Source organism: Bos indicus, chromosome 20 (assembly GCF_029378745.1).
Source record: "Bos indicus isolate NIAB-ARS_2022 breed Sahiwal x Tharparkar chromosome 20, NIAB-ARS_B.indTharparkar_mat_pri_1.0, whole genome shotgun sequence".
Classification (NCBI taxonomy): Eukaryota; Metazoa; Chordata; class Mammalia; order Artiodactyla; family Bovidae; genus Bos; species Bos indicus.
In genome coordinates this window covers 5,488,512-5,632,690 of record NC_091779.1, presented here as the reverse complement: position 1 = coordinate 5,632,690, position 144,179 = coordinate 5,488,512, and the positions used below count along the sequence as shown (strand labels likewise).

At 40.8% G+C, this 144,179-nt stretch overlaps 2 protein-coding genes and 1 pseudogene across 4 annotated transcripts in view; 1 reads left to right on the top strand and 2 right to left on the bottom strand.

Annotated features, from left to right (window-relative positions):
* C20H5orf47 (chromosome 20 C5orf47 homolog) overlaps positions 1-14,673 on the bottom strand; it is a 17,602-nt gene extending 2,929 nt beyond the window's left edge. The window contains exons 1-5 of the mRNA XM_070774474.1: positions 14,203-14,673; positions 14,046-14,160; positions 4,668-4,756; positions 2,830-2,929; positions 872-910 (exon numbers count right to left, since the gene is read on the bottom strand). Coding sequence (XP_070630575.1) covers positions 891-910; positions 2,830-2,929; positions 4,668-4,756; positions 14,046-14,160; positions 14,203-14,658 — 780 coding nt within the window. The 5' untranslated portion in view covers positions 14,659-14,673 and the 3' untranslated portion in view covers positions 872-890. The remainder of the gene's footprint in view (positions 1-871; positions 911-2,829; positions 2,930-4,667; positions 4,757-14,045; positions 14,161-14,202) is intronic.
* Positions 14,674-38,677: 24,004 nt separating this feature from the next.
* Positions 38,678-111,196, bottom strand: CPEB4 (cytoplasmic polyadenylation element binding protein 4). 3 transcript variants are annotated; one of them, XM_019982802.2, is made up of 10 exons: positions 108,630-111,196; positions 87,715-87,796; positions 67,379-67,429; positions 55,979-56,002; positions 54,105-54,278; positions 49,187-49,276; positions 48,708-48,826; positions 46,980-47,094; positions 45,674-45,855; positions 38,678-43,079 (listed from the first exon to the last, which is right to left on the bottom strand). In XM_019982802.2, exons 1-10 carry the CDS (start codon positions 109,752-109,754, stop codon positions 42,852-42,854), a joined length of 2,190 nt encoding a protein of 729 aa, XP_019838361.1. In that variant the 5' UTR covers positions 109,755-111,196; the 3' UTR covers positions 38,678-42,851. The 3 variants fall into 3 exon arrangements, with proteins under 3 accessions (XP_019838361.1, XP_019838362.1, XP_019838363.1); XM_019982803.2 differs by lacking the exon at positions 55,979-56,002; XM_019982804.2 differs by lacking the exons at positions 55,979-56,002; positions 67,379-67,429.
* Positions 88,665-89,532, top strand: LOC109574830 (2-iminobutanoate/2-iminopropanoate deaminase pseudogene; annotated as a pseudogene).
* Positions 111,197-144,179: the final 32,983 nt, after the last annotated feature.

Genomic DNA, 144,179 nt, shown 5'->3' with positions numbered 1-144,179 from the left:
GTTATCTCAGAATATGTATGTAAAGAGAGAATGTGCGTGCTTAGTCACTTCAGTCATGTTCAGCTCTGTGCAACCCCAGATGGATAGACTGAAAAATAATTGGCCTGCACTCTTCAAAATTGTCAATATCATAAAAGACAAAGAAAGACTGAAGAGCTGTTACAGATTAAAGAATACTAATCTGCCTGCAGTACCAGAGACCTGGGTTCCATTCCTGGGACTGTAAACCGCCAGGCTCCTCTCTCCATGGGATTCTCCAGGCAAGAACACTGGAGTGGGTTTCTGTGCCGTTCTCCAGGAGATCTTCCTGACCCGGGACTGAGCCTGTGTCTCTTATGCCTCCCGCACTGGCAAGCAGGTTCTTTACCGCTGCCTAGTGCCACCCGAGAAGCCCATGAAGAGAGAAGAGGACCAACAGTTACTCCCAGGGCAGCATTCGTTATTAGATGGAAGCAAAAAGGACAAGTAAAAGATACACAGAAAATATAGTCAGAAAGGTAGAAAGAGAACCATGACACGGTCTTTAATGTCATAAGTAAGAAAAAAATTTTGAAGGAATAGTAGTAAGATAACATTAAATGTGACAGCATGTTCAAAAATAAAAGAGAACTAAGCAGATACATGAACAAAAATAAAAAACAAAAAAAGTTGGACCATGGTGAGAGCAGTTTCAATAGCACTGTGAATATGAGGCCTGAATGAAGCTTATTAAATTTCAATCAACATTTAATGAATGCCTTCTAGGTGTCAAACACTGGGTTTAAAAAAGAAAACAGGTTGGAATTAGGCAACTAAAGGTTGGAGATGGTAGAATGTAAAAGGCGAAGGGAAAAGTCTATACCTTTTAATTTTTATCTAAGTGTATTCTTACCAGAAGATGACAAGAAGATTCATTTTGTATCTTTTGAATCTAGGAACAAGATAAAGTATAAAGAAAATTCAAGTTGGTCTCTGGCACTGGTTTTTCCTTAATAAACATATATTAAGGAATAAGAATTATAATACATTTAAAAATATAATTATTAGCTTCTATAATCTTATTTAAAATTGTAATAAAATAATGAATTATAAAGATACTTTTCATTTATAACATGCAGCTTCTGGAAAACACAGCATATCAATTTAAGTTGCTAAATAATCTTTACAAGATCATTAAATCATCTGATGTTTAGTTGAGGGCCTATTGTTGTTTAGACCCTCAGTCATGTCTGACTCCTTTGTGACCCCATGGACTGTAGCCCACTGATCATGGGATTATCCAGACAAGAAATACTGGAGTGGGTTGCCATTTCCTTCTCCAGGAGATCTTCCCAACCTAGGGATCAAACCCACGTCTCCTGCTTGGCAGGTGGATTCTTTACCACTGAGCCACCTGGGCTCAGAAGGCCTACTGCTGAGGCACAAAAGAATTTAACAAGTTCAAGGTAATGGCCAGAGCAAAATTAGATGTAATCTAGTGTATTTATTAGAGTAACTGGATCTGGATTAACAGAACAATGTCGATATTTTTGCACATTTCTCTGCCTATACAAGCATCCTTGTCACCTAAGAAACCATTGACAGCTTTTTCCTAATTCCCTCTCCTGCCTCATTCTCTTTCTTAACTGGATAAGCAAAGCAAAGCAGAGTATCAGTAATGTGAACATTAGTATAAATACCATTATTGCAAACAATTCATGCTATTATGAATGCAATATTATAAGAACAGTAATGAGTCTCCAGTGTTATATTGCTTACAACATTCTGTTTTAATTATTATCTTATGAAAATACTTTTCACAAAATCAAATTCTGCAGATTTACAGACTGTCAAAATAAAAGTTGTCACTGAGTAACTATACTAAAAACCTACAGAAACATTCAGCATGGTAATATATGTATTAGGACATGCATGTGAAGGAAAGAAAATCACTTATGATTAAGCAATTCATGTGGCATTGTTACATAAATTGTATCCAGCTTAACTGTTTGAGAATCCAGAACTTCCAATTACTTTAATAAACATACTAGATTACATCTAATTTTGCTCTGACCACAACATCAACTGATGTAGTTTTAAATATGGTTTAAATTATGAATTGTTTTCCAGGAATGAAATAATGACATCAAGGCTATAACTCAAGGGAAGAGTTTGCTAAATGCATTAAATTGGACTGCAGCATCATGAAAACGAAGTGACCGTATGAAGTAACACAGAATGTACACTATAATATAGTTAAAATGCTTTTCTCCATCTATATGGATGAGTTTTGTGACCCGGCTTTCCTGGAGGCTCAGACAGTAAAGAATCCATCTGCAATGCAGGATACCTGGGTTTGATCTCTGAGTTGGGAAGATCCCCTGGAAAAGGGAAGATCCCCTGGAGAAGGGAAGATCACCTGGAGGAGGAAATGGATACCCACTCCAGTATTCTGACCTGGAGAATTCCATGGACAGAGGAGCCTGGCAGGCTACAGTCCATGGAGTATCGAAGAGTTGGACAAGACTGAACAACTTTCACTCACTTACTCGCTCATTCAAATTCAGATTTAACAAAAATATTTCAGATTTAAGAGACAAACATGTTTCCTTGGCTCAGGAAGCTCAGTCAACATTCACTTTCTGCACTCCTCCACACATAGCTACACCTGCGGTCTATTCTACACTCAGTGCTTTACAATGCTCTGTACTTTTAATTATGATGAACAGTGATACAATGGTAGCCTCGAATCTACAGTGCTATGCACTGAATGTGACAATGAGGAAAACTACTGGTCTAATGTGATCCAAGAGAAATAAAGTATTAGAGAAGCCAGCTCTCTTTAATACAATGAAAATTGTGTTTACTTACTTTCTCTAGACAACTGTTGGCATTTCAGCCTAAGTCTATATTTCTCATTTTCTTCAAGCATTTTTGAAATGATTTTGTACACTCCATTCCATACTAAAACCTTCAAAAGATAAGCACAGTTAAGGAACACTAAGCAGAGAATGTGGACTACAGTGTGATGCAGACAACTAGAAGTAAGTCAACCGTGATGACTGAAAGTCACTCAGTCGTGTCCGACTCTTTGCAACCCCATGGACTATACAGTCCATGGAATTCTCTAGGCCAGAATACTGGAGTGGGTAGCCTTTCCCTTCTCCAGGGGATCTTCCCAACACAGGGATCGAACCCAGGTCTCCCGCATTGCAGGTGGATGCTTTATCAGCTGAGCCACAAGGGAAGCCCCAAGTCAACTGTGGTGCATGTCAATTTGATATCATTACAAAGCACTCAGAGATCTAAAAATTAAACAAAATTGCTTTCCCATATTCACTGAATTCTCTGGTATCTTTTTCTAACTTCCTAGTATTTCCTCTCTGTAGTATTTAAACTAACTGTCCTGGGGACTTCCCTGGTGGTCTAATGGTTAAGACTCCACAGGAGGCGGTTTGTTCCTTGGTTGGGGAACTAAGATCATACATGCTGCATGGCATAGCCAAAAAATTAAAAATAAATAATTGGGGAAATTTATAATAAATAAATAAACTTTCCTGGATGAAGGCAAGGTCTTTCAAAGGCAATGTCCAGTAAGTCCTATGGTTTCAACATACTCAATTTTGTTTTGAAAGGTAGTAAAAATAATAATTTCTATTCCTATGTATAAACCACTGGGCCATGATATGATTTTTTAGTGTATTTTATTATTCTAGTTAATACTTAAACATTTCTCCTAGGACATACCAAAGCAAACTTACCAGAGAGCATGAATATACTAGAATAGGAAGAATGGAGACCACAGAAGCAAACAGAGAAATCTAGGCTCAAATTCCAGCTTAACCACTTAACCAGTTGCTTAATATCAGGCAAGCGTTTTAATCTCATCTAGGAGTAACTTCATACATTGGATTATTAGAAATCATGAAAAATATACATACAGCATTTACACCTAGTGTCTGGCCCACAGTAGTTATAGGTAAACATTGGCTATTGTCCAAGAGGAATTGGTTCTTGGAAGAAAAACTTCTCAGTATACTGGGAAGATTAAATGCTCATTCAAAATACACTTGCTGAAAGAGTCAGTCACTTTGAATGCTATTCTATACCATATATGGATTAGAAATAAAAAAAACTTAAAACTCAGAAATAATATAATTTATGTGTCATTATCAGCTAATGATTTCTTTAAAATGAAGTGTAAAACATACGGTGGTAAACAAAGATTAGAATAACTGATCTTGAATATGTTTAAAACACTGAAGTCACCATGACATGTGGACAACTAGACAAGAAAAGGGTTCAGCATAAAGGTCCTTGCTTGTCAGATTTCCTGCTAGAAACAATGTATATCCCTTGTCCTTAAAAGAGCACTGTGACAACAACATAGATACCTTGTACTTTCCTGTGAAATCCATGTTATATTCTATAGAAGATGTATTTTCATGCTTTGAAAAAGCTCACAGTTATACTTTGGTTAAAATATATTTTATATCTTCAAACACAGGAAGGGATATTCTTCATGGTTAATAAACATTTTCAAACCCAGTTTCATTTCTGATCATTAATTCTAGTTTTCTCATTTCATTAAACTTAATTTTTCAAAAGATGGAACTATTTTCAATGTCTTGAGTTTCTTCACACATTTGTATTTAAACAGGTTAATCTAAAATTCAAAATATCACTCATTCCCCTGTGCAAAAATATACCTTTTTGTTCTTCTTCTTCATTATTTTGGAAGTTTCACTCAAAGGTATGGGGAAGTCAAACTCTTTAGCTAAATTCTTCTGGGTTAAACCTAATTTTTAAAAAAACAGAGAGAGAGAAACAAGGTAAAATATCAAGTCAGCACATACTTTACAGAATTCACTATCCCGATAATTAACAACTATAAATGTCTCAAGCTTTCTTTGGGGATTTTTACACTTGTTGATATATTTCAGATGACTAGATAATAGCAGTTTACCAATTAACTAATACTATACTGGAAAAAAATAAAACAAGAAAACTAAGGGTAAACTATCTAATGGTGCCTAGATCTCCTTCCCTTTCCAACTTGAAAGGTGAGCCCCAGAAGGGTTAGCAACAGAGTAAACAAATACCAGAAAACCACACCTTGCCCTAGGCATGCTCTCTCTCTCTCACACACACACACACACCAGTGAGGCAAATATCTACCTGCTTTCAAAACCCAGCTCATAGGTTTCTACAGCCTCTCCCCTCAAACACCCACAGCCCTTGCTTCCAGAAACACTTTGCTCAAGGTACTCAGCACAGTAGCATATATGTATAGTTTCCTTCACCATGCTGTGACCTTCTGGTGGGGCAGTGTCCCTGTGTGTAGCATTCATCTATCTATGCTACCAGACACATAGTAGGTTCTAATAAAGGTCTGTCAGAGTGATAAGCTTCCGGACTCTACTCAATAAACCATACTGCCTTCCCAAATATTAACCGTGAGAAGAAAGCCTAAGGGTTTGCGTATCCAAAGACAAAATCAAAGCACAATGAGCACGTGTTCCCTGAAAGTGCTTATGTTTGTTCTTTTGCCTGCAACACCCTGTATGTACCCCAACATTTCCCCGCTGTATTCCTGCCAGGCCACCGCTCTCTACTTGGCCTTCTTCGACTCATCCCGTATTTAGCTTTCCAGGGGCAGAGGGCCTTCTCTGATTTCACAAAGCACCCTATGCTCAGTTACCACAGGATTTATCATGCTGTTTGCTTGAGAAATGTGTTCTATTCATTAGAAGTCCAGCAGTATAGAAATTAGATACACAATCAATACTCCATTTGTTGAGTGAAACAGAGTATGTTCTAAACTGGCATGCCCCATTTGTGCGGAACAGACCACTGATCCTGAGCCAGGCACAGATACAGCACTAATGAATATGAACTCACATGAAAAGAAACTCATTCCCTTTTGAATTCTTTTCCAATCTTCTGATTATATCAAGGAGAAAGTCAGAGTTTGGAACTGGTATGTCATTTAAACTTTTCTAAGACTTGCTCATCTCTCTTTATGACTGCAGCAACTTCCAGAAGACAACCTATTTGGCTAGAATTTAATAATATTGTTTTTCCTTTATTAGATTCTTTTTAGTTAATTTCTATTTATGGAAAATGATACATGCTTTCCACTGAGGTAATGATGTAAACTGTTCTAAAAAGAAATTCAGTTGAGAGGGAAAAATGCACCTATTTAAATAAATATATTAAGTAAATTATAGTACAGATGTACAGATATAACATAGGAAAATAACAAGTTTGGGAAACTCTGCTCTTCATATACCCACATGTATCCTTCCCTCTAAGCACCTACATCCTTTGGAATACTGTACTTGTGTCATTTCCAAACATTTTGTTTGTAAGTCTTACCTAACCTAGATATATATACTCCTTGAGGTCAAGATAGGCACCGTCATATCTATCTGTATTAGTGAGAAATATAAACTATGTCAAGGAGCATAGAGAAGAGAAAAAGAAAAAAAGGCAAAATCATTTCTTCTACTTATTTTGGGCACTTTACTGAGGCTATGGCTCCCCTGTATACCTAGATTTTATGCTTCAAATTTGAAGCTTCAACTTATGCTTCAAATCTGTCTCTACTCTTTGAAAACACTCTGATCCAGTCTAAATATATTTTCCTCCTTCTCTAATCATTATCCATCACTGATCCTTATGGTACTTTGCTTACATGTTTTCCCCACCTATAATCCCCTATTATCTCAGGAACATGTGTAAATCTCACGGAGCCACATCCACCACCAAGAAGCTTTCCTTAATTCCTTCATCCCCCAATTATTCACCACCTCCACAGCATTTATTTGTACCTCCACAATAGCATTCATCACCCTCTACTATATATAAGTGAAAGTCAGTTGGGTCTGACTCTTTGAGACTCCATGGACTATAGAGTCCATGGAATTCTCCAAGCCAGAATACTGGAATGGGTAGCCTTTCCCTTTTCTAGGGGATCTTCCCAACCCAGGCATCGAACCCAGGTCTCCCCCACTGCAGGCAGATTCTTTACCAGCTGAGCTACCAGGGAAGCTCTACTATATAAAAATTATGGTTGTATCTCCCAAGTTCTGGATAATATAGAACCAGCTTGACTTATGAGTCTTGCCCGAAACATTAAGAAGAGTTACTGACTTGCCAGCCCCTGGATTTCTAAGAGGCTTCCCAAGTGGCACAGTGGTAAAAAACCCACCTGCCAGTGCAGGAGACAGGAGACACGGTTTGATTCCTGCGTCAGGAAGATCCCCTGGAGGAGGAAATGGCAACCCACTCCAGAACTCTTGCCTGGAAAATTCCATGGACAGAGGAGCCGGGCAGGCTACAGTCCATGGGGTCGCAAAGAGTGGGACATGACTGAGCACACATGCCCGGATTTCTAAACTACAATACATCTCACACACAGCTTATACTGGAGAAAGCAATGGCAACCCACTCCAGTACTCTTGCCTGGAGAATCCCATGGACAGAGGAGCCTGGTGGGCTGCTGTTCATAGGGTCGCAGAGTCGGACATGACTGAAGTGACTTAGCATGCGTGCATGCACTGGAGAAGGCAATGGCAACCCACTCCAGTACGCTTGCCTGGAGAATCCCATGGACAGAGGAGCCTGGTGGGCTGTCATCTGTGGGGTTGCACAGAGTCGGACACGACTGAAGCAACTTAGGAGCAGCAACAGCTTATAAGCTTATCTTCCAGAAGTATATGTGTGTGTGTGTTAGTTGCTCAGTCATGTCCAACTCTTTGAGACCCCATGGACTGTATCCCACCAGGCTCCTCTGACCGTGGAATTCTCCAGGCAAGAATACCAGAGAGGGTAGACATTCTCATCTCTAGGGGCTCTTCCTGACCCAGGGATCAAACTCAGGTCTCCCCCATTGCATGCAGATTCTTTACCATCTGAGCCACAGGGAAGCCTATGTGTTTCTGATAACTTGACTCCACCATTCAAAAATCTTCAGTAATCATAAAATGAGTCTCCAAGGCATTCCACAATGTGGTACAAAATTTATTTCTCACTCATTCAATAAATATTTAGTGTCCAGACCCTGGGACAATCACCCTCTCTTTCCTCAAGCTACTTCTGCTGAGTGTGCCAACATTACTGGCATGTTACTCTCTCTGCCAAACCCTGTGCTATGCATTTTGCACGCATTACTTCACTTAATCTTCACAGTAACTCATTGAGGTAGGAACTATTATCCTGATTTTATAGAAAAAGAAACTGAACATCGGAACAGTTAACTAACTTAGCTAATATTACACTGCTAGTAAATGAGAGAACCAAGATTATGGCTTTCTGACTTCAAAGTCAATGCTCTTGAAGATACCTACCAACTCACTCACAATTTCTCCATTCATATACCTTGATTTCTTCTTTGTCTCCATTTTCCTGAACTATCAAAGACCTTCCAAGATGTCTCTCTCACAGCACTGATGCCTGCTAGCTTGTATTTCCATTATTCATGTAAAAGTCCCTTGAGAGTAAAACATTTGCCTGAGTCCTCTGTGTCACTAGCACCTAACCTAGTGTCTACAATATGGCAGATGTTAAATAAATGTTACTGAATAAAGCATTTACCTTTGTTCCTTGCAGAGAGCCAGGCCTAAGTATTCAATGAAGGCACACTTAATGTTAATATTAAAGACACCCAAGAATGAGTAAGACTTAAAACACTTAAGCACTCTCTGGCTTGACTGAAATATAAGTCTACCTCCTTCCCTTGATACTACTCTTGGTTTCAAAAGCACAGCAGAGTGGTCACCAAAGTTAGTGGCTTGATCATCGCCTCAGCTGCACAGCACGGAAACTTCAGACTTGGCCTTTTCCCTCTTCCAGCCAGGCATCAATCCTGCTCACTCCCCCTCCACTGCTACTGTCTTCGTTCAGGCCTTTTATACTTCCTTTTATCACCGCCTCAAAACTGGTCTCTGGCTTCCAATCTCTCCCACTCTCACTCACTCCCAGTTATCTTTCCCCCAGCTCTGATCATGTCATTCCTGCCACAAAGGAACAGCAAAAAATTTCAAAATTTCAGAACCAAACTTCAAAACAAAACCAAATTATCGTCATCTCCTACTCCAGCAGGGCAGCCAACTAGAGGAAAGCTATTCTAGCTCAGCACAAAGTTAAAAAAGCAGAGAGTTGGTTCCACAATCTGAGCTCTTTGCCATCCTGTCGTTTCTACCTAACTTATGTGGGGATCTCCAGTACTCATTCATGCATCCTTTCCCTTCTCCCATGAGCTTCTTCATCTGTTTTTCAATATTCTTCATTTCTAATCTACTACCTTACTGCTGGACTATTGTTTTTCTCTTTGATCTGCTGGTGCTAATGCAATACTGGATCCATTTTATTCTTTCCTCTCTTCCTGCTCTCTCCTTTTTAAAGTTGAAGTGCTCACCACTACCACCATACTCGTAATTTCTAGAATGAGTCTTTTGTCTGTTTCTATTATTCAAAGGAACTGGAAACCTAATGCTAAAATGTCTTACACTATTCCTAATTTTTTAGATCACCAGTTCAGGGGCCAAAAAATAAAACTCCAAAACAAAAAACCTGAGCACCTTTTAACAACAGGACCTTTGGAGGGATATGAAGTCTAAAATAGTGCCCCTGATGAAGAATCTCTGAAGGTTTCCCACCACAGCTGATTCTCAGGAGTCAATCAAGTTACATACAATACAGTTTTATACTTCTAAATTATCAAAATTAATTTAGGTAAATTAAATTAGCAAAGTAAAATTAAGTCCTGAAAAAGGATAGCAAACAAATTATTCATGTATTTTTCAACTTGGGCTTTATTCTTGCCTGCCTCCAACTCTCCTCTAAACAGCATGAAATAAGTAAACCTGTTCCTACTATTTCTCTTGTTCAAAACCTTTCAGTGCAGAACTTCTGGTAGCTACAGTGAATAGCAGGGGGAGGGGAGAGAGAGACAGGATACAGTAATAAACATGCCAAAATTTCTCCCCAAAAAACTTGACAAGGATTCTTCACAAAACCATACCCCCAGCATTACTTGAAGAGAGAGAATGCTGAAAATACAAAATTAATATAAGTAAAATGAGAAAAAGCATTAAATCACAGCACTACGATCCTATTTGCTTAAACCTCACCCTAAGCAAGGCTTTGTGGCCAACAATGAAGAGAAAGGAGGGACACTAGAAGAGGTGCCTGCAAGAGAGCTGGAGCAAACAGATGAAATGCACCCTAAATCTCAAAATACTATTACAGAAGATAACCAGGCAGATCACAGCACAGACTACAGGAAAGAATTTCAATGTGTGATTTAAAAGGCCAGACACCACATAAAGGACCAAAAGCCTGCAATTTAATGGAACTGATTTGGTTAAAGCAGCAAGCATGAATTTAAAGGAAGAAACACAACTTAAAAGGCCAGTCCTCTCTCTTGGCTTTTGGAGAAAAAGAACCAGAAGCAGAGTTCATGAACTGGGTCACAAAATAAACATCAATAACATTCATAAAGTGGAGACATTACAAACAACATTCTGATCACAATGCAATAAAACTAGAGCTTACTAGGAGAAAAGAAAGAAAGAAAAAAAGAATAAGTCCTGGAAACTTTTAAAATCAAATCTATTAAGCAACTCTAGAGTGAAAGTGGTAATACAAACTGAAATTACAAAAATGAAAATTTTTTTAAGTGACAATAAAAACATTATATATTAGAATCTATGGGATTTAAAGCAGTAATTAATTCCTGTCAAATAGGAAGTCTGGTTGTGGCTAAGTCATGTCCAGTTCTTACAGCCCCATAGACTGTAGCCTGCCGGGCTCCTCTGTCCATGGGATTCTCCAGGCAAGAATACTGGAGTGGGTTGCCATTTCCTTCTCCAAGGGATCTTCCCAACCCAGGAACTGAACCTGGGTCTCCTGCATTGCACACAGATTCTTTATCAACTGAACTATGAGGGAAGCCCATTTATTAGAATCTATGGGATTTAAAGTAGTTAGAAAGAAAACTCAGGTGCTAAATACTTTTATTGACAAAAAGGAAGGAAAAATTAAATTTTTTGCTCAAAACAAAAGCATAAGGACAAAGTAAACCAAGAGAAAGTACACATAAGGAAATAATGGAGTTTTATCTTTATTGTTTATCTTTATTATTGAGAAAGAAATTAGAAAAATAAAACACCTAATTAACAAACCAAAATCCTCTGTTTTAAAAAATTAACAAAATAAAACACTGGTGAACTTGATCAAGAAAAAAAAAAAACAGATACATCAAAAAATGAAAAGGGGGAACTAACCATTGAAACACAAATAATTTTTAAAAATCACAAGACGCTACTGAGCAGACCTCTATGCAAAGAAATAAAACAACGAAAGCAATAATCTCCTAGAAAAATACAGATTAGCAAAACTGGCCCAATCCAATTAGAAAATGTAAAGGGACTAATTTCCATAGAAGATACAGAGAAAATTATTAAGGAATTATCCCATAAAAACTAGACCTAGATGTTTTCACAAAAGAATTCTACCAAATCTTCAAATACCAAATATTCTCAGTGCTCTATAAACTATTCCAGAGCATTGAAAATAAAGGGAAAGTTCCTAATTCCTTTTATGAACTAAGTTTAACTATGATACCTAAACCAAATGAAATAAAGAAAGAAAAACTGTCTCAAATTCCAAAACAAAAATCCTAAACAAATTATTAGCAAACAGAATCCAACATCATATTAAGAAAAAAAATACATTATAACCAAGTGGGATTTATTTCAGGAAGACAAAGTTCGTTCAATCTTATGAAATCTATTATCACATACCATATTAATAAGTCTAAGGAAAAAATATTATCTCCAAAAATCTAAGAAAGTCTTCGACAAAATTCAACATTCATTCCTGGTAAAAACAATGAAGAAAATAAAAACTGAAGAATACATTTTAATGTTTTAAACATACAGGCCTTAGTCTTAAAGACAAGACTTCATTTAATGGGGAAAAACTAGAGGCATTTCCCCTAAGATCAGGAACAAGACAAGGATGCTTACTATCCCTACTACTATTCAACATTCTATTCATGGTATCAGCTAGAGCAATTAAACAATAATAATTTAATAATCAACTGCAGGCATAAAAATAGGTTAAAAATAAAGCTATATCTATTTACAAATAATATAATAGCATACGCAGAAAATCATTAAGCATTAATGACAAAACTAATTCAAATAATAAAAGAATTCAGTGAAGTACTTGGATCAAAAATTAACATACAAAAATCCACAGGCTCTGGCCTGGAAAATCCCATGGATGGAGGAGTCTGGTAGGCTGCAGTCCATGGAGTCGCTAGGAGTCAGACACGACTGAGCGACTTCACTTTCACTTTTCACTTTCATGCATTAGAGAAGGAAATGGCAACCCACTCCAGTACTCTTGCCTGGAAAATCCCATGGATGGAGGAGCCTGGTAGGCTGCAGTCCATGGGGTCGCTAGGAGTCGGACACGACCGAGCGGCTTCACTTTCACTTTTCACTTTTATGCATTGGAGAAGGAAATGGCAACCCACTCCAGTGTTCTTGCCTGGAGAATCCCAGGGACAGGGGAGCCTGGTGGGCTACCGTCTATGGGGTCCTACAGAGTCCGACACGACTGAAGCGACTTAGCAGCAGCAGCAGCAGGGACTTCCCTGGTGGTACAGTGGATAGGAATCCACCTGCCAATGCAGGGGACACAGGTTTGACCCTTGATCCGGGAAGGTTCCACATGCTAAGCCCACAACTCCTGAAGCCTGAGTGCCTAGAGCCTGTGCTCCACAAGAGAAGCCGCCACAAGAGAAGCCGCCACAACGAGAAGCCCGTACACTGCAAAGAAGAGTCCTCTCCACTCTCTGCAACTAGTGAAAGCCTGTGTGTAGCAACCGAAAAATTAAAAATCAATTAAAATCAATAGGTTACTTGAAAGAAGCAAATCACAAAAGTGCCCGTACTGCATGATTTCATATATACAAAATGCCCGGAATAGGTAAATCTGTGGAGACAGTAAATAGTTGAGTGCTCGCTTGGGGCTGGGGTTAGGTGCAGTGAGAAGAAATGGTGAGTGACAGTAAAGGGTACAGGGTTTGTTTGGGGGGAGGTAATAAAAATGTTCTAAATTGATTGTGATGATGGTAGCACAACACTATTTTTAAAAATCACTGAATTACAGACTTTAAATGAGCAAACTCAGTCTACTGTGAATTATATCTCAATAAACTATTAATTTTTTTAAGTACAGCTAGAGGGATGGGCTGTCAAAAGAGAGGCAGGACTTTTTGAGGTGATGTGCATGTTCTCGATTCTGACTATGGTGGTATACTACCCAGTGTATAACTCTCAACTCTCCTGAAACTTTTTGTTTTTTAATCAAGAGGCCTTATATACACAAACAACATTCAGAGGACATTATGGAAGAGGAAATCACATTCACGACCGAATATAAGATCAAATACCTAGGAAAAAATTTAACAAGATATATGAAAAACCTAAAGAAGAAAAAACGTTCGAATATAAAACATTCCTGAAGGACACAAAGTGAAGAGTAAGTTGCCCAATCACGTCTGATTCTTTGTAACCCCATGGACTATAGAGGCCATAGAATAATCCAGGCCAGCATACCGGAGAGGGTAGCCTTTCCCTTTTCCAGGGGATCTTCCCAACCCAGGGGTCGAATCCAGGTCTCCTGCATTGCAGGCAGATTCATTACCAGCTGAACCACAAGGTAAGCCCAAGAACACTGGAGTGGGTAGGCTTTCCCTTCTCCAAGGGATCTCCCCGACCCAGGAATCCAACCCAGGTCTCCTGCTTTTCAGGCGGATTCTTTACCAACTGAGCTATGAGGGAAGTCAGGTAGAATGAAAATATAAAGACATCCTCTCCTCTGTTTTCAAGGAGGAAGAGACAGCATTTTAAAGGTGTCGGTTCTCCTTCGGCTAACTCATAAATTCAATGAGTCCTAAAAGGAATACGGACACTTAGGCCAAGGCCCCCATCATCCTGAGAGACACTAGTAGCTCCTTCCAATAGCCTCCCCTCTCGGATTCGGATCTCAGGCTTATCTCAAATGACCTTCATTGCACTTCTGCGGCTTCTCGGGGCAATGCCGAAGCGCAGTTCGGACTCGTCTCTTCGTCCCCAGACCGACAGGAGGGCTGTCCATGGCGAGTGGCCCACTGCCTGTGGTCTAACGGCCGCTAAGCAAAGCGACTAACCCGGAGCCGCCCACGGAGGGGCGGTGGGGGTGTGGCGGCGGCGGTGGGGGTGTGGCGGCGGGGGAGAGACTGAGAAGCCGACCGTTCAACTGACTCGAGCCCCTGGTAAAATGGCTGCTGAGACGGATGGAGAGGTCAGCTGACCCGCTGGCCCCGCCCGCCCAGCCAGCCGCTCTGCCGCCTCGCGCCGCCGGCATGCGCCTGCTCGGCTCGCTCGAGGAGGGCGCGGGGGAGGAGGCCGCGAGGGCCCCGGACCGGAAGCCAAGGGGCAGCTCCACAGCACCTGGACTCCCTGGCGCTGCCGCCCGCGGCTTCTCCTGGCTGTGGCCGTGCTTGAGCCCGGCGTTCTTCGGGCCCTGAGCCCTGCGGCCGCCCAGCGCAAGCACGCCGCCACACTGGTGCGAGCCGAAGCGGGTCACGTAGACGAAGCGCGCCCGGTCCCGCTCCAGCTCCCGGCCTACCGCTGCCATCTCTGCCTTCGTCTCGCCTCAGGGTCCTCAGAGACCAGCCCTGCGAGTCTGGGGGTCGGACCACTGGGTGTATGAAGGAGGGGGAGCAGACCTGTTGGAACGGACCACTGTGTGTGCGGGGGTGGGGGATGGTGTGAAGCGCTAGATCACTGTGCACCACACAGGAGAGGAGAGGCGAGCTTCGGAGCAGGACCCTGTTGAGTGACGGCACGTGGGTTGCGGAGGGATCAGGGAAGAGGAAGGGAGTGAAGAGAGACCAGAGAGCCTGGTCACTGGATGGGCAGCGGGAAAAGGGACGTTTGGACCACTGTGCTGGGACAGGGGCCCAGGAGGGTCTTTGGTTGGGGGGGGTGATGGTATACCGCTCATCTGAAAAGTGGTGTTAAGAGTTTGGAGACCACATCACTTGGGAGTGGGGAGCAGACCAGGCAGAGCGGACTTCTCTGAGGAAAAGAACTGAATCAAAAGTAGGGTTGGGGAAAGGAAAGTTATTAAATCAATGGGGCACCCCTCCCCGTGGTCCGGTGTCGGGCAGATTTCAGAGTGAGGAGCTAGCCCTGGACTTAACTGGTCTGGACTGTCAGCCAGATGAAGATGGGAGTCTTGGGGGAAGGGTGGAGCGGGGAGAGAATACTCTTTGATGCCAAAGGATTCTAGTGTGACCTTGGTCTGGCATGTGTTCTACTGGGCCATGAGCTTCAAGAGACCCTGTGCAGAGAGGTGATGGGCCTGAGGTCAGCATCTTAACTCAGGTAGTCCTGAGGCCCATCAGGGTTTAGCTTCTGACCAGCTGGGTTATTTAGGCAAGCCACTTTCCCCGTCTGAGCTTCTGGTTTCCTCAGATGTAACTCAGGAAATCTGGTAAAGATATACCAAAATAAGGCATACTAAGCACCTGGCACATAGTAAGAGGTAATTCCTTTAGATATAACGTTCAGTTCACATTTATTGCGGACATTTATTGGGACTTCCCTGGTGGCCCAGATGTTAAAGCATCTGCCTACCATGCGGGAGACCCGGGTTAATCCCTGGGTCGGGAAGATCCCCTGGAGAAGGAAATGACAACCCACTCCAGTATTCTTGCCTGGAAAATCCCATGAACAGAGGAGCCTGGTAGGCTACATTCCATGGGGTCACAGAGAGTCGAACACAACTGAGCAACTTCACTTTCTTTCTTTCTTTCACATTTATTGAGTACATACCCTCTGAAGTATCAGTTCAGTTCAGTCGTCAGTTGTGTCCTATCTTTGAGACCCCATGGACTGCAGCACACCAGGCATCCCTGTCCATCACCAAGTCCCAAGCTCAAACTCCTGTCCATCGAGTCAGTGATGCCATCCAAACCATCTCATCATCTATCGTCGTCTTCTCCTCCTGCCTTCAATCTTTCCCAGCATCAGAGTCTTTTCCAAGGAGTCAGTTCTTCACATCAAGTGGCCACAGTATTGGAGTTTCAGCTTTAGCATCAGTCCGTCCAATGAATATTCGGGACTGATTTCCTTTAGGATGGACTGGTTGGATCTCCTTGCAGTCCAAGGGACTCTCAAGAGTCTTCTCCAACACCGCAATTCAAAATCATCAATTCTTTGATGCTCAGCTTTCTTTATAGTCCAATTCTCACATCCGTACATGACTACTGGAAAAATCATACCTTTGACTAGATGGAACTTTGTTGGCAAAGTAACATCTCTGCTTTTAATGTGCTGTCTAGGTTGGTCATAGCTTTTCTTCCAAGAAGCAAGCATCTTTTAGTTTCATGGATGCAGGCACCATCTGCAGTGATTTTGGAGGCCAAGAAAATAAAGTCTGTTACTGTTTCCATTGTTTCCCCATCTATTTGCCACGAAATGATGGGACCAGATGCCATGATCTTAGTTTTCTGAATGTTGAGTTTTAAGCCAACTTTTTCACTCTCCTCTTTCACTTTCATCAAGAGGCTCTTTAGTTCTTCGCTTTCTGCCATAAATGTGGTGTCATCTGCATATCTGAGGTTATTGATATCTCTCCAATCTTGATTCCAGCTTGTGTTTCTTCCAGCCCAGCATTTCTCATGATGTACTCTGCATATAAGTTAAATAAGCAGGGAGACAATATACAGCCTTGTACTCCTTTCCTGATTTGGAACCAGTCTGTTATTCCATGTCCAGTTCTAACTGTTGCCTCTTGACCTGCATACAGATTTCTAAGGAAGCAAGTCAGGTGGTCTGGTATTCCCATCTCTTTCAGAATTTTCCACAGTTTATTGTGATCCACACAGTCAAAGGCTTTGGCATAGTCAATAAGCAGAAGTAGATGTTTTTCTGGAACTCTCTTGCTTTTTCGATGATCTAATGGATGTTGGCAATTTGATCTCTGGTTCCTCTGTTTTCTAAATTCAGCTTGAATCTGGAAGTTCACGGTTCACATACTGTCGAAGCCTGGCTTGGAGAACTTTGGGCATTACTTTGCTAGTGTGTGAGATGAGTGCAATTGTGCAGTAGTTTGAGCATTCTTTGGCATTGCCTTTCTTTGATTAGAATGAAAACTGGCCTTTTTCAGTCCTGTGGCCACTGCTGAGTTTTCCAAATTTGCTGGCATATTGAGTGCAGCACTTTCACAGCATCATCTTTTAGGATTTGAAATAGCTCAACTGGAATTCCATCACCTCCACTAGCTTTGTTCATAGTGATGATCCTAAAGCCCACTTGACTTTGCATTCCAGGTTGTCTGTCTCTAGGTGAGTGATCACACCATCGTGGTTATCTGGGTCATGAAGATCTTTTTTGTATAGTTCTTCTGAGTAGTCTTGCCACCTCTTCTTAATATCTTCTGCTTCTGTTGAGTCCATACCATTTCTGTCCTTTATTGTGCCCATCTTTGCATGAAAAATTCCCTTGGTATCTTATTTTCTTGAAGAGATCTCTAGTCTTTTCCCATTTTATTGTTTTCCTCTATTTCTTTGCATTGATCACTGAGGAAGTCTTTCTTATCTCTCCTTGCTATTCTTTGGAACTCTGCATTCAAATAGGTATATCTTTCCTTTTCTCCTTTGCTTTTCACTTCTCTTCTTTTCAAGCTATTTGTAAGGCCTCCTCAGACACCATTTTGCCTTTTCGCATTTCTTTTTCTTGGGGATGGTCTTGATCCTTGCCTCCTGTACAATGTCACAAACCTCCATCCATAGTTCTTCAGGCACTCTGTCTATCAGATTTAATCCTTTGAAACTATTTGTCACTTCCACTGTATAATCATAAGAAATTTTATTTAGGTCATACCTGAATGTTCTAGTGGGTTTCCCTACTTTTCTTCAGTTTAAGAAGAAAATGGTCTTCTGGAGAAGGGAATGGCAAATCACTTCAGTATTCTTGCCTTGAGAACCCCATGAGCAATATGAAAAGGCAAAAAGATAGGACACTAAAAGATGAACTCCCCAGGTCAGTAGGTGCCCAATATGCTACTGCAGATCAGTGGAGAAATAACTCCAGGAAGAATGAAGAGATGGAGCCAAAGCAAAAACAACACCCAGTTGTGGATGTGACTGGTGATGGAAGTAAAGTCCAATGCTGTAAAGAGCAATATTGCATAAGAACCGGGAATGTTAGGTCTATGAATTAAGGCAAATTGGAAGTGGTCAAACAGGAGATGGCAAGAGTGAACATTGACATTTTAGGAATCAGTGAACTAAAATGGACTGGAATGGGTGAATTTAACTCAGATGACCATTATATCTACTACTGTGGGCAAGAATCCCTTAGAAGAAATGGAGTAACCATCATAGTCAACAAAAGAGTCCAAAATGCAGTACTTGGATGCAATCTCAAAAACAACAAAATGATCTCTGTTCGTTTCCAAGGCAAACCATTCAGTATCACAGTAATCCAAGTCTATGCCCCAGCCAGCAATGCTGAAGAAGCTGAAGTTGAACTTGTAGGTTCTATGAAGACCTACAAGACCTTCTAGAGCTAACACCCAAGAAAAGATGTCCTCTTCATTATAGGGGACTGGAATGCAAAAGTAGGAAGTCGAGAAATACCTGAAGTAGCAGGCAAATTTGGCCTTGGAGTACAGAATAAAGCAGGGCAATGGCTCATAGAATTTTGCCAAGAGAATGCACTGGTCATAGCAAACACCCTCTTCTAACAACACAAGAGAAGACTCTACACATGGACATCACCCAATGGTCAACACTGAAATCAGATTGATTATATTCTTTGCAGCCAAAGATGGAGAAGCTCTATACAGTCAGCAAAATCAAGACTGGGAGATGACTGTGGCTCAGATCATGAACTCCTTATTGCCAAATTCAGACTTATATTGAAGAAAGTAGGGAAAACCACTAGACCATTCAAGTGAAGTGAAGTGAAGTTGCTCAGTCGCGTCCGACTCTTTGCAACCCCATGGACTGTAGCCTACTACGCTCCGCTGTCCATGGGATTTTCCAGGCAAGAGTACTGGAGTGGGTTGCCATTTCCTTTTCCAGAGGATCTTCCTGACCCAGGGATAGAACCCAGGTCTCCCGCACTGTAGGCAGATGCTTTACCCTCTGACCCACCAGGGAAGTCCATTCAGGTATGACCTAAATCAAATCCTCTTATGTATACATGATAATAATTAATTTATACTTTAAAAATAGCTTTACCATGAATCATCTCTTTAAATCCATGCAGCATTTTACAGCAGAGGAATGGGGGGGGGGGGGGGGGGGCAAAATGTAGAGTGACTTCCCCAAAGTAAGAGACAGAGACATACACAATTTAACTTTTAAAAACTGATTTATAAATATGTACAGAAAAAATCACCAGTCATCAGTAGATAAAATAGATAGATCTATAATCTATAGATTTTCACATAGTGAATACACCTACATAATATCCACTGAGGTTCAGAAATGATGCACAGCAGAAACACTTCTTATCCTTACCCAGTCCCAGTAAGGACTTCTTTCTTGACTTCAGACAGCATCAATTAGTTTTGCCCATTGTGTTTGACTTCTTTCACTCGTTATGTTTATGAGATACAAGTTATTGCATAAGTTTATATGTCATTTTAATATACTATCATTGATTCATTCATTCCACTGTCGATGGACATTTGGTTGTTTCCAATTCAGAATCATCATCAATTGTGCTGCTGGGAACATTATATATTGATATATATATAGTAGAATATATGTTATAGGATATATCTTAGTGTGGAATTGCTTAGTGTATTCATATGTTCAGCTTTAGCAGCTACTGACAGGAATCTGAAGTGGTTGTACCAATTTTCACTCCCACCAGCCAAGTTTGAGAATTCCAATTGCTCCACATGTTCATCATCCCTTGGGGTTGTCTATTTCATTTTAGCCATTCTAATGGATGTGTGTGTTAGGACTCTGCAGAGGCAGAACCAATAGGGTGTGCATGTACATGTGTGTATGTGTGCAGACAAGTCCAAAATCTTCACGACAGGTCAACAGGCTGGAGACCCAGGGAATAGTTGATGCTGTAGTTCAAGCCTGAAGGCCATCTGCTAACAGAATCCTCCTTTCTTCAAGAAAATTCATTCTTTTTCTATTTTTTCTATTAAGGCTTTCAACCGAGGCAATAATGAGTACCATCCATATTATGGAGAGTAATCTGTTTTACTCCAAATCTACTGGTTTAAAGAACTTCCCAGGTGGTGCTAGTGGTAAAGAACCTGCCTGCCAATGCAGAAGACATTAAGAGATGCGGGTTGGATCCTTAGGTCAGGAAGACCCCTGGAGGAGGGCATGGCAACCTTGCATTCCAGTATTCTTGCCTAGAGAATCCCATGGACAGAGGAGCCTGAAGGGCTTCAGTCCACAGGTCACAAAGGGTCCGACACAACTGAAGCAACTTATCATGCACTGGTTTAAATGTTGATCTCATCTAAAAAAATACCTTCACAGACACATCCAGAATGTTTGACCAAATATCTGGGTACTGTGGACTAGGCAAGTTGAGACATAAAATGAACCATTACAATGTGATATTGCTTTCTTGTAATTTGCATTTCCCTAATGATGTATGAAGCTGAGCTTATTGGCCCTTTGGATATTATCTTTTGCATTTTAATTTCTTATCTATTTCTATATGGGGTTCTCATTCTCATTCGGGAGAAGGCAATGGCACCCCACTCCAGTACTGTTGCCCAGAGAATCCCATGGATGGAGAGGCCTGGTGGGCTGCAGTCCATGGGGTCGATAAGAGTCGACACGACTGAGCGACTTCGCTTTCACTTTCCACTTTCATGCACTGGAGAAGGAAAGGGCAACCCACTCCAGTGTTCTTGCCTGGAGAATCCCATGGACGGAGAAGCCTGGTGGGCTGCAGTACATGGGGTCGCACAGAGTCGGACACGACTGAAGCGACTTAGCAGCAGCATTCTCATTCATTAAGAGGAGTTCCTTATATATTCCATATATTTACTATTTGTTAGTTGTGTATCGGAGAAGGCAATGGCACCCCACTCCAGTACTCTTGCCTGACAAATCCCATGGACGGAGGAGCCTGGTAGGCTGCAGTCCATGGGGTCACTAGGAGTCGGACACAACTGAGCGACTTCACTTTCACCTTTCACTTTCACGCACTGGAGAAGGAAATGGCAACCCACTCCAGTGTTCTTGCCTGGAGAATCCCAAGGACAGAGGAGCCTTGTGGGCTGCCATCTATGGGGTCGCACAGAGTCAGACACGACTGAAGCAACTTAGCAGCAGCAGCAGCAGTTGTATGTATTGCAAATTTCCTTCTCTTCTGTGCTTCACCTTTTTATTCTCTTTATATTATTTTCTTCCATAGAGAATTTCCTTGTTTCTGGCATGCAGTTAAGGTAGGGGAAGTTCATCTTAATCCTATCAGGAATTGAGTTTTCTATAGCTTGGCTTCAGTCTTTATACAGGTAAATGTATGTCTTGAAAGTGAAAGTGTTAGTTGCTCAGTCGTGTCTGACTCTTTGTGACCTCATGGACGATAGCCCCCTGGGCTCCTCTGTCTATGGAATTCTCCAGGCAAGAATACTGGAGTGGGTTGCCATTTCCTTCTCCAGGGGATCTTCCCAACCCACGGATCAAACCTGGGTCTCCTGCATTGCAGGCGGATTCTTTGCCATCTGAGCCACCAGGGAAGCCCCAAATGTATGTCTTATTTGGTCTTATTCTTTAGAATAAAGCTCTTCAGGTGTCCCAACTTAAAATCTAGTGCATTTACTAGGACCCTAGAGCTGACTGGCCCTGGACTCCAGATTTTATTCCTTTAGGCCATTAGACTGCCTGTAGTTCTGCTCAGCGTCTTAGCCTCTAGGCTGCCACTCATAAACCAGCAACATCTGTTGCAGGAAAGCTATGCTGAATATGGAGTCATTGCAGTGCTTTTTTGTCCCTGGAACCTTGGGTCCTCAAAATCTTAGCACCTCACTAGCTTCCCAATTCTTTTGAACAGATTTGTTTCCTTTTTTCATTCAGTGTTTGATCTTTTTCTTGGTGGAAGAGACAACAAATCTAACACAAATCATTTCCCCCTGGCCAGAACAGGGGTGGGACAACTACAGGGAAGTCTGAAGTCACCGTGCCTTGTGAAGCTAACCACATGAAGCAGTCACAGAGCTCACGGTCACCGTCTCTGTCACCTGAGGCCTTCCCAGTGATCCGCTAGAGCTCAGCATGAGTGGACACTGATGAGACGCCCAGCAGGGTGACAGGAGTGCCTGGTGGGTGAAAGGGGTTTATACAGTCAGAACCTTCTCACCATTCAGCTCTCAGCCTACAGGCCCATTCTGAAAGAACCCACCCTGGGACCCTCTCTCCAAAGCAGTCCCTTTCCCCAGTCTCTGCCTTATACATGGTCTCTACCATTACCTGAAATTATCTTTTTCATATAGTGTTTACTTGTTTATTGAGTACCATACCCAAAATTGCTACACGACAATGAGAACCTTGGCCCCTTTCTTCCCGCATCGTGTTCTCAGGTGTGTAACAGTGCCTGCTGGGCACAGGCATTCCACATCCATTGGTTGTATTAATAAAGAATTCAGGCAGACCTTGGAGGTATTGTGGATTCGGTTCCAGACCAGACCACCGCAATAAAGCAAATACAGTGATAAAGTGAATCACATGAGTTTCCCAGCACATATGAAAGTTATGTTTACACTAAACTGTGGCTTATTAAGTATGCAATAGTCTTGTATCTGAAAAAAAAATGTGCATTAAAAATACTGTCTGAGATTTTCTTTTTTTTTTAATTTTATTTTATTTTTAAACTTTACATAATTGTATTAGTTTTGCCGAATCTCAACAAGTTTTAGTAGTAATATCAAAGATCACTGATCACCATAACAAACACAGTAGTCATGAAAAAGTTTTAAATATGACAAGAATTACCCGAATGTGACACAGAGACAGGAAGTGAGCTAACGCTGTTGGCTAAAAGGGCGTAGACAGACTTGTCTGAGCAGGGTTGCCACAGACCTTCGATTTGTAGAAAAACGCAATGTCTGTGAAGTGCAATGAAATGAATTGGAATACAATGACGTGCTTCTATAACCAAATGAATGGCCGGACAAATTATAAAACGACAAGAGCAGAAGGAATGAAAGGCAAAAAGTCCCGTGAGAACCATCTCTTTCACAAAAGACCTTTGCAAAGAGCACGTTTCCTCCTTTCCTGGCTTTTGCTCTTTCCCAGCCCCACCCCACTTGCATGCAGCTGCCTCTGTTTCTCCCGGAACTCACCTCCCTCAGAAAACCTCACCCTGCCCAAGAGGGGCTCATCCCTCTTTCTCTTCTTGTGTCTTTGATGTCCACCAGGCAGGTGATGGCCTTCTCTGCTCTGTCCACCTGATAGAGATGGTGGTGGTGGTGGGACTTGAGTCCTAAGAAGGAAGGTGGATTCCTTCCTTCCTGGGATTGGGAATGTCCCAATCCCAGTTGGGTCTCTCAGCACAGCAGTTTCTCTTTACTAAGTTACTTAGTGAAGATAAACCTTCATTTGCTGTGACTACATACAGGTCAAAACTCTGTGGAGGAGGTACTTCCCTGGCAGTGTAGTGGTTAAGACTGCACTTCCAGTGCAGGGAATGTGGGTTCAATCCCTGGCTGGGGAACTAAGATCCCAAGTGCCTTATGGCCAGGAAACAAAACTCAGTTGAGGAAAAGCTGGATGTTTCTCCTGCTAGCCTTAGAGGCCAGACCTCTAATTCTCTCCTGTTCACCATCACACCTTGTTGGCGCCATTTCAAAAGAAGCCATCCCTGATGTTATCCACTGGGTTTCCGAGGGCTGGCCCCAGATTTCCCCCATCAGTTCCGCTGGCTTTCTTTGACTTTAGTCTTCTGATAGCAGGTAGGGAGGGCGTGCTGTCTTATCCCACTGATTACGTAGGCACATATCCTCCGACATACAGCTAGTAGTCAGCCCTCTGTACCAGGGTGTTCGCCTCTGCCATTCCACTGCCAGGAAGGCACCTTACAAAGTGCAGTCCCTGTCATGGGTCCTTGGGGAGCTGACTCTTGCTCGCATTTTCATCCTCAGCTCAGCTCTCCCTTGGCCTCCAGCCCTACCCAACCTCTGTCAGTTCCTCAAAGGCATTGAGTCTGATTTCTCTATGAGCCATTGCAAGCAGCGTTTGAACTGTTCAAATTCTCTTCTTCTTGCCTCAGTTGGCTACTCTTTCTCATCCTTCAGAACTCATCTTATAGGTTCCTTCTTCACAAAACATCCCCCTCAGCAGGTGACTTAGTTGCCCCTTATGTTCTCCTATGGCACTGAGGACCATTGTGGAATAAGCTTATTACAAATTAGAATCACCAGTTTACAGGTCTAACTCCCTAGCTAGACCCTGGACAGGGACCATATCTATTTGCTCTTCGAGCGGCTGTTAGTTGGCTCGTGCCTGTCTCCCTCCAGACAATGAACTTGATGAGACTAAGGCAGTGTTTCTGTTCACCTTCCTGCACCGCCGCATGCCCAGCATGTAGTAGGTGTGGTCAGTCCAAAGGTGCCCACAGCCCCACGTTTTCCTCCGTACCAGCAACTAACTTTTACTGAATGTTTTCTATGTACCAGACTTCTGGTAAACATTTGCATGGGGTAACAGTTTATTTCTCACAGTCACTCTGTAAGATAGGATTATCAGGCCCACTTCACAGTTGAGGAAATGTAGACACAGGAGAGGTTTAGCAACTCAGCCAAACTGACAATATTAAAGTCCTAGTGAGTGAGTGACTGAAGTTGCTCAGTTATGTCCGACTCTTTGCAACCCCCATGGACTATAGCCCTCCAGGCTCCTCCGACCATGGGATTTTCCAGGCAAGAATACTGGAATGAGTTGCCATTTCCTTCTCCAGGGGATCTTCCCAACCCAGGGATGGAACCCAGGTCTCCCACACTGCAGGAAGACTCTACCGTCTGAACCACCAGGGAATCCCATTAAAGTCCTACAGCAGAGATCAAACCTGGGCCATGTGGCTCCAGCACCCACGCCCTTTACCCCTCCTCAGGACTCTCCCTATCACGACTGCGCTCTGTGTGATGGCTGGCCTCTCCTCCACTCCAACACCCCCCCCGCCCCGCCCGTCCCCCACCCCCCACATCCCCAGAGCTTCTTCCCATGAAGACAACAACAGGAGAGGAACCAAATGGATGAAGGGCTAACTTTTAAAAGAAAGCAGCCTTTTTAGCTGCTCAGCTAACATTATCCACCAGGTGGCAGTCGCACCTCCCAGATAAAATCGTCTCTCCCTTTACTTCCCTCCACTTTGAGAAATAAAGAACTCCATTTTTATTTTTTGCCAAGGAATGAGTAGTCTGAATTCAAACCTCGACCCTTCTCAGTTGAGCTTTTTGAAAATGGCACTTGGAGAAAGTGTGTTTCCCATCCCTAGGCACCCTAGGGTGCATGGCCAGCACTGCTCAGCCAGGGCAGGAGGAGAAGTTCAGCACCTGCTTGGGGGGGTGCCCTGCATAGGGAAGCCGGGAGCAATTGTGCAAGATGTCGTTTCAGCACGAAAAAGAGATGATTTGCTCTTCCCTCCGCCACCTCTCATCAAACAGCTGCAGGAGCAGAAAACCAAAGGATGCATATTCCTAGTCATGAATTTCATTTGGCCAGCAGCAGGCACGGGGACATATGGTCCCCTGAGGAGATAACCGCAGATGACTGTCAGAAAAGGGCCTTTCCACCTGGTCTGTGCCTGAAATGTTCCTTTGCTCTCCAGGCTCTGCCGTGTGCTTCTGGCAGCTTCCACTGTGTTCCTGAGAGTGGGATGGGCTTGGGGGCTGGAATGGTCCTTGATGCCAAGCCCGCCCTGACTTTCGAAAAGCTAACCACAGGACTTCAAGAAACAAAGAAACCCAGGCCAATACTATGGCAAGAGGAGGGATGCAAGAGAAAATATTTTTTTTTAAATGAAGAAATTGTGATATGTTTAAAATGTTTACATCAAACCAATAAATGGCATTAACCCCCAAAATACAATGTAACAGAATTATCCTTTTCTCCAGGAAATTCCAGGAATTATTTTTAAGACTGAATTCTTTGTGTGTTGTAAGCAGCAGGTGTAATAATGGCACTCAAGCTTAAAGGTGTGTGATGGCTTGACCTGTTCCCGTACCTGTCGCTGGATCTCTGCGGCCACTGTTTAATGTCAACTGTCTCCATTTGGGGCCCTCTGTGTCTGAAAGGACTTGGATCCCTGGGGGCCTAGACTAACATTGAATTTGTTGGGACAGAATGGATGGGAGGACCTCACCTTATGGGGAGAGGAGAGAGAAACTCTAGACTTGATAGTAGGGAAATTGAGCCTTTTCCCTTCCCTTGCCGCCTCACCACACTAACCCAATACACACACACGCGCGCGCGCGCACACACACACACACACACCCCCCTCAGCTCCTGGTTTTTGAGCCCAATCCCTAAGATTAATTGAATTGCCTACGTCTTCCATCTATCTCATCTTCCTTTCATATACCCTCTCTGAATCAAAATAATGCTTAATCAGAATTAGAGCCTGTTCAATGCTGCTAAGTGCCACTCGGTAGTTGTTAAAGCAGGATCTCCGGGCCCTTTCGAACAAGCCAAGCATTTCAATGAGACTTCAGAGGACAAGGAGGGGACTGGGGTAAAGATCATCCTTTGTAATCGATACCCTCTTTCTGAAGCTTCTGTGTCTCCCGGTAGGATTAGGACAGGTCTTGCTTCCCTCTCCTTTCATGAAGGTTTTATCTTTGCTGCTGTGTGGCCCAAGGAAATGGGGTTAGCACTGCAGGGTAAATTGTGTCTCCTCCCAAAAGAGTGCAGCATGTGGGGTTTTGCCAAAGCCCAAGTCCTCGTCTATCTTCCTCCCCACGTTTCCCCACACACACAGCCCTAACATGCCCCGCTCTGTCCCTTCTCCTGTGCTCATCCTAGCTCAAGCTGTTGTAGGCAAGAAAGTGGAGCCAGGGAGGATGGTCACACCCCAAGTCTCCGGCGAGTCCCTAGAATGGCCACTGAGTGTGGGTTCTTGGCTTCGCACAGGAAAGAATTCAGGAGTGAGCCAGAGTAATGCGAAAGGTTTATTTAGGGAGGTACACACTCCACAGAGTGGGGGCCATCTCAGGTGAGAGGCACCAGGGTATGGGGTTGTCAGCTTTTATAGGGTGGATAATTTCATAGGCTAAAGACTGGGAGGATTATCCCAACTATTTGGGGGAAGGATGGACACTTTCAGGAACTGGGCCAGCGCCCACTATTTGGCCTTTTATGGTCAGCCTCGGGACTGGCAAGGCACCTGTGGGTGTGTCACTTAGCTTGCTAATATGTTACAAAGAGTATACTGAGGCTCAAGGCCTAGTGGAAGTCAGCTGTTTGCCCTCCTGGAGCAAGTTGGTTCTAACCAGTTTATGTAGTGTTCTTGATGGCTGTCATTCTTTTAAAGGTTGTGCCCTATCACTGTCCTGTCTCAAAGGCTTTGTCACCCACCAACATCATTCACAGGCCCGCTGCCATCCCCTCCTAAATGGTTCTTCTGCTCCCATGCTTCCTCCCCTACAATCTGTTCTCCATGCAATTGCCAGTTCAGTTCAGTCACTCAGTCATGTCCAACTCCTTGCGACCCCATGGACTGCAGCACACCAGGCCTCCCTGTCTATCACCAACTGCCGGAGTCCACCCAAACTCATGTCCATTGAGTCAGTGATGCCATCCAGCCATCTCATCTTCTGTCGTCCTCTTCTCCTCCTCCCCTCAATCTTTCCCAGCATCAGGGTCTTTTCCAAAGAGTCAGCTCTTCGCATCAGGTGGCCAAAGTACTGGAGTTTCAGCTTCAACATCAGTCCTTCCAATGAACACCCAGGACTGATCTCCTTTAGGATGGACTGGTTGGATCTCCTTGCAGTCCAAGGGACTCTCAAGAGTCTTCTCCAACACCACAGTTCAAAAGCATCAATTCTTCGGCACTCAGGTTTCTTTATAGTCCAACTCTCACATCTATACATGACCACTGGAAAAACCAGAGCCTTGACTAGACACGGAGTGGTCACAAAATCAGTTCCTATCCCTCTACTTCAGCTACTCTTCAGTGGCTCTCCATTTAATTTAAAGATAAAATCCAAAGCCTGCGCCCTTGCTAGGAATGCCTTTCCTTATCTGGCCCCTTGACATCTCTGAACTCATCTCCTGACCCTTTTTCTCTTGTCACTAAGCCCAGCTGCACTACTCTGCCTTGGATATATCAAACCCAGTATTGCCTCAGGACCTTCGCATATGCTGTTTCCTTTGCCTAGAATATGTTTCCCTCAGATTTTGTCATGGTTTGTTTTTTCTTTCACTATTCACATCTCAGCTTAAATCTCACCTGTCAGAGATAACTTCTCTAATCTCCCAGTTCAAGTAGCCCCATTCTCAGTCTCCACCATATTATCATTTTGTTTTTCTCGTAGCACTAACAGCACTATTTTTTTCTGGTTTATGTATGCGTCTGCTTGTGGATTGTCTGATTTCATCTTCTGAACTATAACTGCCAACAGACAGGGACTTTGCTGGCTTTGCCTCTCCAATACTTTTAGAGCCTAGGACAGGGCAAACACTTGTATAAATGATTGAATGAATAAGAAAATTCCTTGATATGATTCTTCTTTGCAAATTTCCACCTTTGGTTAACAGAATGCAAGTTCAAAACTCAGGTTAGTGATTCTGTGAACAATAATAATCCCTTATCTTTGTAAGGCATTCTATCTTAAGATCCACCCAACAACTTCCAACACTAGGTGTGGGCATCACATTTCACTAGGGCTCAGATCGCTGAAATGAGTCACCAAAATCACACAGACACACACACACACACACACACACAAACAGCTGAGGCCTCAAAATGTAGGTCTTTGTCTCTAGGATGTAAATGCCAAGAGGACAGAGATTTTGTGTCTTATCCCCAGGTGGTGCAGTGGTAAAGAATCCACCTGCCAATGCAGGAGACATGGGTTCCGTCTCTGGGTTGGGAAGATCCCCTGGAGGAGGGCATGGCAACCCCCTCCAGTATTCTTGCCTGGAGAATCTCAGGGACAGAGGAGCCTGGCGGGCTACAGTCCATGGGGTTGCAAGGAGTCGGACACAACTGAGCACACATACACACATCCCCACAGTATCCTTAGAATAAATAATATGAAAATAATTGTTGAAGAAATAAATGAATGAACAAACTCATGGATAGCACTCTCTCTCTGGGGCTAAAGCAGATTCTCAGACACAGCAGCTCCCCTCCTCTCGCGGTATCTGAGTCGGCTGCTCTGGCATCAGAGGAGGCCAGGTCTTTCTTGTCCTCTACCCTCCCTTCCAGGTCCTGGATGCCCCCACTTCCAATCCGGGAGCTGCACCCACAACCCAGTCAGACTCTCTTCTGGCGCCCACACTCTCCCAGTCCTTGTTTCTCCCAGGTTTCTGCAGGGACTCGGTGTTGGCTTCTCCAGCGTGTTCAGAGAAGCTTGTTAGAAATGCAGTCTCGGGCTCTCTCGGGGCAGAACTAAAACCCGCATTTGAACAATATCCCCAGTTGAACCTGGCACCCACTGGCATTTGAGGACTCTGAGCTGCCTTTATCAAGCATTCCCATCTCTATCCTGCTTGGGAAATACCTGAGCCTTGAGGCCCCGCTGCAGCCCAGCCATCCTCTTGGCCGCAGTTTTGAGAGCTAGCCTTGGAAAGAGAACGAACGTCAGGATCCTATGAGTCACCCACTCGGCAAACATTTAACAAGCACTTACGGTATGGAAGGCTCAGACAAGTCCTGAGGACGCAAATAGGATTCGGGCAGCACTTGTCTGCCTCGCCTGAAAAAGCAAGTACACAAACTATATATCGAGATAATTAGACACTGTACTGAATGCCAGTCAGGAGAGCTTCTGACAACAAATCAAGTGTGATGACGATGAGTGCAGGAACACAGGGCGTTTAGAAAGAGTGATTCAGGAATTTATCTCAGAGGAGGTGATGTTTAATCTAAGCCCCAAAGGGTGAAGGAGGAACCAGTTCTGTTCTGAGCTGAGCTGAAGACAGGGAGAGGGTGGAGCAGGGCAGGCAGATAATTTCTTACTGGAGGTAAAAAGGAGTGGGAAGACCCTGCCCCATGAAAGGTGGCTTGCCCTGAAGGAAAGAGAGGGGTCTGTCCTGTGCCAGGAAGGTGTGATGGAGAAGGGTTAGGAGAGGAAGTTGGGGTGGGAGTGGGGCTAGATCATTCAGGTCATCCACACCTGGGAAAATGTGCTGATTTTATTTCCAGGGCCTTGGGAAGCTGTTGGAAGGGTTTATCAAGGCTTGGCAAGGCCAGATTTCTGTTGTACTCTAGTTGCATCAGGCAGAGCACTAGGCTTTCACGGCACTTGATCCAGTCATCGTAGCTGAGGATCACTGTCCCCTCTGGGTGGGGTTGGGTGTAATATCACAGAGGGGAACGGACTTCCCCAAGATAGTTACTGGCCACAATGTCAATATCTATGACAATAACGGTCATGATAATAAGAGTCACTCATGTTTATAGTTTGTGCGTTTCTTTTTTTTTTTTTTCATGATTGCCTCATTTAATCCTCACTTCAGTCTAATGATGGAGATGTTATTTGCCCCTTCTGATGGATGAGATGACCAATACTCAGAGGTTACCTAGTGTGGCTGAAATCACTCAGCCAGACGTGGCAAAGGGACAGAAATCCTGGGCCGGGGGGAGGGGGTCTCACCCTTAATCTCACCCAAAGCCACACCATTAACCCTACGGATCCCAAGTGGTCTCTACTATCCCACACTGTGCCTGGGTCACATTTGCCTGAGATTTGCTATTTGTGGGGGCAAAAGGGAAATAACTGAGGAACTGAAAATCATATTTCCTCAAAGGCAGGATAATGGAGCGGTCACCTGGGAGACAAAAGGCCTACTTTCTAGCTCCCACTCCTCTTTTCCTGCTTCTTTCCCTAAACTGAAAGATTCCAGAAAACAAGTCCCAGCTCATGGCCCCTTGGAGTTTTGCTCACATTGGTAGCATAGGCTCAGCCCCTCTGCTACAGAGTATGGATTCCCCAACCCCCACCCAGTAGGAGGAAGAAAGCAGGAACTAGGCGATGTGGTGCTGGGCCTGGAGTCTCTGCTTTCTCCGTCACCATGGCAACTCTGTCAGGCTAGATCCTGTGGAAATGTGAGAATAAGCAGGAGGTGGGAAGACAGCATCAGAGGGTTCCCCCTGCTGCCAGTGACCCTGCCGCCCACTCCTGCCTCCCACCCAGCACAGGGACCTGCAATCTGTAACAGTGTAGATAGTCATTATTATGATACTACTAATCATATGTCATTATGTTGCTACTAATAACAGGTAAATGCATTGAGTACTTACTCTGTGATAGCACGGCAGTAATTCTTATCAGAAACAGACATGTATAACCCCAACTTTTGAGAATTATGGCGCTCCACTCTCCATATGTATTAATAATTTAAAGAAGAAACTATAATGATATAAAACAAGAATGTGTGCACTCTTAGTCACTCAGTCGTGTCTGACTTTCTGTGACCCTTAGGGCTGTAGTCTGCCAGGCTCCTCTGTCCCTGGGATTTTTCAGGCAAGAATCCTGGAGTGGGTTGCTGTTTCCCCCTCCAGGACTGTGTGGATTGTGTTAGTCGCTCAGTCGTGTCCAACTCTTTGCAACCCCATGGACTGTAGCCCACCAGGCTTCTCTGTCCATAGAATCCTCCAGGCAAGAATACTGGAGTGGATTGCTATTCCCTTCTCCAGAGGAACTCCCCAACCCAGGGATCAAACCCTAGTCTCCTGCCTCACGGGCAGATTCTTTACCGTTTGAGCTACAGGGAAGTCTCCTCCTCCAGGGGATCTTCCCAACACAGGGATTGAACCCAAGCCTCCTGTGTCTCCTGCATTGCAAGCACATTCTTTACTCGCTGAGCCATTGAGGAAAACAAGTATAAGGAAAGTCAAACAAGATTCCAATTTCCCCCCTTTATGGGTGACTACACTACAAAATTGCCTCACCCTAGGAAAAAGATGAGATTTTCATCAGGAGTGTGGGAGGCTGAATCCTGGTTAGGGTGTGGTGTGTGTTGAGGGAGGTGCCATTGGCTTCTGGACACTACATTGCACTTGACAGCTGAATTCCGCTGTCCTTCTCTTCCTGTCCTTTCCTTCCATACCCTGTATGCGCCCCTTCACGTACCCGCTTCCCCACCACCTTCTGCTGCCCCTTGTAGGGGACTGTTGATCCTGTTTCAAGTAGGACACTTCAGGGCACTAAATTTGAGTCCCCATTTGCATCCCTTCCAATTGCAGAATTTTGCTTCTGGTCTTTGTTAGATTTGAAGACTTTGGGTGGCAAGTGAAAAGGAAGTTGCTGATGACTGTATTTGACTATTGCCTTAATGTCTCCCTCAGAAGGACCTTTTTGCCGCAAACCTATGTTCCAGAATTCTAAGTTGATTCTTCCAGGCTCCACAGCATCACATCTGTTCAGGAACAGCTGTTCAGGCTGCAGTAATGATCAAAGCTCTGCATTCCAGAGCTCTGGTGCTCTAAAAATGGCAAACACTTCTTCTTTCTTTCTTTCTATATATATATATATATATATATATATATATATGGAACATAAATTCTCAGTAGAAATCTATTTTAATGATTCTGACATCTCAGCCCAGCCCAGAAGCAAAATATTCAAGTGCTGTTTTGAAATTTGACAGGACGCAGCAGTAAGAAAGCCTCTCCCTCTCTCCTTTGGATTTTCAAGACTATTTTGGTTCTGATGACAGAGATGGTGCAGAGTCTCAAAGGAAAAGATTCACAAGGAGGCTTGATTTCTATATAGAATGTGTTCAATTATAGCTCTATAGAAAGAAGTGAAACCCTTTCATTTTGGTGGAATTTTCTTTGAATTTGAAAAAATGATTTATAAATATATACAAGTATATCTTATCTGTGTTTGTCTGTCTGCATACTTACCTATCCATTTATCCATTCATCCTTCATCCATTCATCCATGTGCCCCTCCATCCATCTACCCATTGAATCCATCCAGCCAGCCAGCTAACTAGAGATCCTTCCTTAGCACCCATGTGATTATGATTGGCTGGACCACTTCTTAGGCCCATGACAATTTAGCAGACAATGTAACAACCATAAAGAATAGCCATCACCTTATTGTTAAAGACATCCCTATCAAACAAAATAACTTTTTTCATAGGAAGGACTGATGCTGAAGCTGAAGCTCCAATACTTTGGCTACCCAAGGTGGAAGAACTGACTCACTGGAAAAGATCCTGATGCCGGGAAAGACTGAGGGCAGGAGAAGGGGATGACAGAGGATGAGATGGTTGGATGGCATCACCGACTCAACAGACATGAGTTTGAGCAAGCTCCAGGAGTTGGTGATGGACAGGGAAGCTTGGTGTGCTGCAGTCCGTGGGGTTGCAGAGTTTGACACCACTGAGCGACTGAACTGAACTGATGTATCCTTTTAGTATAACTTCTTGGTGACTTCTTAGTCAACGCAGTGGGGAAGGTGGAGGATAAAGGTTTAACAAAATTTTTCTTGTTAGAAACTTACAGAGGGTGAAGTGAAACAGCATGTGTGTGTGAACCCTAACTTTGCAAACCGATTACCCTTTCTGAATGTTGGCCACCTTTAAAATGAGCATGCCAACAACAGTTGCCTCATCGGGCTGTGGGGGCAGGCAGGGAGGCATGATGCCTGCACCTGGTGAGCTCTCCATCTGTGTTAGTAGATGTTGTTATCGATACATGACTATTATTCTCACACCTACGGATTGCTTGTGTTTCTGGGATTGGGACTTCACTGTGCTAGAGAAAAGGTCCTTCCTTTTTCCTTCTTTCCTGCCTTCAAACTGATATTTGTCTTTTCCTGGTAGTGAAGTCAAAGAGAAAAGATATGCTCTAAGGAATCTGGAGTTCTCTGACATAAAAGAAATGACAAGGTTTCAATTCCTTTGCCCCTACTCCTAGAAATGTATAACCCAGTCTGACTGCTGAATCAGACACACTTTTAAGGAAGGCCAGTGGGGCAGGCAAGAATTGTACATGGAGTCACCCATGCTTGACAGAAGAGATCTGGCTTCCTTCCCTGGCCTCTGCTACTCACCTATATGACCTTAAGCAGATCCTTTAACCAAGAAGTAGTGCTTGAGGAGCAAGTGGCCTCATGTCTGGATTCACAATCAAAACTCACCTTCTCTCTAGAGAACTGATTCATCGTCCTCTCTATATACTTTCAAATATGAGAGCTTGCACCCAGATTATGTTTAGGAATGAAATTTTTTGTCTTAAAAACAAACCTAACAACAACAACAAAAAATTCTGTACATCGCTATTCTAGGAGCAATGAGCATTCAGTTCAGTTCAGTCGTTCAGTCATGTCCGACTCTGTGTGACCGCATGGACTGCAGCACACCAGGCTTCCCTGTCCATCACTAACTCTCAGAGCTTGCTCAAACTCATGTCCATTGAGTTGGTGATGCCATCCAACCATCTCATCATCCTCTGTTGTCCCCTTCTGTTCCCGCCTTCAATCTTTCCCAGCATCAGAGTCTTTTCTAAGGAGTCAGTTCTTCCCACATCAGGTGGCCAAAATATTGGAGCTTCAGCTTTAGCATCAGTCCTTCCAATGAATATTTAAAGACTGATTTCCTTTAAGATTGACTAATTTGATCTCTTAGCAGTCCAAGGGACTCTCAAGAGTCTTCTCCAACACCACAGTTCAAAAGCATCAATTTTTTGGTGCTCAGCTTTCTTTATAGTCCAACTCTCACATGCATACATGATCACTGGAAAAACCATAGCTTTGACTAGACAGACCTTTGTAGGCAAAGTAATGTCTCTGCTTTTTAATAAGCTGTCTAGGTTGGTCATAGCTTTTCTTCCAAGGAGCAAGCATCTTTTAATTTCATGGCTGTAGTCACCATCTGCAGTGATTTTGGAGCCCAAGAAAATAAAGTCTGTCACTGTTTCCATTGTTTCCCCATCTATTTGTCATGAAGTGATGGGACCAGATGAGGGTTACAGGGGAAGAACTGGGGATGTGGTAGGTGGGAACTGGAGTCCAGGCTTTACCACACACTAGCTGTGTAAGCTTCTAGGTCACCCAACCATTACAGGACAGAGTTTTCAGTATTTTGTTCAGTACCTCATGGGCGAGAAGTGGAAGTGTGTAACCTGCCAACATATGTAAGTGCCTGACCCATCACAATTGATGAGCAATTGCTAGTTTCCTCTTCCCAGAACCAACCATCATTGTTGTAGTCATGAAGCCATTCCACATCCATTCCCCACCCATGCAGTTAGACACACAAGGGGCCACTTGGCTTTTCCCTCCAATGACAGGTGAATTATGCCTCGATTCGGTAAAATAAGAGGGCTCAGGTCTTTCCTGGATTCTATCTAAAACATTATACTGCTTCACTGACGTATCACTGCCAGTTCTCTTCCTGGTAACAAGTTAAAGACGCTTGAGTTTGGTGGGGATCCTTCGTGGATATGTTTGGTTCTTTTCTTGTGTCTTTTGGTGTTGGGGGTGGGGCTAGAGAAATGTTGAAAATAGTCTTTTTAAAAATGGTGACATCTGCTTGACTGCATTGACATTTTGATGGTGTTAAGGCCCTGCTTACTGAAATAGAACGCCAATGAAAAGGATGAAGCAGGCGGAGGCTGAATTTCTGGCATGGTATTCACTGACTCACCACACTCTACTTCCCACCTATCCACAAGCAGGTTTTTACTGACACTTAGTCAGATTGTATGCAATAGAAAATACTGTGTGTTTGGGCACACACTGGATTTCAATGCTGCTGTTCATTTTTAACTTCTTTGAGACAAACTGTACTTGTCAACTCTGGTCACCATAATGAATCACAGTGACACTTTTTTTTCCCCCAGCCAGCCAACGACACCTGATTTGACTAGAAAAAGATTCGAAGTTAAAAAACACCAAAAAAGACTCAGGCATGCCAAAACAAAATGTTCTCTAATAAAAGAGGCTGGATGAGTGCTGCCAGATAAGGAGTTCATAGTGGGGCACAAATGTGCGTGTTCTGATTTCTCATTTATCTGAAGCTTGTGGTCCCTATTCTGAGCATGGGGTGGGAGTATGTGCTGACGGAAGTTGGCAAAGGACATTTTTAAAGGAGAGAAGTGATAGGCTTTCCCAGAAAGGCAGACAGCATCCCACAGAAGGCCGATTCAGAGCACAGGTTTTGTGGGTGACGTGGTATTTGTGGCACTCATGAGACATAAGACTTGATCTGAGCCAGAGAGGAGCATAATCAAAATAGCTTTGCAAGCTGATAGTTCATGCTGCAGACTAATCTCCTCTTTTTCTCCTGGGGTGGGAACAGGGGGAGAAGGGGAGAAGGAACTCAACTGGGAATGGGACAGGGGTTAGAGGTTAGGCAAGTACGTCGAGTCCCAGTTAAGTTCAGTGCAGAACGTGGTAACAGGCGAGGATAAGACTCGGCCAGGGCAGGAACAGGAACCCTTGTAGAACGCCAAAGTGGGGTTCGAAGGCTGATGCCAGCAAACATAATAACATGTAAAGCAGGGTACCCCCAAATACCCAAGTGCCACGGGATCCTGTATTACCTGGAGACAGTGTTCCACAGTCTGAGCAATTTTAGGGGAAAAACATTTGAAACAAAGCAAATAGGTTTTCTTCACTGCAGAACTCCTCAAAGCCAACCCAACTGCCTATTTTCTAAGAAACAGGATGCTTTACTTTCTAAGCTAATTTTATATTTTTTTTTTTTTTTTTGTCCTTTTCTCATGGTAAGGACTATCTTAGTGCTCTGAAGATCAGAATTTGGGAAACAAATATTAAAAGTTTTTTATTTTTCTATCAGTACATACTTCAGAAAAATAATCCCTGAAATGTGTTTGACTCACTTCATTGACATCTTCAATGCTCCTTAATTTTTATCATCAGGGATTTACTTTCGCAGACTTTTGAGCCAACTTTTAAGTATTTCTCAAACTTGAAAACAAAAATCCTAACAAAATGACTTATTTTCCTTCTGGACTGGGTGTGACTATAAACCTGTTACCAAAGAAGTTATGAAATAACTTCATTGTTAAGAACAGTTAAGAATGGAATAGAGCTTTCCTTGTTGGCTGGATTTAGGTAAGTGACCAGTGAATAATATAAGAAAATGCAACCCTTATAACCTTGCTCTTTCCAGATTCACCATTCTGAGACTTAGGACACCAGAAGTATTTCACCTATATATTATCTCAAGATATAGTTGTTACATCACTTATAGTTGATATAGCACTTGCCTAAGTTAAGTATTTCCTGAAATAAAGAAGCTAAATCTACCTATGTCTTTCCCCCTACCCCTACAGTGCTGAAACCATGCCAGAAAGTCCAGGGATATTGCAGAGGTGGCAACCAAATGTCACCCACATTCTCCTACGTCGCTGGGGCTGTCTCAAGGGCACATCACTGAATTCTGAACATACTGTCAGCCAAAGCTTCTGTGACCCAGTATTCTTGGGGGGTCCTACACACTGCTGGGTTTGGTTACTACTATCAAAAACCCCTATAGTTGAAAGAGTTGCATACTGGGAATATTTAGGCAATTTAGAAGCAAAAGACTCCCCGAGTCCATTTGTCTAAGGACAAGAACTGCTTCTTCCAGTCTTAAGAATACTATGCTCCAAGTAAGAAGGAGTAGAAATTAAATTTTACACAATGGGATATATTTTAGTATTAGGTTCTAGGTATGTGGGTTCAATCCCTTGGTCGGGAAGATCCCCTGGAGAAGGAAATGGCAACCCACTCGAGTATTCTAGCTGGGAAATCCCATGGTCAGAGGAGTCTGGTGGGCTACCGACCACGGGGTCACAAAGAGTCAGTGACTAAACAACAAAAACAAAACCTTTAAAAGCTTGAAAATGCAGTCTAACACATAAATGACTAAAACACCACAGTACTCAATGGTCCACATGATTTATGGACCAACCCAAAGATAATATTTTCAATTCACATGCTGTAGAGAATATAATCCCAGAGGCCACATCCTGTGGTGTGAGGATATACGGAGGAACTGGAGGGTTAACATTCAAGAGAGACTTGTTAACCCAGATCCTCTTGCTGGCATGGCCAGAAATCGAGGCTCTTCACTGACAAAGACTCAAAACTGACCCTCTCAGATACTGACTTTCCCTGTTAAGTAAACATGTGTTCCCCTACTTTCATCAGACAGTTGGCCTTAAGCAGATGACTGAACACTGGGGTCGCGGGCTCAGGCCTCACACACACACTGAAGACCACAGACAAAAAGACCTCTGCAGGGCAGCATGTGAAGTAACTGTGCAGGCCAAAGACAACAACCACTGCCATTTAGGTGTCTGCATAAGCAAGGCACATCTGCCAGGAGCACTTACATGACCAACATCTTTTCATTTCAGTTTCTTCTGCTTTGGCCAAAGAATATGTTCCTAATATTTTTTAAATGTTATATTCCCAACCCTGGAAGCACAATCTACTTATGTTGAAAATAAATAAGTATATTAAAAGAAAGCTGAGTTAAAAGTTTTATTCATTCAACATCTCACATTACAAATATTTAAAAATTATACGCATACTGGTATAAATAGTCATTTGCAAACTATTTAATAACATTAATTTTCCACTAGCACTTCAACAAATGAACTCTTTTAAAAAAGGAACTGTGTTATATAACTTAAGAGTAGAACATACAAAAATAGGAACTTAACGTGAAAATGACTTTAATAAAAAATGAATTACCCTTATTTAAAATGCTATAATAAATACTACAACCTCCCCATACACAGTAAAAACTATATGGAAATTCAGCCAAGTAGTACAATTAACTGACATACTTAAATAACTTTTCCTTCTGATAATATGAGCAATACACTGGAAAAAAAACATTAGGGATTAGTAAAAACTAGACACCCACTTGCTAAAAGTTTCACTTCCAAAAAATATAACAAAAATCTGATGAAAATTATAAAAACTAATTATACTTTAAATTTTAAAAATATAAAAAATAAAACAGTTGAATACAATATTGTCCCAATTCTTACAATGCTATCAATCACAGTAGCTTTAAAATAAGATAATAAAATAAAGCAAATGACCAAAACCTCTTTTATTCCATTTTTAAAAATAATCTCAAATTTACATTAGTAGAAAGATTGATTTCTGATTCTTTTCTTTAGAAACACCAGCAAGAAAGAGGATTACTCTTAACAGTAGAAAATGACATTTTTAAATGTCTGCAATTAAAAACAAAGAATTACACTGCAAAGATCTTTCAAAAGTTTGAAATAAGTATTGCACATAACTTGAAGTTAACTTGCCACAATTCATCACATTCAAGTTTTAAATCACCTTTTAACAGAAGATTCAACTCTTCAAAACAAAAAGGGTGAATTATCAAGTCTTTCCAACAGCACTCTCATAAAATGCTAAATTCATTCACTGCAAGTTTTATTTTGCATTCTGCAGAGGTCTGTGTATGGAGAAGTATATATATTATACCAAAGCGTGGGGACCAGAAGGGGAAGGGAGAGGGTTCCTTTACATAGAAAATAATCAGAAACACTTTATTTTACATTGCAAAAATAACCATGTAATTACTCTGTAACTACATTGTAAGTACATGGCTGGTGCCATGCTAGTGCGCTAGAACTACATGCTTGGTAAATTGAAGTGATACCCTAAAATCTGTAAACTAATTACATGTTAATTATGTTTTGAGTTACATGGTAACTCCCAACTACAATCCCATGTAATCTGAAGGACATGTAATCAATAAAGTTCAGAGTAATAGATAATAATTGTTTATGCCCTGTAAATTGAAGTGTAACCAAATAATCTGTAAACACGCTTGTCACACAATCACAAGTAAATATTAGTAGAATAACAATTTCTTACATTAGTCATGCATACTAACATTACACACCTGTCCCACGGCAGGCTATTTTTTTTCTTTATATATAATTTAAAAGAGCAGACATCTCTGAATCAAACACTTAACATCAATTTATTAATATTAAAAATGGCTAAACATTCACCAAAAATGTCTGCATTATGAATAATTTTAAAAACTTAGTAAGAAGCTGTAGACAATTTTGTTATTTTAAATTTCTACCCTATGCTTATGCATTTAATTTTTTTTTTTAGGAACTACAGTGTTATCTGTCATTTTCATGCGAATTTTTTTTCATTAATTTGTTACTTTACATAGACTATCTCTTAAATTATAGGTACACCAATAGCTGGTGTTGGGGAAGGATGTTTAAGCAACATGCTTTCTCTTCTCTGCAGACTCTAAAATAGCATTGCCAGTGCACAACATTCATAATTTAAAATGTATGCAGAGCACTGAAATGTATAAAAAGCAGAATATAAGAAAATAAAATTTATTAAAATTATTTATATTAAAAAATGAAGTATATGAAGATCTCTCAGTAATAAAAGTACAAAAAGCTACTCTTTGCAATATGAAAAATTGAGGTATTGCATAAAGAGATATCCCGTCAGTGAAAAGTGTGCCTAAAAATGTTCACTGTTGGAAAAACAAGATATACAAAAGTAGTGCATAACAAATATACATTATGTGCATGACAAAATAAGTTAGCTACAAAAACACTGTACCGAAATTCAGCAGGTCATGTACAAAGGGAAAAATTATTATTCAAAGCTAGTTCTCAAACAGTGTTATTTCTTGTTAGCTCATCACACCTGTTTACTGAGTAGGAACAGCACGACAGCACACCCCAAGCCACCTACAAGCATTGAAAAGAATAAGAAGAGGCAAATGAGCATTCCAATTAGAATTATGTCACTCAGGAGAAAAGAAAAAGTCCCTGACCAGCTACACAAGAGCACCCTCCGTTCACATGACCGCTTTCAATATTTGCAGGGGATTCTTTAATAAGCAGCTCCCTTTCTTGTGTCTGACTGTTAGACAGCAAATGCCTCCATTTTGACCTTTGGAACTTAACAGGTATACAGTTCATTAAAGCCTGGATTAAAAATAAAGGATTGCTTTTCCTAAACATGATCAGTAGGGGTCATCAGTCAGGTGGTTTCACCGCAGTGCTAGGGCAAGTCTTTGGTTTTGAAGGATCCAAGATGGTACTGATAGGTAGCATAACTAGCAAGATTGCCATTAGATTTTTGTTTTTAATGTTTTGCACACTGATGATAATAATCCTTTTCATGGTGGATAGGGCATTTCATAAGAAAATGTCCATTAAAATAAAAGTTACTTCCAATGACCAGGGCTTCAAGAGACTATTTTTCAATTTACCCCTGAAGCATACTGTTCAACACATAATAACGCCTTTCAAAAGCTAGAGTTTTATTTATAATAAAGCATGCATTACTTGATGAAGTTGGCACTTCAAACACTGACTATGTCCCATGCTAAATTCTGAAACTGTAATGTTATTTTATTTTATAGGAAGAGTAAGATAAACATACGTACCTTTGCACAGATTTACACAGTTACTTAGTTCAACAGTGCAAAACACTTTGCAACTACTTTTTGTTTTCATTTTCTATGTTACAACTAAATTACAGGATATCCAAAGTAACTTTAAATCTAAAAGTAAGCCAATCAGGAGCCAATTTGAATATTGGTTTTGTCTTCCAGTTTTGGCTACATATGGTAGTCTAACAAAATCAAAAATGATATCCTTGAGGTATCTCTTGATCTGTTTGCTTGCTTTTTTTTAATGTCAAAATGGAGAGCAAAGGCTGACACCTGATGAGTGTTAGGAAATTAGGATATAGAGTTTATATATAACATCAAAAATAAAATTTATACATTTGTTCTTTAGGAGAGGAAATGCTAGTTTTCCCACCAGTTGTCGTTAACTCTAGCTTTGGTAGGTTTCCTGGGGCTGTGACCGGATAAGTAAAAGTTTAAAAATAAATAAGTGCACTCCCCTCAGAAATAAATGTACCCAACTTTTACATTCTAAATTTAAAAACCTGTTTAAAAGAAAATAAATCTAGCTCTGCCTACTTTACTTTTTTTTTCTGATGTGGTAGTAACTTTGAGGCATAATGAAATGATATTCTGCCTCTAAACCCTTAAAATTAGTTATAATGCTGCTTCAATCTTGCTCATGCATTTGTGTTTGCTTTAACATGCTCTTTCCTGTTAATAATTGTTAACTTCCTCCACTGCTGTTGAAAGAACAGAAAGGGGATGGGAAAAAAAGGCAAAAAAGATGAAAGAAAAGAAAGAGAAAGGCAAAAGCACTTCCCTGGGGGAAACCCCGCATCAGGAGAGACTGATAGTGTTATTGTTACGTGGTTATTTTAATAAAAGTATTCTTATCTGTTATATTATCAACAATAATTTAATTAAAAACCCAAAATACTCTATTGTTTCATTTTTCTTTTAATAATTCTCTCTCTCCTCTAAGAAAATGCTGCAGGAAGTTTGGATCCTCTTAGTCTCCAGCGAAACAAGAGAATGAAACTTCCATGCAACATGATGGCAATACAAAAAAGGAGTTCATACATCTTGTTTTCAGTGACACGGGAATCTACAAAACACCTATATTATAGGTCATTCTCTCTTTTAGACTACTGTTAAGTTACAGACTGCACAAAAGGACATGCCAGCGTGAAGAGGTTGAGGAAGGGGGCAGAATTAACAGAAGAGTGCACTTATTCTGAGGCCTGAAAATGAGCACTGTAGTTATCCTTTAGTTCCAGCGGAATGAAATATGTCGAGGACGGTCACCACCTTCCTTCACCAGGGGCTTGTGGAATTCCCTGCCAGCACGAGAATGAATAGCAGCCCAGCAATATTCACAGTAATACTGCAGACAGGTAACATTAGCACAGAAAAATGGAGCAAATTTTCCCCCACAACGGGCCCCCTGACATTCATCACACAGCTGATCATCCAAGACATATGGCTTAACTTCCACCTGCAATCAAAAATAAAAGAAAGGCGTTGAACACTTCTCAGTGAATGGACCTAGCAACTCAGACTGTGTGTGTACATTTCCATCCACTGTCTGAATGAATCTGTGCCAAGGTGTCCAAAAGGAAGGGTCAATAACTACTCTACTGAAATTAAATTATCATCTTTTAAGCAACTAGCAAGTTTTTTATGCCCATTATTTTACATTTTTGTCTTATTAATTAAAGAGTTTTCAAATGAAAGACAAGGTTCCAGCATAAATTTAAAAGTGAAGCCAACTTAATGTTTAAGAACATTACAAGGTTAAACCCACGGGAGAGTTTTCATAGACACAAACCATCACTTTAATTAGTGGATCTGGATTCTCGTCATACGTGGAATTATAATTTGCACAAGACCAACTAAGAGATTCCCAGAGCCACAAAATACCACTTCAATGTACAAATCAGAGGGAAGCTGCCTGACTTCTACACCGTAAGCCTCTGAGCTGTAAGAAGGTCATGGTTTCTATTTACAGTGTACACATCTTGGGTTATAATCACAAACCTCCAACTCCAGGAAAACAAGACACAGCCATAGTACTCATAATCTAAAACCTTGCTTTGTTCTTTGTCAGGAAGAATGGTTTACTTCAGTCTAAAAGTCAGAGGTAAATTTATAAAACTGGGTCTGTTCCAGTGTTCAATAGGCCGATCTGTCATTTGAGCCTCTCAAGCATTAAAAATAACCTGGCTCTTAATTCTCCAGTGAGAAAAAGAGTTGGTTATTTTTAGTCTTGGAGAGACTCACGATTGAAACTCCCTTACACCAGGCTATCACTACCACTGCTGCCATCCATTTCTGACAAGGAATCCTGATGAAGGCAGACCATGAACAAAAAGAGGAGTGACACGGAAGGCCCGAAGAGCAGATGCAACAAGAAGATTAGGCTTCTGGCCCCGAGGCCATTCCATAACATCTACAGTGTGGCAAGAAAACTGGCCAAAGAACTGGAGATCCTAGCGGAATACAAATTAAGTCTGAATTTCTAATGGCTAAACTTACAACTCCTAAACTGATGATGGAATGAAGCAATGAGGTGGGAGACACTGTTTACTCAAATGTACATATTTTTTAGTCCAAATAAAAATCAAGGAGGTATGTTAATACATACAGCAACTAATCCTGCCCCCTTCCTCCATGTTTATTAACAGATCTATACCTTTCCCTTTAACATGTTCACAGTATGATGACCACTAGGATGAGAAATTTTCAGCTACCACTTATGTGGAATGTACATGAAATGGAACATAAGCAGTAAACGTAAACCACTGCTGCTGCTGCTGCTGCTGCTGCTGCTGCTGCTAAGTCGCTTCAGTCGTGTCCGACTCTGTGCAACCCTATGGACGGCAGCCCACCAGGCTCCTCTGTCCACAGGATTCTCCAGACAAGAATACTGGAGTGGGTTGCCATTTCCTTCTCCCATGTAAACCACTAGCGACTGACAGTTTTTACGTACTAAATTGAGAAAGTCACAATATGGTCAATCACTAAAGACTTTTGAGCATAGGGCTTTGGAGCGCTGGATATCTCAGTCAGCCCTAACCAAAGTACCAGTCTGGCATGAAATAAGGAGCTGACACCAGAATGAAAATCAACGCACTGCTTTCTTCAAGAAGGTCTTTCTGTGAAAAAGTCTCAACTGAACTAAACACTGTGCTCCCTAGTGCAGTGGATTTTTATCTCAACACAAACTCACAGCAAACCATTTACCGACAAGCAGTCGATTCACAGGCCACACTCCGTCCACCAGAACATAAACCCATGAGTACAGAGACTTCTTACCCTAGGCACTAAAGTATTTGTTGAATGAATGAAACACAAAGCTAAGAAATTTGTGAATGCAAAGAAGACATATAGGGAACACAGAGTCTCAAATACAATACATTAAAAAACAGAAGAGTTCTCTCTGAGGTTTTCTCCAGCTTTCTGATGCAGAGGATAAACACAACAAAGAGGAATTTAAAGTGTGAAAATAATTCTAATGAACTCCCACCAAATTTCAGGTGGTAAAAGAGATTACAAATGGAAGAGATTACAAATTACTCCATTCTGAGTTCTTCTAATTAATCTGTTATAATGAAATATTATTTCTTAGACACAGTCCTTGAAGTGAATTATTCAATCATTTGTTACATAGTGAATAGGAAAATAGGGCTTGTTGAGGTATTCTTGATATCCCAGGTTTAAAAAAAAAAAAGGTGAGGAGATGTCAAAGGCATTCAAGTCTATATACTTAATATAATGAAGTACAAAGGATCTGTTAAATATTTATTGAGTGACTAACTGAGTAAATGAATGGATGGAGGTGATAGCTTAGGAAAGATGAAGTAGACTCAAGCAAAGTGACTTTAGTATTTTGTTAGGCTACTCAGAACACTAAGAGATGAAAAAAATCCACAGGAAATTCTTAGACACGCTCTAGAACTTGCATCTAGTGGACCCAATGGGCGGAAGTCAGCTGTCACTTCACTGTCATGTAAAATTCACCCATTCCGAGCTTGGCAATGACACGGAGGGCCCTTCTGAGAACTCCCCAGAATGCAGTCCAGGACTTACCCGTTTATCTATCTCTCCATGCTGCAGCTGCACGAAGCGCGCACTGATAGCAGCTATGTAACTCTGTTGATTAGAGAATGCGACTCGCCCAGCTCCTTTGGGGTATTTCAGCTCAGGGTCGGTATCAATCCCAGCATAGCACACACCTCCGTACAGCCGGTCCATTATCATGGCGAGCTCCACTACATATGGAAGGAGTAGAGAGGACATTTGAGACCAGGAAACATCATTTTGCTCACCAAAGGTTTCATCGAAAGAAGCTCATCTATTCATCATTATAGTAATTATTAAAATGAAACTAGTTATTATAATCAGTTGTCCGTTGTGTTCATTTTAATCTACTGTGACTAAGGACAGGGACTCTGCTGAGTGTTTCACATATAATCTAAACAACCGTATGACGTACGTAGTGATTTCCTGGAGAAACTGAGGCACAGAGAGGATGATCAACCTACGCAAGGTCACGGCAAGTAAAGTGGTTGTGCTGGACTCGGTACCCTGGTCTATCTGCTCCATACCACAATGCCACCGTAAATTTACCAGTTAACAATGTAATGCTTAATAATCATTTAACACTAGAAAGCTAACTGGTAGACTCTCTGGGAGTCCTTTGAGAAGATTTCCATTAAAACCCTTTACCTTTCCCTACAGTCTAGCTATTTGCCAAATTTAAATTTGAAATAATAAATGAATCTTATTCTCCACGAAATGTTACAACTTTGAAATGGCATTCTTGTTCATTTTATGTTCTTCATCTCTCTGATAATATTAAAACTCATATTATTTGAAGTTAAGGATGAAATTTCTTCTGTGAGTACTGCTCTAAAAACATGATGCACTGCTTAGAACCTTGTTGTAAAGTTCAGTGCTCAGTAAGTAGCTGTTGAGCACATGGGGTCATGGGAACAAACAGTGAACATCTCGATACCTAGCCCGTCCCGGAAGGGCTTTCTCTCTTGGATGATGACGACAGTGATGAGCATGAGCATGACGGGACCCTGCACTAAGCACCGGGCATCTGCTACCTCATTTAATCCTCAGAACAACTCTACATAAAGGACATACTTTTAATTCCATTTGACAGATGAGGAAACTGAGAATTAGAGAAATCAATTTGTCCAAAGTTACTCAGCTGTTAAACTGGAACAGAACACATGAATTCAAGCTAAGACACTTGGAGTCCAGGACTCTCACTATTAAGACATTAACTCAAATGTTTATGGAAAACTTATCCTAAAAAAATCTTTATAAGCTATTTCTTATGCTAAAGGATAAACAGAGTTTTTGTTGCTCTGTTGAATCATACCAGCTCGCAATGGTCGGGGAACACCACCAACAAATATAGTTTTTCGTGGGTCAAGAGGCTGTGAACCATCCATCACGAAGTCACTGTCACTGAGATTCCAAGGTCGAATCTGTACCTAGGGAGTGTGCAAACCAAAGTGTCTCGGTCTCAACACAGGCAATTTATGTGGAAATCAAGTTTACAATTATTACAGAATATTTTACTTTACAAAGCTGTAATTTATATAATTAAAAATCAATAAAACTGGAAAACCAAAGAAGATTTAAAAGCATATCCCAACACTTCATTTAATTTTTAAAAGTAATCTAACCAAGGCTGGAAAGTTCAATTTAATTGCCTATTATAAACCAAACTGCTTAACAGTAATACGACCTTAATTATCTGTAAGTTAATTAACAATTTTACAGCTTATTTGGGCTTCTATCCTACCCAACCCCTCAGCAGCCATATAATTTAAATTTAGCATGGTATTTGATGTTGATTAGTATACAGTGCTAAGAAACTAGGGTTGTGTGTCCAAACCTATGTCCAGGAAATGCAAACTACTCCTGATATTAACAAATCTAGTGCATTGTAAAGCATTTCAAAATAAAAATATGGATACCTACAGTAAATGTTTTATGATAAAACACTTCAGTGTGTCCATTAAAACTAACCAATACTCTGGTTTCTCTTCAGGTCATATAAATCTTTTGCCTTTTTCAACACCAAGAATCAAGTACCTCTATTTAACTGTTTGCATTTATATAACCGTTACAAATGCCCACACCAAAGGCTAAGGGGTTAACATCAGGGTATTCTCAACAGGTATACCAACCAGGTCCCAAGGCCCAAAGTTTTCAAAATTAAATACCTATGGGGACCAGCAGGGGACAAAAAAGTCAAATAGAAAGAGTCTAGCCACACAGAAAATTGGGGACAACCCCAAGACACCAAGAGGAGCTCCACAAATTACTGCTTGAGCTAAGCCTACTGGAGCCTCCATCCCAAAATGGACCCTACCACTAGGTACTGGTCAAGGGATAAAAGATTGTGGTTTGTCAGATTTGTCAAAATAGGCCAATTGCTATTGCTACTATTCCTAAAGACTGTGTGAGCATGTGCTCAAGTCATATCCAACTCTGTGACCCCATGGACAGTAGGCTGTCAGGCTCCTCTGTCCATGGCATTTTCTAGGCAAGAATACTGGAGTGGGTTGCCATTTCCTCCTCCAGGGGATCTTCCCAAAAGACTAAATTTTATAATAAAAACTCTTTCAAAAAGAAACAACATGTAATGTACATTTACGTATATACATAATTTATTTTATTAATACTTGGCAAGAGTACCATAGGCAGCAAGTTATTTGTATAACATAACTTGCTGCATATGGTACTGGGTAAAATCTTGACCAAAGAGAGGAAGGAGAAAGACAGGTATATTTGTGATTCTGAGTTCTATTATTCAGAGGAAATTCAGCTACTTTATATTTATCAAATGCATACTAGATGACATCTTTTAATAGAAAGATTCACCAATACTTTAGTTAACCAAAAACTCAATGTCAGAATAATGTGCACAAATATATTGAATGTCAAGGTTAGGAAAATGACAACAACAAAACTTTTTCATTTTGATTCTACTTACAAATGTTTCAATTAACAGATACATCAAGATGTCTGTGTATTTTTCAGGAAAAATGAACAGAGGCAAAAATGAGAAGCTATTTTCATACTAGACTGCACTTACTGGCTTGTCCTTGATAGTGGGACTTGATACACACAGGTAGAGTTTTCCATCTTCTTCAATACACGCATCAATGAGAGCCTGAACAGAGCTTTCATCTTGAAATAGCAGGAATGCATAGCCTAATAAAAACAATTTTGAAAGACTTTTATTTTTCCCATTTTTTTCATAATTCTTCAAGTGAAAGGAAGCATAAAAGTAAGGAAAAGGTTAGAAAAAAATTAAACAAATAAACAAAAACCCCTAAAACTTAATCTCACCCAAAGTCTGACAGTATCAACATTAAGTTCAATTTGGTATTATCTTGAAACCTCTTTTAGAGTAAAATCAAATTTGAATTAAAAGTATATATTAAGTAGAAATTTTAAAAACACATTTGGGAAAATGTTAGTTTAGCAACAAACAGTTATACACTGAAGGCAAACACTTATGAAAAAAATATAAGGATAAACTACACATGTATTTGAATCCTTAGAAATTACCTTTAGGAGGAAAATAGGATTTGCTCTCTGCTTTATGAGGCCAATCCACAATCAAAGGGCCAAAGCGACGAAAACTGGCTGTGATCTCATCTAATGAACAACAAACCAAAAAAGTAGATGTAAATATTCTTATGACCATTTTGGGAAATAGTTTAGAAAAAACAGTCTCAAATCTACTATTTACAAGAACAGTACACCAAGAACCCCTGCATCTCATCTGGATCCCCCCACTGTTAACATCTGTGCATTTGTCTTCCCCCTCTTCCCTTTTCTCCTTCTACTGATGCACGAGTCTACCAACTGGTCTACCATCTTTTTCTGATGTGATGCTCTAGTACCACAAAATACAACTACTGGTACCTGCTCAAAGCAAGGTCACTCCCTTATGTACCAACATACAACTCCCCTCCAATAAGGAAATCAACAGTGATACAACATTCTCCCAATTCACAGACTCCATCCAAATTTTTAACTGTCACAGTAATACTTCTCTTTTCCTTTCTGATCCAGAATCCTATCTAGAACCATGCTACATTTAGATGTCATGTTCTGAGGGTATCTATTTTTTTCAGTTTACAATAGTTCTTCATTCTTTCCTGTCTTTTCTATAACTGATAGCTTCAAAATATACAGGTCATTCCTTCTGTAGGATGGCTCTCAACCTAGGTCTGTACTTGTTTCCTCATGACCTATGTATTCCAACCAGGAATACTATCATAATGATGCTATGTCATCCTGTCCTTTCACAAGATGTGTTAATCTTGATCTGCTAGTCGAGTTGGTAAGTGTCTGTATTTTTCCACCAAAAGGAAACCATTTCCCTTTGGATATGATCAATATTTTGTGGGGGAATACTGTGTTAACCATCAATATCCTGTTCCCTCATTAGGCCTGGCATTTACTGAAGATTCCTGCCTATATCAACTACCACAATGATAACTGCCAAATGCTGGTTATCTATTTCTATCAACCCTTCTACATTTACTAGTTAGTATAATTCAGTAAGGAAGAGTGTTCCCCTCTCCTCCATTTATTTAGTCATGCATTTATTTATATCAGTGTGGACCTATTTTATTCAATGGACTATAACCTGATTCTGGAGAAGGAAGTGGCACCCCACTCCAGTACTCTTGCCTGGAAAATCCCATGGACAGAGGAGCCTGGTAGGCTACAGTCTATGGCGTCGCGAAGAGTCAGACACGACTGAGCGACTTCACGTTCCCTTTTCACTTTCATGCACTGGAGAAGGAAATGGCAACCCACTCCAGTGTTCTTGCCTGGAGGATCCCAGGGACAGGGGAGCCTGGTGGGCTGCCGTCTATGGGGTTGCACAGAGTTGGACACGACTGACGCGACTCAGAAGCAGCAGCAGCAGAACTTGATTCTCTTTCATTTATTCAGTTTGTCCTCAAAACTGCCCCTGATTCAGCCAGTGGAGGGGTTCCTGTGTCCTTTGACTTACCCCCTCCCCCCATCATTCTTCAAGTGCTTCCATACTATCTGACCCAAGAAGATACCCCAGGCTTTCATCTTGTTCTTTCTCTGCCCTAGCCCCAGAATCAGCCTTTTTCCCCCTCCAAGATATCCTGGTTCCTTTCAGTGACAAAAGATACTTAGAAACTCCGATTTGGGTATTCCCTATAGTCATTGTTAGCGGGTATTTATTATTTCTAAGTCTTCTCAGAGGACAAAGCTAGGAAATACATGAACATACACAGACATATTTATAACTGTTTCTGTATCTGTGCACATTTATAAAAATGAGTTCATATTGGTACTTGTAAGTCCATTCCAACATCTCATGTCATCTTCTAGCCTTTCCCCTTCTCCTGTTTGTAAATTCCCTTCTTACTATGAGAAACCAAGCTCTCACTATCCTCAATTTTTTGCTTCCTTGATCAACGTAGCCCATCTTTCAGCGAGCTGCCCTGGCAGACTCCTCTGCCCTCCACCTCTGCACATAGCCCGTGCTGCCCTGATCTACTGGTCCCACACACACTGCTGCCACGGCCTCGGCACAGGCCCCTCCACGTGTATGTCTATGACACACCTCCACTTGGCACCCTCTTCCTGCTCACCAACCATCCTCCTTGGACATCAACAACTCTGAGTCTTACAAGGAAGGAAAAGGAAGGGGACATGGGATGGACAAGGAAGACTTAATCATATTTTACTATTAATGTAAATGACACCAGTCATGCTGTACGATATATGTGGACAATCAATGAACAGACTTTGCTGCTAAGTCACTTCATAGGAAAATAAATTTCCAAGGAACTTCTAAGAAAGAGTAGGTGAGCTGTGCAGAGAAGATCTGGGAGTAGGGTGGGACAGGGGAACAAAGAAGAGAGATGAGAAGCATTTTGAAATTCCAGTCTGCTAGGACTGTTTTCCCCTCCTCCAGATTGTGATGAAGTTGTCTGTATGAACTGCTACAGTGCCTGTGTCTACATTCAGCCCTGTGAGACCACTAAATAAGGGAGTGATATCAGTGTAACCTAGACATACTGGGTTCACAAATGACTCTTTGTAAGCAAGGTGGGCCAGCCTAGTAGGAGAACCATAATCTTTAGCAGAAGGGAAAAAGCCTCCAGCCTATGTGATGTGCAGGCAGGAACCTCCTCAGCTCTATTACAAGAAAATTAAAATGAGCACAGCAAGCAAGGCTCTCTAGTCAGAGGTGTCCCTGCAAGCTTTCAGGGCTAGCTCCCGAGAATTTGCACTCCTCAGGGCCCAGAGGTCCACTTTCATCTATGTCGTCTCCAAGCTCGGAAGCCAGAATTTCTGCTCTATTGGTTTTGTGCTTTTCAATATTCTTTGAGGCAGCCTCTAGTAGGTCATATAGTAAGCTACTTGCCTAACTGTCCAAGTTATTTTTCAAAGTATTAATTCTCTTTTTGTTAGTGCTTCTGGTACAAAATTCATTAGGTTCTAAGTGATCTGCCTCTAGCCCCATCTGCCCCATAAACTCTGTGATTCTTAGCATATAATTCTACAGAACATAGTATTTTTCATAAATACATATTTCACATTTTAATATAAAGGCCTGTCCACCTAAACTGCTACTGACTTACCGACATATGTGGTATGAGGCTAAAACAGGATGACTAACACAATCCCCATTAATTCTGCTCAGTTTAAACCACTTCCTGTGATGATTTCTTGGCAATTTTCCAAAAAGATATAGGCTATCTGGGCAAGAGGAGAAGTTTATCCTAAGCAACGTCAGATAAAATTCAGTCTTCTTTTTTTTGTATAAAGCATATAGTTTCCTCACTGAAGTCCATCCAGGGCTCAAAAGTGTTAAGGATTTGACCTCTAAAGGGTCATAAAACCTAGAATCCATTATACTAAGGAAAGTGAGGATTCCAGCTAGAGAATGAGGAGGCTGCATCTGGGAGCTTACTGGACAACACCATGATGAACTGTTTAGCCCCAGATGAACACTCTGAACAGAAGATACGCTTTCTGAGGAGAGAATGGAGACTGAGTCAGCCTGGCCTGAAATCTCAGCACAGCTTCCTTCAGGACACTTTATTAAAGATTAAAAAATAAAATTCTGGTGTTTATTTCAATCTTTGGTTGTTTGGAAGCCATTTTGCCTCAACCTTCCAAAAGACTGAGCATTTTAAGGAAAATGTAGTGTCACAGTAAATTAAATCTCAATCTAAATGGGACATTATTAAACCTCATTATTAGACCTTGTAGGTTTTTAGAGAAAACTTTTCTATCCTCCATAACGTTTCTATTTCCATTCAGGAAACCAAGACAAAATAGATAAGGGAAAAAAGCAAGCAAGGATATATGGTTGCTATATGGTCTGCTACTTTGATTTCTGTCAGGGTCACTTAGACCCACAGTTAAATGAAATACTTCTGGATAACTAGTTCTCTGTCTTTTTGCACGATTGGCTTCTTATTCAGCCATCAGAGCTCAAGTATTACATCTGCAAAGAGGATTTATTTAGCCAACAAATATCACAAGTCTCTCTTTTGAGATTTTGACTATCACATCAATCTGCTTTCTTTTCAGGACTTATTCACTAATATTTTCACACTTATCTCCCTTCGCCCACTAGAATATCAACTCTGTGTGAGCAGGGGCTTTCTTTCACAATCTTATTTACTAAATAATCCTAAGTACAGTGCACAGCATTCAGAAAGCATTTGATGAGTGAAAAAATATTCAGAAAATGACACAATTCTTCAAGATTCCCTACAACTCTAGTTATATTTTTCAAAAATTCAGACTTAATCTAAGATTTTAAACTTTTAAACAATTAACTATACACTATATAGTCCATGGAATTCTCCAGGCCAAACTACTGGAGTAAGTAGCCTTTCCCTTCTCCAGGGGCTCTTCCCAACCCAGGGGTCGAACCCAGGTCTCCTGCATTGAGGCAGATTCTTTACTAGCTGAGCCACAAGGAAAGCCCAAGAATACTGGAGTAGGTAGCCTAATCCTTTCTCCAGAGGGTCTTCCTGACCCAAAAATTGAACTGGGGTCTCCTGTGTTGCAGGCAGATTCTTTACCAACTGAGCTATGAGGGAAGCAGCAGTCATAAAAGGTAGGAAATAGGAAAATGTATAACTGAATTTAGCCAAGGCAGGACACACAGACAGTGCACTTAGCAGCTGTTTGCCCACAACAGAATCCTAGAGTTTTCCAAATAGGGTTTACGCTCTTTGATTTAGTCCAACCACTTGCCTCAGCTAGTTTCCAAAGTCCTACTCCCCTTCCTTTCGAGAACTGATTTTATACACTGTACTAGGAAGACAGGACAAGGGAACAATGTAATCACAACTGAACACCTGGAGCCAGATAATATTAGTATTATACTAACAGCAACATTACCTATGCATTACCTACTATGTGCCAGTCTGGGCACTGTGCTATGAACAGCTCTTTCTAAACATACCTTCATCAATGTCAGGAGGCAAGCCACCCACAAACACCTTGCGAGAGTATCGCTCCACTCTTTCTCCATTCTGGTGAGTGAAGCAGTGAGGCGAACCCAGACCACTGTGAAGAGGCTGATCCCCACGGCCATCATCCAAGAATCCATCTTCCATTGGAAATAGCGAGGACTGACCTGGAAGAGAAAGCAGGAAGAAAAAAAAAAAAGCTAACAGAAAATGCTCCTTGCCACTGATTATCTTAGACAAGAAACAAGGGAAACAGCAGATCCAGTATCGCTGCTGCTTTTGTATTTCTCACTGAATAATAAATCACTTAGATATGCTCTTGAATTTCCATCACCTTAAGGTCCCAACTGAGTCAGAGAGAAAGTACATGGTTAAATAGAGGGCTGCTCAACCATCCCACTGGGATCCAGAAACTTGAGAGAGGTGAAATGGAAGTACAGTAGAAGAGAGCAGTCTTTTGAAAGGCGTTGGCAGAGACTGCACTGCCTTGGCAGGGCCCCATGGCCACTGGCAATCTAGATACATACACTAAGTATTAAATTTGACCATCAGATGCTAGACGACTTAAATTTCTTTAAGACATCATACAATATAGCCTGCCCAATTTCCTTTAAGACCACCCCTAAAATGAACAAGTTGATTTTTAAAGTAAGCACTTATCTTGGTTTACCTTAACTAATGGAAGGTCATGAAAACCCATTTATGCTGTTTCCTAACTTCACTGGCTACTCTGACAGAATTTAAGATTTTTAGGTATGCTGAAGATAAATTTTCTTTTAGTTGAGTAATCATCAGCTGGTAAAGGTAGTATCTAATTCTAAAAACTAGTCATTAAATTTGCTGTTAGAAAATCCTATTATATAGAACATAAAAGCAGAAAAGATCAGAGATGCCAGTTGTGGTTAATATTCTTGCCATACTTACCTGCCAGCAAAATACAAACTTATAAATCATAAGCAAAACAGAGAGCTACAAAGAACTGTAGAATCTCTCAAAAACTGTTTTGTCACTTTTCAGGCTGCCAATTTACTTCTAGGTTCTGCATAAGGAATTTGTTAATGGATCCTGCAGAAATATATCTTAAGTGCTCTTCCTTCACTGAAACATTCCAATGTCTTTCTGTCACACCTGCCTTCCTTAACAGTATATTTATTACGAATTTACCCTATAAAATCACAGTTCAAAAGTTATATAATAAAGATAAAAAATGACTCTAAAATTGGATGTTATTTCTGGATTTTCAAAAGTCACTTTTATTTTAAAGCTACCTTATTTAACTGACTTTCTTATAAAAAGGCAAAACTAATACAGGAGGCAAAAATAAAGTTTATTCACGTACCTCTAAGAAATGATTCTTCAAAAAATTCTCTAAAATGTCTAGAGCTTTCCCCCCTAATGTTTGAAATTTATAGGATTAGGTGTCTACTTAATCTAATTTTAAACAAAACACAGAACTATGCTTAGTAATAAATAAATAAATTTAAAAATCTGAAAGTTGATATAAGGTATTCAAGCATAACTTGTACCTCCAATATAATCAGGTGTTTTGAGACTAGTTATACCATATTTTCCTTTTTAAATATTCTTAATTTTATTCTAAGATATTCCTTTCAGAAAGGAAAACAGAGAAACAAATCTTCAGATATAAATGAGTTTGAAATTATTTCAATTCAAATCCAAATCCTACCATTCCAACTCCCTCAAATTAGAATGTCTATGATGCTAACTATAACACATAAAGTATATATCGATCACAGCTACATATCACTCCCCCTCCCCGCTTCCCAATAAGGGTTAGAAATTGAGCAAACTTGGGTCCTCTCCAAATACAACTGATACATTCAAAAGTTAGAAATAATAATGTTACCTCTCCTCCGCCCATATGTCCTTGCTGCATGTCAAATGAGAAAACAAAAAAACAAAAAAAAAACCTTTCAAACATTGTCAAAAGAATCAACTGTGATTTCATCTACCAGCTTAAGAAACTGAAAAAACAAAACAAAACAAAAAAACAAAAAAACTGGCTATATTCCTTGTTTCCTGGTAAATATCTCAAAAAAATATGGAATTTTGATGCCGAGAGGTCAATGCATTCTTTAAGTTCTTCAAGGACACTGTAAAAATCTATCGAGCATTACTTGTATTAAGGGGAAGCCTTCTGCTGTAACTGTCACCCAAGGTCCAAACTAGTATGAAACTAAAGGAGTATATAACATAGTTTAAATCAAGTTCCACCATATTGATCTTAATTTCTCTCAGAATTTCCTGCTAACTAGCCATTTAATTCGTGACTTTTTTTTTTAATCACGACAGGATAAACAGCAATTCTGTACTATTTCTCAATTATTCCCTAATGAAGAAACTTATAACAAATGAAATCTTTAGGCAATTTATAAACTTCCTTTTAGCCAGTTTCTTGTCCCTAATTAAATCTTCCACCATGGCCCAGAAGTTGAAAAGTATTAAAACGTTTGGCATTTTATCATGAAGTAGATTCCAACTAAGAAGAGAAGAAAAAGAATACAAAATAATATAGACATATGACTATAAGTATATATCTGAATACTTGGAAAATGGCAGCATAAATTTCAAATCAGGAAACTTGAGAAAATGTTTTCCTCAAATGAACTGAACTTGTATGTGTAGTTACTCTTAATTCCATTCAACATACACTTCCTGAATGCGTGACCTTGCTAAGCACTATAACACACTGCTCTGACTGCAGGGAACTTATAGGCTATTCAGCCAGATAAGCAAATAATGATAATCTGACTATTACAGCAATAAGCCTGTTAAGTGTTAGGTGCAATGGGAGCAGAGGAGGAGGAGAAACTGGTTCTGATTAAAGAGTCAGAGAGGAGTGGGTATGGCTCTGAGATAGATCTTAAAGGTAAAATAGAGAAAGGGCACTGCAGACCTGGCAATGGCACTTAGGGGTGCTATAATACTCAGGGAAAGATGCCCAGAACAGAAGCATATGGAACAAGTGAGGTCTTGGCTAGAGAGAAAATTTAAACAGGAAGCTGGGATAGGTTTTCCAGTTAGAAACTGTTTAAGAGATCATTATATAAACTGGTCAAGGTTTTCACTCTTAGCTCTCTAGATAAATGCTAAGTACAACTCAGTTATAACTGAGTTACAAATATAACTTAGAAGTACCATGTGCCTATTTTCCAAAATGAAATCATGTCTCATACTAAAATAATTTCTAACATTATTAGATAATATTGAATTTCACCAAAGTACTTGGACAAATGGATTAAAACCAATAAAATCTCCCTCTGCAGTTAGGTTTTTCACTTTAGTAATTCTTAAATTTGGGGTGAGGGTGGAGGTATTTTCTTCCTTAGTGAACTTGACAGCGGTTAGGAAGAGAAAGATATCACAGAAGTAGATGTTTGTTTAAGAATATTCTATTCATATGACTACTTCAAAGACAATGGAGTTTGGGGAAACGAATAATTTGAAAATCTTGGTTCTGTCAATCTTAAAAAGTTGATTGATACTGCTTGGATTTCTGAGAAAACAGTTATTTGAAAAAGAGTAGGCATTTAGAAGCTACAAAATTAACATTAAAAATTCTCACGGGCATGTTGCGTGCTAAGTTGTTTCAGTTGAATCCAACATTTTGGAACCGCGTGGACTGTAGCCCACCAGACTCCTCTGTCCATGGGATTTTCCAGGCAGGAATACTGGAGTGGGTTGCCATTTCCTTCTCCAGGGGATCTTCCTGACCCAGGGACCGAACCCATGTCTCTTACGTCTCCTGCATTGACAGGCGGGTTCCTTACCACTGGCCCCACCTGGGAAGTCCAAATAGTTTTCACTATTTCAAAAGTAAGTTTCAAGAACAGTAAAGCCTATACATCAAAAGCAAAAATTGAAGAATCTTAAAGTCTTCAAATGTATACTTTCAAACTTTCATTCTATACTACAAAATTAAGCTGGTTAACACAAAAGAATTCACTATTAAATTCAGAGATTAAATGCCAAAAACTATTTAGAAACATTTTCCCACATTTAGGATACAGGCATATAATGCTTAAAGCAACAAAAACTGCCCAATTAAATAAGCAAATCAATATAAACTAGTACCAAAAAATAAAAACAATGACATTCTGGAGCAAAGAAAATAAGAATGCTTAAATTTTTTATTTCCAATGATATACATTATTTTAATATATATTTGGATGTATGATATATATACATATTTGTGTACTTTCCTATATGTATATATAGGAAATCATAAGCGTATACTTCAATGAACTTTCCATAACATAAACACACCTATGTAACCAGAACTCAGGTATGAAAGGAACGGTAAGTGATGCCACTTCCTCTATGTATGAAAGAGGTACTAAAGCATTGTTTTCTCACTAGTTTCAAATTACACTTGGTGCAAACAGTATTATGATGAAATGCTTGTAACACATATCTTCATCAGTTTCCTGAGGAAAATGTCAGACAGATTTCCAATCTCAAGACTATCAAGCATTGCACATTATTTGACACTTTACAAACACTAGAGGTAGTGGCAGTTTAAAAAATCACTTAAATAGAACAGTCTTTTGGACTCTGTAGGAGAGGGAGAGGGTGGGATGATTTGAGAGAATGGCATTGAAACATGTATAATATCATATAAGAAACGAATCACCAGTCTAGGTTCGATGCAGGATACAGGATGCTTGGGGCTGGTGCACTTGGATGACCGAGAGGGATGGTACGGGGAGGGAGGTGGGAGGAGGGTTCAGGATGGGGAACACGTGTACACCTGTGGCGGATTCATGTTGATGTATGGCAAAACCAATACAATATTGTAAAGTAATTAGCCTCCAATTAAAATAAATAAATTTAAATTAAAAAAAAACAATGTTTAAAGAAACCTGTATTTTGGAAAACTTCTAGCTAAGTCAGCAGAAATAAACTCTGCTTAGAATTTTCCTGTAATTACCAAAGAATATGCACTGTTAAGACTTCCCTGACAGCTCAGCTAGTAAAAAATCCACCAGCAATGCAGGAGACCCGGGTTCGATCCCTGCGTTTGGAAGATCCCCTGGAGAAGGGAAAGGCTACCCACTCCAGTATTCTGGTCTGGAGAATCCCATGGAAAGAGAAGCCTGGTGATCTACAATCCATGGGGTCCAAAAGAGCTGGACACGACTGAGTGACTGGGCACAGCACAGCATATACACTGTTAGTTTTTAAAAGATCTATGTTAGTATTGAATAAAACCCTCTGGTTCCCATGAGAGTTAAGGTGAATACTATTTATATGTTTATCATTTATATTACTTGGTTTGATCTATATAATTTGCTGTTCAGTACTAAAATAATTCAAGAATGTTCTAAATGGGCTGGAAACATTATAGCTATAAATTTTTATAACTTTTGGGTGAATATTGCTATTAGATGTATTGATAAATACATTATTTCCAAAATATCTTTACAAGATTGCTTACAAATGCCCTATATTCATCAGTAAATTTTCTCTAGTAAAATATTTCAGTAGTCTGGCATTCTAGACTTGCAAAAATGTACAGAAAGACTCTTATGAGGTCTTTTTCAACACACATTTATTTATATATATATATATAATAAAAATGAAAATATTTATCTCTTAAAAAGTATCTTTTTCTTATTTGGTTGTAACATTTGTTAGAAAAGGAACAAATTAGATATAATAGTGGTATATTTACAAAATATATCACAAAAAATAGTTATTTTAAAAATATGGTACATATTCATGTGCTGATACTAAACATCTCTAAAATGTAGCTTGCATGAGGTACCTAAGTGTATATTGTATGATTCTTATTGTGTGAACTTAACAATAAAGGAAATAGAAATAGATACATGGGAATGTACTCAAATATTTTTTCTAGAAACAACCACAAGAACCTTTGGGGACAGGAACTAGAATGATAAAAGAAAAACTGATTCCACTTCTTATTTTATCCTTTTCTGTTGTATTCAAATTTACAATCTTATGTGCACTGAATTACCATATTTGTTAATGGATCCTTTTGAGTTTTCTTCTTGGTACTTATATTAAAAACAAGACTTAAACAGACATTTCTCCAAATTAGACATACAGATGGCTAATAAACATATGAAGAGATGGTCAACATCACTACTTCAACGCAAATTAAAACTACAGTGAGGTATCTCCTTCACCCCAGACAGGATGGCCATAATCAAAAAATCTACAAACAAGTGCTGGAGAGGGTGTGAAGAAAAGGGAACCCACCTACACTGCTGGTAGAAATGTAAATTGATACAGCCACTATGCAAAACAGTATGGAAATTCCTTAAAAAACTAGGAATAAAACCACCATATCACCCAGCAATACCACTTCTAGGTATATGCCCTGAAGAAATCAAAACTGAAAAAGACACATGTACCCCAATGTTCACTGCAGCACTATTTACAATAGCCAAGACATAGAAGCAACCTAGATGTCCATCAACAAATGAATAGATAAAGAAATTGTGGTACATATACACAATATAATACTGCTCAGCCATAAAAACGAATACATTTGAGTCAGTTGTAATGAAGTGGATGAGCCTAGAGCCTATCATACAGAGTAAAGTAGTCAGAAAGAGAAAAACAAATATTGTATATTAACACATATACATGGAATCTAGAAGGATGGTACTAATGAATCTGTTTGCAGAGCAGCAATGGAGACACAGACATAGTGAACAGACTTATGGACAAGGGTGGAGGAGAAGAGGGAGAGGGTGAGATGAATAGAAAGAGTACCATGGATGCATATACACCAACATATGTAAACATACAGCCAATGAGAATTTGCTGTATGGCTCAGGGGACTCACACGGGGGCTCTGTAGTAACCTAGAGGGGTGGGCATGGGTGGAAGCTGGGAGGGAGATTCAAGAGGGAGGGCACATATGTACACTATGGTTAATTCATGTTGATACATGACAGAAATCAAACCAATACTGCAAACCAAACATCAAGTAAAAATAAATAATTAAAAAAAAACAAATGATATATTAAAAGCATCCTTTCCTACATCTAATTCTGTAAATAGGACTTTAATAAAAAGGAAAGAATTTGAGCCAGTTGAACTGAGGTAATTGAACCTAGAGCCTGTTACACAGAGTGAAGTAAAAACAAATACCGTGTATTAATGCACATTTATGGAGTCTACAAATATGTTACTGATGAATCTATCTGCAGGGCAGGATAGAGACACAGATGTAGAGAACAGACTTGTGGACACAGCAGGGGAAGGAGAGGGCAGGACGAATTGAGAGTAGCATTGAAAGCGCACACATTACCATGTGTAAAACAGAGAGCTGGTGGGGAGCTGCTGATGCAGCACAGGCGCTCAGCTCAGTGCCCTGTGATGGCCTAGGTGGGCGGGATGGAATGCTGGTGGGGGCAGGCTCAAGACAGAGGAGATGTGTGCATACTTACGGCTGGCTGACGTTGTACGGCAGAAACCAACACAACATTGTAAAGCAATTTTCCTCCAATTAAAAATAAATTTAAAAAAAAGAATAGGACTTTAGGCTGTAAAGAATAAAATACGACTAGCTTTTGGTGGGCAGTGAAAGACCTGTGCTACTTATGCGGCCTCAGGCTGGTCTACCTCCATCTACCTCTCTCTGCCCGCTGTGAGAAGGTGGACAGCAGTGCTACTTGGAAAAACAAGGGGAGGTGGGTCGGATTCGAAGATGTTATCAACTAACTTGTTTTTCCAGTAGGACCAAAAAAAAAAAAGAGTATGGGGGAGAATCAGTCAGATTAGTAAGCCAGTTAAAGACAGAAATCAAAGACTGGACGCTGAGTCCATCTGTAAACAAGAGAATAAAGGTGCCAGAACCAAAAAGCAGACAATCATCACAAAGGCCAAAGTATATAATCCAACAAAGACGCAAAGAATCATTTCAAACGATTTTATAGATCATCCCCTAATTTCTTAATGGGTTCACTGTCACAAAATTATTTTAGATATATGCTTTATGGGCTTCCCTGGTAGCTCAGCTGGTAAAGAATCCGCCTGCAATTCCAGAGACCCCAGTTCAATTCCTGGGTCGGGAAGATCCCCTGGAGAAGGAATAGGCTACCCACTCCAGTATTCTTGGGCTTCAGTAGTGGCTCAGCTGGTAACGAATCCACCTGCAATGCAGGAGACCTGGGTTCGATCCCTGGGTTGGGAAGATCCCCTGGAGAAGGGAACGGCTACCCACTCCAGTATTCTGGCCTGGAGAATTTCATGGACTATACAGTCTATGGGGTTGCAAAGAGTCGGACACAACTGAGCAACTTTCACTTTCATACGATTTATAGAATTTCCTATGTCACATTGGCTTGTGTTTATACTAGCTTGCTATACTACTTCAAAGAATGTTGACAAGATATAATACAGATATGAGAGGATTGTTTAAATTGCCTTACAGAAGGGCAGAGATTGAATGTAATTCAGTTTCTGTATTTCACAAACCCTGTTTATTATTTATAAAAATGCAAAAATGAATAACAAAAGATACCACACATATATATGATGGTCTGACAGGTGCTCAGTAAATAATAATTTTCTTCCTTCCTCAAAAGTAACCTCATATGTATATATTCTTAGGCTGATCTTCAACAGTTACTTTCAGCTCTTCATTACTACTCCCAGGATAACAACTGTAGACCACTTTATAGGGTTTACAATAGGTTTTCATATTGTCTTTTTCATGAAAGGATCTTTCAGCATGCTCTTTCCTGTAGCAACTATGAACCATATTACATACATTTTCAGCAAGTGACTATAATCTACATTTCTCCTGGGTAAATTATGCCCTCCCTTTTCATTGATTTCTGTCCCCTACCCTCCTTAAGCAAACAATCTTCTCCCTTTAAAAGAACTATAATTAAGAGGTATTTTTCTATGCTAACTTTTAAAAGATTTCTTACTAATCTCTTCTGAGACAAACAAGTACTTTAGCTAATGCTTCTATATGAGAGACATCCACAGAGGAAAGGAAATACATAGATACATGCATCTGTTCAAAACCAGTACTTTTTGAACTAAATACCAAACTAAATACTAAAGCTGTAAAGTGGGAGGTTGAAGAAAAAAGTACCACACACAAGCACTTTTATACAGAGGTGGTGGTAGTGGTTAAATGTTAGTTTTCTTGGATAAAATAAAATTTCAAGTTGGATAAAAGGAAAACTAATCATTCAATCTAATATCTAGCTCAGAGCTAAACCAAAACACACCAGAGAAATATGAGATGAATCGGCCTATGCTTAGCACTGCTTTCTGACTTAGCTGAGAAACTGTTTTAGGGTTGCTTTTCATAACTATAAAATGGATATTCTAACTATATTCCTACTACATAAGATTAACTAGGAAATGGTTATCTGTTAAGGGATGAATAGTGTTTCCTCCTCAAAATCCATATGCTAAAGTCCTGATCCTCAGAACCTCAGAATGTGGCTATTTGAAACAGGGGCTTTAAAGAGGTGGTTAAAGTTAAAAGAGGTCACCAGGCTGGCCCTGATCCAATATGACCGGTGTCCTTATAAGAGATTAGGACACAGACTTTCACAGAGGGGAAAACCATGTAAAGACAAGGAAAAGACAGCTCTCTACAAGCCAAGGAGGGGAGCCTCAGAAGAAACCAACCTTGCTCACCCTTTGATGTCAGACTTCAAGCTTCGAAGACTAGAAATAAATTTCAGTTTAAGCCATCCAGTCAGTGGTACCTGTTATGGCAGTCCTAGAGAACTAATTACAATATCCAAAATGTAGCCAGAAAGTTGCTTTGTTTTTTTAGTACATTTAAAATCCAAGAATCTCCCCCTAAGGATTCCCCTCAAAAAAAAATCTCTACAACTAGTAATACAACAATAGTAATTCCCTAGAATACACAATTAATATTGTTGAATTATACTGGCAATGTCTTTTAAAAGTCTTGAATGGTAATATGAAGGTAATTGCAGTCTGAAAACTGATGATTGAGTATAGCCAGGGGAAAAAAGAAAGCAATCTGATCTGCTGGGTAAGCGAGCCCTTTTTTATCTTTGTACATGTAAATGCTGATATTATTCCAATATAACTGCTGAAGCTAGTAGACTAAGTATTTAGAATCTTTTCCTTTTTATTTATTTAGAATTTAAACCGCACTTCTTCCCCCAAACCTCTGATTGCTTGAAAATTTCAAAACAAGTTATACAATAAAAGTCACATTGAAATTCAAAAGTACATTTAAGAGAGGAAACAATTCTTTCATATTTTTATTCAAATAAAGCAAGAAATGGTTCTCAATTCAACAGAGGCTTGGAAGAAAAAGCTCTGAAAGTTATTAATTGAAGCAAAGTAAAGTAGCTATATAATCACCTTTCTAAAGGTTTTTAAAAGCCTGAATAGACTACTTGTGATGGACAGAAAAGAACAGCTCCTGCTGGTTCATTTAAGTTTCAACGTTGAATAATGAATACAAAACAACACAACATATTAGGCTTATTTTCAGCTTTAAGAAAAGGCTGAATGGATGTAAGATGTAAAGAGACTGCATTTAAAAGTAAATAAATTAAGTTTCAGGCTATCTATCCTAATAAGAGACAAATAAAGCATGTTCAATATTAGATAATTTTTTCAACTAATCATAATCTCTTGGTTTGTGTTTCTTTTTCCCCTTACAAATCTTTAGCACTAATATTCCCATAATGATCTTCTAATTAATTTAGTTTGACTACATGCCAGGTGCTATGCTAAATTATTTTACATGTACTCAATCTCCACCACAATCCTACAAGATGGGTATCATTTGTGATTTTTGAGTTTCTCTTCATTAAACACAAGTAATGCATTAAACTAGCTCTGCAATACAGGAGCCCCCAAAACCTGAGCTATAGTGAGAACAAAGTGCTACTAAGAATTATCATACGACTGCGACCACTTTATCTATAGAAGCAATCCACCATGGAAGATGTTTCAAAAATCTGACTGAAGAGAATGGGCAATTTATTACTGTTGTTTAGTTGCCCAGTCATATCCAACTCTTCTGCAACCCTGCCAGGTTCCTCTGACCGTGGGACTTCCCAAGCAAGAATACTGGAGTAGGTTGCCACTTCCTTCTCCAGGGGATCTTCCCGACCCAGGGATCAAACTCGAGTCTCCTGCATGCCTAAATCAAGGTGACTCAAGAACTGTCTTAACATCCCTCCACCTCCACCCTGCATTAATTTCAAGATTTTTAAACAACCTTCTATAATCTGGACTCTGCTGTCAGAGAGGGAATGGGTCTATCAGTAAACTCCAGTATCTAGAGATACTGGAAGCATTGCCTCATCATGAATGTATAAATTGGCATCCATACAAGTCAGCTTGTTATTAAGAACTAACACTTGCTCATACTGACAAAATCAAGTTCTGGGACCCTGCAAAGCTGAATACTGGATCCGAGACCATGGCAGCCACAGCCCCATACTCTGGGTCTTGCCTGAGGAGGCAGCAAGTTTCCCCTCTTTGACATCTCTTTGTTCTTTATCTTCCTATCTTTCAGTTTGAGCTAGTGTTAACCTCAGTCCGTTTACTTCTAGAATAAAATTTCCATGTATACAACAGTAAAAAACCATCTAGTCTACTTCTAGAGGGTATGGGCAGTAAAATTTCAAAACATAAATATTTATTTTTCCTTTGCCAAGTGAGGGTCATTAAAAAATAATCTAATCTTGAAAGAAAGGATATTAAGGGGGGTAGGGGGTATAAAAGGAAAAAAATCTTATACTAGACTCTAAAAAATTAAGTGAATTTGGCTTCAAGGAAAACCCACCAGAGAATGTTTCTTTTTCTCAACTCAACAAAGATACCCCAGGGGCAAGTGACCTATTAATAATTTAGCAGGAATGAAACAATTGGGAGAACGAAGAGTTGATCCCTTTGCCTAGGACAGAACAACAGTATCTCAGGTCTTGGTTGCCTGCAATTTCTAGCACCTGCCTCTGGAACTCACTCCACAGGAGAAGATGAAACCACACTACGAGGGCACCTCTTACATTACTCCGCTTATCCTGACGCCACTCACCAGCTCTGGATTTCAGTCTATACACATTTATGCTAAAATACTGTATTTTGGCATTATTTCTGGCACTGTAGCATGTAAAGACCAAAGACTGATGAACAAGGGAGATTTTTACAAGCCACATGGTCTCCAGAGGATTTAATGCATGCAGCAACTCTCATAAATTAAATCTCCTTCTAACTTTTCTTGGCTCTATAATCCTATAGTCTACAGAACACTGATTTTTAAACACTACAGAAAAAGAAATCCAGTTAAAAAAGTAAGTTTCAACTCCTCATTCATACTAGACCGTGGACAAGGAGGAGGATTTTTTTTTTTTTAGTTTTGCTTTGTTTAGGGAATGTGGAGAATATGGTTATTTGGTCAAGAATATTTCATAGAAGTGGTGGGACTTAAAATGAGTTTTAGCAACTCATTTAGCAACTCATTCATAGTGGATGGCACTATGAATACACAAATTTGAAATCCATATACAATAGGAAAAGAGTGAAAAAGAAGTAAACAAGACTTCTGTATCCCACCCAATTAAACTATTGTCTTATAAAAAAGACTTTTTAAAAATTCTTTAATTCCTTTAATTCTTTAATTCCTTCTGTGAGTAGATGGCCCCTCCTTCCTTAATAAATATAGTCTGCTTCAGAATACACATATAAAAAGAGAACAGCTCAGTGGTAATATTTAGAATAGGCAAGGAGAATTTACTGAAGGCACTGCAAAGGCTAATAAAACTTCATTTTTCTTGTTGTCATTAGATAGCAAATAGTGAATGACCTTGTCCTTTGCAAAGTCAAGCCCTGTGGTCTTAGGCTGTTTTTTCTGATTTTACATCTCTGATTACCTTCCCTTTCCTTTTCCAACTACAAAGAAATGGTTTTCGTGTTGACATTTCAAAGGTCACGCTACAGAAGCAAACACTTGAATTAAGCCATTCTTTATGTGTCATTATGGGATCCTTATTTATTTTCATTGTCACCAGTTTTAAGACAGCAAATTAGTTGGCTCTCATAGTTTAAAAAAAGTTTCTGCTCTAATTTGGAGGAACAGTAATTATTCATAAAATATCTGACAGATTAATAGCAACTTGCAGTTATCACTGCAGAGCAAACTAATGTCGTTTCTCCACCTGCTGAAGCACAGCTACTACATTTTCTAACCAGAACTAACTTGTTTCAATTCTCTGAATTTCACTAGGGTGAATCAATTATTATCACTTACCATTAATAAGCAGAGAGCTATCGGATCCTGGATATGAATAGTTTAGACGACCTAAGGGTAGAAGAAGGCCGTTACTATACTTTATTCATAGATGATTTAAATGTATTCAACAACAAAGCTGAATTAATTGCTTAATAGGTATTTTAAAAACCATATTATGGGAATAAAACTTAGCTGTGCTAATAAACACAAAGAGTTAGAGGACATATCAAACAGCATGTTCACAAACATTAAAAAAGGGAAAGCCTGAAAGTGGGAAAATAAAATATCCCTTATATTTCACTATTCAGTTATTCTAATTTCCAAATCCCCATCCAAAGTAATCTTTACACCATTATGTTCTCATATCAACTCCTAATAACAATCTTCATGTTTTTTCCCCATCAGTGTTCAAGTTTTCTTTCATGTGTAGTTCTTTACTGCTATTTAAAAGTATGTAGCTAGCAGTAGTATTTTTTATATGAATCATACCAAAGGTGCCAGTTTTATGCCTACATGTACAGCCATGCCAGTAGGTTTAAATTCCTATCTGGGGGAATAAGTACAGAAAGTAAAGGAACACATTTCACTGTACTTACACATGAAAAAAATAGCAAAGCACACAGCAAAACGCACAGAGGCAGAAGAGCATTCAATAAATGCTGGGTTAATTTTCTCTGAATTTGAACCTAAAATGGGCACGCAAGATACCCATGAGAAAAGGGCTTATGAAAGTCTAAAATTTGTGGAGGATGCACCATCCTCCACAAATAAAGGGGGGAATGCATTTCTACTCTGGAAGAGTTTCTACATGTAAGTTGAGGTATCCAGACTGCACATACTTAAGCCTAGATCTATGCTATAAATTATAAAACTCATTATTACAACATTTTTATGTCTCCATATTCCACATGCCCTTCGTAAGAATGGTAAAGAACCCTCAAGTCTTGTTCATTTAAGCAATGGAAAGGGGAACTTAACAGTTAATTACCTACCAGAGTTCAGCACTCTATGCATCAGGAGTAGTGTGAGAATATAAAATTGACTCAGAATTACAAACATTCCAATTAGGAAACAGCAGTTTAAACTCTGACCCCACAGAACCATAACAGACTCTCCAAGACAATAAAAACGGTGGGTAAGCAGAGCTTCTCCCATGACTGGAGCAAGCCTTTCAGGATGCCGGGAAGACTCCAGACCCCACCTAGTTCCGATGAACACTATGGGAGCCAGGGCTAGTATGTGGTCCTATCCACCACCAGCCACACATTTAAAATTATTTAGAAAGGAACTTTAGACCACAGCTATCCTTCAATCTCTCAAAATCCTCTTTCAAATAGTCTCCACAGAAATAAACTCATGCCATGAAAAGAGAAAAGTGTTGTCTGTTGCTAATAGCTTTAATTAATCCACATGTGAAACTTGGGAGTCTAATATGAAACAAAATCTGAAAATTTTTCTACAATTTAAAACCAAATACAAGGATTTTTTAAATTGTAAATTGCTTCACTTAAAATTTCAGTGTGTTCCTGTTTAGGGAAGAAAGGTAGGGATGGAGACCGGCAAGGAGGAGGTGAAAATTAACTTTGATATTTCAATTTCTTCCTAAAAATTGGCTTTGTTACTTAATGTTTATATACACAACCAAGGAGCTAAATCCAGTGAATTCCAGCTTAACTGCTTTAACTGCAAGCCCAGATCATATGACCTGTCACAAGAATATCTTTAAAAAAGCATAGACTTGAGATGCTGGAACAAGAACATGACCTTAACTGTTAAAAACTTGGGAGGGAGGGAATAGTGTTTCTAAATCACTTAACTCAGAGTAGCAGCTGATTTTCTGTGATGGAACACTTGGATTACTTTTGTAGCTGTAAAACCTTATAGTCAGTGAACTAATAGTTATCACTCATACCATTTTTATCATAAAACACATTTTAAAAAGATGTTATAAATCAACACAGGAACAAAAAATATTTAATGATATTAACTGAAGTTAAGTTTCTGCTATTTCGAAGAAGATACTGTTAATTTTTTTAAAAGGTAACATTAATGAAACCAAGGCTGTTCTATATGAACTATAATGCCTCTTATTCGATACTAAAAAAGGATAAATAACAATGAGAATCCAAAGATAAATTCCCAAACTAGCTGGCCCAATTTAACTAGTCAAGTTCCACCTTATCAGAAACTGACTTTTGGGGTACCTTTTAAGGAGAAAGAGATAAGAACAGTTCAACAAAACAGGCACAAAAATACCCCCTCACTCAGTTCTCTCAGTCTGCCTCGACACACACGTCCTGAGATGCCACCCTGCACTCACAAAGTAGGTATCCTTTGAGACTTTTTCTGTTCCTCAGACTTCTAAATACTGTAATTCTATCCTTTAGCTAAGACAATAGGGCACTGACAAAATTTGCAGTTTAACTCTGAAAGTGATACTTGTTTTTATTTTTTGACCTGTTCTTATGATAAGTCCTGTTGGTCTGAAATCCGTTATGCCCTCTGTATGGTAAATACACCTATTAAATATTTTGTTAAACAAATAGCAATGCTTTCTATTTCAATTTTAAAATATTAGCAGTGACATGAGAAAACTTTTGGAAAAAACTTTCATAATGCTTCCCCATCCTACCTGCCCTATCCTATAAATTCTTTCTATAATTAAAATATTTAGAGTCATCCATTCATGACATCTAATATGAAGAGCACAGACTCCTTCCTTTCTGCAAGTCCTCTGAAAGCTCCCGTTATAAGTTCCATGTTCCTCTAAAGTCTTCTACAAGCCTTTCACATTCTCCTTGTGCCCCTTTTATTTCTGCTCTACAGATGCCAATTTTCACCAGGAGTTTTGCATTTTCTAGTCCATGGCTAGATTACTGACAACCCCCTCCGTCCCTTCAAGACCTCTTTGTTTCCAATGGAGAATATTTTCAAATCTTTTTTGTTTGTTTACTTGTCTTTTTTTCAATTATTTTCCCTAGGGCACCTTTCCCAAAAAAGAACCCCCCTTTTTAGATTAACTCACCAAATTTTATTTCTATCTATACTGCAATAGACAACCATCTTAGGTAATCATCTCAGCTACTTGCTAACTGTCTTATCTCTTAAGTAACAGCCCCCCTCTTTAAGATCTAAAGCTTCATTGCTGTTGTTGCTGCCATTGAACCTAGGTATCTTGAGTTTCCTGTTTGGGCACCAAATAAGTATTCAATGAGTTTACTCCACTGAACTTAAAACACCATCATTTCACAAATGAATACACTGAAGTAAAATAAAAATCACTGAGATATCTAAATATGAATATAACCCAGTGTTTTTGAGTTTTGTTTTTTGCTTTTTGATAACTCATTTACCTATAAACATAACCCAGGCTTTGGTACATTTAGAATTGAATTCCTCAAGGGAGAAGAAGAGCATTAGGACTTCTGGCAAGTGAATCTATTTTGTGGATAAAATTCAGTCTTTGAGGGTCTTAGTATTGATTATGTTATAAACACAAAGAAATACTGCCAGATCAGCAGTCCTAACCTTAAGGGACGCTATGACAGGAAAAGTAGTTGTCCCTGGAGGCCAGCTGTGGCATTTGGAGCCAGAAGCCTGGCATGCATCTTGCAGAAGGCATAGACTATATTTGGTGACATGACTCAACCTAGCCAAATATAGGCAACTGATACAGTGTGACTCTGGGGAACTACACTACCAAATTCTACAGCCTAGAAAAGATTCAGATTCCAAGCAGGCATTTGCGAGTTGGAAAGAACCAATATTTACCAACCAGAATGACTAAGAATTACTGGGGGGAGGAGGTGCTCAAAAGAACAGTATGCACTATCATAACTCTCATATTAAGACACTAGCTAAAGTAACCGAGTTAATAAGATCAAAGGAGGGAAAAAACTAGAAGGAAATACTCTAATAAATTAGTATCTCTTACTTTCAGAATTAGGTAAAATAAGTTATTTTCTAAAAACTAACCCAGATAGTATTGCTACTGATGACTCAGCAGGAAATGATATAATAAATGCTGCCATTTCAAACACACAAGCAATAAAAAATATCAAATGTTCTCTAGTGCTATTAGATTTCATGCTATGGCCTTCTCTTTCTCAGTCATGCAGTATTGTTGGGGGCATGGTAGGGCAAGGAATGATAACAGGGGACAGCTCTGCAAGGCTGTGTAAAATATAGCCATGCTGACCAAAAGAGTGACAAGCAGCCTGAAATGCTGAGTTAATTTTGTTAGATACTAACAAAAAGGGAGAGGTTTTCAGTGGACAGGCTTCCCTGATGGCTCAGATGGTAAAGTGTCTCCTTGCAATGTGGGAGACCTGGGTTCGATCCCTGGTTTGGGAAGATCCCCTGGAGAAGGAAATGGCAATCTACTCCAGAACTCTTGCCTAGAAAATCCCAGAGACGGAGGAGCTTGGTAGGCTACAGTCCATGGGGTTGCAAAGAGCCAGACATGACTTAGTGACTTCAAGTTTCTTTCTTTTCATTGAACATCATTAAAAATTTCTCACAGGGAAAGGATAAGCATGGACTTAGGTCCATTTCTAAGACAGATAAAAAGGTTTATGAACACAGCACAACACTCATACATATAAATACACATTATTTGTTGTTGTTTAACTAGAGATGTTTCTCCTGGTTCTGCTCTTACTGCCATAAATAATTGTTTAAAGGAGGTGCTGTTCCTGCCTTTCTACATTTGCTGTTTCTACCAATATTGTCAGATTTGCAGCAAGATGGCCCTGTGGGGGCCTGCATGATGTAAGCAAGGTCCAAGAAATGATAAATTCAGTTTCTGAATACTAACTTTATACTAAAACAAATGCAGAATACATATAAATATGAACTAATAAAAATGTGCTCATTATGTTTTATCACTTAATGATACAAAGATCATTTTGTACTTTATTGTTGATATGTGGGAATCTTAATTCCCCGACCAGGGATTAGACCCGCTGTGATCCCCGGCATTTGAAATTTAGAGTTTTAACCACCAGATCCCCAGGCAAGTCCCCAGAGATGATCATTTTTAATAATTTCTTCCACTGACCTAAAAGTAACTCCACAAAGCATAATCAGTAACCTTATTCTACCCCATGACCTATTTGTGATACAATCAACTGCCAGTAAAGATGTTTCCGTGCAAAATTATGAAGGAGACACCAGCTGGGACTGACATCAACTGGATGGAGAGTCTTGCCCCCCTCCCCAAAAAGCCATTTAAATTACACACACACACACACACACACACACACACACACACACACACACACGCATACACGTAGAATCTAGACTACACAAAACCCCTTTCCAGGATAGATTTGACTTTCAGTTTAAAGGCTGGAGCTTGTAAAAAATACTTGAATTCTCTTAACTCACTGCCATTTCCCTTCTAGATACTCTAGATATTCAGAGCTACTGGCCCATTAACTTTCTCATCTGGGTCCCTTCCTCTGTCTGGAATGCCTTCCTTTCTCTCTGTCTCCAGTGTTTCACCACTCAAGCCCCCTCCCTTTTACCCAGGTGGCTTCTTTCTTAGGCCTCACATCCTATGGAAAGTACCTGCCCAAAGCCACCTGCTCCTTGGTTCAGAGAGCCCTACTGGCTCCATGCAACACTCTTTACACTTACTATGCTATGCTATGCTAAGTCACTTCAGTTGTGTCCGACTCTGTGTGACCCCATAGACAGCAGCCCACCAGGCTCCCCCATCCCTGGGATTCTCCAGGCAAGAACACTGGAGTGGGTTGCCATTTCCTTCTCCAATACTTGAAAGTGAAAAGTGAAAGTGAAGTCACTCAGTCGTGTCCAACTCTCAACGACCCCATGGACTGCAGCCCACCAGGCTCCTCCGTCCATGGGATTTTCCAGGCAAGAGTACTGGAGTGGGGTGCCATTGCCTTCTCCGTACACTTATTATAAACTGTATTTAAATCACCTATTTCTAAACTCTCTTCCTCTAGGACAACAAAATCTTTGAGGACAGGTTTTGGGTCTCACATCCCAGAGCTTAGAGCAGAGAAAGGCACTCGATAAATAGCTGTTGAATAAATAAAACAAAGATAGCAGCTAGTGGTCTCTCTGGCATGAAACACGCAGTGCAAAGTGTGGAGCTGGACCAATCTCATCTAGTGAGGTAGGTTCAAGTTATTTAGTTCCTCTGAAGTAAAAACAGAGCTATTTCCACGTACATGTGAGAAATTCATAATTTTTGCAAAATGCCCAGAAAAGTCCCCCTGGATAGAGTATGTGTTCAATTAACAGTAATTCCTTTCCCTTCAGTAACTTAAAAGCCAGAGACAACTAACAGTTTCCCACTTGTGAGAGAAACAAAGAGGAAGGATTCCTCCTTGCCAAGTAAGACCCAAACTGGAACCCTGAAGAAAGGAGTGGCCATCTGGGGGATTTTTCAGCTTCAGAGAAATGAGTTTGCTAATGTTCTAAGTTACAAACAGGGATATAATTCTTCTTTCAGGAGTTAAGAGAAAAAAAAGCTAACTCTTTTCTTTTATGATAGCCAAACTGGTAAAGTAGCATCAGTATTTTAGGAAATGAAAACTTTGGAAATTCAACTTAAAAATATTATTTTCAATAAAAGCCAAAGAGGAACTTCTTTTTGCACCAATAGCTCAGATTTCATTTTTCAATTGTGATATGGTAGCTGAAAATCAGAATACAGAGTGGCAAAAAAAGACAGAGAGAAAATAACATTTTATCTTTAAGATAAGTAAAGTCAATGGGCTATGTTTCTACAGATTGAGGAAGGTTTCATAAGGATTGCTTTAACTCTAACTGAGGGCAGGTATAAAGGTGGAAGATCTAAAAGCATCTAAGAATTTCAGGCAGAGGGGAATGTCTAGAGAGACACCAGCAAAGAGCTGACCCAATTAAGGAATTCAAAAGATTTCCTACTGCCAGTAAACCTAACAACAAACCAGCAAGCAGGAAGGCTATTTTTATCCTTGCCAGAGGCCTTCTGACTCTGGATGCTACATTTAGAGGACAGAGCAACAAGATAACTTGCCTTAAGAGGATGTTATGATACCAGCGATTAATGGCAACTTTTCAAGCTTTAAAATATTAGGCATAGTTTTTATTCAAAGTAAACGAGCCAAAGCCAGTTAAAAAAAGAAAAGATAATATAATGGAAGGAAAAGTGGGAAAACAGACCAATGGGTATTTAAAAAGGTTTAAGCAATCTAGAAACAAAGCCAAGGCAGTTAAAATTAAAATTTAATTAATTAAAATTCTCCTATCTTGTAAAATGTTGATTAAAACAAGCATGTGTTATAAGAGACCTATTTTAAAAGAACCAGTGGATTAAAATAAATAATTGTAGAACTGACCTGAAGGTAAAGATTTTGAGAAGTGGCTCTCTGCACTAACATGAAGATCAAGACAAATTTATGGAGTTCCTAGGAACTATAAAGTAAGTTGCTTGCAAATGATTGAGAACTTCAGAGACAAGCCACTCTTAACATTGGTTGCATGCGTGCCAAGTCACTTCAGTTGTGTTCGACTCTGTGACACTATGGTCTGCAGCCTGCAAGCTCCTCTGTCCGTGGGATTCTCCAGATAAGAATACTGGAGTGGGTTTTCATGCCCTCCTCCAGGGGATCTTCCCGATCCAGGGATCAAACCCAAGTCTCTTATGTCTTCTGCATTCGCAGGTGGGTTCTTTATCACTAGTGCTACCTGGGAAGCCCCTTAACACTGGTTACTGAAGTCCAAACCCCAAAAGCAATCAGCAAAGTCAGTAATTGGCATTCTGCATACACACCTATCAACAACACTAATCACTTACTTAATATAAATTCTGATGACTTGATTGAACTTTAACATTCACTTGAATTTCATATCTAATTTCATTTGTTATTTCTCAAAAGGCCCCGTTCTTATTTTCCTTTATTAATACTAAAGGCATTAGTCCTCCTCTTATTCATTAGTCTTCAAAACTAAATAACAAACAGGCTGTTCGAAGATGTCTGCAAATTATCTGGAGGATAAGCTGCACGAGGTCAAGAGTCTTATTTTTTATTTCCTTATATACCCCAAGAGGCTAAAATAGTGCTTGGCACTATCTGCTTGATAATATATTTGTTTTATGAACAGCCTCCCATAACTTTAGACTTTACATATATATTCCAAGTGATTCTCAAAGCGGTATGAGGGTGGGGTGAGGAGGGAAAGCCGTCTATCTGAATCACTTCTGGAATACACATGCTTAAGTCTCACGACAGACCTGGTGAATCAGAATGAGGAAAAAGAAAAAGCCAGCTTGGAAAAGTTCGCTCAGTGATTCCAGACCTTCACCCTCTGAAAGGTACCCTCCAATAAGAAATCAGTAGGTGTGCAAAATCTGAATCTTTTACAGAAGATTATGATAAAATACCAGAGAAGGCAATGGCACCCCACTCCAGTACTCTTGCCTGGAAAATCCCATGGACAGAGGAGCCTGGTGGGCTGCAGTCCATGGGATCGCTAAGAGTCGGACACGACTGAGCGACTTCACTTTCACTTTTCACTTTCCTGCATTGGAGAAGGAAATGGCAACCCACTCCAGTGTTCTTGCCTGGAGAATCCCAGGGAAGGGGGAGCCTGGTGGGCTGCCGCCTATGGGGTCGCACAGAGTCGGACACGACTGAAGCGACTTAGCAGCAGCAGCAGCGTGATAAAATACAGATTCTAAACTCTGTCCCCAGTTCCCTACATTAAGACACCTGAATGCCTAAAGTGTACTAAAATAAACGTTTCTAATGTTTGTCTCCTCATAAATGCTGCACATAAATATCTATTGTGTGGCTACTGGACCATCAGCCAGAGGCTCTGTGTCCCATCCTGATTCTCCAGGCACCAGTTAGTCGACTGACTTCCAAAGCTATTATATCTCTCGGAACTATAGTCTCTTCAACCATAAATTGGAGACCACAAAACTCACATGGAAGGTTATCTCAAGGATTTAAATTAGAGATAATTTTCAGAAGGGGCAAAGCATAAAAGTCAGAGAAATGATATCAGAAGTAATTACCCTTTCACTTGAAAGTTGTTGTTAACCCTGCTTCCTATACAGAATGTCCAGGTCCACGTCAAAAGAGAAATATATAGACCAGCATCAAATGTGCACTGTGACCTACTACTACCCAATACACAGAATATGCTCAAATGTGTGTGGAGCTGGAATTTAAGCTGAAGCTAAAACGTAAAGTACTACGTGGCTTGAAGAAGGCCATCTCCCCCTCCTACAAGAGCTGCTGTGTTACCCCACACCAGGGGGCACCCCTATTGTGACAGGGCTCCCCGTGACCCTGGCACTGTGCCAGTTGTAATCTGAACAGTCCACACCCCCAGCTATGCTTCAAAAAGCAAAAAGATGGCTACAGATGCCCCCAGAGTCAACATTCCAAAATGCTATTAATACTTGGTGGAGATGATAAGCTAGGATAAGGCAAGTGACTCCTCACTCCCCCTTTGTCCTCATCCTCACCATTTTCCTCTATGGAATTCCTTTTTTAGTTATGTTCTTTTTGGTAATGGGGAACATTCTAATGGCAGGAGTTTAAAGCTGAACAATTAGAGAAGTTCTCCACAGCAGTGTTTCATAACATTTCATAATTATTAAGACCTACGCTAATCAAAATATTTCGCAGAGGCTCCCCACCATAACTGAAGCCCTCAAGCCCCACTCCAGTGGATATTACAAGTAAAACAACTACAAGAAAACCCTTTAATAATAAAAGGCTACTATGAATTCAGCAACACCTTTAAATGTATTTTCATTGTGTTACATCAGCATCTGCATGCTTTAAAAGATAATCATGCAACACACACATGACAAATCTATCATCTAACTGGAATGTTTGGTCCTAATAGGTTCCTGCTGCTGCTGCTGCTGCTGCTGCTAAGTCACTTCAGTCGTGTCCGACTCTGTGTGACCCCATAGACGGCAGCCCACCAGGCTCCCCAATCCCTGGGATTCTCCAGGCAAGAAGACTCGAGCGGGTTGCCATTTCCTTCTCCAATGCTGGATCCCATCAAATAATTACCATGTCTGAAGAGGCCCATGATCCACAAATTAAGAACAGAAACATTACATAAAGCCAAGTTTAAACAATTGCTTCCGAGACATAGCATTTTTAGGCCTATCTCAAAAAGAAAAAATGCACTCTAGAAACAAAGCCTCGACTCAACTGAGCAGATCTGACTGATTTCTGGTTATATCCTTTCTTACAAGCTGCTGCTGCTGCTGATGCTGCGTGTCCGACTCTGTGCAACCCCATAGACGGGAGCCCACAAGGCTCCCCCGTCCCTGGGATTCTCCAGGCAAGAACACTGGAGTGGGTTACCATTTCCTTCTCCAATGCATGAAAGTGAAAAGTGAAAGTGAAGTCGCTCAGTCGTGTCCGACTCTTAGCGACCCCATGGACGGCAGCCTACCAGGCTCCTCTGCCCATGGGATTTTCCAGCCAAGAGTACTGGAGTGGGGTGCCATTGCCTTCTTACAAGCTACTCAATATTAAATGCTCACATGAAACCCATATGCTACTTTCAGTCATTAAACCTTCAACCTTGACATTTAGGAATACCATGCCAGAGACTGTGTGGAATTGCTGATAGTAACTTAAAGTTTACTAAGTTCAATCCCTGCACTTCCTCTTTTAAATGAAGACACCAAGATCTAGAGAGAAGTGACCAACTTAAGCCATGTAACTGCTAATGGCAAAACCAGGTCTTAATACACTCCTCAATGCTTCTCTTTATTTCTTACACTTTGGGAAAGTCTATTATAAGCTAACAACTTCTGATCTTTTACAATAAAGACATCAAGTGGCCAATTTAAGTATCTCCATTTAATTAACCATGACAGACATTTATTATTTGGCATATTATAGCCAGTAGAAGTTAAGACTTTTTTTTAGATTCTTTATACAAATTAAGAGTAATTAATCATGGCTGCTCTTCAGAAGATCTGCGCTTCAGTGCTGGTTCTCAAGAATTAAAAAAGGTTCCTCTAATTGGTTGATTCCTCCTTCTCTTTCCCAAAGTACAGCAACTGGCATCAGCTCAACCGGATACCAAAGAGATTATGGAACTACTTTCCGTTCAGAGTTTCACTAATGTTCTTAATTTAATGGTTACCAGGTAATAAGCAGAATAAAAAAGAGCCCTGCTTTTAGAACGGAGTGCACTGATGTGGGACTGAGCTCAGACTAAGTCTGTCAGACAAATCAGACAAAATAATGAAGCCCAGAGGCAGCCAGGCCATCTCCATACCTGACTTGAAAAGTAGTAACTAGTTTAAAAGTGAAAGAGGAAAGTGAAAGAGGAGAGTGAAAAAGTTGGCTTAAAACTCAACATTCAGAAAACTAAGATCATGGCATCCGGTCTCATCACTTCATGGCAAATAAATGGGGAAACAGTGGAAACAGTGACAGACTATTTTTAGTGTGGCTCCAAAATCACTGCAGATGGTGACTGAGGCCATGAAATTAAAAGATGCTTGCTCCTTGGAAGAAAAGCTATGACCAACCTAGACAGCATATTAGAAAACAGAGACATTACTTTGCCAACAAAGGTCTGTCTCAAGGCTATGGTTTTTCCAATAGTCATGTATGAATGTGAGAGTTGGACCATAAAGAAAGCTGAGCGCCAAAGAATTGATGCTTTTGAACTGTGGTGTTGGAGAAGACTCTTGAGAGTCACTTGGACTGCAAGGAGATCCAACCAGTCCATCCTAAAGGAGATCAGTCCTGAATATTCATTGGAAGGACAGATGCTGAAGCTGAAACTCCAATATTTTGGCCACCTGATGTGAAGAACTGACTCATTTGAAAAGATCCTGAAGCTGGGAAAGGTTGAAAGCAGGAGGAGCAGGGGACAACAGAGGATGAGATGGTGGGATGGCATCACCGACTCAATGGACATGAGTTTGAATAAACTCCGGGAATCAGTGATGGACAGGGAGGCCTGGCGTGCTGCAGTCCATGGGGTTGCAGAGCCGGACACTACTGAGCGACTGAACGTAACTGAACTAGTTTAAAACTAGTTTAAAGTTACTCCTTTTGCAAATTTTTACTGCAGAACAGCAACAAGTTCATCAACGCTTTTCTCTTTTCCTTCTTTTAAATTTGGTAGTGAGGAGAGTGGCAACATGAGGGGAAACAATAAGGATCAGCAAATAAAGAAATTCACAAATCAGGTATACACAACTGATAAATGAATCAACTGCCTACAATATTTAGGTTGAGATTCCATACGTGTCAGGAAGAAATTCCAACGTGGCACAGTTGTGCAACTGTTCTGCTTCCTGTTGTTAAATTGAATGCAAAGAGAATCTCGGATATTTTTATGAGAGCTATGATTCAAGTGGCATGGCCTCCCCTCCCTCAATGTCAGCAAATAACATATTCTAGGATTATATAACAGCATTAAGGAAAGTCTTAAACCTTCACAGACAACTCACCATTGTATTACTCCATAATCAAAAGGGCTTTCATTATGCAGATTTATAGCATAGGGCTGTTCTAGTAGCTATCAGGAAATGAAATAGCAAGTCACCTCTCTATAGAATTTTACCATATAGAAGGAAAAAATAGAAAAATAATAAGTGATACTATCAAAAGGTACAATATACTATTGTTAATTTAGACATGGTGCATGAACAAAATGGATCTCTATAAATGTTCTGGACCTCCTTCTACTTTTTATACTGTAGGGAGATCCCTAATATTTTGACAATGACAACCTGCTGACAAAGTCTGAAAACCTTACTACTTAAATGCTATTCAGATTTCACTTCTGAATGGAAAATAATATTATTATCTGTCCATATTGTAATATCTATATTTATTACGTTGTACATAGACGGAGGAGCCTGGTAGGCTACAGTCCATGGGGTCGCAAAGAGTCAGACACGACTGAGCACTTACTTACAAAATACTTAATGTGAAAATGTACAAGATTTTAGAAAAGCACTCATAAATTTGCTACCTGATTGCTGCTTGGGTTTTGATATGGTATTTCTAACTGTAAATTGTCACATATATTTATTTCTTTACCAATTTATCAAGAAATTTACCAATTTCTTTACCAATAAATACTACCGATGTTTATTTCTTTACCAATCCCTGCCCTGAATGTGAGTCTAACAAAAGTAAATCACAACAGTCATAAAATATGTAAGCTTTAATACAGCTGCAAAGAAAAGAAAAAGCTGTATGAGTTAAAAGCATCTTTAGAAACAGTTAGGCTTTTTAACCTTTTAAATAACATAAAAAGTTTACTGTCACTTTCCCCTCTGGCCCCCTTTACCCTCACTTCTCATCCAGGTAAAAACAGAGTTACAATAATGTTTTAAGATGCCTACTCAATTTTCCTGGACTCAAATAAGATTCTTTGTGTTCAGTATTCAGGATTAAGATATGGAGACTGCTTGAGTAATTATGGACCGATCATGGATGACATAAGACAAATTCCCCTTTTGTGACAACTACTTATATGATTTTCAGAACAAATAAGAACAAGGGTCAATATTTCATCACCAACACGTGGAGGGCAAAGGATCACTACTTTGTATTTACCAGCACATGTTATATAAAAAGTCCAGCAGATGAGAATCTGGCCAAGGAACAAGGGGCATTTAGTATGAACCAGGTTGGTTTCAGTTCAGAGCTTAGAATAAGGAAGACTTCAGTCTCAGGCTACCATCACATCAGTGTTCACAGACATCCCATTCTGTTCTCCCAGGCATTTCCCTTTCCCCTCCTTCCCTTGAAAATTTTAAAACAAAACAAACCTGAAACAACAGCAATCCTCCAACCTGGAAAAGTACAGTCACACAGTTTGAAACCCACACCTTTGTAAACTCTGCCTACACAGTGCTATGAGGAATCAAAAGAATCCTGAGCAACAGTGAACCAGAAAGGAGTGGGTCTGAAGTCAGAACTCAGCCTGCACCAGCGACAGACAGACAATCATGGTCCACCACTCTAGTCCCCTCCTTCCTCACAAAGGAAGTTACCTCAACGCAGAAGCCCAGGTCCCATACTTCAGCACAACTAAGCAAAAGAAAAAGACTGTTTAGGATGTTCCATTTCAGCAGTCAGGAACGGGAGGGTGTGGAAGGAAAGGAAATCACTTCACTTCTCAACAGCCACACGCAAAGTTCATTATGCCACACGCAAAGTTCATTATAACCAAGTTTATAAACTGCACTCTCTGCTGTGTGCCTTACTCCATTACTCATGAGGCTTCTAAGAGTAAGGAATTTTCTCCTCCCTAGAGCCCTCCACTACTCACTCCCCTGCTACGCTGCTTTGAATCATTTGGTATCATCCAAACAGAGCAAGAAAGAACCAGCCAGGTTTGCAGGGCAGCTGCCTGGAAGACTCTTGAGTCTTCAAGGCTTGTACTATTTAAAGATGCTCCAATTCACCAGAAGACATTTGATACCACACAGTGGTAATTTGCTAGGAAAGAGAAATTTGACTATGAATCCAAACATAATTTAGTTGCTTTGCATTATCCGTGTCTTCTCTATGGTACTTTGTATCAAGGACCATTAAATATCCCTTGAAGAAAAATGTCCACCTAATCCTTTAAAAATGTGACTGGGGATTGGGTTGCATAGTAGTACATAGCTGTCTTTCCACAAATTGCCACTGATTTAAACAGAAAAAGATGAAATACTATAAGAAATTATATCCCTACACCACTATTTCAAATAAATCATTTTAATAGTATAGCAATAGAAATTACTTTGTAAAAGTCCCTTTCATATTTAAAACTATGTACTCTGAAACTCACATTTATAACTGAATATAAAATTTAGTCCTATTTTCAGAAACTCTGATGAAAGGTTCTAGAGCTTTCTCAGTGTACATAAAGTCATATACAATATCTGTTCAAAACATCTGTATCAGTATATAACACCTGTTCTTGAAAATACAGAACTACGTGACTGCAATTTTACGTATAGGAATATGAAAAGAACTGCTGATCCAAGGAAAATTTAAGGTTTTCTGGTTATTATTTATGATATCTTTTTAAAGTAGACTAACGTTACTCCTTCCACTGTTGTAGAGATACAGAATTTAAGTAATTATTCCAACAGTCACTCTCTCTCTCACAGTGACACAGAAAATCTTACTCAAAATTAGCAAAACTGGCTTTGTGTACTAAACTTTCAACTGATTTTCATGATTTTCTCCTAGAGAGATTATTATAAATGGCTTTTCTTAGCAACAAAGAAAAGAGGCACAGATGGAATCATCACTTGCGCACTCGTTTAAGCATTTGTTTCAAACAAATTCACACATATGAAAAATAGTTGGGGAAGAGCCCTCTAATTTAATGTGCAGATAAAGAAAAAAATTCCCAAAAGTTATTTTAAAATGCAAGGTCACAATACCTTAAGCAGTCAGGAATTAAATACATAGCATTTGGGGGATAGGTCCAGCTCTTCAAATAAGTTCTTATTAAATGAAAACATGAAGCACGTAAGGCACGAAGGTTTAACTGTACAACACACTCCCACACTTACTCAACATACGCAATAGGTTTCTTGGGCACCATGGGAATATGTAAAAGACTGGCACTTTAAACAACTTGCATTTCTGAATTCGATCATCATTGCCCACATGCAAATTAAGTATTTTAAAATGCCTGAAACTCAGAGAGACTGGTTTAGATAACACTGAGCTCCCCCTTCCAAAACCTGGAAGCAAGATGCATTCTATAACAACATGAAGAGTAAAAGACTCTAATTTCATAATATATTGAGGAAAATTAAAACAGTATTCTGATTATAACTTAATTAATATCTGAAGAACAACTATATAATGTTTTGACAATTTACAGATTGCCTTTGTTCACTCAATAATTTTGCTGTTTCATTAGGCTTTCCAATGAAATGAAGCAAATTGGATATTAAGTTGTTTTAATATATAGGATTTAAAACACTCAACCACTAATATGAAACTATGGATTGTTCAACTGTGTGATATCTGGTAATTTTATTTGTGATAATTTGTCTCTTTATTCCAGTGCTGTCTCCCTCTGATTCCATTCCATAAACTGGTTTATGCATATATTCCTTTATTCCATTCATATACAGAAAAGAAAAAAAAAAAAAGGCCCCTTAATTTTTAGAGGACTCTTCTACGTATACTGAAAATAATACCACTTCATGAATCTTTATTTCACTGTGTCCAAGCTATGCTTGAGAGACTGAAAGCAGATGCACTGGCACGTGATTTTAATCTATTTCATGCTGCTCCATTTCTAAACAGTAAGTACCAATTTCACAGGCAAGAGAAAACACAAATAGCACTAAGATACAATATTTCCCAAGGAAACATCTCAGCATCTACAACGGTAAAAGATTTTCCTGTTCAGGTGAAGGAATTACTTGATAAGCCTAATAATTATTGTAGCAATGCACAAGCTGCCATCTCGGAGATAACTCAAAAATTGGTGTACAGCACAGGCTCTTAGCTTATGAGACTGGGTGTACAACGAGGAAAATGAAATCGGTCTCCAGGGAAGAACTGTTACAGATTGTCACTGGTGTTAGTTATGGAGAAGGCAATACATAATTTCATGGGTAAAAATAACATACAGACATGCCAGCTGATCAGTGAAAGGACCTAGAGATAAGGCAGAGGGAGGACCTTTTCCTCTCAAAGAGGTAAACCTCTGTACATGGAGAAGATGATAAGAAGCCTTAAAATTCTTAGAAAAACTATTTTTAAATAAACCATAAAATTAAAAAAAAAACAATGTAAATTATGAAATGAAAGCTAGCTATTCCATTTGCACATTTCTTTTATCTTTTTAAAGGCTGCTAAACAAGCCAACTGGAATCAACAGCATATTCATAAAAAACTGAAAAATTATATTTGAAAGTTGAAAGTTTTGAGACATAGACATATTAACATCTTGTCTGTTGATGGCAAAAATAAAATTTTGAACCCACTTTATTAAGGGAGTTTCTTTTCCCCCCCAAAAATAAGCAAATTTAATTTTTATGTAAATAAATAATACAGCCTTACAAATTCATTCAGTTGACAGATCTTGTATCAATTTAGGCTCTATTATTTAAACATATACACACAAACCACATTTCTATGTGGGATTGCAAATGAAAATAAAAATAAATGAAGTCATTCAACATACATTTTATAAAATCATTTTAAAATAAAATGAACCCAAATATAAAATCTGCCTCCACATGATAGTTTTTTAAAAATAATTTTCAAATTAATTCTTTTAATTGCATCTTTATACCACTTTTCTGAAAGCCATATTGTTCTATACTAATCTCACAGAAATAATGCCTATTTTCTGTTTACTCTATTTCTAAGGAAGCAGAGCACATGAAGAGGCCACTTATTCAAAATGGATAGGCATTATTACTTTAAAAGGAGAGAGGAGAGTCTGACAAGAAATAAAGTATTCCCATGAGCAAAACTGCATTACAATGGACTACAATGGTACAAAGTTCATCATCTTGGTTTTAAAAAAAAAAAAAAGCATAACTACTGTCTGACATTTTAGGACCATGAACTCATCTATGAAGTACTTACTGCTCTTAAAAGGAAAAAATACACAAATTCATTTAATATGCTTAAGTCACCTTGGCACCTTATATTGAAACTGGTTTTCTCATTTGATAAGCATGAAAACAGACAAATAGATGTTTAGCAATAAAAATCAATACCATGTATTGAGTGTTTTCTCAATGAACTGGGCAGTATGCTGGATTTTATAGACACATCATATCATACCACAAATTAGTGGCAGAATGGCAATTTAAATCCCAGTCCATCTGACTTGAAAACCCATGGTCTTTCATTCTGGCATATTTCCTCTTATAAATCACAATTTTACAAAATCTTTGTGTTCCCATATTAGGTCAATCAGGTTTAATTCTGTCACCAGACTTATCTTTTAATTATCTCTAGAAAATTAGTCTAGGTAATTATTTAGGTAAATATTGGTAAGAAGAAATTAAAAAGGGAATATGGTGACTCAGATAGTAAAGATTACCTGCCTGCAGTGGAGAAGACCCATGTTCAATCCCTGGATCAGGAAGATCTCCTCAGAAGGGAATGGCTAACCACTCCAGTATTCTTGCCTGGAGAATCACATGGACAGAGAAGCCTGGTGGGCTGCAGTCCATGAGGTAGGTGGCAGAGAGTCAGACATGACTGAGCGACTAACACTTTCTTTTCATACAATAAAGGCAGAAGTTTATACAATAAGCCACTTAGTGAACTAGAAAAGAAAAAATAAATCTGAGTTGTCCTGACTATATCTGATAAACCAAGCAAATGTTGTTAATCCTATTGGAAAAATGTGTACAAACTCTTATAAAAATACTAGAGGCTTACTTCTTAGAAGTGAAGTGAAGGTCACTCAGTCGTGTCTGACTCTTTGCGACCCCATGGACTATACAGTCCATGGAATTTTCCAGGCCAGAACACCGGAGTGGGTATTCTGAAAGGAATACTGGAGCCTTTCTCTTCTCTAGGGGATCTTCCCAGCCCAGGGATGAAACTCAGGTCTCCCACATTACAGGTGTATTCTTTACCAGGTAAGCCACAAGGGAAGCCCTACTTCTTAGAAGCATGACATAATAAAGGGTTTATGACTGCTGCCATTTGTAAATGGTTTTCTCTGATAAAAGACACAGGCACTTATCATGAAAATGAGTTCTAATTATTATCCCTAGTATCTACTACATAAGAGAAGAGGCTCTTAAAAGAAGTTGCTGATTAAATCAATATAAATCAATTAAGGAAACAACCACAGATTCACAGCAAGTTACAAGCAGTAGTACAGAGAGATTCTGTGAACCCTTCATTCAGTGTCCCCAATTGGGAACGTCTTATGTAACTATACTACAAAACCAGGAAAAGTGAGACTGTACAATCCACAAACTATATTCCTATTTCTCCTTTAGCTACTTCAAAGTGTGCAGTTTTTCTGGTGCCTCATTTTTCTGTTGGGAAAACAAAGGGTCAAAGAGGCTGAAAGACTAGCCAAAGTCAGAGTGCTAAGAAGTGACAAAATAAAAAGCCAATTCTGAAAGACCATCTTTCCTCAGAAACAAAGTATACAACCCCATTAGAAGCCATCAGAAGTCCATGAGGAATTCAGTAAAGACATTCAAAATAATCCTATTTCAAAATTTGTTCATCAGAGAGATACATATTTTTTCACGTATTAGTTTTCATCTTTCCAGACTTAAAAAAAATCCTCATTAAAAAATGTTCTGTTATAGGTCTGCTGAAAAACAGTTTTACTGCATCAGTAATATGGTAAACCAAACACAAAGAAAACTAGGCCAAGATAGTTACCACTTAAAGTCACACAGACTCCTTGCCACCTTTGATCCCAGTACAAAGCTGTCTTGGCAAAAAGCAGGCTCATAAACAGTGAATGAATGAACAACTTAAGTGACAGGACCAAATATACCAAACAACCCAAATGTTTTTAAAAACAAACAGGAAAACTCTGCAGTATAGTAAAATGAGATTTTTTGCAGAAAAATATTATTTTGTGGGGTAGTTTTCATAACATCAGAGATAGAATGGCCCTTAAAGAACACCTAATCTGGTCATTCTCATCTCTGGCTACACATGAACATCACCTGAGATATTAAAAAAAATCATAAGCTTCACCCCACACCTGGAATGGGGCCCAGGCATCTGTGTTTTTCAAGTTCCCCATTATTAAGTCCCTTATTATAAGAGTGGTTCTAAGTACTTTATTAAAAATGAAGAAATTGAGGCCTAGTCAAACTGCAATATCTTATTCAGTACAAGAATTTATACCAGAATCCAAGTGGGAATAGCATGACTTTTTTAACATAATATATAAAAAGGATTTCAAGAACTACAAAGCTTCGTTTTAACTTTGAAACTGTTGGCAATTAAAAAAAAAAATGTGAAACTAGGCCGAAAGCTCTATCAACATTTGAACTCTTCCTAGTGTATGGTTATTGTCATTGGTGAGCAGACATACAGGTGAGCAATACTAAGCAGGTTTTGCCCGAAAGATTAAAAAAAAATGAGAAGTATGGTTCCCATCTTTCCAGTTAACTGCCCTCCCTTAGCAATCAGTACTCTTGTAGTTCCCTTAATTGGTACTGTAAAGGGCTTACAGTGGATGTCTATCAAGTAAGTTTGATTTTTGAACAAAATGAGATACATGTATAAAATAGATGGAACTGGATACAAAATGTGAACCTATAATATTTGCCATATTGCTCATCAAGTTACTCAGATAATAATACACATTTTACACTATTTACTAAAATCAAACAGTTATATTTGGAAAATTACCTTTAATTGAATCATTTTCAGCTCTCATTATGTCAATGAGTGAACTCTCCAATGAGTGCATGTCAAAAGTCCTGGGGCGATCCTGTAAACACAAACAGCCACAAACCACTTTTAAAATAGCATATAATTATAAAAGAAAATAATAAGCTGCATCTGATGAGACACAGATCAAAAAGCAGGAATTTTCTTCCCTCTCCATGTAAGGCACATTATTACTACATTTTATTTTTAACACTTGCAAAATATCAAAATCACAAGTACCCAGGGCTCAGCAAAGACTGACTTGATTTCCAATAATAATTTTCAATAAAAGCATTACTTTCAAAAACAAAGCAAAAACTAATTTCCATATGGTTAAGAATATTAAACATATATAAAAACAGAATTCATAATCTTTTTCTGTCACTTAAGATTTCAGTAATGTGGCAAAGCTTCCCAAACTTGTTTCAGCAGTATTCTGTTAAGGTGACATCTACATGTTCTATTCAGAATAGCTATATTTACTTATAAGCCAAGATCTGAAAATAGTCATCAAATGTCTACAAGACCACTAAGTAGCAAAGTAGTCTTGATTTTTCTGCCATTAGAATAAAAGGAAGACAGGATATGGAGAACACTGCTGGTCTCAACCCTGGCTTAACAGAATGGACTTCATGAATGGGTGAGGAATCTGAAAATACACAACCATGCTGATGCTGCGGCATTCTTCAGGGTATTAGACATCATTAAAACCAAAGTTTAGCTCGACAGTGAAAAGGAAATGAAAACATTTTCAAATTAAATACTAAAGGGAAAGCAGTGTAATACCTGTTTCTGACCCACCTTGAGAATAAATATATACTTACAAAGACCACAGCAAGGTTATTAAAGAAAAGGGGGAGGTGAAGAGCGAGCGAGAACCGAGTTCTGTGTAGTTGTTTCCAAGGGGCAGCAAGGGGGAAGGGTTAACCATGTTGTCTTTGGTCAGAAAGATAATCAGCACCACGAAAGCCCCCGCGGCCACTGGTCCCTACAGTCAGGCTGTGTTAGTCGACAGGACCATTTACATTTCAGCACAGCTAGGCATGGACCCTGCAAGTGGACAGCTTGTGCCAGGAGGGGTGGCAGAAGAGGCTGAACAGGCTCTTACAAACATAGGTGAAATTCTGAAAGCAGCAGGCTATGACTTCACGAATGTGGTAAAAGCAACTGTTTTGCTGGCTGACATAAATGACTTCAGTACTGTCAACGATGTCTACAAACTATATTTTCAGAGTAGTTTTCCTGCAAGAGCTGCTTACCAGGTTGTTGCTTTGCCCAAAGGAGGCTGTGTTGAGACCGAAGCAATAGCTGTGCAAGGACCTCTCACGACAGCATCGCTCTAAGTGGGCCAAGTGTTATTTAGTCTGGAAATTTAATAGTATTTTTAAACTAATGGCTTAATCCTTGTTGGAAAGTGTAAGATTGAAATATCTAGAAATATGGAAATACCATATAATAAGGGAAACAACATGAAGATTAATGATGAATCTAGTTACTAATGTTACAAATTATACTTCTATAACACTTGTATTGCTGGATGTGGGAAAACAGACATGCCTTACTGAGTTAACTCAGAAGAATAAAAGTAGAGAAATAACATAGGAAAGATGAGCACACCTAATTCAACTAAACCCTATTAATTTAATGACGTGAAGTATTTTATTATGTCAGATATGTGATTTTTGCTTGAATAAAATTAAAGCATTTAAATTTGAATGGCAGAGATAAAGGAGAAGAAACGGGACCAAATTTTATATAGATAAAATTTTTCTAGTGGAAATAGTATGCAGATTTTCCTTGGTGTGATTCCATTTACTGATTTTTTTTTAACAGTTTAATGTATGCATTAAATTACGTTACCTAAATAAAAGTGAAGAAACCAAAAAAAAATAAAGAAAGAAAGAAAAGGGGGCTTCCAAAGGAATTTCAGAAGCGTGATTTCAGAACTCTCTCTTCAATGATATTTTTCTCTCATTACTTTTTAATTCAAAGCTTTGGCTTTTTAAAAGAATTTGCCTAATTTTCTCCACCCCCCGCCCCTTTTCTTTCAGACTTGCTGGGCTCTCATTTTCCACATTTCAGCTAACTTAGAACTTTATGTTTGATAGAGTATGTCCTCCATCTTTCGATCATTCTGACATTTCTCCTCTGTCCTTCCCTAAGACTACTCACCCTGCTGCTAAGTCGCTTCAGTCATGTCTGACTCTGTGCGACCCCACAGACGGCAGCTGCACTCTTACTCTTCTTCCCTGAAACAGGGACCACTCCTTCTGACCCCACCCACCAAACAGATATCCAAAAATGTTCACTCTTATGGGTGGAACACAAACTTTTTTTTTTAAGTTCCACAACCTGAAGGGTCCAAGGGTAGTTATATTGGGATATCATCTATATTTAAAGTAGAGAATGTTATAGGTTTTTTCCCCTAGGACGGCATGGGATAAAGATGGGAAGGGGAGTAGATGTCTTAACATGTTCTTCTGCTCTAAACTAGTATGGCTCCTCCAGAATATCTTTCCCACTTTTCCTCCTGATTCTTTCCTCATTGTCCTCATCTTCTCAATATGGTCAATAGAGAGAGGCAAGAGGACAGGTGGCCAGAATGAGAATTTCTAAGAGTAAATGTTCACAAAAAGGAGAAACTCTTCTGTTTTTATCCTTCCTCATCTCAAGCACTGAATTAAATCAAAACTTTAATGCGTATTCTTTTGGAAGTCAAGTGGATTTGAGGCATAACTGGAGAAAGAAGTTAAGAACAAATTCCACTATCTCATTCTGCAGTCACTGGATCTGTCCTCCCTTCAACAATCTAAAATCCACACTCAAAATCAGGCCAGCCACTATCTCTATTTCCACAACAAAGCCAGTCTTGGAGACACTAATGCTCAGAGTCTTCACTTGCCTCTGTCCTCTGACTGTGGGTTTCCCAAGGGTAGGAAGTATGTCTTACATCAAATGTTCCCCATGTGTACAATTCCCAAAGGGTGATGGTATGTTGAGATGTTCATCTCCTCAACACACAGGACTGTCCATAGGGCCTGGTGTGGCAGGAACTCCCTGGCAGATGATTTCTGCTTCTGTATTTTCATTTTCTATGTATGCCATGATGTGAAACAGGCTGAAAAGCCTTGTTCCACGTATCTGTATCACTGTACCTCACACAGGGTCTGGCAGCTTAGGAAGCACACACGTTTCCTCAATTGATGAATGAAGGCGTTTCTTTGAGTAATTTTTATTAAGTGTTGAAAGCATTTTTTCTCTCCTATTTCCTTATCTTGAGGTTTGTTTTTTAAATCCCCTTTCAGAGCTGGGCGGGGTGGGGGGTAGTTAAGCAAAATGAAACTGTGATGGCTATGGGGGAGATGTAAGAGGAGACCTCAGCCTGTTTTTTTAATGCAACTACAGTAGTGAGCAGCCTGTGAATTTTCAGGACTTGCGTTTTGCCAGTCACGGAATGACAAAAGCACCCAAGAGAATGAGTTGGTAAAAAAAAAAATCAGTGTTTTTGTTTGGTTTGTTTTATGACAGCTGCTTCTGGTAAGTAAAGAAGCATCCTTTTCACCTAGAGGTTTCCAAATGTAGTGGAATTCAGCAAAGCCACTTCATACCGCCTTGCCCCAGGACTCTCCAGACTATTGTCTAAAACATAAAGGTTTTTGCTAAACTAACCACCACTGACTTATGATTGGTAGAGTACATTAAAACTAAAACCCTAAATGAATATCTAAATTTTCAGTAGTGCTTGGTGGAATTAAAAAACAAAAAACTCTCTATCCTTTTTATACTTTTACTAGTTTTCATTTGTCACAATATAAATCTGATAAATAAACACCAATATACAAACTCTGACTCTCAGATGCAATGTGTTAAGAAGAATTTTCAGGCTCTGAATGGATTTAGAAGAAAACAGTGTCTCAAAAGACACGTATGTGTAAATGCAAGATACAAGTCCCACTGGCACAAGTACCACATTTTTGCCAACCCTGGTCTAATATGTTCGCTCTCTTTGTAGGTCAGTGGGTAAACAATCTACCTGCAATGCAGGAGGCCTGGGTTCGATTCCCTGGGTGGTAAAGATCCCCTGGAGAAGAAAATGGCAACCCATTCCAGTATTCTTGCCTAATATGTCTAACACGTACTTCTCCCCACAATTCAATCTTATTTGAAATTATAATTATTACAACTACTTTACATTTATATAACACTTTGTTTCTTATGATGCTATAGTAATTCAAGCCACATATTTTGCCAAGCAAATGTTCTGTTCTCAGGCAGGGTCCAAAGTTTATCATTTTTGATTACTCTCTCACTGATTTTTTTCTATTTTAAATACCCAATTTTACCAAAAGGACTAAAGTGTAAACATCTGTGCCATTAAGAAGTAGATGGAAGGGGACAGACACAAATAAACCCAAGAAATAAGAGCAAACAATGCTGGTTTTTCTGCCCAAAAACCAGGGTGTCAAATCAAGAGTGTTCTGATTTCTATGTTTCATCCTTTGATTTTGCCTTTTTGGCTTACTAATTAACCCAAACATCATAATCATTTATTTATTTTCTAGAATTCATTTCCCAGAAAGTAAACTAACTATAAAATAGAAATTCTGTTAAGTAATAGCTCTTCTTAATTTAACTTGAGATGGTGACCAAAATATGAACATCAGCCTAAATCCGCGGAGCATTCGACATTAGGAAGTGTGACATGTCATGTGAGCTTGAGCACTTTCATCCTCTAGACCTCATTCCTGATCTGAAATAGGAAAGAGTCTAATTAAACCTCTAAGGTTCCTTTCCCAACAACAAAATACATCTGTATTTTAGCTTTCCCATATCCTAAAACAGTCTGTGCTCTTTAAAGATTTGCAGTTTAAATTATAATGAGTTTGGCAGGAATCTAAGATGTGAACGAGGATGACTGATGAAAGTTTATAACTTCTTGCCCACAAAAAGGTGGGAGTTAATTAACCTTATTAATAAGAAAACGAACTCTTGTAAGTCTTAAAAGGACAGTCACTATGTTTTCATTATGCTATACATAATGCAAAATAACAAGCTTTATCAAAAAAGAAAAAAAAACAATTTGTTAAAGGGGGAATGTCCTGATTTCCAATAAAAGCTCAAACAAAACAAAAACACTGACAACTCTATTTGCTTCAACCCACCACTGCCAGTTTATCTTGGCAGCCCACAGAGAAAAGCAGATATAGTCTTTATTGAGAATCTACTAAGTATCTGACAATATTCTAGGTAGTTTTTAAATACTGTCATTAGTAATCTTCAAACCTCCTTATAATTTAGATTGTATTATTCTCAATTTTGGAGAAGGAAATGGCAACCCACTTCAGTATTCTTGCCTGGAGAATCCCATGGACAGGAGTCTGAGGGGCTACAATCTATGGGGTCACAAAAGAGTCGGACACAACTGAGCAATTAAACAACAATTCTCAATTTAATGATAAAAACTAAGACCAGGGAAAAACACAGTTTACTGCACAGATAGATTACTGCTTAGTTCAGCAGCTTAGTCTGGATTCAAGAGCCCAAGTTTCACTCCAAAGCAGGTGGCGCTACCTTGGGTAAAATAATGGTCATGGCAGTCAAAAGACCACACTAATTAAGATACGTATTAGAATAAATGAGACACTCTGCCTGCCTTAACGGTCCTGGGGTGAGGGACATGCTGGCTGCTGCTGCTGCTGCTAAGTCGCTTCAGTCGTGTCCGACTCTGTGCGACCCCACAGACGCAGCCCACCAGCTCCCCCGTCCCTGGGATTCTCCAGGCAAGAACACTGGAGTGGGTCGCCATTTCCTTCTCCAATGCATGAAAGTGAAAAGTGAAAGTGAAGTTGCTCAGTCATGTCCGACTCTTAGCGATCCTATGGACTGCAGCCTACCAGGCTCCTCCGTCTGTGGGATTTTCCAGGCAAGAGTACTGGAGTGGGGTGCCATTGCTAGTACCTAGCAAACAGGAGGCACTCAAGTATGACTCAATAAATGAAAAAAAAACAACAAAATGTACATAGGTAATATAGGATAATATCAGAGCCACTAAAAACATGAGAGAGAGAGAAGCCTTATCTTCCTTCTTCCTGTTGAGATGACAGATCGATGTGGTCCACAAATTAAGAGACCTAACTTGCATCTCTAGGTTAACTACAGCCAACCACAGAAGCAGAAATGGTAGTAACAGTAATAGTATCAGGTAACATTTATCAAGATCTAATGCAGTATGAGTGAACTCCAGGAGCTGGTGATGGACAGGGAGGCCTGGCATGCTGTGATTCATGGAGTCACAAAGAGTCGGACACGACTGAGCGACTGAACTGAACTGAATGCTTTACATGCATAATCTCATTTAGTCCTCACAAAAATTCTATACAGTAAGTGTTCAGTTATTATCCCGTTTCACAGATAAGACGGTGTAGCTTAGCATGATTAACTAACTTTATCAGTGTCAGGTTAAGCAGAGAATGCAGAATTTGAACCACCAGCCTGACTTTAGAAATGTGAGCTTAACAACCACGAATGAAAATAAAAGACCACCAATTATTTTCAAGGCTCAGCAAAGCAAACTTGATTACAATGCAGAGATCTTTTTTTTTCTCTTTTTTTTGGTAACCTGAGTTGTTGTATTTAATACATTGAGTTGCATCGCAACTGGTTGGTTTCAATTTATGTCATCTCTACTTCACAGGGCAATTTCTAAAGGAAAAACCACAAAAGCCACTATGAAAATCAAAGTTGATAAAAATAACCTTCTGACAAAACAAATTAGCATTTAAAAGAGCAAGATCTGTCCTTTTAATATACATCTGAATAATCCTGACTGCCACAGCAAAATAGGAAGATTTACATCAGCAAGTAACTGATGACATGGCTTTTTGTAACTTCCCAGAAGTAGCCACAAGAAGCACATGAACCTGTGGGTCTATTACTACCAGGATGAACAACCTGACTGCAATTGTGCCACAAACCAAAATTACTATTTCGTAGACTTCAAAAAATATATCCAGATGAACAATGAAAGCCAGTGTTTCTCATATTTAAGAGTATTTCAAAATCATTTGGAGGTCCTATTGAAACACAGCCTACTGAGGCAACACCCAAAGTTTTTCATTCAGTAGGTCTCAGTAGGTCCAAGAATTCACATTTCTACTAAATTTCCAAGTGAAGATGGGGACCACGCTTTGAGAACTACTGAGTTAAGCAATTCCATTCCACAGGTTAATTTCATTAGATACTTTGGGATGTGATTTATAGCTTACATCCTGTTTAACAATTATGATGCAGTCCAGCTTAAATATCAACTATTTTACAGTTTACTTATGAAGAGAAAGGTTTTGCTCTCAAAATCAAAAACAAAGTCCTCTCTTCCAAGCTCTAAGATGCATAAATTGGCAAAAAATTACAATTCAGTTCAATTTCAACAGAACCACCATTATAACCACTCCATTACTGGTTCTTGTCTTGTCATACTTGAGTTAGTATGTTTTAGCATTACTAGACCTGACTAAAGCACGAGTCCCTTGGACTACAAGGAGATCCAACCAATCCATCCTAAAGGAAATAAATCCTGAACATTCATTGGAAGGACTGATGCTGAAGCTGAAATTCCAATACTTCGGCCACCTGATTCGAAGAACTGACTCACTGGAAAAGACCCTGATGCTGAGAAAGACTGAAGGCAAGAGGAGAAGGGGACGACAGAGGATGAGATGGTTGGATGGCATCACCGACTCAATGGACATGAGTTTGAGTAAACTCCAGGAGTTGGTGATGGATAGGGAGGCCCGGCATGCTACAGTCCATGGGGTTGCAAAGAGTCAGACACAACTGAGCAATTGAAGTGAACTGACATTCTTAAGAACCAGAGCCAAAATTCAGCTACACCCTTTACTCACTGTCTTCCTATAAAGACATACATGACTATGAGCATCATTCTCAGATTGCTATGTATCTGTACTAGCTTATGGAAGTTTCTCTTTCTGGCTTACTCTCGAAGTTTCTCCCTGGTGAAGAAGGGAAAGGAAAACATTTTGGTCTGAAAGGCAAAGTCTGTGCCAGTATAACAGCTGCCAAAAAAAATACGAAATTTGAGATGCCAGGAGAGCCCATAATTAATCAAAGGCAACTATGACAGTTTTAATCCAAAATTTGCCAAAACGTAAATATTTTCTTGGATTAAATATTTAAGGCCACAGACATCAAAAGTTGACAATATAGTCAACTTTCAAGATTCCACTGTCAGATGACCCTTCCATCCCTATGCAAACACAAGTCCCCTTTTCCCATATCTGCCAAGCACACTGACAGCCCATATTTATGAACAAAGTCTATGATGACTACCCACTCCCTCCTTCCCTGGACTGTGAGCTCCACTCATCCCCAAAGCCACAGACTGCAGCAACTGTGCAGGGCAAAGTAAGTTCCTCATCATTGCCACCATCATTATTAAAATGGCTAACATCTCTTCTGGCTCTGTGTCTCAGATAAAAGATGCATGATTTCTGTATACTAGTTCCTCACAACCATCATGTAAAGTGGGTACAATTATCGCCCCCATTTTAGGCTTCTCATGAAGCTATGAGATGTTAACTACTTACACTCAAAGTCACCAAGTAAGTGGTGGAGTCTACTTCATAGCAGAAGCTCAGAAAAGTGGTCCGTTATTAAATGAACTTTGTCACAACCTATGATATCCTTCACTTGTATACAGGGTCTGAATGCAGAGAACAAGTGTCAGAGGTTAAAGTGAAAGAAGTAATTATCTCAAGTAGGAAAAAACTACAGTTACTAGCATCTCATATTTCTTAGCAGGGTCCCTCTTCAGTCAGTGTTTTCTCATTATGAACACTTTATAATGAGGCAAACAGTCTTACAGATCTTAGGCTACCAAGTGTTTCCTAATAGAATAATAAACTATAACAAAACGGATCAATGTCTTTAGTATATTACCCTGATTGAATCAATAGCTCCATTTTCTCCCATGTGAACTGATGAATCAGATCTCTCCAGAAAGCCCTTGAGAAAATTTGCTTTTATTCCACCTTCACTAAATAAACCACATTCATGTTCAGTATTAGAAATCCTTAAAGTGATAAATATTTCTTGTCACCACTTGACTATATTAAAAAAACAACTTGGCATTCTAGACTTGATTAGTCAGTTCCTAAATCAATAGACCCCTTCTTCTTGTTAACCATTTGTTCATTTCCACTTTACCTGGCAGACGAAAATAACTAAAATCTATTCTAAGACTTGTGTTTAAATCACCACTTACTAGACAAATGGTCTTGACATCATATCTCTGAACCTTGATTTCATCAGTGAAATAAGGATCTCCCTTACTTCACACATCTCCCTTATAAAAACTGGGTTGAGGAGAAATGAAATAAAGTCCATAATAGATCATGCACAATACCCACCAGTTAGGAGATCCACTCAATAAACATTCCCTCTGCTCCTTCTCTCTCCAGTGCAATAGCAGAAGAGCCCCAAACCAACATATTAAATTAGGTATTGTTTGTATCTTAATAATTCAGCTGTTCCGTGCTACTTCCTATGGCTCATTTTAATAGAGAAACAAAAAAGGGGGGGGGGAGATCTTTCCTACTTAATATACTATTTGGGGCAAGAGATCATTAATTCAGGAAAGTGAGTAAGTTCTATTAAAACTCAGGCCATTCCTCTATCTTTGGCTGCTTACTGGCAATCAGCATTCCTCTGCTATGTATCTGCTGGGTGTGATCAGGGTCCGGAGTCATCAGAGAGAATGGTCACCCAAATACACAATCTTTATTCCTAAAGTGAGGTTTGTATCCTGTAACCCACACAATCCATAACATTTCTCTCTTCCATGAGCCTTGACCATAACATCAAAAGGCAGCCTGTACCCACTGTCAGCCTCTGGGCTCTCATAGCTACCATCCTCAGATCCTTAGCTCTCCAGTGTCTCCTGAGAAGGCGGCACTTCTCAATATTCAGGCACAAAGCAAGATGTCACCGACACCTCAGTTCATGAGGAGGAGAGTGTCTACCTTGGTCATGCACTCCCACCATACGGTCCATAGAAGGCATAAAACATTTGTGGGTTGAAAAACAAAGAGATGAAAAAGTGTGATGCAGTCCAAAGGCCTGGAAAAGATCACAAACCTTTAAATTCCCCTTAAAAAGAAACAAAAATATAGCCCAAAAGCTCTGAGTCCTTCCTGTTCTCTCTCCTTTTGGAGAAGCTTCTCACAAATTCACAGAAATATAAACCCAGGAGAAAGCTGAGATGGCGTAGAGAAAACTGGACAATCTCCTCCTGAGTGTCTGGTCATCAGCTGATATTCTAGTGTTTTGTTGGATCTCTCTCCCTTTTCTTTGACAGACATGTGACCACCAGCACTCTTCTTGTCTGAGAAGGGAGATGTGGCCAATAGTGGCTTTTTTAGAGATTAGCATCAGGTTGGGCAGTAAAACAGGCTGGGCAGGTACAACAAAAATATGGGCCTTGCCTCAGTTTCTCACTGTCTTTTTTTAAAAAAACAACTAGAAGATATATTTGTGTGTTTTTAAGAGGGAAAAAAAGACTATCTTTTAGAAACACATACCAAACCATTTACAGATGAAATGATACAGTACCTAGGAAATGTTTCAAAATAACATGAAAGCAGGAAGAGAGGGTTAGGAAGATAGATGAAAGAGGACTGTCAAGGAGCTGATCATTGTTGGAAGCCAGGTGACATGTATATGGGATTTTGCTATATATTCTATTATTGAATATGTTTAAATTTTTCCATAGTAAGAAATTTAAAAGACTTGGGGGTCAGGGGAGAGACTTTACCCAAAGAAGAAACAAACAAAAAAACCAGTTGGTCACCAAATTTTCCAGCAGTGTTCAAGAAAATGAGAGCACCATCTGGGCTGATTCCCTAGTGCACTGAGTTTACTAAACAAAATTATAGTTCAGCTTATAAAATTCTTCTTTAAAGTTAAGCACATATTACCACACAACAGTTAAACAACAGTTTTCACATTTTGAATGTGTGCAATTTCCAACTTTTGAATTAATATTTCTAGTTGATGACCTTCTCTCTTATACCAGCAGAATCTTTTGGAAGCCAAATATTAGAAATACTTCATCTTATTTCTAAAAGACAAGACAAAGAAATAAGAAAATGAAGGATTAGGAAAGCTGAGTAGCTTACCTTAGGTCACACAGCTAGCAAGTGGCACAGCCATAGTTGAAACTCAGATCTGACTTCCATACAATAATTAATAGCTTTTTCTGAGTAGCAATGTTCTTACATCAACTTTTTTTATTTGGTTCTTTTTAAAGTTCTTATAGACAGTTTGCACTCATCTCACACGCTAGTAAAGTAATGCTCAAAATTCTCCAAGCCAGGCTTCAGCAATATGTGAACCATGAACTTCCTGATGTTCAAGCTGGTTTTAGAAAAGGAAGAGGAACCAGAGATCAAATTGCCAACATCTGCTGGATCATGGAAAAAGCAAGAAATTTCCAGAAAAACATCTACTTCTGCTTTATTGACTATGCCAAAGCCTTTGACTGTGTGGATCACAATAAACTGTGGAAAATTCTGAAAGACATGGGAATACCAGACCACCTGACCTGCCTCTTGAGAAATTTGTATGCAGGTCAGGAAGCAACAGTTAGAACTGGACATGGAACAACAGAATGGTTCCAAATAGGGAAAGAAGTACGTCAAGGCTGTATATTTTCATCCTGTTTATTTAACTTCTATGCAGAGTACAATATGAGAAACGCTGGACTGGAAGAAGCACAAGCTGGAATCAAGATTGCCAGGAAAAATATCAATAACCTCAGATATGCAGATGACACCACCCTTATGGCAGAAAGTGAAGAGGAACTCAAAAGCCTTTTGATGAAAGTGAAAGTGGAGAGTGAAAAACTTGGCTTAAAGCTCGACATTCAGAAAACGAAGATCATGGCATCCGGTCCCATCACTTCATGGGAAATAGATGGGAAAACAGTGGAAACAGTGTCAGACTTTATTTTTCTGCTGCAGATGGTGACTGTAGCCATGAAATTAAAAGACACTTACTCCTTGGAAAGAAAGTTATGACCAACCTAGATAGCATATTCAAAAGCAGAGACATTACTTTGCCAACAAAGGTCCGTCTAGTCGAGGCTATGGTTTTTCCTGTGGTCATGTATGGATGTGAGAGTTGGACTGTGAAGAAGGCTGAGTGCCGAAGAATTGATGCGTTTGAACTGTGGTGTTGGAGAAGACTTGAGAGTCCCTTGGACTGCAAGGAGATCCAACCAGTCCATTCTAAAGGAGATCAGCCCTGGGATTTCTTTGGAAGGAATGATGCTAAAGCTGAAACTCCAGTACTTTGGCCACCTCATGCGAAGAGTTGACTCATTGGAAAAGACTCTGATGCTGGGAGGCATTGCAGGCAGGAGGAGAAGGGGACAACAGAGGATGAGATGGCTGGATGGCATCACTGACTCGATGGATGTGAGTCTGAGTGAATTCCGGGAGTTGGTGATGGACAGGGAGGCCTGGTGTGCTGCGATTCATGGGGTTGCAAACAGTCAGACACGACTGAGCGACTGATCTGATCTGATAGACAGTAAGGCTACAGCAACTATTTTACTGACCAGCAGCAGATGCATTCCTTGAAAACATCTGGAAGATCTATTATTAAAAGTATGTTGTATAATGGGGCTACCCTGGTGGCTCAGACAGTAAAGAATCCATCTGCAATGCGGGAGACCTGGGTTTAATCCATGGGTTGGGAAGATCCCCTTGAGGAGGGCACAGCAACCCATTCCAGTATTGTTGTCTGGAGAACTCCCATGGACAGAGGAGCCTGGCAGCCTACAATCCATAGGGTCACAAAGAGTTGGACACAACAGAGCGACTAAGCACAGCACAGCACATGCTGCATAATATTTAAATATAAACATGGCTTTAAAATGTATAATACTGAGGGATTAACTATAACTCATTACAGATCTGCAAGAAAACAATGATTGGGATACGTGTGTGTGTTAGTCATTCAGTCATGTCCGACTCTTTGCAACCCCACGGACTGCAGCCCGCCAGGTTTCTCTGTCCATGGGATTCTCCAGGCAAGAATACTGGAGTGGGTTGCCACGCCCTCCTCCAGGGGATCTCCCGACCCAGGGGTCAAACGGTCTTCTGCATCGCAGGTAACGGTTTCTTTACCGACTAAGCCACCAGGAAAGCCTGATGGGGATATACCTGGCAACTATTCAGCAAACAGTAACTACCCAATCTAAATATTCTACAATATGAAAAATATGTGTTTAGCTTAAGACTTTAAAAATTCAGTTTACAAACATGAGAGGACCTGTAGGTGGTCCTTGACATATAATGAGACCTGAATTCTGTGACTCACAGGTTAAAGTTTGCCTTTTGTGGTACCATTTTATCACAGAATTTTAAAAAAGCACATGTGTATGTGTATATTTATAAATGTAACCATCAATAAAATATTTTAAAATGCCATTTATACATTTTTTCTGTTATACCTAAAGCTTAACCTGTTAGTTTTCCTTAAAGTTTAAACAACCCATGGATTAAGATGAAATATAACTATTGGGCTAGTTGTTAATATTTTTATAATGAGAAAAAAAGCAGGTTCAGTATCATTCCAGTACTCTTGCCTAGAAAATCCCATGGATAGAGGAGCCTGGTAGGCTGCAGTCCATGGGGTCGCTAGAGTCGGACACGGCTGAGTGACTTCACTTTCACTTTTCACTTTCATGCATTGGAGAAGGAAATGGCAATCCACTCCAGTGTTCTTGCCTGGAGAATCCCCGGGACGGGAAAGCCTGGTGGGCTGCCGTCTATGGAGTAGCAAAGAGTTGGACATGACTGAAGCGACTTAGCAAAGATCATCCTAAAGGAGATCAGTCCTGGGTGTTCACTGGAAGGACTGATGCTGAAGCTGAAACTCCAATACTTTGGCCACCTGATGCAAAGAACTGACTCATTGGAAAAGACCCTGATGCTGGGAAAGATTGAAGGCGGGAAGAGAAGGGATCAATAGAGGATGAGATGGTTGGATGGCATCACCGACTCAATGGACATGAGTTTGGGTGAACTCCAGGAGTTGGTGATGGACAGGGAGGCCTGGCATGCTGCAGTTCATGGGGTTGCAAAGAGTTGGACATGACTGGGGGATTGAACTGTTTGCACTAAAAGATTAGAACAGATCAGAAATAATTACAAATCAAATCAAAACCATTTTTATGAGATATCCAGTCCTGTGCCTAGCTCATAACATAGAAAGTTCTCAATAAATGTGTTATATTTGCTCAGTTGCATCCGACACTTTTGTGACCCCATGGGCTATACACTCCATGGAATTCTCCAGGCCAGAATACTGAAGTGGATAGCCTTTCCCTCCTCCAGGATATTTTCCCAACCCAGGGATCAAATCCAGGTCTCCCACATTGCAGGCAGATTCTTCACCAGCTGAGCCACCAGGGAAGCCCATTATACAAATTAATTAAAATATATATTTAAAAAAAAAAACTTAATTCCAGGATAAAAGTTAAAACATATCTAATTTAAATCTATGATACCTTTCCTGTCTCTTAACCAACCCCATCAAAGTACAGTATCCTCTAATGTATACAGAAATAATCAAATGTTGTAAATTTCTTAAAAATAGGCAAAATCTTTTAGACTACTGAAAAATGCAGACTGCTATTGCTAATAAAAGTTTAGGTATATAAACAATTTAAACTCTTCAAGGAAACTGATAATTCTGCTAAATGTTTTATCTGTCCTGGGTTGCATCTAGCTTATTTAAAAGGAGTATTCTGATGAAATTTCCTGACAGTTTAGTAGTTAGGACTCTTCCCTTCCCTTGTAGGAGGTATGGTTCGATCCCTGGTCAGGGAACAAAGTTCTTGCATGCCAGGTGGAATGGCCAAAAAGAAAAAAGACATATTCTGAGAAGTGTAGAATATATGATAAGATACAACATTAAGAACTGCTCAAAAATCTATCACAGATACCAAAGCTTTTTGTAATTACTTTAATTTCAAGATTGTACTCAATATTAGAGATTTTAATTTTAAATTAAACAAAAAAATCTAAGCTACTTAATATGGCCACATAAAGTACCTCACAATAACCCTTCACTTATAGGTACTAATATTTGATGAGGTACTGTCTTCCCAAATTTAAGTGACTTGTTCAAGGTCAAGCTAAATAGAGATCAGAGTCAAATTTAAGTCTGTTTGGATCCAGAACCTGTGCTTCAGTATACTGTATTTTTGGCCTCACACAATGGCCTTTCTCGGTAATTATCCAAGTGTCAGTTTCAAAAACTGATTAAAAATAGGATCTATACCTATATATTTCCATATACTAAGAATTTTCTAAAAACTTGAAAGTGGAACTCCTTCTAATATTATAAAGTATTATAATATTATAAACACCTTCTGATGTATAGATCAGTCTTATGGACTCTGTGGGAGAGGAGAGGGTGGGGAGATTTGGGAGAATGGCATTGAAACATGTATAATATCATGTATGAAACGAGTCGCCAGTCCAGGTTCGATGCACAATACTGGATGCTTGGGGCTGGTGCACTGGGACGACCCAGAGGGAGAGTATGGGGAGGGGGGAGGGAGGAGGGTTCGGGATGGGGAACACAGGTATACCTGGGGCGGATTCATTTCGATATTTGGCAAAATTAATACAATATTGTAAAGTTTAAAAATAAAATAAAATTAAAAAAAAAAAAAGAACAGAGAAACATGAAAAAAAAAACGCCTTCTAAAAAATTATACATTACTATAAATTTATCATGGCAAAAATACACTTTAATTTCTGTAAGAACGATTTTCTTTGAACAATATAAAATGACTTCTGTCAGGAAAAATGAAAATGAATGCTCATGTTACAAGCTCCCTGAGAAATGCATTTTATATATATTATCTATGTTGGGACCAAAAACTAAAGTACAATGTAGTGCTGAAAAAAAATGTGATAATGGTACTTCAAGCTTATTTTCCTTATAGCAAGAGAGAAAAGTCATACGGAAAATAAATTTAGACTGCAAAATTCAAAACAGGCATATGTTAACTTTAAGCCTACTTTTCCATTTCTTTCTTATGAATACCAACAAAAACTACTCTCAAAAGCATAAACTCATAAACAGCGTCTTTCCAACTGCAACTAGCAACACAACCACATTCACTAGGCTTGAAATAAAGAGGCATTTCCTGAAAGATGTTGAACTGTATGTTGATGATATTCCATGGCTTTTCTGAAGACACAACAGAAAATACAAATTTTCAAAACTACCCTGCCCAAGTTTTGATTTCATCATAAAAGCAATTAAACCTAGTTAAAAGCCTTTCTACAAAAAGGAGTAAAATTGCATCTGATAGGTTTTTCCCAAAGTTTCGCCAATATATCAATTCTGCTGGAGCCAGAACCATCCAACCCATGCTTTACATTTAAAAATAATGAGTTTCCCCTCTTCTAATATAAATAGATATAATAAGTCAAAGAAAATGTTTCCTATGCAAAGATCTCTCTTGGGACTACATGAAAAATATGTAATGTAATAAAGTTGCACTTTAGATAATTTTAATAATTCACCATGACTTTTGGACAAAGCAATGCAGTAACTCTGTTTTCAAATATAAGATGCCATGTAGAATTTTGTAGATCAATAAACTGACAACACAAGGAGAGTTATTAAAGTGACATGAATTATTTTGCCTGGTTAAGACAACTTAACAAATCCATGGTGACCAAAGCAAATGGACTCTAAATCCTAAAATGCTTCCCTAACAACCCAGTTTTAAGATCATCTTTGCGACAGATTTTGTCTCCCCTCTTTCATTTTGTTTTCTTTTTCTTTTTTGGCCTACTTCTTGGTTCTTAGCTAACAGAGATGGGGGCGTAACTGAGCTGAATGTAAGAGAATACTAGAATCTATAGCACACAATTCTCATTTACTTCCTGTAAGGACAGAAAATCTAGGCACCCCTCCAAAAACGTGCTATATTCAAATATAATTATTGGCAGGTGCCCCAATACATTATTTGGTTTGGACATCAGGATTACACGATGTGTTCAGTAGGACAGGTAGGATTCTTTTCCTCTTGAAGTAAGGCTCAAATCATGTCTTTTCACAAGATATGGACCTTGTTTCTTCATTTTGAAATTAAGACAATAAAATTAAACCTCATAGGGTTGAAAAATCCTATATAGGAAGTGAGATAACAAATGTGAAAGCACCTAGCTCAGTGCCTGATATCTAGCATGTACTAAAAACAAAAAAAAAAAAACCACTGATTTGAGGACTATTCTCTAAGTTTAATATTTTGAAGTTGACAAATATATTCTACTACTTTCCACTTTCAAAACTTTATAATTAGCTTTTGATCATCAGATATCAATTATTCACTGTAAAAATTCTCTTCTTACCTACATGCTTCTGGTAGGCATTTCTTACCCCCACCCCCCAACTCCTCATCTGCATCATGTCTATGTGAAAAGATACTGTAGTATAATGGTTAAAAGCCTAATCTCATGTGTGAATAGTAATAATAACAATAATATTTATTTCATAGGATTATTGAGTGAAATGAATTAATACATGTAAAAACATTATCATAAGCATGCAATTATTAAATATACATTAGTTATCTGAAAACTGGATTTGAGGCACGTTATCTGAATTCACGTAATGAGAACTTTAACTCGCTTCAGCAGCACATATACTAATACGAAGAAAATGCTAGGATATGCCTGTCATATCACTTATTTAGAAGATAATTCAATATTTTCAATCTTTGCTCCTGGTTTCATAAACATGGATAAAAGAGAAGATTAAGACTGGCCCCCAAAAAATTAATTTAAAATGTCATAATGAATTTTAATTCACTGTATGTGCTCAAACCTGTATTAAACAAATGTAAAAACCATTCTGATTCATTTCAAACTAAAATAAACACTGCCCAGTATTAGTTACATTTCAGGTAAATTATTTCCTTTTTATATAATAATTCAATGCTAGACTTTGAATACCAATATTATAATATAACCATGTAAATTCTATCCTGTAATTTCTGCGGTAAATTTTAAGATCTCTCTATAATAAATAAGGAATTCTTTTCAATAGCGACTGAAATTGAATTACTAATGTCTAAAACATCTTTCCTAAAATTAATAGTTTAAGTTAATAAAGTTAAATAAGATAGCAGTGTTTAGAAAAAAGTATGGACTGTGATTGCAGCAATTTAAATTTCACAGTAGCTTGCTTTAGGATCATAAGGAACTTAGAAATCACCTAGGTCATCCCCCACTCCAATTTTATGAAGAAATTGAGGCCCCTAGATGCTATGACTTTGATAGGGCAAAGACCGCAAACTAGGTGTCTGAGCTCCCAGTCAAATAAACATTCCTTCAAATGTTTTCATATCAAATTTAACCAAGTAATCGTATCAACTCAAAATGGCATTTTTTTTGGCCAAAAATTTTTTCTAAAGAATAATTCTTTAAACACACACACATACACACCTCTGCATTCATTTAAGTAAGCACCAAGGTACTCAGTTTACTAATTTCTTATATTTTCAAAACTCAATTAGGAATTTTTTTCATAAAGAATTTTTTCATATCACTTATATTTATTGTGACTTTCAAATCACCATTCTCTCAGCTCCCCACCTTCCAACCTCTCTCTCTCCTCTTCTCTCACACACACAAATACACACATTCTCCTAAAAATGGTGGGGATGGTAAACAGAAATCTACAACTTAGTTTCTAATCCTACCATATTTGAACCAGGTATATTGACTCTTCCTTTTTTCCACCCTCAGCATAACAGACAACAATTCTAAGAGAAGAGCTGGTTTCTAACAATATCTTTTAGTATCAATCTTTGTCTACTACATTATTATTTCATACATCAGCTTCATCTCTTAAGAAATCATCTGACTGAAAAAATTTCACATGTTAAACACATCTCATCAGCCCCATAAAAATATTAATAATGTGCATATACGTATAATTTAGTCACTTTGAAATTAATTTCCCAAATCAAATCTTTATCAAAAGTCAGTAAACTGAGAATGGAAAACAAACTATGCAGTCACATAAATCCATTCTGTCACTTGATTAGTAGCAAAATAAAAAAGAAAAGTATTTGCAATTGTGAGCTAATCTTAACCCAGTTAAAATGTCGAGAATGCCATCTTGGATTTTTTTTAATTTGGAATATACGAATAATTTGCAAAAGTTACCTTTGCATTAAACTTCCCTTAAATTTATGTTCAAAAGACTATCAAAACCAACTTTTTAAAAACAGACTTCATGGAATTGCCAATGTATTAAACAGCCTTTTACCTGATCACTAAAGCATGAAAATTGCTCTCTTCAGTTTGAGTAAAAACCCTTTCTAAAAACAAAAGCCAACATCTTTTTTCAACCTGGGCAAAAAAAATATTAAAAAAAAATTCAAAACCAGGTTTCACCAAACATTTTGATACATCCTAACTATTATACCCGAATCCTTAGAGAATGGATATTTAATTCCTGGGAATGACACAGGGTTCTCTTAGCAAATTTCCCTCCCTCTGAGCAAATTATTAATTAAAACAGATAATTCCACTTGTGCTGACATCATGTCTGGATACAGTATCACTATTTTGAAATCTGTTTTAGCCTTTGCAGAAAGATCTCTCAAATAACTTTTTAGATATAGCACAGTATGTTTTAATCTTTGCTTTTTAGCCTAGAGTTTGTATATCAGCTGTGTGCTCTAGGGCAAGTTATTATATCTTGCTGATGCTCCATTTTCTCATCTCTAAAATGGGGGTAATAATAAAACTTACCTTGTGGGGTTCACTGTGAGGACTGATTCAATGTTAGCTTATAACCCATATAAATTTCCTAAACACTTATAAATGATCATACCCCCCAAAAAAAACAAATTTAGTAGGGCATCTGATGCTCAATTAACTCTGAAATTCCCTTTATATCTATCAACTAGACTGGCTGCTCATTAATTCAAAAACATCATACAATGTGACTGTTGGAGAATAAGAATACACTGGTGGCAAAAAAGACAAGTAATCTTTGTCTGGACCTATTTTTAGGAATGGTTTAATTATCTACAACCCTAGTGTTAACACTGGGAAATAAACAAATGGGTGAAAAGGCATCATAAGAGTCACTCAGAGACCAACAGTTTCATAGTATTCAAAAATAATTGGGGATCGAGAAAATATTTACATCATTTCTCTAGCAGTCCTTACTGACACAAGGCAAGCCAGAATTTGCAAAAAGGTTTAATAGGAATTTCCAAATTGATAATTGCAAACTGTTCAGACTGCATGGTTCAGAGAGGTTTCAAGTTTAAAATATGACCAGAGAGAAAACTATATTTCAGTAGTTGGTTTTCAGCAAATCAGTAGTGAAAAACAAATTTGGGAGGGTATATAGTTATGCATATGGGCAGAAAATGCTAATCAGTTTCCATAATGAAATATATTTATATCTATATTATTTATTCTCACTTAAATAAGTAGGGAAAAACCTACCACGATTTTCTTGTCAGGCTAGAAAGGTACTGCAGTTAATAATCATGACATCACTAGCTACCTGGTATTCACAATTATGCTAATTTATATGGTTATCTATGGAAAGATAACAATTAGAAAATTACAAAAAAAGAACAGCTGAATATTTTGTTCCAAATTACACTGCTCTCCTGCCAAAATAATGTCTTGACAATGAACTCTTTTTCTAAGAGCTCTGATATGAATACAGACAATTCAAACTCTCTTAGTTACATAGATATTACACCATGCCGTTTCCTTATTTCACCTTAATCTATTAATGGAACATAATCTTACCGGAAAAGGAAAAATGTTGTCAGCCCTGTTCAAGCTATCTTCCATCCAGGATTTAGGAGCAAAGGCAGAGCTGGGGCGAGCATACTTCTGGAGCTGAATATGATTGCTTGCAAAATTTTTCTTCAAAGGCGAGATGGAGTTCAGGGGCGTTATGCCTCCATTCAGCCCCCTACGGTGATCTCGGCCTTGGGAACCTCCCCAGCCACCGTATCCTCCACCTCCTGGGCTCCAGGAAGAAGACGGTGTAGGAGAGGGACTCTGGTAGCTGCTCCACGGAGAAGGGGGCTTGTTAAGATTATTCGCCAAATGAGGCAGCTGGTTAAAAGCAGCATTTCTATGTGTGAAAGGTGGGGGATGGGGACTGGCAGGAGACCTCCTTTGCTGCTGATGCTGGCTGTGATGATGTTGGAAATGAGGGTGATGAGGGTGGTGCTGTGAGAGAGGCCCAATCTGAGGAGAGAAGCTGCCTCCGAAGCCAGGGCTGACATGATGGGGGAAATTTTGAAACAACAGAGCACCGTTATTAGCCGAAGCAGCCGGGACCCCTCCCTGGTGAAAGAAACTTGCATCTTCATTGATGATTGTAGAGGAGGAAGGCGCTATCGCTGCTGACCAGTTACTGAAACCAGTGAGAGACGATGCGCTTGATGTCAAGGGTTGGGTCGAAGTACCTAGCCCCGTGGCTTCTTGATAATCAAACCCTGTCAACACTGGTGATTCGATTCTTATTTTCTCCTTCCCGTTGCCATTTTCTGAAGAATTGTCCCCTTGATTTTCTTCAGATTTAGCCTTCTCAGTTTCAGGCAGTATTCCAGCTTCCTGACCTGGACTGGGGGAGAGCTGCTGCTTTTCCAAAGGGTCTTGCGGTTCCTGTTGCTGACTTTTTGCTTTTTCTGATCCCAAGATCTCATCCTGAATGTTATGGGTAGCCGGAGCAGGAAAGAGCCAAGCTGACCCGGCACTGCTGCCATTGGCAGCTGTGTTATTATTTATAAAAGCAGCAGGGCTGGGGGTGGCATTTTGGTGATGGTGTGGAGGCTGCAGATGTGGATGGAATCTGACTGGAAAAGCAGATTTATTCCCAGTATTGCTTTGCACTAGCACTCCAAACCCGTAATCCCCCATTTATTATTTTTAGGCTCAGAATCTTAAGATAAAAAACAACAAACTAGTATCTCAAGCCTTTGTATCCTCTACTCCAAATGTAAGTTGCTTGTTTGAAACGTCTTATTTTTACCTAGCTCAAAGATGCAGCTTATCACCCTAAATAGTTCAGATTTGGAATTCTGGTCTCTGAAAGAAAAAAAAAAAAAAAAAACTAAAAAAAAAACCTTAAAACACTGACATGAATCCAACTAGGCTTATTTCTAGAAGGGAATAAAAACGAAGAGGGTAAAAATCAAGTCTTTGGTTAGTAAAATAGGCGCTTTCTTTTTCCAAAGGAAAACGTACATTAATGACAAAAACACAGCTTCTCAAGCATCTATGGATGTAGAAGAATAAGCATTGCGAGGAGTAAAAATATATATATATATATATATAATTTAACAATCACATATGGTCTTCTTCAGCAGTTTAGATTCACTCACATAAAAATTAGAATAGGGTATGAGGAGAATAGGTTCTTTTCTTGGCAGCTTGGTTAAAAAAAATCAGGAATAATTTAAGAACATTATATATTATATATTTATATATATAGATTATATTAGGTTATCTGGGGTGGGGGGCAAATTCCTGGTTGCCGGAGAGGAAATCAGCATTGACTAATGGAAAGATGATTGCAGGGAGGTTTCTGCTCTTCCTGATCCTGTTTCTGCTCTTTCACGGGGTGCAGTTTTGGCCTCTGGGGCTGTTCCTGAAGCTCTGGGTGCAGATCTTGCTGCGGTCGCTGTTCCTGGGCTCCCCCTGGCCTCCTCTCCCCCATGAAATGGTTTGGAAACACACCCGTTTCTCCCTCGTGGGGGTGTCGCGATCAGGATGGATTAGGGACACTCGACGAGGACGAGCTGGCGGCCCGGGGGTGCGGGGACCAAGGGGGCGACCTGGAAGGTCCTGCGGTTTCGGCCTCTTCCCCTCTCTGCGGCTCCGGGGTTTTTTTCCCTCATGGGACCCAGGGGCGGTTTGTTCAGTTCTCTCAGTTCGATTCTCCGCGGAGGGGGTGGGGGTGGGGGGTGCGGGGAGGGGGAGGGAGAGGGGAAAAATGAAAACCCCACTAGCTTAGTTGTTCTAAAGGAGAAGGGCCTCCCTACTTTGCTCTCTCTCTTTTTGCCCCCAGATTTTTTTTAAAACTATAATTTAGAAGGCTTTTGTTTCTCCTCACGGTTGCTGGGCCGTCGTCGTCGCCGCCGCTTTACCCCGGTCCCGCAGTCCCCGCTGTCGTAGCTGCGAACTCCGCCTGGCTCTTCTTCTTCTCTCCTTCTTCCTCCTCTTCCTCTTCTGCTGTCGCCGCCGCCGCCGCCGCCGCTGCTGCTGCTGCTGCCGCCGCCGCCTCCCGGTGCCCGGGTCCAGCAGCCGCGGCTGAGTCCTTCTCCTCAGGACCTAGCCGAGTGAAATGACAACCAGCTGGAAAGACCGAGAGACACTTCCGGTTCGAAAAGGGAGGGGTGGGTTAGGGCAGACACCCCGCCCACCTGCCTAAAGGCCAATAAGCTGCTAGAATTCAGATAAGGCCACGCCCACAACCCAGGTCCCCTCCCAGGAAGGTCGAAAAGTTACGTCGAGAGACGCCCCTTCCGTCTGCGCCTCGCCCAGTGAGGCCTGGAGCCTGGAACTCGCTCTACTACCCAGAGGGAGCCCAGCGAGTCGCCATCTTTAGTGTGGGCAAAGGACTACTGCGCTGTTTATTTCGCTTAACCGCGCTCTGCAGGTGGAGCGTACAGGGACGCGCGGAAGAGAACGGATTTCCCTAGCACTGTGAAAAAGAGTCCAGGAGTAGGAGATCGGAGTGGCTACCCATGAAACCGCGGATGAACAGGAGGACTGCCCAGAGTAAACGTGGTTCCCCAGGCATCTCGTGCTTTGGCTCGAGCTCCGCCCCAGAGGGATCTGGAAGAGGAGGCGGGTTTTACTAGCTGCTGTAAGGTGTCTAGAATTGCGTATGTGCTTGTCCTGAAAATGGATCTTAAACGGGACTCTCCCTTCACCTTCCATCCCCCCACCCCCACTCCTGCTTGGTTTAGGCTCCCGTCCGGTGCAGTGTTTCAGGCACAAAAATACAGCTCCTGTCGGCGTCCGTGGCCGAGCCCTCCTTGTCCCTATCCGCTCTAATGTACCCTACCCGCTTATTAGGGGGACATTTCCGAAACGAAGAATCTTAACCAGGATCCTCACCTGTTCTGCTCTCTCTACGACTGCCCACTACCTCCTTGAAAAAGACCAAACTTTTTATCCTGATATTCAAGGGTTTTGCACTCTGGGGGCAGTATATCTTAACATCTCATCTCCTCCAAACGTCCCACACCAAGCTCCTCCAAATATAGTCTCAGGTCCTTTTTACCTTCCGTTTCCTCTCTCCTCCACCAGGTAAACTCTTATTTAGTTTTAGGAATCGGTTCAAAAGCTACCAACTCTGTCTTCTGAAATTCCTCTTGAATGAATATCCATGGCCCAGTATATTTCTCATGCTTGTCACCCTCTTTGTAATGGTAACTTATGTCTCCTGGACCTGTGGTCACCTGTGGGCTCTTTGAGGAGAGGACCTTGTATTGATAGATAGGAATCATTAGCGAATGGATGCTGAAAAAAAAGAGTGAACAAACCAACCAGAATGATATCTTTCCTGAATCCTCTTTTCAGGTCTGCCATTTGGTTTGGGGCTAATGTCTCTCAAACTTTCATCATTTAGGTTATTCCTTTGCTACTCAAGGGTTCCTTGTCTTGTTCATATTTGTACATGACCACCATCAGGACCTAGATTAACGCCTTGCTCTCAGCAAAGGTTCTAAATATGTTGAATAGTGAGTGTTTTCCTTTAGTAGAAAATGAAAAATGAAGAAATCAGAGTAGATCCACAAGTGACTATGGCAAAAGTAGTGAGTAAAAAGGAGAGATTACAGACTTTTAAGAAAGATCTCATGAAAAGAAATGACTTCCACTTCCTTTCCCTAGCCTTTCCTCAATGGCCCCAACTTCTGCTGCCTCAGTTTATCAATCCTCCCATACTTCCATGTAGAACACCCGTTTGGGATCTTAGTGATTTTATTTATTTATTTATTGTCTTATGTCCTGAACATGAGTCTTTGTAACTCTTCTTTGAGTTCCTTGAGTGATAGGGATTGGGTCTTACTCTGTTGTTTATTCCCCATAACTGGTCATACCTTGAGACTGAGCTGGTTTAATTAGGTGTCCTTTCCTCCAGAATGGTTTCCCTGACTCTCCTTTTTGTAGCATCTTGTAGATTCTTCTCATTTGGTTACTGCTGGTTGTCAGTTAGTTTCTTTTCACAGGCAGAGATTTTGTCTGGTTTATCTGTGTGTCGCTAGTGGCCATCAGAGTATTTGGCACAGAGTGGACTCAGAATACGTTTATTGAATGAATGAATGAATGTTCAGTGTTCAGTAGATGGTTGAGAATCTTTTGGGGCTGCCAATTCTTAGTGGCTGAAATGGCTGCCATGCTTGAAGGAAAGAGGGTTATCTTTAGAACCAAACTGATTATTTGAATCCCAGATCTTCTACTGCCTAATTGTAGAGCTCTGGGCAGGAATCACCTCTACAATACCCTGGTTCCTTATCAATAAAATATCAATAAAATATGAATGATAGTTCCTCCCTGGCTAGAAAGTAGTAAATTACAGTGAAGTGCTGGGCTCATAGGAGGTTTTCAAAAATGTCAGTTTCTTATTGACATGTTAAGCATAGAGAACTACTTCAATAGTGTCTTTTTCCCAGAAGCTGCATGCATGAGTGAACTACAGAGTGATCTAGGAACTTAGGTCACTTTGTAGAGGGAGGAGGCACACCAGCACCATAGTCAGGATGCTGGTTGGTCAGCCTGATCTTTTAAAGCTAAATCAGGGTTTGGGCTGGGCTGAAGCTAAGATGATCTCTGGAGACATCAGACTTCTGGGTAGCAATTAAGAGCATGGGAGAAGGAAGAGGGAAACAATTCTCTTGAGTCAGTTGACTACTCAGAAACCCAGGATACCGAGCTCAGGGCTGCCTTCCTTGAGAACATTCTGGCTCAGAAACTGCCCCAGGTAACCATGACAACAATTCAGCAGCTCTCTTTAGGATTTCCAAAGAGATCAACAGTTGCAGATAAGTGCTGGCTTGAAAACTGTTAGCAGAAGAGAGCCCCTCCCATGAAACATGCTCACTGGGAAGCTTTCAGGTTGCAGAGAAAGGGAGCTATCCCTGAACATTAAGGAGCTACCAGATTATTTTTTATTAAAACTTAAAAAAAAAAAAACAAACTCTCCCTTCCTGTCCACTGAGAGCCAACACACTTTCCAAGAAGTTGTAGGCTAGTGAATGGACTCTGCTGGCCCAGCCCCCTTTGGGGTTTGAGGTCAACCTGACCCAAACTCAGAGCCCCCTAATATTTCCTTCACCAGTCTCTTTTAAACTTGACAAGTAGTATAAACCTCACCCCATAATCACACAGCGTGAACTCTGCCCCATGCTAGCTAATGTCTTCCACCACTGCCCTTGAAGCAGACATGGTCTTCTCCCAACAGCACACACCCAAGCTCCTCAGGGGCCTGTCTTGATGACTAGCAATCAGAGCCACCACCCAAGGTTGCCTAGGTTGTGCACTGTGCAACTCCATAAAGCACCACAGACTTTGATGTGAATGCCACTCCCCTGGAGTTGCACAATGCGGTCTGCTTTGGTTCATTTCCATGAGACACCAAGGCACATTATGGAAATATGACACATACACAAGGCCAACAGATACTACCATATATTACATGAACATGTGCTCATCACATGCGGAAATATGTAAAGCAGTTGATCTTTTTAGATTTGGTAGCCCAGTTCTGTAATGGAACTGAAGGACACAGTGTCCTTGGTGTCGTCCTGGGTGGGGAGCTGTAATGAGAAGACAAGTCCAGGCAAGTATATGGTCCAGTCCCCTAAGAGATTAATACCTAGCAGTTATTTTGCCTAGCAGCATTAATAAGCTTTCTAATGTAGTAGAGGAATATATATGTTACTGAAACAAAAATATATATAATAATTACATTCTAAAGCAGGTCCTGTGAAGTTAGGGGAAGAGAAAAAGATGAAATTACTTGTGGAATATCCTCTTTTCCAAGAGTAGAAGCTCACTACCAGAAGGCAACCTAGACAGAAATAGAACCAGGTCCTGAAAGCAGATTTTATTAAACTCACCTCTGATCTTCACCTTGTTTCAGTATTGGAAAGTGGGTATATTTACTTGGAAAGCACCATTATTATTTTTTTTTTTTTTGCAGTTAATTGCTAGGTTACATTTTCTCCTTTTGTTTATTGTTTTATAACCCTGCACAAGCCCTCTGCTTTTTAAATACTATTTCTTCCTACTTTCCCATTTCTGATATTATCATTAATATGAAGTCCATAGTTAACAACCCATTGTGTGGTGACTGATGAAGCCAGTTCTTCCAGTGCACTGTTACTGAACGAAAGATTTGGAAAGGTCTAGGACAGAGACATGCTTCACTTGAAATCACCAAATCCTGGCAGAGATTTAGAGGTTGACCTTCCAAACTGTGACTTGTATCACATGGAATGACTTGGATTCTTTTGTGGCTCCAGTCACCTATGTGGATGGGCAGTTGACCTAGATTACCCCTGGCTGTTTTGATTGGACACATTTCACTTCCCTGTATTAAAACCACAGCCAGGCAGCCGAACTGCTGCCATCTCACACACTGTGGCTAGACTAGAGGATTTTCACCTGCAATGCTGGAAAAAGAAGAGCTTTTTGGAGCTTGCAGAGAATGCAGAGTCTAGAGGTCAGAGATCTAGGAGTCAGAGACCAAAATTCTAGTCCCAGTATAGCCTTGAACCCAACAGGCACTGGTCCAGTTTGATGATTTCCTTTCAGCCAGAATATTTACTACCAAAGGAATTTCATATTGGAACTGGTAAGCAATAAAGTTTCAAAGAAAGTCATCTATTAATATATATTTCTAAAAAACACTAAAGATGGCCCTTTTCTTTTATGTCCAAATTTCTTGATTCTCTATTCTTGGAGTGTATGTATATGTATGTATATTTATATGTTGTGCCTGCTTAGTCATGTCCAACTCTTTGCGACCCTATGGACTGCAGCCCACTAGGCTCCTCTGTCCATGGAATTTTCCAGGCAAGAATACTGGAGTAGGTTGCCATTTCCTCTCCAGGGGATCTTCCTGAATCAGAGATTAAACCCTCATCTCTTGTGTCTCCTGCATTGGCAAGTGGATTCTTTACCACTCCACCACCTGGGAAGGGAAGCCAGATTCGTAATCATCCAACCTTAAAGTATAGTCAGTCCCCATATTGCTGCTACTGCTGCTAAGTTGCTTCAGTCGTGTCCAACTCTGTGCGACCCCATAGACGGCAGCCCATAGGCTCCCCCATCCCTGGGATTCTCCAGGCAAGAACACTGGAGTGGGTTGCCATTTCCTTCTCCAATGCATGGAAGTGAGAAGTGAAAGTGAAGTCACTCAGTCATGTCCGACTCTTAGCGACCCCATGGACTGCAGCCCACCAGGCTCCTCCATCCATGGGATTTTCCAGGCAAGAGTACTGGAGTGGGGTGCCATTGCCTTCTCCAATCAGTCCCCATAAGAGCCCATCAAATGCAAATTCTCAGGTCCTGCCCCCACAATGTTCTGATTAAGTTTTTTCATAGTATTTTCTCATAAAGTACAAAAGATTTTCTCATAATCATGTAAGAGCACAGAAAATCTAAAAGAAGAATAACACAAAAAGTGCCTTTCTCACATAAAAGAAGTTTGCAAGAGTCAATAATAGGGCTGGTGAAGTAGTTTTAAGAAATCATCAGAACCAGCGTTCCTTTTATTTCATTGCTCTTCCTTGCTTGGAATTCTGCCTGGGATGTAAGATAGTTGATCAAGCTTCCGCCATCACATCTGTTCAGTTCAGTCGCTCAGTCGTGTCCGACTCTTTGCGACCCCATGAATCGCAGCACGCCAGGCCTCCCTGTCCATCACCAACTCCCGGAGTTCACTCAGACTCAGGTCCATCGAGTTGGTGATGCCATCCAGCCATCTCATCCTCTGTCGTCCCCTTCTCCTGCCCCCAATCACATCTGTATTCCAGACCAAAGGAAAAAAGAAGAACGACACAATGCTTCTCTTTGAGGAAACTTTTCAAAAGACATACACATCACTTTCATTCTCTTCTCACTGGGCAGGATTTGGCATATGGCTACAGCTAATGGCAAAAGAGGTTGGGAAATATAGTCTTTTATTTCATGCTGTATGCATTATGTTAAAAAGTGATATTTTATTACCAAAGAAGCAAAGTGAGGCAGATATCAGGGGTTGGGTATGTAGGCCCAGAGAGGTTTCATGACTTGCTTTTGGTCTTAGAGCCAAATCAATGACCTCATTCTGCAGTTGAGGAAACAGGTCCAGGGGAGGGCCTTGTCTAAAATAATTAGGTTATTTTGCCCAGGTATCTTGACTCAAAACTCCGCCCTCTATTCAATGGTCCTCAGATTTTAATAAGCATTAGAATCACTTGGAAAACAAGTTAAATCAGAATTTCTGATTGAATAGATACGGGGTAAAACCTATTCCTTTTGGGGTAAAGCCACAAATCTGCCTTTCTAACGACTCTTCAGGTGATGCTAATACTGTTGGTGTCTTGAAATCACTTTGAGAGCCCCTGGTCCACAGGCCATCTCCATTTGAATTTAACAAGCTCCTTCCATTGAATGTGACCAACCGAACCCTTCACTTTACTCCCCTACCCCGCCCCACCGCCCCAGCCCTGGTGCTCTTTCCATTTTCTCTAGCTCACTCAATGGTGCCATGATCATTCTCTGGGTTACCTCAGCCAGACTTAGGAGTCATTCTAAGCTCCTCCTACTTCTCCATCAGTTAATAATTGGTCCCATGTTTTCTTCATTTTGCTACATCAGCATCTCCCTTTTCTCCCCACCTTATGCTTTGGTTCAAACCTGATTATTTCTCACCAGGATTTTTCTTTTTTCTTTTTGCAGAAGCCAGGTTTAATACCTGGCCTTGCTCACTGGATTTTTCTAAATAGTCTACTGACCTTACTCTATTGCTTAAATCTTTCAGTAGCTTCCTGATGTATTCAATTCTGTTCTTCAAACTTCAATGTTTTTCATCCCAGCCTTCCAGTTCTTGCCATATGGATGTAGTTCCTACGTTGTCATTCCTTTAACATGTTTATAAACTGGCTTTAAAAAGCAAAGAAATATACAGTCTAGGCAACTTGATTTGCCACCCAAAATGCTATAATCAAAAGGTAATTATCACATTTAAAACAATGAAAACAAAATAATGGTATTGAATTGGTCCTAGATCCTGTATATATATCAAAGGCCATAAGTCTGAGACTTTCTTTCTCTTTGTTAAAAGGGAAGATTAATAAGGTTAGAGAGAGGTGCTAAAGACTCGCCAACCCAATCTGGAAAGGTCTTTACTTGTGAAGGACTGAAAAAGAATGGAAAAGGAACTAAATTTCTCATTGTGTGATTCAAGATTATATACTGTCTTGTCTGTGTACCATTTACGACCGTCTCATGTGCGCCAGTGGGAAGGGAGCCGTTGTCTGAAAAGCACTGCCAGGTCCCTGAAGGTGGTACCCCAGGCACCTGGTGAACTAGTACCTGCATGACATTTCAGCAGCATCACCTGCAACTCTCTGAGAGCACTGTTCCAGCCATTCTGAAAAATCTGAGGTTCCGTGAACTTAATGTCAGGAATACTATTTGCTGAAAGTAACAGAATGTATGAATAAGACGGACAATAAGAGGTGATTTTCCTTGCACATGAAGAAGTCTAGAGGTGAGCAGTTGCCGATGCTGGCTGGTCAAGTGTGACAAGGCTGTAGGCTGGAATCTCTGGATGTTCTTGCCCTTACCTTCAGGGTCTTAAGATGTCTTCCACAGCCCCAGTCATCACACCATGGCATTCAGAAGCAAGACACAGGGCTTCGAAGAGCTGAGCATTTCTGGTCAAGAGCTGTCCTCTGATCAGGGAGGAAAGGTCTTTCTCAAGGACCCTCCAAGCACACTTCCTGTTATATCTTTATGCTCAAGATGGGGTCACATGCTTTGATCTAGACCAGACCTGGGCCCACCTTCCCTGAGATCCAAGGACCCCAATGTGAAATAAACAAATCAGAATTCTCCTAGCAAAAGAGTAGGAAAGTTTCTGGAGGAATCAACAAATGTATCCTATGCTCACCATACAACTTCCTTAAGCAGACACCTACCAGGGAAGCTTGGACTCAAGCAGCCCCACTTCCTTCCCTGAGCCCACCTCCCCGCCCCAGCAGAGGTGGGTATCTTCTCCTAGGTTGGCACAGACACTTGGTCACATAACTGAATATTATTTAATTGACTAGATCACACCCACTGGAGTTGCTCTTCCAAGTCAGGAACTTCTGTCTTTTGTATCCCCTGAGCCTGGCATTATGCCCAGCACACAGTAGGCCTTTAATGAGTGCTTGTTGAATTAAGGTTTAATTAATCGATTTTCTTTCTTCTTGATGTATGAGTCATAACAAAGTTCAATGTAATGAACGTTAGGTCGACTTTTAACAACAAGCCTTGGAAAATTTGGGAAATTTCCTAATAATGTACATCAAGTTTCTACTGACATAAAACTTCTAAAATGCTGCTCATCTTACAGCAAATCCATCACTGTAAATCCTGGCGGGTGATTTTCATAAACTTAGTAAACCATTTCAGTCTCGTGTAAAGCACATTATACAGGGTAATAGCTTCATTTGGCCGAGTCATCTTAGGTGCAGTTCCATGATTGCATTAAGCTAGTCTTTATTGATATACCTTAGTGTTAAACCGCCTCTTAATGAAGCAAATTGCCTAGAAGCCATTGAATACTGCACATACACACATGTACACATATACAAAGTTATCACCTGAGAACAACAGCAGAGGTGGTAATTATGTAATATTAACGAGCAATATCTCATACAATTGAATGTGCCAGTTTCTAATGTAGCTGAGTTGATTCTCAGTAATGGGTTTCTTGAAATGACCTGGCCCCCGCAGAAGTACCTTCAGGTTCAACAGCCCATGTGAAATATAATAAATGCATAAATAATTTAGCAAGGGAAATAGGTAGCATTATGGCTGCACTTCTGTGCTGCTGTTATTTAAAAGCCTGGCAGCTTGGTAGTTAGAAACACTATGTCCAGGGGTGTTGTAATTCACCATTTGCTCAGAGTTGAAATGAGGCAGAGGAGAGCTCCAGGCCCCTAGCTCATTTTTTATTTAGAGGCAGTTTTTTTTCATCCATTTGGCTATTTAAGTTCCAAAAATAGAAAGAGGAAAAAGAAATAAACACGCTTCAAATTTAGAACTTTAGAGGCTAGTTGGAGTCCTCTTAGGTAGGCTCTGGGATGTGTTTTTTAAGCAACATTCTGCAAACTTGAAAGTGCATGGTGTGAGTTTAAAAGTTAGTTTCATTGTGTGTGTGTTTCATCCATTTGTGCCAGTTTATGAGGCGTGCTTTTCAAATTTTAGTCTTTATATAAACTCAAGACATATAATTTCTGCTTTATTGTTATATGATCCATCTTACTTATTATTCACCCAACATCATTTGTAAATGGACTCAATTTTTTTAGAACTTAATAAATTTAAAAGGAAAATCCTGTATCACTAACGTAAAGAGAAAAATCAATACACCATGCCATAAACAGATGCTGTCCTTTATTTTTTTTTTCTAACACACACTAAATACATAATTTGAGTCCGAAAATGCCGAGTAATTGAAATAAGAGTTCCTCTGTGCTGTCTAAAAACATCTTGAGAACGGTCAGTGGCACTTTTAAGGAAGCCTGGCTTACTGGTTGAGTAATAGTACTGCTAAGGAGGATACCCTGTACCCAAGGGGTGGCCAAAACAAAGCTGGGGGAAGGGTAGGGGCTAAAGCTTGAATGCACAGGTCCCGGGGTCCATCCACCCGCACAAAGTTCATTTCAAATCAGGCAAGACTGGTTCAAGTCGACTTCTGACGTTTGTCAGCTGAATGTCCATCTTATTTGTTATTCACCCAACATCATTTGTAAATGGACTCAATTTTTTTTTTATCTGTTTATTTTTTCATCTCTCTGAGCCACAATTTCTGTATCTGGAAAATGGAGAAGAAAAATTAGTTGAGAGGATTATATGAGGTAATACGTGTAAAGCTCTTAGCATGGTGCCTACCTATAGCAAGGAACCAAGAAATGTCACCTATGATGATTATTCATTTGTGATTGGGGAGATGTGGGTCATCACAAAGAACCAACCACCAATGAATTCAGTCCAGAACCAACAAATGTGCTAGGTATATACCATATGACGGGCTCTGTGGTAGGCCCTAGGGACATGGAGGTAACTCTGGAAGTGACAGATGTATATGGAACTCATGACAGTGAGAGGTATATGCCCAGGTTATTATGGCATGCCAGAGGATAACGTGATGAAAGTCAGTGTCAGGAAAAAAAAAAAAGTAGAGATCCAAAAATCAGGCCTTTCCTGATAGCTTAAGGGGACATACATTCATCAGTTCTAGGAGGTACCAAGTAAATTAGATTTCTGCTGGGGAACAGAAAGTACACGAAATTCAAACATATATATGGTGATGGAGGCATATCATTTACTTATGGGCTAAAGTGACATTAATGAATTGATGTGTATCATTTTCAAAACCAAATGGTGGTCAAGCAACTTGTGAATGGAATCTTAATTTTCTTTCCTTTCATAGAGGTCACAGTGGCTCACAGATATTTTTAATTTGACTGGCAGAATGATTTTTGTGTTTTTTTTAAATTATTATCATTACTTGGTAATGTAAAAATTAGGCAGTTTCATAAGAAAACCCAGATTGGTGGTCTGTCTTTTAAAAAAGTGGAAGAGGCAGCCATCTGAATCCATTCCCCACATATGGCAGTTTAGGGCTGGCGTTGAACAGCTGCTGCTGTTGGGACTTTTGCTCTATAGCACAACACAGTCCCAACCTTCCCAAGGCAGAGGTGCTGCCCTAAGGCTCAGGCATGCGGGGCCCCTGCCCTTGGCCCCATGTAGCCAAGGGATCCCTGCACTACCCCTTCTAGACCTGGGATTCCCTGCCCACATGACCTAAGCCCGCTTCCAGAGCCTGCAGAGATCTCTTCCTCAGTTACTTCTCCCAAGGGGTGGCCAAGACTAAGTTGGGTGGAGGCAAGGGACCGAAGCTTGAATGCACAGGTCCCAGGGTCCATCCACCTGTACACAGTTCCTAGCTGTGGCAGATGAAGTCAGGCCTGAGACAAGAAGAAGAGCAGACACGCTGTGTTGAGCGGGCTTGGGGAGGCCTTTGGTACCCACTTGGCATGGGTACCAGTGTTCGCCATCATCTTCAGATAAGGAACTCTGAGGAGTCTGAGAATTCTACATTTGAACTTGGCCTTCCAGGTCATTATAAAGGTACATTTGTCAAGGGAGGAGGCTAGAAGTTATTTAAATTTGTTAACTTAATTTCTAACTTAAGTATTGAGTTATCTGGTAAATGGACTTCCATTTAAACTTTTTCCCAGGGCCTGTAAATGTTAGCAAATATTAGAAGTGGGTCTGCTGGTGGACTTCACTTTGTTCTCCTTGCTGCATGGCCCCCATCCCTGCCTGAGTTTGCAGTTCCCACTAGAACTGTGAGCTTTGTGAGGGTGGGGAGTGTACCTGATGTTGCACCTTATCCCCTCATCCCTAGCATGGTGCTCAGCTGTGGTACCCAATTCATACTGAATGAGTGACTATCTAACCTGAGAGGTTAGTTCGGGTGAGCCCTCTTGGAATTATCTTCTGTCATGTCCACACATCACAAATTATTTCAAATCGTCTCCTTACAAACTTCATTAATTGCTAGGAGTGGTTTTGGTTTTTTCTGTATTTCTGACATAAAATGTACGTACATGATAACATAATCTGGAAGGCTTTTAAAAAAGAGTAAAAAGATGAAGAAAATAACATCACACATCATCACCCTAACTTCAGTGGTGCAGCCATTATTAACATGTTGACATATTTATTTCAGTCTTCTTTCATATGTTTCTTTTCAATGTAGAGATCTTACCCAGAGATTTATGACAATAAGCTGCCATACTCCAACTATTTGAACAGCTTTCTGGCTGCTGTTTGTCACTCCCTGTGATGCACTTTAAAAGATAAATTGCATAAGAAAACTTCTAGATTTCATGGAGAAATACTGATGTGAGGAGACTTATAAACGTTTTCCCAAGAGGTGAATGACCTGGTTCTACATTTTTGTGTAAGAGTTTGTGATTTACCCTACTTACCCACCATTCATCATTTTTATCAACATATTCACTGGTAAGGGTCAATTTCACCATCTAATTTTTTACAACCTTTTGCTGTTAAGCTTGATATGAAAAATGCTGCATACACTTGGCCCCCTCTCTTTCAAAGCCAACAGACTACCATGCATACAGGCTTTTTCTGTCAACAGTCCACAAACACTGATCAGGTGATGCCTGAATGTCATGCACCACTGAAATCCTGAGACTACCTAGTGTAACAGGGATGAGGTGACTAAATTCCATATTGCAATAAGCATGACAGGTCAATAAATAAGGGTGCCATGGGGACATGAGAGAGAAGCTGCCATGTTCAGTCAGCTCCAGGGAGGGTTTCCAAGAAGAGGGGATATTTGAGCGCTGTCTGGAAAGATGAGCTGGGGATTGGCAGCTGCAGAAAGGAATCGGGTGTTGGGTTGAGGCCCCTTGAGGGTGTGGTGGTGCAGAGGAAAGGACCTAACTGGTACTTATGGACTCTGCACTTACGGACTCTTCAGGGGCCATGCTGGATCCTCAGAAGACAGAGGTGGGTAGGCTAGTGAATGAATACATGAGCAGACCTTTCAGTGACATCCTACCTGATGCGACACTTCAGAACTACATCCTGATAATAAAGCCCCAATCCAAGGCATTCTGGAAGATCCTTAATGAAAATAATTTAAAATGTCCTCTACAATTTAGGAATATCTATTAAAAATAAAAAGTGTGCACATGACCCAGAAATTCTCTTCCTTCATTTCTACTATAGAGGAAAATCCTATTCAAATCACTTGTATAAAAAAGGTGTACATTGCAGTAATTTGTGTCAAAATGAAAAACTATTGGATCAACCCAAATATTTATGCATAGGTGAATGACTGTCACAACGAGGCTGAATCTATCCCACAGAAATGTATGGAAAATTAGAAAGAATAGGTTGATTTATATAACATATATACAGCAAAGGCTATGGAGAAAGCTGAGGAAAAGGAGTCACATAGTATACATACAGTATCATTCACATAAAAAAAATCCACACACAAAACCACCATGTTTTGCATAGTTACAGAGATATGCAAATTTGTATTAGTTTGTAGACACACATTTTATATAAGCACATGCATTATAAATGCATATATAAAAGCATTGATTGAGGGCTTTTTAACTGAAAACCATGGCTGCCTCTGAGGAGTTCAGGGACTAGAGGAAGTGGTGATAAGAGATCTAAGACTTACCTTTTAAAACCTTTTACAAGGAGCTTGTATTCTGTGAATGACTTCTGCAATTAAAGGTTAATTGAAATGATGAAAATGTTCTTTCAGAGTAAATCAGTACCACTTATTTACAATCAAATTGGGCAACATGAAACAAGACACTAAAATGTTCCTACCCTATGACCCAGTAATTTTCGTTTCAGGAGTCCATCCAAAGGAAATAATCCCAGAGAGTTGCAAAGATTTTGATAGAGAGATGTTCAATGCAGTATTATTTACATAGTAAAAAAAAAATTATCTGAAATGTGCAATAATGGGTAAAAGCTTAAATGGTAAGTTTACATAATGGAATACTGAGTAGCCGTCAAAACTTACTGAAGAGGAATTTTACTGATTTATAAAAATGTGACCAAAGTAATATCAATATAAAAAGTGAAGGTAGAATGATCTCAAATACGATATAAGCACAAATACACACAGGTAAGACCCATGGGGGTGAGGTAAAGGACACAGGAGAGCGATTTGACTTGGCCTCACATTCACTGAAGGTCTCAAATTTAGATTTTTGACAGGATCTCTAAATACAGTTCTATAAATAAACACAGGGATACTCTCATAGTCACACAGTCACAGATATACTCTTGCTAATATCATGTGACTCTGATTGTTGCATATAAATATTTAAAATACAGCAATGTGTTTTTCCATCCTGCCTGAGCATTTGCTTCACAAATAGAGGAAGCCCAGACTGTTCTCACTGGCTGAAGGGTTCTGCCACAGGCACAAAAGATCAGAAGGAAATACCCCCAAATGGGAGTGTAGAAGCTCTTGGCAGTGCGATTTAGATTATTTTTTAATGGAGCATTTTCTGTTTTTCCTAAATTTTCTACAATGAGCATGGTAAATTAGGAGTTTGGGATTAACATATACATGTTAATATGTATATGTTGTATATACCATGTATAAAATAGGCAAACAACGACCCACTGTACAGCCCAGGGAACTATATTCAACATCTTGTCATAACCTATAATAAAAAACATATATATGTATAACTGAACCATCTTGCTGTACATTTTGCAACTAACACAGCATTGTAAATTAACTAACTTCAATAATAATAATAAAAAGATAGCTCCTAGAGTTAAAATTTTAAACACAAACAGGAGAAAAAACAAAAACACGAAAAAACAGAAGAGGAAGTGTCCTCCTTTAAAACACAAAAGCAGTGCCTGGCTCGAGAATGGGCCACTTCAGGATGTCCCGAGGCGGAGCCCTCCGGCAGGCTGGCACCAGGGCTGGACAGAAAGAATGCGGCTGGACCCTGCTCCAGGGTGTCACGGGAAGGCCAGCGCGACGCGGGCCCGCCCCGCCCTCCCCACCTCTTCTGGGTGAGGCCAGAGCAGTTCCGCAGGCCAGAGGGGCAAGAAGATTCGGGTTCAAAGCCAGATCCGGAGGGGGTGGGGCGATTATCCCGATAACACGGGGGAACCTGCATCCCGGGTTCTAAATCAGAGTGCGCAAGAGCAGGAGGAGCAAATTTGCAGGAACAAATGGGACACTCGGGTCGGGCTGATAAATAAATCCCTTTATCAGGGGACTTCAGAACGGAGGATTTATTTGCGTGGCAGACAAGCTGCACACGAGGACAAGAATTACTAGATCACAATGGAATCTCTTATTAATAGATTTGGAACCTAACTCTTGACAGGTTACGGTTCAGGGGCGGGGTGTGTGTGTGTGTGTGTGTGTGTGTGTGTGAACACTGCTTCCCACTGTGTGTGTGTGTGAACAGGTTGGGGTGTGTGTGTGTGTACAGTGCTTCCCACTGTGCGTGTGTCTGTGTGTGAGAACACTCCTTCCCACCACCCTCCACCCCCATGCCCTAGGCCTTTTCCCCCCACTAACAAAGCAGGTATAACTGGTTCCATCAGCAGAGCAAACACAGGCTTCCAGTCCTTCCCCTGCGGCGGAAATGGCTCCTGCATCCTCATCAGAGGAACACGTGCATGCATAGGTCAGGGAGCACGTGGAGCGTCTGGTGATGAACAGCTGGGACCTGGAGCTGGCACCCTCATTAGAGGAAGCTGCTACTATTTCCAGCCTGCCTCTATTCAGTGAAAGCAGGTCATTACAAACACAGGGTGTTTTTTGCATATTAACCAAATTAAAAGAATAATATGTTCTCTGCTTTCATGTGCTATACTGATAAATCCCAATTTATGAATGAAACATGCTGATTAGTTAGTTAAAAAATAATTAGTCCCAGAATGTGTTTCAGAGTAGGGGACTTAATGAATGCACACAAATACGGCTTCCTGGGTCCTCCTCACATTAGTCTTTTAAAGAAAAATATAAGATACATTCATGAGAGACTAATGTTGAAGTAGCCTAATTTTATTTTTATTTCTTTCTCACCATGTAGGGTAAAATTTGGATGTTATTTGGTGCCTCTCAGTCTGAGTCACTTTGGAAATATGAGTCCAGGTGATGGCTATTAATCCTGGATTGAATTTTGATGTTCAGATTGTCAAGAGAAAGAGTGTCAGCCCAGAAGTACCTTCTTGTCCTGGAGAGGATCTTCCAATTCCATTAAGGAGACTTCATTTCTGAGGTCCGAAGGTTAATAACAAAAAGACTGGCAGTGGAGAACCAGGGGTAGCATCCAGGTGGGATTCATTAGGTTTTCATTGTATTCCCAAGCTGGGAAAACCAATACCGGGTTTCAGACAAAATCTAAGTGTTTTGGCCACTTGGAATCAGAAGATTCCGGATACTCCAAGACAGGTAAGGATGATCATCAAGCCACGGACCTTTAACCCAGTACCAGCTGACCATTCCTAACCCAGGAGGCTGTACACAGAACAGCTGCCCCTTAACAATACGTGACAGTTCGTACTGCAGTGTGTATTGTAAAAACCACCCTAGCAAACACCTTTACTTGTGCGTAGTATGGTAAGATGGCTTAGCTTCCATTTGGGGGCCAAACCATGGTTTCTTTGATTGAGCCCCAAATGGAGTATAGGTTTTCATTTAGGAGCTTGTGTGGAAATCACACTGAACTGCTTTGGCCATGAGAGGCCTGTAGGAACAGAGATGAGTCAGGCTTCTACCCCATAGATACTCCAGGGAGCAGGCCATGGAAAATCAAAGTGTTGTTGTTGTTTTAATTTGTATAGTACAATTCACATACGTGAAACAGTCCTACTGCAGGGTATGGGCTAAGAGAATGGGATTTGATGTCAGACAGGCCCAGCTGTCCAGACTGTCATCATATTTCTCTGTTTCCACATGTGTATTTGTAACTTTGGAATGACAGTAACTAACACCGATATAACACTTACTATGTACCAGGGACTGTTTTAGGTGTTTCATATGTATCTTCGCTCCTCTAATCTTGGCAATTCATTGCCCTCTGACAGGCAAGACAGAACACAGTAGACGACAATAAACAGCAGTTCCATTATTGTCTTGGGCTTCCCTGGTGGCTCAGACGGTAGAGAATCTGCCTGCAATGCAGGAGACCTGGGTTCAATCCCTGGGTTGGGAAGATCCTCTGGAGAAGGGAATGGCTACCTACTCCAGGATTCTTATTGTCTTATTGATGCTGTTCAGTATCATCCTCTATGCCTCCCCATCCCACTGCCTCCACTTCATTCATTCAACAAATGTCTCCTGACCACTCTGGGCCTCTAAGGGACCAGAGATAAAGAGATCTCAATAGTTCTCCTCAATCTCTCGCCATCCTCACTCTTGAAGTATGTTTGTCTAATGACCAAGCCCTCATAATACCATGAAAATCCTCCCCCCACCCTGCCCCACCCCGTGCCTCCTTCCCTTACCCTACTCTGAGCTCCCACAGAACTCTGCATGCATCTTCATCTTTACTTCATCATCCTGCATTTTCATCTTCAGTTTTTCCTCTCCTATCTCCCCTACATAACTGTGAGCCCCTGCAGGGCAAATTTGAAAGTCATGCATCTCTAAAGCTAGCCCAGGGCTGGCCACTAGAAAGTACCGGTAATGGAGAGAGAGGGAGATGGGTAGAAGATCAGAAACCTGGGGAGAAAGGGAGCTGCTGTGGTGTGTATTTTTGGTCCATGTGCTGATCACTATGAGGAAGTGGCCACAGGCTATAAAGCTGTCTTTATAGACACCTCCCCCAGCCATCTGCCCCAAAACTCTGGTACAAGAAATCTCTGCCTTTCCTATAAAAATGTCAGCTCACATGCAAATTGTATATGTGTTTTGTATTCTCTGAGTTTTGCATTTGGAAGGGAGAAAAAAAGTCTCTTGCTCTTGCCTGTGTCTGTTTCATTGTCCAGCCCTTTGAGGCGCTGGTCCGTGAGTATCTGTGCCAGTGTGTGTGGCTGAGAATGGACGCTTTATGTGTAAAGGAAGCAAGGCTTTTCTTTGGCTGCTTCTCTGAACCCAGCTGCCAGTCACAGAGCTGGCTGCCTTGAGCCGCTTCAAGGAAGTCTCCCGTCTGTGCTTTAGCTCTGTATCGAGGAGGCTACTGCCTCTCCAGGCAGGCCTTTAGGACATCCCTTGAGTCAGGAGTGTCCCTGGGCCATGGAAGGTCCACAGCCCAAGTGCCAGGCAGCAGAAGGCAAGGCACAGAGCCCTCACAAGCCTTCTTCCCCAGGAAGCTGTGTGCTGCAATGAAGAGGCGTCAGGCAGCACCCGTGGGCCTGACCTGTGCTCACGGAAGCTCCAGGGGCAGCAGAGAAGGGCAAGGAGGGACATGGCCCATGGCAGGTCAGAGATAAGACAAGTGGGGGCCGGGTATTGGGGCCTGGGGAGTTGTTACATTCACAACAGCAGTAGGAATGTCAGCCTGGGGACTTTGTGAAAGAGATCCTGTCCTGAAGGAAGTCCTTGAAGGCCGAGACCAAGATAGGTACTGGCCACGTGGAAAGCTTGGACTTGTCATCATAGATGGTCCAGCAGAAGCCTTTCCAGAAAACCTGGGTGCGAAACTGTCAACCTCAAACATCTGTGAGACTCAGAGAGGGGAACACCAGTCTTCAACACACCAGACCGTTGAGAATTTTCCTATCCCTTCACTTTCCTTCTCTGTCCCCACGTGATCCTTACAGGGACCAGAAATCAGGTTAGTCAGCTAGGGGAGGAGCAGATAGACCTAACCCAAAAGATCCTGCTGGCACCAGGCCCTGGCAGAAAAAGGTGAGAAGTAATGAATTAAGGCAGTTGCCCTGACTTGAAGTGACCACAGGAGCTTTTTGTTACCTAACAGTGATTAGAAAACTCATAAGACTGCTCATAATCTGATTCTAGAGTGAGGAACAGATTGCATACCCTGAATATGTTTAAAGGAAAATTGGAGACAAAAATCAAGTTACTTTTATAAGAATCCTGCTTGTTCAATGTATTAGATACGTTGTTTTTACTTAGCTAGCACTAACCATGGGCTAAGGACTGTGCAAAACACTTTCTATTTTCAGACTAACCCACAATGAAGTAGGTCCCATTATAATGTCCATTTTGCAGGGGAAGAAACAGGTTCAGGAAAGTTAGATAATCTGATGCAGGTTGCAGGATGGATGGGGAGGAGCCAGGGCTGGGAGCCAGGCAGTCAGGCTCTAGAGTGCCATCACGCCTTCCCACCTCCCTGTCTCAGGAGGCAGATCAGACAAAGGCTAAGGTTGTCCAAGTATCTGCAGCTAAAAATACTTCAAGAGTTCACAGGAATTTTCACAAATCCTTTTGGGGAAGGACTTCAAGGGGACGTGATGTTTGGGTTAGAATGACTTGGTTTTAAATATCAAGACCCACTCAAGCTAGCTTAAGGAGAACGAGGGGAGGGAAACATTGTCATAAGGATACAGGGATATATTCTGGAAGCCTGTTCCGATGCTCTCTGCCTGCATCCCTGCTTTCTGCTTCTTGCTTCTCCTCCTTTTCACATTGCACAGTCCTCAATCCTTTTGCAGATCGTGGCTGCCTGATTCCAAGTGCAGAGAAAGATTCAGTTCAATATATACTAAGTATCTGTGCCTGGCATAATCCTAGGCACTTGGGATTTAGCAATCCACAAAATAGGGGGAAAAGAACCAAAACAAGCACTGCCCTTGTGTATGTTGGGGGGAGGGGTGTGCCTTCCAGCCAGATTCTGATTGGTCTATCTTGGTCAGCTGAACTCTCCCCACCTAGACCAATCAAACATGCCCAGGTGCGGGGTCACAGAGGACTACCTCAATGGCTGGAAGCCCAGCCAGAAAGCCGAGTTAGCTGTGGAATCCAGAGCTTCCGGTTCCTGAAGCCAACCTGGCCGGAAGATGTCCATCCCCTTTGGAGCTGGTTCCAGCAAAACTCCAGCCCTCCATAGTGGCAGCTGCCCGCCGCTGGGTCCTACTGGCATTCCTTTGCAGGAGGGCCCTTCCCTTATCAGCCTTGTCCCAGGTCTCTCATGCTGGGATTGACACACGCTGTCCCTCTTTTGTGTTGGATGAAGCCAGATCTTATTTTCCTGTTGCTTTTTGTCCATCTGTCCTCTGTGAATGAAGGCTTTTCAGGGGGACACAGGGTCATCTCCCCCTTCCCTGGTACAGGCAGCCGGTCCAGGCAGGCAGAGTGGGGTGATGACGGCACACGCAGAAGACGGACTGTATACTGGGGCCCCCTCATATGGTCCCCTCTGGGGCAGTGGCGCTGCTATGTACAGCTGGGCCTGCCTATGGGCTCCCCGCTGAACCGGGCCTTGTCAAAGTGTCTTCATCCTTCACTGTCCTGCAGGCAGTGATGGCGATGAGCTCGGCAGTTAGGGTCCTCCCCTCCTTCCTGTTTGATGGCCATCATGCTCAGCTTGGATAATGCCAGCTGCTGCTCTGCAATTGGCTGGGTTCTGGGCCTCCTGCCTTAGTACCATTTCTACAGCCTTTCTTTTTTTTTTTAACGTGAGCTTCTGCGCATTCAGTAATGGAATAGATTACATCAGATGCTGCGTTTGCCAGCCTCAGTGCTAAGCTATGCACCTCACTGCTGCAGCAGAGGCTGATGCCAACCTTGTTTATATTAGGATCAAGTTCGCAGGGCAGAATACCCCCAGACAGGTTTCTGGAGGATCCCTGAGTTTTGTCAGTTGAGAAGCATGGTACTGTCATTTCTTGGTTAAGAACATGACTGTCTGAGTCAAGGGAAACCATGATATCATCCTGCCAGAGCTGCTTAATATGCATGACCTTACGTGTGTAATTTAACCCTCGGTGCCCCAGTTTCCTCACTTAAAATGAGGTTAATAATGGTTTCCTGGTTACATCATTGGAAGTTGAAATCAGGATAACGTATGCAAGGTCCTTGGCATAATTCCTGGCAAGCATGGTAGGGCAGCCATTGTTAATATATTCATTACATCCCTCCTAGAACTCTGTTCCCAAAGATAATCCCCACAGCCTTATAAGCAGTGTGCTATCACCAGGCTTTGGAGTCAGAGAGATCTACAGAGCTCTGACAATCACATATACCTCTGGGGTGGCTGTGAGGATTGAATAATTGTAATAAGCCTATGTAACTTCTTCTACACACTGACTCACTGAATCCTCACAACAAATCTAAGGTTGGGACCCTTATTGTATACACTTTACACGTGAGGAGACAGGCTTTAACAGGGGCCTTAAGTAACTGGCTCAAGGTCACAAGTTGGTAAATGAGGCAGGGAGTGGGTAGAGTAAGCATGTCTAGTCACTGTCAATCCCACTCTACCACAGGAGTTCAAATAAAAGTGAATTATATTTCTACATGTTGCAGATGTAAAATGACAAGGCGACAGAGCAGAATGGATGTTTGAGACAGTATCTGTGTGAATCTGTGAGTTGTTAGGGAATAAAGTCAAGCCAGTGATACGACCAAATCGGGTTAAGAATGCCTACTGTTTACCAGGTGTTCTCCTGAGGGCTTGGCATGTATAACTGCAAATTAATTCTGAGAACCTCCATGCCTGGTAGTTGAATAGGCCCCAGTGGTTCATGTGAATTGTGTCCACACATGCATTTGAGGTTCCTAATCTCAGACGAGGCTTGAAAACCACTTTTCCTTAGAGCTGGGAAGAAAAGAGACTCTGGCTGGTCCAAACCAAAGAGCAAACAGGATGTGCAAAGATTTTGAAGGGCAGCTTCATCGAGGCCAAATTTCCAACCTTATTTTCCACTGGGCCGGAAAAATATATGCGCAGAGCAAAATGATCTCCAGGCTGAGAACCTGGAGGTGCCAGTCAGGGGCTGGCAGGAAGCAGATGGCATGCTCAAATTAGGCAACTCAAGGAGAGTTTAATAAAGGAGCCATTTACAAAGGTGTGGGGGAACCACAAAGATAGTGCACTTCCCTGGAGGCTGGGAATAGCTGAGTGGTCTCACCTGCCCTAAGCCTGAAGGGAGAGGGGACAAAGTTGTGACCTGAACCCTGAGACAGAGTACTGTGTGGCGAGTCCCACCTGGGAGGAGCTGTGGCCTTGGATAGAGGGACTCCCCCCAACCCACACAGCCCAGCAGGGCAGAGGCAGGGGAATAAATATCCCCAACCTCAATTTCCTCCTGCCTCCCCATCCACTCTTCAGGCTCCCCATTTTTGTAGCCTAACCAGAGGATAAGGCGCTTCATTGATTCAGATGCACCAGGTCAGCCACCTGGAGCAGACATACAGCAGGGTGAAAGAGTGCGGAGTGTGGTCTGGATGGGCAGAGGGAAGATTTCAGGAACACTAGTTCTCAATTGGAACCACATAGAGGCTGTTGCCCCTTACCACCAGGACTGGAGATTGAAAGGCAAATAGTTTAGGACCTTAACGGTCTGTTCCTGGGACTGTGGAGGTGGATGGCTGGTACATCACTAGACTCCCACTGGCCAGGCTGGGGGCCTGACCTCACCTTCTGTCCGTCAGCACTTAACCAGTTCAAATTGAATCAACTATTGAACCTCATTTTTTTTTTTCTCTACAGCTATGAGCTCTTAAAAGCTAGAAGTAGCCCAAAACACAAGCGTAGGAGTGTCTCTGACTACAAACCCATTTGTGTCCTTCAAACCTGGCATAAATTTCACTTCTGTGATGTCTCTCCTGATGTTTATATGCGTGTGTCCCACTATTTAAAATATAGACCCCACGATGGCATGTTTTATTCATCTGCATATGCCTGGTACCCGACACGAAACTGACATACAGTTGGATCTCAAAAATATTCGTTAAATCTGTAGGTCCTCCTTCTAGTCCTCAGTGCGTTCCAATTTAACTGGCATTTATTAAATCTCTACCACTTTCCAATTTCAGCGTTAGGTCATTTTCACATCAATTCTCTAATTTAATATTCTCTACAGCCCCCATTATCATCTCCATTTTTACACATGAGGAAGCTGAGGCTTAGGGAGATGAAACAGGTAGAGCCTGGATTCGAACAGACTTCCACTTCCCTGGCCTATGCTCTTTCCTTTCCTGCTCGGAAGATATCCTTTGATTGGGCACTGAACAGTAACTTTATGCCTATGCATGAGCAGACTGCTTGAATGAGCTCAGTGGAGCTTTTTGTGTGTGTGTGTGTGTGTGTGTGTGTGTGAGCTTTGTTAAACTCTGAACATTACTGATGCTGCTGGCCTGTTCATGGTGCTCATCCCAGTTGGATGGCTGCTGCCAATTACATTACTCGTGGGTATCCTCCTGTTTAGACTCCCCAAAACCCACCCTGCAATATGATCATGAAATCAGATCAGATGGATGCTGGATTCTGCCCCTGAACTTGGCTCTACATTGGATACAGGAGCCTGGCTGTCGCATAATTGGCTTGCTCCCATTGATTCAGAGCACACCTATTGCTGACAGTTTCCTCTGTCGAATACTAAAATATGAAATTGTCAAGTGTCTACCCTTTAGTTGTCCTGCAATGGAGCTGCCAAAATTCTAATTGGCCAATAATATCCACCTGTCTCAGAAGAGGCCCAGGCACACCCCCACTCATCAAAACCAGAATGAAAGGTGGTCCTTGTTACGCATATTCCATATGTGCTGGACTTGCATGTAGCTCTCACAATCCTCATAGCAACCCTGTAGGTAGAGCTGTTGTTGTTAACTGTGCTTTACAGGTGATACGCTGGGGGCTTCTGGGTGCTGGGCTCTTGGTCCAACATCACACAGCAGAGTGGGGACTCAGAGCAGATCTGGACTTCTGGCTCTTGCCCATGGATGACACCAGCCCAAGGGAGCTTTATGCTGCTTCTAAACCTGCTGGCCCCAATCACAGGTAGGATCACCTCGATTCCTGCTCATTACCTTCTGCCCTATTTTACAGAGGATTCAGGGCAGATTTGAATCTAGCCTAGAAAAACATCTTCCTGACCCCTCAGAGAGGGAGAGAGACACACACACACACACAGAGAGAGAAGAAATGTGTTTCTAGGCTGTTTAGAAACTGAGGCATTTCCACGAGAATGCCTGCTAGTCCTTAGGACACTTTAAGTGCCTCTTCCTAGGGCCCTTGTCACACTCCGCCTTGTTAATTTCTGCCCTGTCTCCACTTCAGGCAGGGAGCTCTTCAAGGACAGTGTCTGTGTCTGACCCTTGTGTCTCCTCTCACACCCAGTCTCAGCGTTCATCAGCACGGACTGAGAACTGGTTGCACACCACATTCCGTATCCTACATTTTCACAGTCACAACCAGCTTTCCTGTTTGCAGCAACCCATGTGGAGACAACGGTACAATGAACCCATCTTACAGATGAAGCTACTGAGGCTAGGAGCAGGGCAGCAAGGAGGGGGAGAATTTACACAAGGCCACAGAGCAGGAAAGAACTTGCCCAAGGTCGTGGGCAGAGCTGGGAGTTGAGCACTGGCTGTGTAGCCCCACTATGAGTGATCTTTGCTCAACACTGAAGCTGCTGCCAAGAAAATGCTTCATCAGTGTCTTTGGTTGAATGAGGAAGAAGGCAAGGGAGGAGGAGAAGAAGGGGTATTGAAAATAGTTGAAGAGAGCAAAATAAAGAGCAACAACAAGCTATTTCAAAGCAGTAAATTGATGGAAGGTTAGAGAAATGGGTCTGGGGTCTAACTTCCTTTCTTCTAAAGCCAGGAAAAGACAGGCACGCCCCTAAAATCAGAAAAACAAAAACAAGGAAGCAGCTGGAATTTGAGCTTCTGAGTGGATCTTTCCCTGGGCTTTCTCTGGGGATGGACACGCTCATGCGGTCCACCTCACAGAGTCAGAATGCATATCCTAGCTCTGTGTCCAAGCAGTGAGATTCTTTTCAATGAACCTGACCAATTTATAGATGCGATATCCATCTACCTATAGAAGTGAGAGGTTTCTGCCCTTGGAGTTAAATAACCAAGGCCCAAATTCTAGATCTGTTCTTTCCTAGCTGCCCAATCTTTGATAAAACCTCTTATGTCTCTTAACCTCAGTTTCCTCATCTACAAAATAGACATGGCAAGATTCTTCATTTCACGGAGGGCTAGTAAGTCAAATTAAATAGTGAATATAAGCCCCTAACAGGAGCCTAGTTAAATATTTCCCACATTGTTCTAGCTAATGAATTCCCTTTAAATGAGGAGAGGCAAAATAGTCCCCATTGCTGTGAGTTCCAGCTCCCCACCGGGGTTAGCACATGGAGACAATTGAGACAAGTGGGGCTTTCAGGGACTCTGGAGCCAGACTGTTGGGATTTAAACCTGGCTTCGCCATTTGCAAGCCAAGTGACCTGGAACAACTTACTTAACTGCCCTTTGCCTCAACTTTTTCACCTGTAGAGTGGGAATAATTATAGGACTTCCTTCTTAGAGTTCTTAACAAATATGTGGCCCTTGGAACCCTGCCTAGCACACAGCAAGTGTTCAGAAGCTGTTAGTTATCCCAGTATTCTCACTGTTATTATTCTGTGCTGAGGGTTTCCTTGTGGCTGTTTCACTGCCTCTTCCCCCTCTACCCCTACCTTCCAACTGCAGAGCTGGAGGACCCAGATCTGCGGGGCAGAGAGGCACTACTTAAGCGAGGAGAGAGCTTCGTCATCTTTCACTGATGGCAGGAGGACTCCTTATCAATAATTGAACAGTTTTTCCAGGAACCCAATCTAGAGAGTGCAGTGCCCTGGCTGCTGCAGAGCCTGGCTGGCTGGGGCTCCCGGAAGGCTCTGGGCACCGTGAGGATGGTTATCTGCCTGCTCTGTGGGCGGACGGGTCTGGTTGCTACTGGAAGGGCTCCCAGGGCAGGGTGGGACTCAAAACTCAAGCCTCCCAGCAGGGCCCTTGATCTTCCCCCGTCCCTGCCCTCATGGTCCCATCCTGACAGCCCCAAAATAGAAGGTCTATTCCACACCCTGTATGCTTGAGCCCAGAGCCTGGAAGTCATTCTGAACACCTCCTGCTCTCTCACTGCTCACTTTCAGACCATCCCTAAGTCCTGATAATTTTGTTTTCAAATGTGACCCAAATCTGCCCCCTTCTTCCAGTCTTGTTACCACCACCCTAGTCCAGACATGCTGGGGCCCCCACAGTAGCATCTCTCTGCCTTCTCTGACACTCACCTGCAACCCCACCCCACCCCCAACACACATGTGCATGCACGCACGCACACACACACACACACACATACACACACACACACACACAGCAGCAGCAGCAGCAGCTAAGAGTAATCTTTCTAAAATGCAAATCTGCTCATGTCACCTCCATGCCTAAAACCTTCAGTGTCTCTGTGCTGCTCATAGGACAATATCCAGCCCCTCCATATGTCCTCAAGCCCAGCTTTCACCCCAAGCCCTTCTTGTCCTCACTCATGACCTTCTGGACACACAACCTTCTATCACTCCCTGTCACAGAGCCTTCCACCTTCAGTCCCTCCCCCATCCTGTTCTCTCTCCGGTATCTGCCTCCTGCTTATCATGCCGTTCTCAGATAATGTCACCTCCTCAGAGAAGCCCTCCCTGACCTCCTGTCTAAAGCAATGACCCCACGCCCTCATCCCTTCTTCTCTCCACAGCCCCTGCATACTTCCACCGTAAGACTCATCCCAACCACAGTGATTGTCAGTTTATCAGCTTCTTTATATTTAGAGTCTCCCTCCCCTGCTAGAAGGTGAGCCCAAGAAACACAGACCCTGTCTATCTTGCTCACAGCTGCATTCTCAGGACCTCCAGTAGACCCTGATGTTTGAAAAGTGGGCAGCAAATATTTATCACATGAATGCACAGAAGCTAGGATGTCGTGTAGTGTTACGGGGTGAGTGCTGAACCCAAGACTAGAGCCCTGGGTTTGAGCCTCAGCTCCCTGTGTGCAGTGAAGCCCTGCATTGGACCCTCTGAAGCTGCAGTGGAGTCAGGAGACCTGGGGTCTGGCCTGGGCTCTGCCACTGGCTGGCTTGGTGAGATCGGACCGCTCACCTTATCTCTTTGAGCCTCCTTTTCTTCATCTGTCCAAGGGGTTGGCACTGTCTACCTCATGGGGGACTTGTCAAGATTCCTTGAAATGGTGGGTGTGGAATCTGGGCAGGCAGACAGAGACTGACACATTCTGGGAGTGATGGGAGGGGAGTCTAGGGTCTGTCAAATCAAAAGCAACTAACCATGCCAAAGCCTGGTAGATGGTGCCCACTTCAAAAGAGCCAAGACAAAGCACCCACACTCTCTGGACTTCACCGAGTTTCCCTTTGGGAATGAGCTGCTAGGGAGCTCAGAGAGACCTTGGGCCTTCAACTGCAGAATTTTCTCCTACAGCATAAGTGTCCATTATGCAAACTGGCTATAACCAGATGGATAATTTAGAGTATACAGTTGGTCTTACATGGCCCCCTGAGGGAACCACAAGGGTGATAGGTGAATGGCTTTGAAGTTGTAACCTTTGCCTTGAGAGACTTCATCATAACGCTGGCTGAGATAGATGATAAAGAGGATAAAAAAATACCTTGGATGCTTTGCCCCGATGTCAGAGCTGATGGCCAGCCGTCAGAGAAGTAGCATGTGACCCAGCATCACGGCAGCTGCTGACATTTAGATTTTATGGCTGTGAACTCCCAGCTACAGAAACACTTTTACTGCTGGGACTCCGGGAGGAAAAATTATTTTTGTTATTGTGACTCTAAAGCTCTCTAGTCCAATCCCCCTTATTTTTTTCTGCTATCGAAACAATTTATTTTATAACTATGACCCTGAACTCAGCCAGAAACGGGCCACCATTGCTTAGCGATCTGTGTTCACTTGCTTGCTGGAGTGTTCTTTTTTTTTTTCTTTTTTTCATCTTTGGAAAAACATTAATGAGGGTAAGGCACTTAGCTCGGGATCTGGTGTACAGTAAGTGCTCTGTAAACACGGGTTGCTCTTATTCCTGCTCCTGTTTTATTAACAGAGTATATATAAACACACTTCTCAGTCAACAGTCTCAGATCCTTTGTGGGGGATGAGATGAATGGTAAAGAAATCCTAGGGGTATGGGGTAAGTTCCAAGTGTCTGCATAGAGTGAATTTGGTTCCATTTCCTGGGGATCCTATATCCATCAGGTAATGCCTGTCTGTCTCTAAAGCTGACTTAGATAAGAAGCCCGGAATTAGATGGGAGAAGGAAATTTACATAAAGTAAGAAGCTACCAGGTAGCTCCAAATAACCTTATCACTTTGAGGCCTCATGGCAACATTGGAAGGTAAGCCTTATTTTCCCCGACTTACAGACAGGGAAACCAGGTCTCAGTATGACTCAATAACTCACCAGGGGAATGGAGGTAGAAAATGGCCAGGCTGGATTTGAACCCAGATTTTTATGACTCTTACAACTGCAGTTCTCTGCTCTCCAGAATCAGCTCTCAGGTCTCCGCCACTGCTTTGGGGGCTGCAACAAGTTTGAGCTTACAAGGTGTACATTTTTTGAAAAAGTAACTTCCTAAGTTGCAGTTTGTTTTTTAGTGTTCATTCTCCATATTGCATGGGCTTCCCAGGCGGTGCAGTGGTAAAAAACCTGCCTGCCAAAGCAAGTGACACAAAGACCCAGGATCAATCCCTGGGTAGGGAAGATTCCCCTGGAGAAGAAAATGGCAACACACTAGAGTATTCTGAGAAATCCAGAATTTCCTGGAAAATCCCATGAACAGAGGAGTCTGCTGGGCTACAGTTCAGTGTTGTTGCAAAGAGTCAGACACGCCCAAGCGATTGAGCATGCATGCACACACTCCAGGTTGCAAGCAGCCCTGCTTCAGACCTCTGACTTCTCTTAACTGGTCAGACCTCTCATCTGTAATCCAATCTGCAATGCTAGCAGAATCCAGTCAAAATAAGTTATCAGCTGTCAGAGCTGCTTAAATATTTCATGGTGGCCTGGATCAAGCTGGAGGACAGATCTCTCTGCTCTGGGGACAGGCAAGGAAGCTAATAGGTCAGCACTGGCACCAGATGTCCTGGAGCTGGGAGAAGTGGTCCATCAGATGTGGCAAGCTGACAATGGATGCTTCAGGTTAAGCATCTTTTAAGGACAGCAGTGCATGTTTATATGAGATCAAATTTTTAAATGCCTGATATAGATGGACATTGAACTTGGCCTTAAAGAATAAGCTGCTTTGGTGTTTATATAAACATTATACCAGTCCTTGCATGATCTTCTAAGAAACACATACACACACGAGACCATGAGGCTGGCTGAGCATACCAATAGGCAGATGGGTAAATAGAGGCTCACAGAATTTAAATGACATGTTCTCGGTTACCCTGGAGGTAATGGCAACTTGGGGGGTCTTATCCCAGTTTTGTCTGTCTCCATCTAAGAGAAGTAACAGGTTATTGAAAAGATCTTGGAATCCAAAGAGAAAGGAAACCAAGGTTCTCTTCCAATCACTGCCTGGAGCAAGAGCACTTTCCTAGTCGGAGTTACAATTTCCATCTTCTGATGGATTTCTTGGGACTCGCTGCGTACGTAGTCTTTGTCCCTCCGCAGCAGATCAGGTAGGGGCTTCTAGAGAGAGGGCAGGGAGATGCACCAAAGGATGAGAAAGCCATTCCAGTCCTGGGCCTGGAATCTCAGCCTAGGGATCATGGACAGCATGGGCAGAGAAACCAACTGCAAACCAGGAAGCTGCTTATGTGTTGGTTGTCTGTTTTTTACGGGTTTGAGTGCAATGACAGAATGTTGATGATTAGGGTGAAATGTCAGTGAGATTAACCAACTGAAGCTTGCCTCCTAGAGCTGGTGGGCCCACACTGCTAGGGAAAGAAGGAACCTGAATTTGAACAGAGGGAGGGGAAGAGTTCTGAAAGGTGGTGGCTAACAAGTGAGAGATGCCTCGGTTTGGAATGCCAGCTCTCCACTTCTCATTCACCCAGAAATTATTTCTTGAATGCCTGCTACATACCAGGCACTGGGCTAAGTCCTAGAAAGTGAGATAATGAATAGCCCTCAGGGGACCTGCATTCCAGTTTGGGGGAAAAGATTATGGTCCCTAAACCAGAGGTTTCATGAATCCCAAGGGCTCTGCAGGAGACAGGACAGGATGAGATGGCGTGATTGGCAGGAAGTACGTCCAGCAAAGTGCTCTTGCTACAGGGAGGTGACAAGGAGTGACTTCAGAGGTGGACTTGAAGGATGGGCTGGAGCCAGCCCAAGGGAGAGGGTCAAGCAAGAGGAAGTAATTTGAGACTGTGCACACATTTTCAGCGGAAAATAACAGAAAACCCGACTCAATGTGGCTTAAATATTAAGGAAGTTTCTGACTTCCCTGACTGGGAGTTCTCAAGTACAAAGGCAAAGAGTGGGGGACACAGCAATGCTCAGCCATGTCTTTAGAATGTGGGATCTTCATGGGACTCTCTGCCAGCCCCAGCATCCCAAGGCTGGGTCCCTTTTATGGTTGTAGGATGGCTGTCAGTAGCCATCCAGATACACTTCCAGGTGTATTTGGACCTGTGTCTAGGAGATGGAAAGAAGAAAACTTTTCCTATGTCATTTTGGAAAGGGAAGACAATTTCCCTGGGACACCTTCCCCACCACAGGACACTTTTCTTAAACCAGAACTGGGTCACAAACCCAATCCCAAACCAATGACAAGTGAAAGAGGTGGCACTACCCATGGTTAGACTAGAGATCTCTTCAAGAAAATTAGAGATACCAAGGGAATATTTCATGCAAAGATGGGCACAATAAAGGACAGAAATGGTATGGACCTAACACATGCAGAAGATATTAAGAAGAGATGGCAGGAATACACAGAAGAACTCTACAAAAAAGATCTTCATGACCCAGATAATCACAATGGTATGATCACTCACCTAGGGCCAGACATCCTGGAATGCGAAGTCAAGTGGGCCTTAGGAAGCATCACTATGAACAAAGCTAGTGGAAGTGATGGAATTCCAGTTGAGCTGTTTCAAATCCTAAAAGATGATGCTGTGAAAGTGCTGCACTCAGTATGCCAGCAAATTTGGAAAACTCAGCAGTGGCCACAGGACTGGAAAAGGTCAGTTTTCATTCCAATCACAATGAAAGGCAATGCCAAAGAGTGCTCAAACTACTGCACAATTGTACTCATCTCACATGCTAATAAAGTAATGCTCAAAATTCTCCAAGCCAAGCTTCAGCAATACATGAACCGTGAACTTCCTGATGTTCAAGCTGGTTTTAGAAAAGGCAGAGGAACCAGAGATCAAATTGCCAACATCTGCTGGATCATGGAAAAAGCAAGAGAGTTCCAGAAAAACATCTATTTCTGCTTTATTGACTATGCCAAAGCCTTTGACTGTGTGGATCACAATAAACTGTGGAAAATTCTGAAAGAGATGGGAATACCAGACCACCTGACCTGTGTCTTGAGAAATCTGTATGCAGGTCAGGAAGCAACAGTTAGAACTGGACATGGAACAACAGACTGGTTCCAAATAGGAAAAGGAGTACATCAAGGCTATATATTGTCACCCTGCTTATTTAGCTTATATGCAGAGTACATCATGAGAAACGCTGGGCTGGAAGAAGCACAAGCTGGAATCAAGATTGCCGGGAGAAATATCAATACCCTCAGATATGCAGATGACACCACCCTTAAGGCAGAAAACGAAGAAGAACTAAAGAGCCTCTTGATGAAAATGAAAGAGGGGAGTGAAAAAGTTGGCTTAAAACTCAACATTCAGAAAACTAAGATCATGGCATCTGGTCCCATCATTTTGTGGCAAATAGATGGGGAAACAGTGAGAGACTTTATTTTGGGGGGCTCCAAAATCACTGCAGATGGTGACTGCAGCCATGAAATTAAAAGACGCTTACTCTTGGGAAGAAAAGTTATGACCAACCTAGATAGCATATTAAAAAGCAGAGACATTACTTTCCCAACAAAGGTCTGTTGTCAAGGATATGGTTTTTCCAGTGGTCATGTATGGATGTGAGAGGTGAACCATAAAGAAAGCTGAGCACCAAAGAATTGATGCTTTTGAACTGTGGTTTTGGAGAAGACTATTGAGAGTCCTTTGGACTTCAGGGAGATCCAACCAGTCCATCCTAAAGGAAATCAGTCCTGAATATTCATTGGAAGGACTGATATTGAAGCTGAAACTCCAACCCTTTGGCCACCTGATGCAAAGAACTGACTCATTTGTAAAGACTCTGATGCTGGGAAAGATTAAAGGCAGGAGGAGAAGGGGATGACAGAGGATGAGACAGTTGGATGGCATCACCAACTCAGTGGACATGAGTTTGAGTAAACTCTGGGAGTTGGTGATGGACAGGGAGGCCTAGCGTGCTGCAGTCCATGGGGCTGCAAAGACTCGGACATGACTGAGCAACTGAACTGAACTGAATGGTTAGATTTGTATTTAAACACAATGGGATATAGGATAACCCTTCTGTCCACCCCGCAAGTGGACACATCTATCCAAATCAGAATTCTGTTGGAGGGGGGTGAGGAGTATTAACAAGACAACCAAGAGTACCCAATACAAACCGGCATGAGCTGGGATTGAGAGGCAGGAAAAGAAGGCAAATGGTACAAGAGGGAGGTGTTCTAGGAAGAGGGGAGGTCAGGGAGATGGACAGGAGACTTCTGATTCATGTGTGAGCCAGGCTATTACTCATCCATGAGAAATGAAGACGATAATCATACATTTCACAAATAAAGGCACCGGCAATTATAAAGCACGCCATTGTTTTATGAACCACTAAGAAAGAATCACCAGTATCACCCTATGACATGCTGTTAATTGTAAATTATGCTCTGGTTTCTCAGGTGTTAAAATGTGAAATAGAAATATGTGTAAATTCAAGTCACTGAAATATCGTGGTAGCAACCTCTGGGGCAGAGGTAGAACTGGAATTTAAATCCAGGTCCCCTGTTTCTCTTGCTATGTGAAGGTTTGATATCTGATTTTGTTTACCGCTGTGGTAGTATAGTTTCTGTGGGGGTGAATGTTAAGGCCAGGCCTTACATCTAGAGCTGACGTGTTTGATTCCTGATGGGGTAGGAAACATACATGGTGGAGAGTGAAACAACCTAAGTCTGGTTTTTCTTGGGCCACTTGGCTGTGACAGGACCTTGGACAAGACCCACGTCCTCTCTGGGCATGTTTCCTCTTCTGCCTGTCCACGTACCATGAGGATTCTAGGAGCCTCCTAGCCCATTACCCGGCACATTTGCAGGTACCCAAGAAAGTTCTCTTCCTTTTTCTCTTGCAACTGGGTAAAGATTCAAATATAATTCCCCAGAGACAGAAAAAGCCTTTGCTCTCAACCCCTCTTCCAAAGCCACTGGCCCTAGTGCTGCATTGAGAGCCCACAGGACCTGGAGATGGACACCGCCATGGATTCCTCTGGATGGTGGCCGAACATGTTCTGTCCAGCCCACCACGTGCCGCCAACACACTTGCTATTTCAGTCAGTCACCAAGTGCTCCCATCTAAACCTCTTGAGGCTAC

What these genes read in the sequence shown, in the direction of transcription:
- CPEB4 (XM_019982802.2), bottom strand. Translation starts at nt 109,754, where the DNA reads ATGGGGGATTACGGGTTTGGAGTGCTAGTGCAAAGCAATACTGGGAAT. An exon ending in CCACTATCAAGGACAAGCCA is followed by an intron (nt 47,095 to 48,707) that starts GTAAGTGCAGTC and finishes CACACTCCCTAG; the next exon opens with GTACAGATTCGACCTTGGAA. An exon ending in TCCCCGACCATTGCGAGCTG is followed by an intron (nt 45,856 to 46,979) that starts GTATGATTCAAC and finishes TTCCATATGTAG; the next exon opens with TGGAGCTCGCCATGATAATG.